General features: G+C 39.7%; 8 protein-coding genes across 19 annotated transcripts; 3 read left to right on the top strand and 5 right to left on the bottom strand.

The window, feature by feature from the left end:
• Positions 1-11,638: 11,638 nt before the first annotated feature.
• On the bottom strand, positions 11,639-15,148 carry avpr2b.1 (arginine vasopressin receptor 2b, tandem duplicate, 1). Its single transcript, XM_067503577.1, has 2 exons — positions 13,814-15,148; positions 11,639-13,401 (listed from the first exon to the last, which is right to left on the bottom strand). The coding sequence occupies exons 1-2, from the start codon at positions 14,676-14,678 to the stop codon at positions 13,193-13,195; spliced, it is 1,074 nt and encodes a 357-aa protein (XP_067359678.1). The 5' UTR covers positions 14,679-15,148; the 3' UTR covers positions 11,639-13,192.
• A 149-nt stretch (positions 15,149-15,297) lies between these two features.
• trnt1 (tRNA nucleotidyl transferase, CCA-adding, 1) lies at positions 15,298-19,722 on the bottom strand. Of its 2 annotated transcripts, XM_067503574.1 has the most exons (8): positions 19,567-19,722; positions 19,243-19,372; positions 18,806-18,999; positions 18,428-18,566; positions 18,125-18,251; positions 17,800-17,993; positions 17,281-17,534; positions 15,298-16,119 (listed from the first exon to the last, which is right to left on the bottom strand). In XM_067503574.1, exons 1-8 carry the CDS (start codon positions 19,573-19,575, stop codon positions 15,874-15,876), a joined length of 1,293 nt encoding a protein of 430 aa, XP_067359675.1. In that variant the 5' UTR covers positions 19,576-19,722; the 3' UTR covers positions 15,298-15,873. The 2 variants fall into 2 exon arrangements, with proteins under 2 accessions (XP_067359675.1, XP_067359676.1); XM_067503575.1 differs by lacking the exon at positions 19,243-19,372 and having other exon boundaries at positions 19,567-19,701.
• A 59-nt stretch (positions 19,723-19,781) lies between these two features.
• arl6ip5a (ADP-ribosylation factor-like 6 interacting protein 5a) lies at positions 19,782-23,337 on the top strand. Its single transcript, XM_067503578.1, has 3 exons — positions 19,782-20,013; positions 21,789-22,006; positions 23,068-23,337. The coding sequence occupies exons 1-3, from the start codon at positions 19,835-19,837 to the stop codon at positions 23,241-23,243; spliced, it is 573 nt and encodes a 190-aa protein (XP_067359679.1). The 5' UTR covers positions 19,782-19,834; the 3' UTR covers positions 23,244-23,337.
• Positions 23,338-26,821: 3,484 nt separating this feature from the next.
• Positions 26,822-66,830, bottom strand: frmd4ba (FERM domain containing 4Ba). Of its 6 annotated transcripts, none has more exons than XM_067503572.1 (25): positions 66,598-66,830; positions 48,253-48,318; positions 47,987-48,081; positions 47,711-47,803; positions 47,323-47,407; positions 46,041-46,097; positions 45,642-45,664; positions 41,839-41,922; positions 40,967-41,032; positions 40,492-40,549; positions 39,859-39,945; positions 34,544-34,620; positions 33,866-34,004; positions 32,600-32,738; positions 32,363-32,496; positions 32,161-32,277; positions 31,627-31,855; positions 31,484-31,540; positions 31,250-31,385; positions 30,676-30,828; positions 29,773-30,524; positions 29,520-29,652; positions 28,940-29,175; positions 28,444-28,571; positions 26,822-27,973 (listed from the first exon to the last, which is right to left on the bottom strand). In XM_067503572.1, the coding sequence occupies exons 2-24, from the start codon at positions 48,316-48,318 to the stop codon at positions 28,510-28,512; spliced, it is 3,078 nt and encodes a 1,025-aa protein (XP_067359673.1). In that variant the 5' UTR covers positions 66,598-66,830; the 3' UTR covers positions 26,822-27,973; positions 28,444-28,509. The 6 variants fall into 6 exon arrangements, with proteins under 6 accessions (XP_067359673.1, XP_067359669.1, XP_067359671.1 ...); XM_067503568.1 differs by lacking the exon at positions 66,598-66,830 and adding an exon at positions 52,438-52,736; XM_067503570.1 differs by lacking the exons at positions 28,444-28,571; positions 66,598-66,830 and adding an exon at positions 52,438-52,735 and having other exon boundaries at positions 28,930-29,175.
• Positions 66,831-76,426: 9,596 nt separating this feature from the next.
• Positions 76,427-99,606, top strand: mitfa (melanocyte inducing transcription factor a). Of its 5 annotated transcripts, none has more exons than XM_067505493.1 (10): positions 76,427-76,531; positions 79,778-80,037; positions 95,440-95,652; positions 95,757-95,864; positions 96,007-96,115; positions 96,551-96,634; positions 96,990-97,046; positions 97,152-97,227; positions 97,446-97,593; positions 98,309-99,606. In XM_067505493.1, the coding sequence occupies exons 2-10, from the start codon at positions 80,023-80,025 to the stop codon at positions 98,705-98,707; spliced, it is 1,209 nt and encodes a 402-aa protein (XP_067361594.1). In that variant the 5' UTR covers positions 76,427-76,531; positions 79,778-80,022; the 3' UTR covers positions 98,708-99,606. The 5 variants fall into 5 exon arrangements, with proteins under 5 accessions (XP_067361594.1, XP_067361593.1, XP_067361592.1 ...); XM_067505492.1 differs by lacking the exon at positions 76,427-76,531 and adding an exon at positions 89,316-89,404 and having other exon boundaries at positions 79,927-80,037; XM_067505491.1 differs by lacking the exons at positions 76,427-76,531; positions 79,778-80,037 and adding exons at positions 89,314-89,404; positions 89,513-93,674.
• Positions 99,607-101,011: 1,405 nt separating this feature from the next.
• eevs (2-epi-5-epi-valiolone synthase) lies at positions 101,012-106,607 on the bottom strand. Its single transcript, XM_067505489.1, has 5 exons — positions 106,400-106,607; positions 103,905-104,538; positions 103,521-103,757; positions 103,090-103,342; positions 101,012-102,330 (listed from the first exon to the last, which is right to left on the bottom strand). Exons 1-5 carry the CDS (start codon positions 106,540-106,542, stop codon positions 102,233-102,235), a joined length of 1,365 nt encoding a protein of 454 aa, XP_067361590.1. The 5' UTR covers positions 106,543-106,607; the 3' UTR covers positions 101,012-102,232.
• A 2,897-nt stretch (positions 106,608-109,504) lies between these two features.
• On the top strand, positions 109,505-120,081 carry zgc:113054 (uncharacterized protein LOC541322 homolog). 2 transcript variants are annotated; one of them, XM_067505762.1, is made up of 11 exons: positions 109,505-109,659; positions 110,903-111,092; positions 111,188-111,279; positions 111,362-111,594; positions 111,784-112,020; positions 112,095-112,169; positions 112,320-112,536; positions 113,833-114,041; positions 115,157-115,229; positions 117,510-117,627; positions 119,196-120,081. In XM_067505762.1, the coding sequence occupies exons 1-11, from the start codon at positions 109,644-109,646 to the stop codon at positions 119,389-119,391; spliced, it is 1,656 nt and encodes a 551-aa protein (XP_067361863.1). In that variant the 5' UTR covers positions 109,505-109,643; the 3' UTR covers positions 119,392-120,081. The 2 variants fall into 2 exon arrangements, with proteins under 2 accessions (XP_067361863.1, XP_067361864.1); XM_067505763.1 differs by lacking the exon at positions 109,505-109,659 and adding an exon at positions 109,703-109,929.
• Positions 120,082-132,276: 12,195 nt separating this feature from the next.
• Positions 132,277-142,390, bottom strand: mdfic2 (MyoD family inhibitor domain containing 2). The gene is made up of 3 exons (XM_067503173.1): positions 142,043-142,390; positions 137,020-137,238; positions 132,277-134,774 (listed from the first exon to the last, which is right to left on the bottom strand). The coding sequence occupies exons 1-3, from the start codon at positions 142,137-142,139 to the stop codon at positions 134,518-134,520; spliced, it is 573 nt and encodes a 190-aa protein (XP_067359274.1). The 5' UTR covers positions 142,140-142,390; the 3' UTR covers positions 132,277-134,517.
• Between the last annotated feature and the right edge of the window lie 1,789 nt (positions 142,391-144,179).

Here is a 144,179-nt window from a genome sequence, read left to right as displayed (position 1 = left end):
TGACTAATATTCTAAATCAAACTGGGTTTTGTCAGAGTCATGTCAGCCTATGACTTAATTATTTGCCCCTGACGTTAACCCGTAAAGAAACTGTCCTCATCGAAGGAGACAGTGTGTGATTAGCAGAGGTTGTTGTCAGTTCAGGATGCTGTTAGTGACCAAACATGAACAACCTGAAGCTAACACAGTATGTTTACATGAAATTGTGGGTTACTGGACTTTTGTGCTGGCTTTAAAGTCAATACCCATCAGTGCCAAACGTATTACTAGGTATGAATGTATACATTGGGATGAATCTAGTTTATTTTTTTCTGCTTGTTTAAACCAAACAGCTCCGAGATGATCTGGTGTAAAAAGCTCTATAATAATGCTCTGAAGTGGCATCCTCATTCCACATGATAAATGTCTGACTTTTAGTGTTTTTAAACTCAAATTTTCCTTTGCTGGAGTCACGTGAGCCTGAATAACCAATTTGTTCTTCTCTAAAGGTGACCGTGAAAGACATTGTCCTCACTGAAGGGGACAGGTGACGTCCCCTGGGTGATTAGCACATGTGGATGTCAATAACGGACGCTCTCAGTGGTCAAGCATGAACAAGCTGAAGGGAAAATTGTATGTTTTTATTAGATTGCGGGTCACTGGTTATCTTGTGCTGACTTTAAGTCAATATCTGTGATTGCCATAGCAACACTGGGCTAAAGGTATTAGGACTATATGTCCGTTTATGTTAGACTCTATTTTCATCTCCCAAATAGCTGAGGGCAAGAAGCAAAAGTAAGTATCACATGACGAAAGTTCAAAGTGAAATAAAATATTAACTCATGTTAAGAATGCAGAGCTATGTTGGTCAGGGTTATGACAGCAATAATTATAATAACTAAATGTAGGATATAGGTTAGAGCCAGCATGTTTGGCTTGTGTGATGTTTATAACATGATGTTTTATGCTTATGTGATACCTTCCTAACATTTGCTACTTGTTTTGAACTGGTGAGGCTGAACCTGATCCCCCCCATTGCTGAACGCTCCTTTCATACTCAATCATGATACCCTCACTTGTTGCCAAACAAGCTGCTACTTTTGAGAATGATGATCATTTTATTGCATTTTAGAAAAAAGACCCAACCCAGTGTTACATGTCACATGTTTGGTTCCCGGTTTTGTTTATTTATTTCCATTAGAAGTCTACTTAATTCACAGGGCCTTGACAGAACAACATTATTATTGGAATATTGCTTCCCACGTTTCATAGTTCGATTAAATCAGCTGCATTCACCTGACCAATCAATATGCTGATTTATTCTGATGGGACTGTGCTTTCTATAAAAGACACATAGGATACACTTGTTTCTTCACTCCAGATTCCACAGGACCCTCTTTTTCTTTGGTTATCCCCAAATGTGCTTAAGGGACTAGAAAAAAATGATTGAAAATGATCTTTTTTTTTTTTGACTGATTGACAGGTTCTGTGCTGGTGGATGGATGGAGGAAGCAGAAGTAGCTCAGTCTCACTATAGGAGTCATCAATAATAAGAAGCAAATTACATCAGCAAGAATACAATAACGAGGCAGGTTAGTCATTACTTCTCTTTTGCTATTGTCACTAAAAAAAAAAACACTTCTTTCATGCACTTTGAGAATTTCTTGAAATTAAATAATTAAGATTAAAACTAAAATATAACATTTCCTGGAAACTCGAACTTACAAATTGCAGCAGAATGACCATCTACTTAATATTGCTTGGTGATGGAATGTGTCATGAAGTTGTAAATTAAATGAGAATAGCAGAGTGCTGGTTAGTGCCATTTTCCATCACACTGTGCGATCTCACCTGTGACAGCAGCTCTAATGAGTCATGACCAACATGACAGCAACAATATTATTTATTCCACTTCTTCTTTGTAGAATTATACCTGCAGTGTTTTACATAGAAGCAGATTGTGATTGTAAAAAAACAAGAAATATTTAAATATCATAAAAAAGAGCAGAAAGTATTTGTTAGATTTCAGAGTTAACATTCACTGAAAGGGTAAATAGCAGTGAAACAAGAAATAAATAAGGTGAAATTAATTCAGTGTAGTATGTTGCTTCTCTTCGTCTCCTAATTCTCCTCATTTCCTGCCCGAGGGTTTACATGTGAGAGTGATGGGTAATTGGGTTGTAGAATATCAATGGGATGCTCTCTCTCTCTCTCTCTCTCTCTCTCTGCACAGAGCAGTAACATCACTGCTTTAGAAAAAATACCCTGTGGGCATCTTGTTTGAAGCAAAGTTTGGACGAACGGGTATGGTAAAAACAATACCTGTGATCATAATCAAACACTATGATAAGAGCAGCATTATTTTCCAATTGGTGTACTGGCCATAGGCTAAATAAACGAGAAAAAGGAGACAGCTGATATAGTTATACACTGCAAGTCTAAGAGTTGGCTTTAGCCCACCATCATAGAAGTGGAGTAAAAAAGTAGCAGATCATATTCTTTTTATATGATATATGCAGAAGTCATAAAGTTAGTGAATTAATTTTTTGGAGATGAGTTGTTTGACATCCATTGTTCAGATTGTGAGGGCCTACAAGTATGCAGATAGTTCATACAAGGTGTGCTGCATGTGAAAGTGAAAATATATGCTTCATACAAATCAAAGTTGCAGTGTCAATGATGTATTAACTCTGGATTTAAACAGCTTTATTCATCCTGAAGGGAAATTGATTTGCTTTGTTTAAGCTGCTCTCTGCAAAGAAAGACCCAGAAGAAGAAGTAACACAGAAGCCAAAAACCTCTTCACCTTCAGGAAGAACAAAGAAGTTTTAGGACAAGAAAAAATACAAACAGCTGTGATATGCAGTGTAAAGAATGAATGAACAGTGATGATTGGATGGTAGTTATTACTGTAGATCAGTGGATCTAACACCAACGGTGATTATAAAATCCTCAGGGTTATAATCAATTATAATCACCTTTTTTACATAATCAGCTTAGTGTTGAATGACATTTTTGTGTTGAAATTAATTTGACAGATGGAAGCATGTTAATACAAGATATAGACCTATTAGATAAGTTAAACAGCAGAAAGATCATCAGGGGAGAAAGCCCCTGTAAGTGCACATCACATGGTGGAATGTCAGCTGCAATTATTGGGATTCGTTTTTAGCCACATTTTTAGACTTTTTCTTTACTTATGAACCATTAGCACCATTAGAAGGATGCCAAATTTACTATTCGCAGTTCCTGTTTGCAGTGTTGGATATTCAGTCAACTATCACTTGATTACTTTAATTCACAAAAAAGCTTGAAAATGTAATGATGATAATCTCTGGCAAGTCATGAAGTGTAGTTTTTCTGTGATTTCTATGATGTCAAGTCAAGATGGATTCCAATAAAGATCAATTTACCGTTAGAACTTTCCCACTTCTTAACACTACTTAACTTTTTTTTCCTTTTCTGCCACCATCTGCATTTGTTCCAACACCAGCTCCCTGCAGTCATCAAACAATGCAAATTATTTTTTTTCATTTTTCCCAAGACTTAATTTTTCCTGGAAATTAGTATTAAATGTTCCTTTTATATTTTCCTCCTTAATTTACAAACAGATGACCTTTGGTCGCCCACCTGTAATTGGTGTGCCAGTAATTGTATTTCTAGTTTTGTCTTTGTTATGTGAAGGTTAATGTCCATTTGGAGATACACTTTTTCAATTTGCTTGTGCAAATGGAGCTTGTTAGCTTGTTCACAGGCAGCGGGGAGCAGATAAGAATATCTTTATTTTAAGCTTAAGGCATTTTTAGTCTGGAGTCTGTGGCACTATGTATTGATTTACAGTGTACAATATAAGTCAGTACATCCCTGCTAAGTGACATTAATTACATATTCTGTGTATTTAATACAATTTTATATGTTTTGAGCCAATGTCCAAGAAGAATAGAGCCAATAATGAAAGCTCCATATTTAAGAACCGACTGCAACAAAACTCAGTACAACCATTGTTAGTATGTTGTATTGTGTTTCTAATGACATATTTGATCCTCTGGCACAGATGACACCAGTCTTCCAGTGTTTCTTTTCAGATGCTTGTTGATGGAGGAGTTTTTTGTAGTTCTACTTTCACTTTTTAGTCATGCAGAACTTGACAATACAACCTTACATTCATAGTGTCATCTGTAGGTGTAATCTCTCGTGCAACTGTTGTACTTTTTTAGCCCTCTGTAAGAACACTCCCACCTCCATGTCTCATGGCGACACTAAACAAATAATCTGATCCAATTTGCTTTGGCTTCATGTTGTCAATGTGGTATACAAGGCCAAGGCAAAAAGTTATTTTGTTTAATCAGCCTTAAGGCCATCTCATGCTTACTGTGTCTGCATCTGACGAGTCTGCAAAGGTCTGGCCGGACTTGGTGTGTGTGTCCACATGCAGCCTAAACACAAATGCCATTCTGCACCTTTAGCAGACACTGCTACTGCTACTTTATATACTGTTCATATTCACATTGTTCATCTGATGTCACACTGGTGAAAAGGATAATGTCTTAGTGTTGTGTTTCAGGCTGTAAGTTCTGTATCATTTCAACATTTCCCAAAACATCCCCAGCTAAGAAGACAGGGGATAATAAAAATGCAGTGACACTGGATCACATTGAAAATCGGATAGTTGAATTAGAGGGTGGATACCTGACCCAAGGCAAATGGGAAGAAATTTAGAACTCACGTTCAGGTTTTGGTGGAGTTTAGTCACGTATAGGGAGGCATACTACCACTGCACCAAGTCATGGGTGTCAGGCTTGAGAGTAATGTGTCAGAAAACAACACTAATACACATTACGTGTGCATGAAAGTAGCATAATTTGAGTGAAGCACAGTAGATAGCAACATGTCATTCGGGGGTCCAACTGAATGATGTTACCTGAAGGGTTTCACAGAAACAGTGCAGTGATCAGCCTTTACTACATTATTTAAACAATGGCCTCATGCTCTGACAATGTACCAGTAATAATTCACCAATGTGTTTTTTTTTTTTTTTTTATTGAAACACAGAACAGCAGCATTGGATCTGTTTTTAGTGTTTGACATTTTCCAGATCTCTACTTCACCGCAGGCTTTCAGTCAGGAGTCAGATTCGGTCAGATCATCACGGACCAATAGGGATGTGTCAAGACAGAAATGATTCACCAGTGGTTAAAAACCACTAGTTTGCCTTCAATTCTCATTCACCTCAAAATACAGCTGATGCTGATCAAACACAGCACAATGTGATTTTTACGCTGAAAAATACAGACATTACAAAGCCCTGATCACACTGAACAGAATCTGGCCCAACTTGTGTCGACCTGAAATGACCTTTTCTAAAACCACCCTTTTTACAATGCTTATTCAATAACACCAGAAGGTTTTACACATTTTCAGTAACACTACTTAAAAAATATCTGAAATCTTCCATCTCTCACAGAGTAACAGACTCTACTAGCCGACAACCAAAATGAATGACTAAAATACATTTATTTGGCATCTTCATTTGCACTTGCTGTGTTTAAAGTCGCTTGATATAGAAGAAGGCTATGGAAAGCAGAGCTAATGACTCAGATAACTGCCACTATTTAGGCTTTAGGTGAGTTTACCAGGGAGTCTACAGCAACTGCATGCTTGTTGATATTTATTCAGAAATTCTCAATGTCCCTTTTGCACATCAGACATTAACATCACTTGCAAAAAAATCCCAAGACAAGTCAGTGACACAAAATCATCGCACACACAGATACACTGATACATACTGATTCCATACAGTGTTTCAGCCACTTTTCACCAAAGATTGCCAAACTCAAAACGTCTTTGTGGCTATAATCTAAATATTATTTAGATATATTTAATAGCGGGTGACCCTATATTAGTCCATGTGGCACAGCTTCAGCTACCATCTGGGTACTTGATTTGTAGCAACCAGCAATGAAAGTCAGAACTCAGAAAAGTCAGAAAATAGGACTTGATGATTCATCTTTTGGTGCTTTGAACATACTTCTCTAACCTTCTCAAAGTCTTGGGCTGCTCTTGGTGACACATCACAGTGTGGAACACAGTACATCTCTGTACATTACAGAGAGATTTCTCTTTCACTTGATGTAGACCTGACTGCTTCACTTCTTCACTGGTTAATTAATAGAGCGGTTTAATGTATAATTAATGAAAACAGGATGAATCACCTCCACATGTGAGTGACACTAAAATAGAGAATATTTTTTAACCATCTGGTATAGATGGGTGCCGGGCATGAAACTGTTTATCCTTGATCAGAAAGGTTTTAGGTTTGTAGATAGAAATGACAAATGAAACCAACGGCTCTGAATCCCATTTACAATTCATCGAGTAGATATGCCACAACATCTCTGGCTCTCATTAAGTTTACAACACTCAAGTGTGATTCAGCGTCCCCATACTGATCAGTCATTTTCACTTGGGTTCTGCCAAGACAGGCATCAATGCCTCCTCAAATTGCATTCAGTTTAAGAGGTGCTTAGAATGTATAATACATTCAGTTTATGCTTGCTGCAGATAAGTGCATGAAACATCTAATCGGCAATGCCTTTTATTTGAGACCTGCCACAGAAGGGGCAATCACCCCAGTCAATCTCCCAACTCTTTTTGTGACCTCTGGCTACTATCTCCTTCTTTTTTCCTTCATACGGCCGCTGAGACTTACAATATTCTTAACCCTGACTCCTACGGTGCCTCTGACTATACAGCATCCTTCTTTGTAAAGCTGCTAAAGCCGTCGTAAGTGAAGCAAAACTTCAAAGTCCTGCTTTACATTTTTGAGTGAACTGATGGGTAAATCCCAACTTGGGCACTACAGGACATTAACATTCTCACGGTAAAGCAACTGCAGCTTTAGATTAATGTCTTGCTAAAAAATAAATATGTTTTCAAATGACAGATCTCCTGCAGATTGCAGCACATCCTCTATGAGGATTTTATACTGCATTTTGCTGCAGTCATTTTTGCCTTCTCAAAGACTCCACTGAAAAACCACATTTACATTTAAATGATATACTGAACACTGTATTTTGGTGTTGTTTGGTGTCAGTCTTTCCTTTTCTGGGGGAAACTAAACAGCCTGTTTATTCACCACTGCCATAAATCATCGGCTGGGGAAGCAACAGTTTTGTTGTCTGCGCACTCCCCCCCCCCCCCCCCCCCCATCACAGCTATAGCAGTTGTTTTACAAAAAAATTGATTTTGACCCCTGTGTCTTGCACTGAAACTGTTTTGTCAGCATGAGCAGAATAAATAAGTCTTGTATGCGTAGCCATGGGATCAGCTGGTGGGGGTCAGCTGGTTGAGGTGAGGGCTAGTGTTTGAAGCACTGTAACAACACAGTGACCTCCTTTTTCCCTTTTGTCTCATTAACACAGCAAACACTAACTATACAGCAGCCTTTCTCAGTGTAGCCATCCAAAATGTGTTTATGCCAATTTCCACTCTTGGCTGTTCAGCAGGTAAGTGAAAGGATTTTCTAACATAGAACATCTGTTAATAGGCAACAAATGCTAGATGCCATTGTTAGGTTCACATTTTTTGCCAGTTTTGTTTTTGCTCTAACCAGTTAAAATCCTAATAAAAACTTCGATTTTGTTGGAGTTAGGCTCAAAAACCTCAGGGTAACTAAATAAAAACCTCCTCTTCCATTTTTGTAAGTTCACTACGGGTGCTAGATGATGCCAAACTGTAATATGTATGTATGTATGTCAAAGTATCTCTGTAGTTTTTGAGTACTAGTACAAACAATCTACATAGTCATGTTTTACAGGACAGTCTCGTCTGGACATAAATTAAATCAACCGTTTATCACTCATCTCTGCACATGTGCTCTCACCCCGTCTGTTTCTTCTTTTTGAGCAGCTCTGTTGGAGCTGATCGTTCTTCGTCTTGTCATCCTGAATCATTTTACACTCTTTTTTACAGTCCACTGCAGGCAATACTTGCTGCACTTTTTTCTTTACAGGAAGTGAGGTGACGCCATCCAAGCTCTGCAGCCATCCACAACTTTTTTTTCCCCATCTCTTTCATCTGAGCCTCCTCGTGTCCTCAGTCATTCTGTTAGCCCCCCTTCCTTCCCCTTATGCAGAAAGACCAAACACATGCTGCACATTAAGGCATTTTCATAACACAGAAGAGGACATTTGCTGCTTTCATAGTTCAGTATGAAACTCTGTTAACAACAGGTCAGCGGTCATCTGTGAGTGACACACAGATGACTGAGTAGATCTCATGAAGTTCTTCACAAAATTTAGAACCCCTCTCATTTTGAAATGGCACAAAAAGTAAACAAAAATTAATGAATTAATGATTTCATGAAATGTTTAATTAATTTATCACAGGGGATGCAAACCTTTTCACTGATTTAATTTTCATTATTTTACTGTAACCTTATGACTTTTAATACACTTTTTTTTTCCTCATACGCATTTTTGTTCCTTCTGATGATTAAAGAATATTGGAACTAGCTGAATGTACATTGTTATTGTACTAGGTTTAGAGTTGACTTTGCGTCCTCTTACACTGAAACTGCATGTACGGTGATGCAAACCTAACCCCAAACATAACATAGTAAATTTATGTATAATAAGTTATGTATTATAACGTCACATTATCTTTGAAACAGTTCTGGACAGGTAGAAAAAGGTACATTAAACCGGATTTATTCCAAAGCACCCAAAAATATGGTGTGATAAAAGGATAAAGAGTTAAAGCGTCTTCTTGAATGTTTTATTACAAGTCTTCAAATTTTCAGTGAGTCAGTCAAAGTAAAAAGAGACAGTCACTAACTCAGTGGGGCAGATGTTTGTCTTCACACAAAGAGAGCATGGAGAGACGCAAGAGCGGAGAAGACAACCCAGCACTGAAGGAAGGGAGGAGGGGGCTATTAAGTAGTGGGGTTGATAGAAATCAGGACCAGGTGAGTGGGGAGAGGTCAGGGGAACTGTGTCAAAGCAGAACAGGCAGACAGAGAACGCAGTGGAGGAGGAGCAGTGTATTAAAACAAACGGTACAACGTAGAGAGATTATGATGTTAGTGATATTCAGTGTTAAACAATGTTAATTACATCCACTGTGACACAGTTTTGCATATCAACACCACATATTACTTTTCACTAGGTCTGTATGTGACATACAATACATGGCCACACTTCACTACAGCCCCCATCAGAGCTTGATAGCAGCTCTGATAAATGGACACATCCCTCAGGCCCGGGCGATAATAGAGACTCAGATCTATTCCTGGGACAAGCAGCCATAATGAACTCACAGCCTTATTTTATTTTAATTAAGATGAGGTCAGGCACATGAATTATACAGTGCTTTATTCATCTTTACACCCTCTTTCAATGTTTTATGAGAAACATACACTTCACGGTGAAACATGTGGACCACAGCAGCTTCAGAGTTTTCTTCTTCTCTTGTTGGAAGTGTATTTAGTAATAGTTCAGCAGCCCAGTCATCTGGGCACATGCATGTGAATGTATATGTGAAATGTACATTAAATATACATTAAATGTTCTGTTTTAATACATCAGATAGGTTTTTCCCTTCTCTCTTCTTTTGCACAAATACTCTCATCACACACATCTAAGAGCTGGTCCACTGGTGCAGTTGAAGCCAAGGCCACCACAGTGAGAGGTCCCAGCTTCCCCTTTTGCACTCTGCCACTCAGGGGACTGGACTGGCGACCTTCAGCATCCTGGCCAGGATATAGCTGATTCCCATTACTTTATTACTTCACTTCTCTCTCCTCACTGGGACAATTAAGGAAGCTAATTGGAGGAGAAATGAGTGAGGAAGCACATAACTTTAATTCGATTCTTTTACCATAGTGCTACAGGCCTTTATTGGAGATCTGTAAGTGACACTGCAGGTTTATTCTGTGACAAATCCCATATTCATCTCAGTTGTCACTATGCCTTCAAACAAGAAATACAAACACTTAGTTCTTAAGTTCTGGCCAATGGACCCCCTGAACCTGGGCCCCTGTGCCCAGCAGCCCTGTTCCAAAATCTATCCACACTGACTTGGAAACATGATTCAGTATTTAGTAGCTAAAACAGTCACTTTGTCAAGTCCTTATACAATGATGAAGTTCTACTTTGAAGCATGGACTTGTCAGTTGACTACAATTAGCCCTGGCACATCAATATGTGACATCTAAAGCAATGATGTAGTGTATTAAGACATAAGTGTGAATGGGGAGGTGGGCAGAGAGGCTGGATGGGACATTAAGGCACAGAACTTTACTGCAAGAGACAAAGGTTTGAGTAAAGCATGAGACGCTGTGCACTTTAATGCTAATTGTTCCCCACAGATAGTCTATTACATTTTGGCTTCATATTTTACATTTCAAATAAACCTCACCCTGACTTTTTGGTGCCTAATCCAGTTGTGTTTGTGCATACAATAAACCAAACCATGACAAAATTGTAAGACAGAATTTTATCATAACGGGTCTGATAGGCAGACACCATTGTTCCTGTGGTGTGGTGCCCCTGAGGTCTCCAATGCTGACAACTAAGGTAACATATGATATGCCATATGATATATCCATGTCATATGATATATAGATATGATATGATAATAAACGTCAATGTTTGTCGCTGTGGAAAGCATCATGATGTGAGCAGTGGGATGAGAATGTGCTACGGCAGCTCTGACAGGACTGGTGAAGACAACAAAAGAGCCAAATGAGGGTAAATGCTGGGTGGAGGCGAGAAACATGACTCCCAACTACCAATGTTGCTTTGTGACACTGAGACCTTTAAAGCTAATTTAAAAGAAGCAACACCATAAAAACATCTGACCTTCAGAGCGATATGTACATATGTTACCGCCTGTGTGCAGCTCTTGCTGCTTTCACATACAGCTGTGGTGGACAGACCTCAGCATTTGTGGGTTCTCCACGTGCTGACACTTGTCGATCATGGCAGCACTGAATTTGTATACTGACACAGACTGTATCGTACCCGTACTTGTGAAATAATATTGTGGTCATTACTCTCACTCTACCTGGAGATGTGCTACATTCACCATTAGGGGCAGCGTACATCATACACCAGTCAATACACGGCAGTAACATTCAATATTTTTATCAGCATTTTCAAATTAACCAAACACAACAGTCTCGGAAAGAGGAAAAGATGATTCCATTTGAATGCATATAGTGTTCATTAACCTAACCAGTATCTCAATATTTTTGGATCATTCTAGATCATCTTGTCAATTAATGGGATTTCTGCTTGTTGAGGGCCAATCTATTAATGATACTTCCTTCCCTTCTGACTGTGTCTACAGTATACAAGTCGTTACACGATGTTTACACTTCAATTTGCAGACTTTTATTATCAAAACACTTTGGTAAAATCATTAAAAAAAAATCAGACAAAAAAAAAAACAGTAGTTATCTTTGAAAAACATCTTTCTGCCACCTGTCTATCACTGATAGCTCCATGTGATATCTGGCAGAAAAAAAGGAAAGCTGCAGGAAAACAAGATAAAAGCAGTCAAAATCTGTCGGTCTTTGTCCGTAAACTTTATATCCAAAAGGGATTTTTCTCAAAATGGCGGTGCTGCTGGAATAAAACAAGGCAGTGGTGGTTAAAAGCTATTTTTTGACCAGAGTCAAGAAAAAGCTGCTCTTGTCTCCTCCCTCATCAGCACCATTGTGCTAAAGAATGAAACAGACAATAAAGCAGGTCACATGAAAAGACAAACGGATTTATTTGGGAACTCCTGAAAGATCCTCACTCTTTAGGAGTTAAAAGAAAAGGTCTAAAACATGTGGTCATGCTATAACACCAGGGAGTATCTTAGGGTGCGTATCAAAATCAACATTTACGTGGGGGAAAAAAAATCAAAAATCAATCAAATTAAATTTAATAAAGAAAGAAAAGAAAAATGTGGGGAGTACACAATTATTAATTTCATACATTTGATTAAATCTATGTACTATTAAGTGAACTGAAATTCGTCAGTCAACTTTTCCAAAATCCAAATACTGAAATATTCCTGCAGCCACTTTTCTAAAATGTATAGATAAAAAATGATATTAAATGAAGCCATGTACAATGGTTGAGCTACAGCAACACAGGGGTATTATCAACGGATTACCCTGCGTATGGGACATACAAAAACACAAAGTCAAGTTTCCATTTTAGTGGCTGCAGCAGAACAACTGAACATATTCAACTAAATATTTACACGATAAATCCCATTTACAATTGAATGAAACACTGAAATTACACAATACGCAGACGACCGGGAGTTTTGACTCAAAGACACTTTGACATGTGACAGGAAGAGCTGGGAATCAAACGGAAAATGTGTCTTTTCGAGCAAAGTAACCTGATCCATAATGTACTCTGGGTCCCGAATTAGATGTGTTTCACATGGCAACATAACAGCCTCATTCTCATTTGATGCCACCATCAAACAAGACAAGTAGTCAGTACAGTATTTCCAGCTGTATCTAACAGTACTATCATAGCTATTGATAATGTTTGTGACGATTAATGATTTTTGCATTTGAAACATTATTCTTGATAATTAAACTAGATTGGTCAGCTCTGTTTTGATTATGTTGGTACGTCACACAGGACATCATTCTCTAAAAGCAGAAGTCACCCATTAATTAACTTAGAGAACACAGTACTCTGTATATGACGGTGTCACTTCATGTTGGTTACTGTTCACATGATAATCAGAAATAATCATTTTATAACTATGATCATATCAGTAGTATTGTGAATACGTCCATGCAAGTTTCTCCCGGACACTGCAAACTTTGTTTTGTGCAAAATGTAAATGTCAGCACATTTGTGTCTAGTGATCACGTTAACATGCTGATCTTATTCAGTCTGTTACCACATCAATATTTTCTACTCACGATAATGGAAACGTAAGGTTTTGCAGGTATGTGGTCATTAACTAAAGTTTTGCACACGTTAAAATGATGGTACTGAACAGATTTTCTACATTAAAGCAATATTCTCATTTCCGTAATGTGTGTTCGCTGATACTGTTTCTGCAGGGACATGTATTTCTGCTGTAATGTTTGTCCATATGCTTATTAGGGGACTTCAGCTCACGAGGCAGCCATATTATTACACCGTATTCAACAGGACGGCCTGAGGTGAGAAAAGCTCGAGATTTCAGGCTTTTATCTGCATTCTGACAGGCTCTTAAGGCTGATGTACAGGGAGGTGGCTGTGGTGGGCTCCTCCTGCTCGGACTCCTTCACATCAGGCTGCCCCATGCACATCAGGCCCACCAGTCTCTTGGGCAGCGTCCTGCTGAACAGCAGGTAGATGCAGGGGTTCACACAGCTGTTCAGGCTCGCCAGCAGCATCAGGATGGTGAAGGTTGCAGCTGCAAAGGAGAAAATGAGAGAAGGAAGTCACACTACATTTAATCTGTTTTACTGGAAAGCACCATTCTCTGATTTCTAGTCGTTTCCACTTTTGGAATAAGATAATTTGATCTTAGTTCATCTCTATGCAAAAAGCTCAATAGAACTCCCTTGATGAAATATTCAGTACTTTTCTAATAAACTAGAGATGGCAGCCCCCCCACCCCTTGTATGTTAGGTTTATAATACATGCGAGACCATAACAGATTACCCATAAAATTAGTTTTCAAGTGAAGATGTTACCTTAATTAAATGCACTTCCAATGTTTGCATCATGTACCTTAATTTAACACATCCATAATAATACAATTCCTCTGTCACAATGTATGTTTTTTTATGTTTTTTTTTCGTGTATGATCCATGTCATCTTACTCTCTGTGGGCGCCCGAGGGTCCCACACAGACCACAGCTGCACGGTGAAGAAAGGTGTCCAGCAGATAATGTAGGCGAGCACAATGACCGCGGTCATCTTCACAGTCTTCACCCTGGCCTTGGACACCCCCGCTACGCTGCTGGCCCTGGACGACAGCGACTTGCTGATCGCGTCTCTGGCGTGGTGCGTCTTCATGTGGAAGTTGATGTGCACAGTGCGGCAGATGCGCACCTGGCACACGATTATCGTGACAATGGGTAGGACGAAAATCACCAGAGATGTCCAGGTCACATAGGCTCTGGGCCCCCACGGCTTAATGAATTGCGCCCAACAATCGTAAACACCGGGAGAGACCTCGACCCTGGAGAAGATGAAAGCCTGCGGGAGGCTGCCAATAAGAGAAACGCACCAGGCGGCGCACACCGGACCGTTCCAGCGCGCCCTGCGCCTCTGGAAAGTCACCATGGGATTGCAAATGGCTTGATATCGGTCTACTGTCATTACTACTATCATATAAGTGGAGGCAAACATCCCGACCACCTGCAGGTACTTCACTGTGCGACACAATATATCTGGACCAATGAATCTGTCTGTAATATCCCACATCAGCTGGGGACAAACTTGGAAGAATGTAACCACCAGGTCTGCCACGCAAAGATGGAAAACAAACACGCGCATTCTGGAGATCTGCTTCCTCCGTTTCCACAGTGCCAACAAGAGTCCGACGTTTAGGATCCCTGCGGTGACAAAAATAAAGGACAGAACAGCAATTTCCACCTGAGCCAAGAGCTCATCTCGCGGCTCATCCCCAGAGAGTGTACTGTCCACGGTGATGTTACTGATATTTACACTGAACCAAGCCATGCGTTTAACCCACAAACAGCAGAGGACAGTTACAGTAACATCCCAGGTGAATGCAGCTTAAGTAGATGCATTTAAAAAAATGGCAGGCGGTCTGGAGTTCAATTTAATACACACCAAAGACTATTCCTATAGGCGGAAGAAAATCGTACTGGGAGTTAAGTGGAATGAATGATTTCCAGTGAGCAACAAGTGTAGAGCGTCCTTGCAGAAAGTGGACTGACAGAACAGAGCTTTATAGCTCATCTCTGCAGGAGGGAGGAGCAGCCTCACTCCAGAACAGACACTATTTATTTCTCAGTGCCAAAATCACTGATCTGTTCAACTCAGGTTACAATTGTATCATTACTCAAATCCCAAGAAGAATGAATCCAATTGTTTAAAAAAAAAAAAAAAAGAGGCCAACTGGAATACCATCCTTAACAAGCCTACTGAGTTCTGTTTTCATTTATTATTTGGCTACAAACTCATGCAGCCCCAGATCATCACACTCCTACCTCCATGTTTCACACGCTGTTCTGTGCAGTCATTCAGCTAGTGCCCATCAGGTCCACCACAAACAAGATGGAGATGGTCGTGTCTTGTGTATCATGGGATTTTGCAGGGCATGCACTTAAAACAATCAGCGTTAGTCTCTTTAATTAAAGAGTACAAACTTAAAAAGACAGAAAACAGACACAAATGCAATTAAAGACAAAAAAAAAACTACTCCTTTGCTTCACTGTATAAGAGTATCAATTAACTATTATCTGTAGTGTCACCATTTATCACCAATTTCTCCTCAAGTGTTTTATCTTCCTTTATCACACCCGTCTGACCTCTGAGTAAGTGATAAACCCAGGAGTTGGCTGAGCATCAGTACATAATCAGCTGTTTCTCTGAGGAATTTACATAGCAACACATGGTGAAATCTGCTGCCATTGTTTATTACACATTTTCTCATAAGGTGGCAGGTGTTGATACTGAGAGCATATTGTGTGTAATCTCTTTACATGGAGATGCAGATGAACAACAGTGTCCCTGGGGTAATTTAGAATGTAATTGCATTCATCAGCGGTAATGCATGTCTCAGTTCATGCACTCATCCATCTCAATAATATTCCGGCTGTTCAATCAATACCTCTGAGCATCTCTGCCTTCTGTGCTAAGCGTCCAGACTAATAGTTCCATCCGAGACATAAAACACCTGTTTTTATGCTCATAGCTTCACATAAGTGAGGAGTTCCTCTTTGTCCATCTGATAACGGCTTTTCTTCCAGATGTCACGGAGCTTCTGTAAAGTGGTACCTATTTCCTTGCCTGACGTTACTCCCATTCTTCTCAGATCATGGCCGCTGATGGGGAAACAAGGGATCGACCATTTGCAGAGTTCTGCCAGTAGCTTCTCTTCGCCTTGATACTTAAGCAACTCGCACACTTTAACCTGGGTATCCAGGTCCCGATTCTGAAACATATAGTACGTGTGAATTAAAGCCATTTGCAATTTAAGTATATTCTTTCACATTTAAAAATAATTAATCTGTAAGTGATAATCAAAAGTTAAAGTGAGAAAAAAAACAGCAGTGTGGGTGTGGTTACATTTGATTTCACAGACGGTGGTCTTTCAGATTTTGAATAAATATTCCTAAATTCTATTTTCCAACTGGAGCTGCTGTGGTTCAGGAGCTAAAGCTGGTCATTCGCTAACCACAGGGTTTTATCAGTTCAATCCCCAGTTGTCTAATTCATATGTCCAACACAATCACATGCTGAACACCAAACTTAGTCTTAATGTGTTTCAAATGTAACTTGTTAGATTAAAACAAATGTCAATTCTTTACATGAATCATTTAAAAGTCCTTTTCAAAATATATCTCTGTTAAGAGTTCAAGTACTGCACTAAAGTAAACCTTGAAGTTTGACCATCACCAAAGAAAAATTCTAAATTAATGGAAGTTCTACCAGACAAACCTATTTTATGAAAGAACTGCACAAATGTTCTGGTAATTGTTGATAGCAGTAATTGTTGTGAATAACATAAAAATATTTCATTAACAGATTTATAGGACCTTGAATCCAAGTATTATAAAGAACTGGAACCAGATCAATTTTACATGGCCTTTAGAATCCATGGCCAGGTTACTAATTACTAATGTTATTTTGATTGCCAGACCTCAAGCCATATTAGTGTGGATGGGAGCATGTTGCATTCATATGTGAGAGATGGATGCAGGTAGATCGCTGGCAAAGAAGTGAGATAAATGGTGCAACATCTGCATTCAAAGTAGGTTGGTCCAGTTACTTTTTAATTAACTGGTCTGCTACTAATTATATCATCCCAAAGCCCAAGGTGATGTCAAGGTACATTTCTCACAGTGTTACAGGTGTCTGTTAACTCAGCTTCACAATAAGCTAATCAAGCTATTGCAGGCAATCACTGGCTACTTGGACATAAACTGCACAGTGTTGAAGAATCCCTCTGAATACTAATGTCCAAAATCATTAACTACATTGTGCTGGTGTGTTCCCACTCTCAGTAGCTTCTGCCCGTTTCGCTAAAAGCACATGAACAATTGACACCTGATTGTCGGTTTCTATACGATGACTGAATGTGAGAGAAACTAACATCAATGATGAAGTCGGTAAAGGGTTTGAGGCTGTCCGGCCCGTCTTCGCTCTTGCGGAGCTCCCGTCTGTATTTGACCAGAAACAGAGCCAGAGTCTTCTCCTCCCTAGACACCTTAAGCCGGAGGTCCATCTTGTCCACCTCCTCTGAGCTGTGGAAAAGAGCAGCCAGGATGGTCATGGGTTTGGGAGAGTGGGCTTTGGCGTTCTGCCAGACTCTCTTCATCTCCTCAACATCGCCATCTGGAGGTAATCCTGAAGAGGGACAGGAGCAGGAAATAAAACAAAACTTTAACCTCGGTACCCAGGTCCCGATTCAGAAACATACATAATTTATGAATTAAAGCCGTTTGCCATTTAAGTATATTCTTTCACATTAAACATTTTGCTGTAAGTGATAATCAAAAGTTAAAGTGAAGAAATCCATGACATACTAATATTAAAGACCAACGATTATTTATTGGTCTTTAATAGTAGTATTTCATGTATTTTCATGACCATGCTTGCCTGCCTCTCTCACCTATGTATTGGGCCAGTTCCATGGCATACATCAGCTCTAACAGATGAGAAGCATGACTTGCCACCACTATCTTCTTTAATTCTACCCAAATCCGCTCTCCTGAAATTGCTGCTAGCCCACGACCATTTTCCCTGATGGCAGCCAATGTGTCAGGGTCATGGTTGTCCGGCTCCAAAGCCACCCTTCCATAGAACCTGTAGTGAAATAGGTGGGTTGAATTCAACACATGAGAAAATGGACCCACCCTCTTTCTGTTTTGATCGATCTTGTTTTTTTTTCCAGTTTATAGTTTGGATCAAAGTTAAAATGCAATGAGGCAACACACCTAAAATATCGCAGTATTCTCAGGTAATCCTCCTGGATCCTTTGCTCAGCACTGCCAACAAACCGAACTTTACGATTCTGTAGGTCTTCATACCCATTGAAATAGTCATATAACGTGCCATCAAGACCTTTGACGAGAAAACTGTATTAACAAAACTTGGTACAAGATTTTAACTCAAGGATTGAGTGACACTTTATGCCAAAAGCGCGTCTCTTCAACACAACCTAAACAGAAATCATGATGTCAATTTTAATTGTCAAAAATGTCATTATTACATCTAGTGGAGTAGAAAGCCACACATACCTAAAAACATGGAGTTAATGGTGAGATCTCTCCTCTCTGCATCCTTCTGCCAGTCAGTGGTGAATTCCACCTCAGCATGTCGTCCATCCGTCTGAACATCCACTCGTAAGGTGGTCACCTCAAAGTTCTCATTGTGTAGCTATGAGCAATAACCAATAACCGAACACGGATGAATAGAGGCCAGACAAATATTATCTTCATGTTGCTGCAACTATAATACTGGTAATATTAAAATATTTTTAAATAAAGGTCCCTTTATCTACTCCCACAAGCAATTCCCGATTTTAGAGGATACACAATAAAAAACAGTTATTTCACAATTTGTACACAATTAAGACAGCGTATGTAAGTGGAAAGCATGCGAAATAAGTGTCATACCCTTGCTGTAATGGTACCATGCTTCTCTCCCTTATTATTGATCATCCTGATGCCAGCAGTTTGGAACATACGCTTCATCTCCACTGGAGTGGCTGTGGTGGCAAAGTCCACATCTGCAGGCCGCTTCCCAGACAGCAGATCCCGTACAGCACCTCCAGCTATCCGCAACTCACACTGGTGTTTTTCAAAGAGCCCTAGAAAAACACAGAAAAATCTAAATTAGAGGAGTTAGATAGCTTTTCTGAGACAGTGTGGCACAAGAATTCTCACTAGGTGGCTCATTGTTTTTCTGAATTATAGGCACTTTACATATTCAACAACAGACATATTTTGATGTCTAATAATTTTGTTGAAAGCTGAAGAAATCCTGTCACGTCATATGTGCGCGGGCACAAGTGCAAGAGCGGAGTTACAAGTGGACCGCAGCTGCATCTCACCTGCTAGTTCATGGAGCCCGTCAGTAAACAGAGATTGAAACTCGCTGGTCTTCAGCTGCATAGTGTAAAGATTCCTCCACTTGAAAGATGTTTTAACAATCACACGGGGACTCAATATTCTGCTCCACATCTGTGCAAACAACAAAAACGTCATCATGTGACCTACCTCTGTTTGTTTGTTTGTCAGCTTTTTTGTGCTAGCTAACGTTAGCTACATGGTATTGATATTTGCGAGCATTTGCGGTCCGCGTGCACTTCTCACGCCACGTACTTTTACGCATAACCAGCACATGAGAAACACCGAGATTGACAACTTATACGTACCAAAAACATCAGAGAAAGCGGACCTACGACTTAAAAGTAGGGTTTAGAAACATACGAAGTAGTTATCGCTTCATAATGTCGTTCTGACACAAGCCATGAAGGGTTGCAGGAAGTGTTTCGACAACGTGCAGCTGCTATCCAATAAGCGTGAGGGTTCGTCAAGTTTACAAGGCGGGGTTTAGGAGCACACGCTACAATGTCTCGCGAGATTTCCACCGGGAGCTTCAGCAGGTTGTGACAGGACGTGACTCCTGTCAGTCGGAGGCAAATGGCTAAAGTCGAGCTGGTACCGCTCAGGTCGTTGGACGACTTCTTACCCGGTTCGGAAAGATTCGCCAGACCTGATGTGCAAGATTTAGCAAAATGGAACAAACGAGTTGTCAGCAACCTGCTTTATTATCAAACAAATTATCTGGCCTTGGCCGTCGTTGTTTTCCTTATTGTGGGGTAAGTACTGCAACATATTGCATCAATATTATATCAAAACGTTACATATGTTGTTTTTTGGGAATTTGCAGCTGTATGTTATATTTTTTGTGGTGCATTTATATTTGTATGCCCGTGTGACCTACTGTAAAATGATTTAGAAATAAAAAAGAGGGTGCAGACAGGATATGGACTGTTAACCTGTAGAAGTGAAATGAGTCTCAGGAGGATTAATCGTACCGCATCATGTGATGTGTGTGTCTTAAAGCTGTTGTTTCTTAACAGGCCAACTAAAATCAACAACTGCTACCTGCGTGTCTCTTATGTAAATAAAGAAACTTTAAGTTTTCTATTTCATGTAAATATGATCACCTCATGGGACCCATGTTGTAGTCGTGTCTGCTGTTTGAAACACACGCAGAACAGAAGATGCAACACTGGCATCTGCACACAATGTTGGTGTCTGATTCATTCAGGACTTAAACCAAAATCAAGTTTCCATAGGCCTGAAGTAGAAACACAATCCCAGTCTGCTGCAGGCGGCCTGAGGGATTAGTCTGTTGGAATCTGCCTTGTATTAGACATCAGTTCAGGGAACAAGAAATCCCCTGCTTTATGAAACACACTGGCTTTAGTTAAAAATAGGGATGCCCTGTCATGGTCTGTGTGCTGAGCTGTGTGATGACATATTGTTGCTATGGTCTTAAAGGCCTCATAATCCATTTGTCTAGTCAGCTGTTGGGCTTCATATAGTACCAGTGTGCGTGAACAGAAGTTTATTCAGCTGCTCCTATTGTCAGATTAGTGATACAGTTCAGTATTTGATATCTTCTCAATCAGCCAGATGTTTGTCAGGAAGTTATACAAACTAGACTGAACCCTGACACATTTACTTCACTTTTTCATAAAATGTGGTTGATGCTATTTTTAGAAGTTTTGAAATAGTGTCTTAAAAGCATTTGCACTGCTGTGCTGAACAAGGTAGGATGCATGTTGTGAGGTAACATGTTTATTATAGCACTTTTTTTCATTCTGGTGATTTTGCAGCAAATGTTCTACTGCAGCAAGTGTTAACTTTTAATTAGTCTGGGTTTCCTTTAACAATTAAAGCATGTTGCAGACAGCCCACCAAAACAGAAAAACAAAACCTTTCACCCTATAATCAACATAAAGTCACATGTAAAGGCCCTATAGACATGGCATGTAAGGGGAGACAATCTATGAAGAGGCAACATTTGTACAACTTAAACACATTTGGCAATGAGACAGGTTTGTCCACTAGGGGGCGGTGTCACGTAATTTTTTTCCACAGTAAAGAATTATAGAGAACTTTGGGATAATAAAGGTAAGAACACAAGGTGTGTTTGCATATTATGTGTTTATGTAAAGCGGTTATATTGGTTATAAAATTTATGTTACCATTTGTATTTAAAACCGCAAATCAAAATTAATTAACGGGGGAAAACAAACGGAGGAGGCAGTGGTTCCAAGCTGGTTTTTCCTTGAAGCTTTACAATCGAGGGAATCTGGCCAGTGATGCAGTATAAGTGGTGTGATGTGGGTTAACCTCTGTGTTTTGATGTAACCTCTCTGTACTCAGTACAACAATGTAACTCTCTGTCCTTGAATGCTCGAATCAGAGACTCGAATCCCCCCCCCCCCCCCCCCCCCAATAAAAACCTTTAACCCGCATTTAACCACTTGATGGAGCTAGTGACCAGACACAAGCACCTCCCTGTGTTCCAGTTGTATTACAGAAGTTCTAAGGTGACCCCCTCTTTGTTGCTGCCCTGCAGGCTCATGAACCCTGTGGGGATGTTCACAGCCATGGCTGTGGTGTCTGCCGTCTTCCTAGGTTCAGTGTGGGCCGGAGAGAACAGAGCTGTCATAAACAAATTTAAGAGGCAGAATCCCACAGCATTCGTGATCGCCGTCATGGTCGCCAGCTACATCTTAATCTCTATGATGGGGAGCGTCATGGTATTTATGTCGGCAATCACTTTACCTCTGATTTGTAAGTTTACGATAATAATACTGGGAGGTCACACATGTGGCAACAAAATGTTACAAACCCTATTCCCAGAAAAGTTGGAACATTATGTAAAAGTTAAATTAAAAAAAAAATATTTTCAAATCATTTGAAACCTGTTTTTATTGTATCAATTTGATGTCAGAAACACATTTTAAAAAGTTGGGACAGGGTCAAAACACTCCATAATTTCTTTGTTTCACAAAACTCGGACCTTAGTCGCTCAGGTGATTTAAGATTTCAGCTGTAGAAAAGTTCAGGGCCTTCTTTCTTATCTACTTCAATTCATAATGGTCTTTTACTTATGAGCAATGCTGTTTTGATATTTGCAGATATTATGTTGCTGAACTAAGCACATTCTTCCCTGAAAAAGACGTCTGTATTGCAGCATATGTTGTTTCAAAACCTGTTTATATCGTTCAGCATCACTGGAGCCTTCACAGACGTGCAGGTTACCCATGCTGTGTGCAACAATGCATCCCCACACCATCACAAAGACTGTGCACTGATAACAAGTCAGATGCTTCCTCTGTAGCAGCATCCATGATTTCCAAAAAGTTTTTGGCATGGTAGAGTTTAAAATGTTATTCCTGAATGCACACAGTGATTTCCACTAGAGAGTCATGTATGTTTTAAATTCAGTTAGACTTGAGGGCCCAAAGCTCACGACCATTCAATATATATATTTTTTTTTGCTTTGCCCTGTCCAACAAACGTTAAGACCGTGAATAACACATCATGGCATTTTCTTCATTTACATTTTGTATAGTGTCCAGACTTTTCTGGAAATGGGGTTTTGTAATGTCCTTATACCTAGACACAGTTTACTAGAAATAGCTGTATAAAAACGTTTAATTACATTATAAATATCTTCAAGACCAAATTGATCAGTGCATTTGCATTGTGAAGCTTTGTCAAAAATCTGGGACACATGTTTTTGAGATTCTTTAAGACAGATGTCAACATGGACTTTAACATTAGTTTATAGGGTTGTTTTTGCCAAAGGTTTAAAACATTAACAGTCACTTTTCCCATCTGCTTTTCAGTGATATTTGCACATGCTTCATTGCGTCTTCGCAACATGAAGAATAAACTGGAGAACAAAATAGAAGGCGCTGGACTGAAGAAGTCACCAATGGGCCTTTTGCTGGAGGCTCTTGGTCAGCAAGAAGAGAACTTTCAAAAGATCCAGAGTTTTTTGGAGGGACAACAGAAGGAGTGATAGGACTTCATACTTCTTTTTGGCCAAAGATGTCGACTTTTTTTACTTAGATGTAACAAATGTATGCATCTCCATTTAAACCCCTTAAAGCTTGTGTTATTTGCAGCATTTTTACCTACACATCTTGCGAAAAGGTGCTTGTTATCTGAAGGGCTTTATCTTTACCTCAGGGTTTCTGGCATTTCCCCCAGAACTTGTCAGGGCACTTTTCTCAAACAGCGATGATGGCAACTCATTACTGCTTCACTTTTATAATATACAATATGTCAGTGTTCCTGTGTAGTGCAGCTGCACAATCCTGGGTACGAAATCTGTGTTTAATGAATCTGAGAAACAGCAGTCAGTCCTGCCAGTTTACACTGAGCAAAAATTGTGGAAGCAATAGAATAAAAAGTGCAGACTCATCACATATCTCTGCCAAGAGACTTCTCTGAAGGTTGAATTGTTTGAATGTCTCCTCTCTCATAAATTGTAACCATTTTCCTGAGAATGCAGTTAAATAAAAACCAATCAACATTGTGTTCATGAAAATAAAAGGAGGCAGACAAAAGAGAGCTTTGTGTTGTGCTATGAAACACATGTGAGTCAGAGCAGTGTTTCAGTATTTAAAATGAATAGTTCAACCGAGCGTGGGGTCTTAACCCATGCCCATCAGTATTCCTCCTTCACCTCTGTGTAATCTCGACAGTGCCCCCTGGGTGATGGATTGGCTAACTTTGCTTCGCTCTCTACTTATCCCAATGCTAATCAATGGGCTGCAGTAGATTATAATGTGGAGAGCTGAGCACTACACAGGGACTGAGTGGATTCATCTGCAGGCATTCACCTCCAAACTTGAGTTAGCAGCTGTGTCAGCTACTTTAACTTTATTCTTTGGCTGCAGATAACAGGAACTCATTTAAAACATAATGCTTTGTTATTTGGTTTTAGGCAGCAGGATATAAAAAGTGATGGAGATTTAAAGTCCATGTTAACTCTGATTTTTTTTTTCTCTGTAATAAATGCATGGTATTAGTAGAACAGAGCATTTGACCTCTGCATGCTCAGAGGTAATATTCCAGTGGCGCTTGAGTTTAAGTCGAGCTGCTTTACGCTCCGAGTTACAGTAATGATTTATGTCTCCTCCTGTGTGGTGCCTCATCCTCATTTGTGTTGTGCAACTTCTGAGCACACGCACTTGTTGGCATTTAAACTCAAGTGAAGTCATACTCCAAAGCCACAGTGAAGGCCCTTGTTCTCAATGCTGCAGCTGCCATCAGGATCTCACCAACATGTATGTGCTGCTGCACAACCAGCAGGTGTGTCTTTGGTGTTTTCTGCTCAACAGATGTGCAATCCAGGAGAGGAAGTGCCATTACACACACAGTGGAAAACAACACTTATCCTCTCGTGGTTGTTTTTGCATGAATCAGCAGCAATGCATAACTAACTTGTCATTTTGAAACAACCATAATTGCGTCCAAAGATAGTCCTCAGTTAGGCAACAGAAGTTAGTGGATTTGACACAAAAACAAACCCGTGTGCTGTTCTCGCACCAGCTGCTAAGTAACGTCTCTGCTCTCCTTGTGCAGGCTTTTGACTTGCAACATCTGTCCTCTGCTTAGTTCCTACACAACACAAAAACAGTGTGCAGGGACATCACTTAATTCGGTTTGGTCAGGCACACTTCGACAGCACTCTGCCTCCGAGATGAATCGTCCACCCCCACCTCACCCCTCCTTCTGGGCTTGCCTGAGAGGCTTTGGCAGGCTAAGCTGGTTAGCTGTAGCCTCACAACTCAGACTGTCATTCAGCAGATTGGGATGCTTAGACCTGCACAACATGTGACGCGTTAATGATGACCAACCATGACCTTTGCAGTCTGCTTGTGACTTCATTTGAGCTCTTCAACCTTCCCATACACCCATGCAGCAATTTTGATTATCTTATGAACAAGACTGGAGAGCATGTGAGTGGTCAGCTAATCCAATTACTCACCATTTATAACTTGTCAGAGCTATTACCCTCTGGATCAAGGTAAAATGTGCTGATCCCGGGGAAGCCGTAACATGATTTACAGTCACTTTAATCTGAGCTTGGCTGAAACCTGTGGTTGGGTTAAAGCTTGAGGCAAAAGCTGATTTGCTACCTAAGTTTTTATTCCAACCTATACTGTTTTGCACAGGTCTATCATGGCCTTTTAGCTAAAAACAGCTGGCTGTGACTCCAACTGGGAGTTAAAGACAAGTGCAACAGAACCAAAAAGTTAAAGTTGCAGGCTGTAACGCTGTTCAACTCCATAGAGCAGTAGGGAAGTGCAGAGTCCTGTGCTAACTCCCTGAGGGTTGGCTCCCTGTGAGTGACACCTTTTACATTCAACTGAGTAATTTAAGACACTGAATAAAAACATTAATTCGTGACTAAGGTGTAAGCAAGAATTTGGCTGTAATTAAACCTGAAGGTGTCTTAAAGTACTTCATGGGTTTCAATAATAATGATTGACACATTTCCGTATGTACTATATGTGTGTTGACATTTGATAAGCTTTCCATATTAGAGGAGTTTCATAGGTGTCTAACTGGACTAGAGCAAAGTACATAGGAGCCCATTGTTTATGTAGTCGAGTGTCAGCTGGAACAGCCTCCCCTGATGTCTAGTTGCAGCTGGTGTAAAGCAGCGAAGGAACAGAGACAGAGGGAGACAGCTGGATACAAAACATTCCCCTCTCACTGCCTTTGGTAAACCAGAGTAGCTGGAAGTGTGTGAGACCTCCCCTGAGTTGACTCAAGAAGCATAACACTGAGGGGCACTGCAAGCATGTAAAGCTGCTCAACTGAGGCCTTCCTAAAGAAGGGACCAGTAGCAGGATATAGACATGGAGTAGAGGGAAATGAGGTGAAGGGTTATAGAGTAATCTGGAGGGGGTGGAGGCTCAATGCATGTGTACTGCAGACTTCTTTTACATGGTTGCCTACAGGGAGGGTTCGGTGCCATAAACACTAGCTTGTCATTCACACGGAGGACAGAAGAAGAGGCTATAGAGCAGAGAAGGTGTGACAGCTTTTAAGACTGGTTGGGTTAGTTTACAGCTTAAGGAAACACAAAACTAGTCTGGCAACACTGCCAAAAAAAAAACAAAAAAAACCAAAACCCAGCATAGTTACAGCTGTGTTGTGGGAGGGGATTTCTAAAAACAGATCATCTTTTCATAATTTGCTCTCATCATGATTAATTGCAGCTCTGCATTCATTCTTACAGGCTCCGAAAAAAAGGCTGGGATGTAGCCAGTACTGCAGTTGTCCTTACAACTATAGTCTGCTACCCTGCATGCACCTTAGATAAGCAGTTTCCAAACCTTTTATATGTGAAGAGTGACTGTGTCCCTTGAGCAAAGCATGTTTTTCAGAGCCATAAAATGTAAATGATACTCAGCGTTTTTTCTGTTAGTGGTGATAACCTTTTCTTTAATCCCACCCCATTAATTTAACAAGCAGACGTTTAATTACTTCATTTAGCATGTTTGGATTTAACTCTTGAATAGTCTGCACTAAGAGGGAGGAGACTGTTTCCATAGGCGTCTCAGAGAAATTCAGTCAATGTGCTTTTCATTGTAAATGTTTTTTATTCAAACAAATGCACTTTTACAAATGACTAAGAACCAGCTTAACAACAAGTGTTTACTATATATTACATGCTTTTCAAATACATAAAAATGCTAAAAAAAAATAAAAATAAAAAGACAGGAACAGTGTATTTACAATACCAACATGTACATACAGCTTCATTCTCTGACAGAAGTTGGGAGCACCAGTCCATGATTTCCAGCATGGATGACATACTCGTGTTAAATTATAAAGGACAAAACAAATCTGGTCTTTCTGCAGCGACAGATCGGACCCGGCAGTAATATCAGAGTTGGTGACTTTGAGTAATACTTTTAAAGGTGTGACACAGAAGTATTTGGCTCATGTGTCCCATGTACTGATAGTGAGACAGAATATTTTTTTTTTAAAAGAAAACAACAGGAAGCACAGTGGTAGTTTGAAGCTACAATAAATCCAATCTGATTACTGCAGAATGTTCCAGTAAGTGGCCGTCTTTTTTGACCAATTTCTAAAAAGTCCAATCCTTCATTTTGATAATGTTCTTATCAATCCTTGCCCAGTCCTTCATATTTACCGTGTTCATGTGAGTACGTAGAAAAAGCAGGCAGTCATTCTTGCTGTTTATTACAGCTCAGTGTCCTCTTACAGAGACATTTCCTCGTCCCCGGTCTGCCTGTGTAGTACTTTTACAGAAAAATCACTGGAGAAGTTTAGTCCACATTCCCATTCACTATACCACAGTCCACAGCAGGTCCTGGTGCATCCGTGCACAAGTGCCATCACCACAAACACTCGCAATCCAAACACCTCAATGCTCCAGTGTGGTTTTGTCAGGATTTCAACACATGAACAATGTGGATCGATATGGGAGCAAAAACATAAAAAGACTTCATTTCTTTTACAAACGAAAATTCTCAGTAATTTCCTTCATTCTTTGGATGCCCTTTACAGATAAACAGGTAAGTGCAGTCTAAGGCACATTGACAACTTGTCAAGGTGAAAAATTCATACAGCACAATAAGATGCAACTAGACTATTGTTCCTGGTTTTGAGTCTTCATGCCAGTATATGTGGTCTTCTGGGTTCATGTTAGTGTGCATTTGGCTGCTGATGTGCGAGTCCATTTGGCTGACATCTATGTAGGATCTGTAATGAACATGCAGGATTGAATCACATTAGACAGTGGGCAAAGCTTTTGACTGGTTAACCGCGAGTTTGGAATGAATTAACCCTGGGCTCTGATAATCCTGGTTAGTAGCACCAAGATCAGCGGCTATACTACAAGAAGCAACGTAAAATTATAACACACGTTAATGTAGCAACCATGGGTTTCAAACATTAATCTCAGTTCTAAACCCAGGGTCAAACATTCTCACCCAATAAAAAAGAAGAGGCACTCAGATATTAAACACACACGGCTTTCAAATGCAACAATGTTTAGGGGTCACATTTTTACTCTGCCACACAAGTGCTTTCCCACCACCACAAGACACCCGGTGAACATCATAGTCAAATCAGACAGGTTTTTAGAGCCAATGATTTGGAGCGTTCTGTAAGTCCCTGTCACCATCACCATGACAACCATGTGGGGTAGTTTTACATTTCTCTTCTCTCACCCTTTCTTCTTTGCTCTGGCTTGATATTTGGGGGAAGGGGGTTAATTTTCCTGGTCATAGGCCTCTCTAAAAGCCCTGCAGGGCAAGCCATCCTATCACAGCTCCGCCACTCAAACTCTGGGGTACATCTGCACATGAAATGGGGCAAATAGTGAGTGGCAGCACATGGGTAGTGAGCCTCTGCATGGGCCAAGTAGAAGGCAAACAGCAGAGGAAAACAAGCAAACAAATCAACCAAGCAGTATATGATGACTGCAGAGAAATGTGACCACTGGATGACAACGTGCTTGCTGGAGAAGAAGTAGGGCAGGCATGTTTTTTTTAAAGAAGCCATGCAGTAACAGTACCCTATCGTACTTAATGAACGATCAAACAAGTCAAAAATGCAAAGTTCACCTCAAAACATCAGCAAGCAGACTATGAAGTCACGCTGTGGACAGACTGAACGAAGCAAACACACAGGCTCTGATGTTGCTATTTACTTACTATCAGCTACCTTTAGTAAAGGGCACCTTATTGAGGCTGAGCCCACTGGAGATTTGTTGCTGCACACGGCTGAAGGCCACCTGCCTGGCCCGACAGCCAGGGGAGTAGGAGGAGGGAAAGGAGGAGGAGGGCAAGGAGGAGGTGGAGGATGAAGCTGAGGAGGAAGAACTAGCAGGGAAAAAGGCACGGCATTTCTGGCCATCAGGGCTGTGCCAAGAGCCCTTTAAAGCCTCCGAGGCACAATATCTATAAGAAAGCAGGGGCCAATGGACAGTTAGGGAGGAGAGGAGAATAAATCTTAAGCTCTGAGGAAGAACTGACTGCTGGCTGCACATTTCCTATAAGTCTACTGCTGAACCAGACTGGCGGGATAAACTGACAGATTTAGGTTACACTTAAAAGTTAACTTAGGCAACATTGGCTTTACATTAGTCTACAGGAGGGTTTGTATAAGAGACAAATAAAAATATAACAGCTCATATTTTATCTAGCCATTCACTGCAGGTCATTAAACACTAGAGCTTAGCTTTGAGATAAGGGGGATCAGGGAGTGGCTTATTGGATAAGAAGTTGAATTTTATTTTTCTCACCTGTTGTGGGTGGAGTGGCTGTAGGGGGCTGTGTTGTAGGAGTAGGACTGTAGCGCATGCATAGGCACGTCATATTCCAACATACCACCATTCCCCTGGCTGTGCCAGTTTGCAGTGGAAGACACTGAGGACACTGGAAGTAGAAAAAGGTACAAATTTGTAAATAGACCATATGTATGAAAAGCTACGGTCACAAACGTATTACGTTGGACACTGTGTTACTGCATGCACATTTGCTAGGATGTGGTCGAACCTGATGAATAGGAAATGTTCCTGTTGTTGTGGCTGTAGGGCCCAGGCATGGTCTGATAGCCTAGGCTCTGCTGGGAGCCTCTGTCGTAGTCGTATGGGGGCTGTTTGTGTGCAGCGTTGCGCTGGTACCAGCCTCTTAAGTGTTCATGCACCAAAGCCTTCTGGATGTTCTTGCTGACGTGCTCGTTGCTTCGGGGTGGACAGTTCCTGGGAGGCCGCAGCGTGGCGTAGAGGCTCTGCGTCATGCCGTCAATCTCATCAGTATCGTACTGACTGTGGATTTTGTGGCTGTGATAAGCTGCTGGAGTTGGGTGATAGGAAGGATTGACGTTATAGTGTCCCTCCATCTCGTTCTCATACACGTAGGCGCCATTGGAATAAGCCTCTGCTTCTGTGTAATTAGGATAGCCTGCGACGTAGTAGGCTGTTGTGGTAGGTCTGCTCCGAGGCTGGTAGTTGTAGCAGTGGGTGTCTGGCTGAGCTAGATTGGGCATACTGCCTGCGTTGGCATACATTTCCTTTCTGTGGCGACCCCGGGCTCTACGTCTCTGTGTGTGGTTATTGGGGACATTGTACTCTACGCTGGAATGACTTGTATAGGAGGACCCATCATCGAGGACCTCAGTGCTGTTGCTGCGTCGGGCTGTGGAGAAGGCGAACGTAGGTATAGTGGTTTCGGTCTCCGTTGGGAGCTGAGACTGAGACTCCAGACTTCCACTGCGCTGGCGGAAAAGTTGTGGGTTATCCTCTGATCTATAATAACAAAACACAACTACAACTGTAGTTTGACTCGGTTGAAATGGTTTATGCTAAAGGACACATGAGATGTTGATGTAAATATTCAAGAAAGGAAAAATAAAAACAAACTATAAAGAAATGCACATTACATCTCTTGACGCCTTACCTGAGCTGTGAGCTGCAGTAGGGATTGCGGGTCAGGAGGGGGGTGGGTGGCATGCTGCGGGCATCACGTGGCTGTCTGGAAGCTGCTTTAAACGGGCTGCTGTGGCTTGATAAGGCATCATGCTGTGTATCCTGGAGTCGGCCATAATTTAATCTGGAACACACGACAACAATGTTTTCAGGGCATTTCATGCAAAAGCAAGCACCTAGTGTTTAAATTGACTTTTAATCTCTGTAGCAGAGGGCAACACGTCATCCGTGTCATTTTGTAAACAGTTGTGGAGTTTGTTGCCATTTATAATAAGTTTCCAGAACCACTTTCCTGTTGTTGTGAGCTCCTTGACAGGCACTGACATGTTCTTTCCTATCTATTTATAAAGCTGGAGCTTTGGTTGCTGATAAGAGGGAGACTGTTAGAGAGGCAGGAGAAAGAGGGAGGAGATGACTGACAGGAATGCAGCTCTGGATCTCCTCTACAGGTCGGGACTAGCTTCATGCTCTGGGCTTCAATTCAGATGCATGTCGGAAATTACAAATATTAATACGCTCCACTTTTGTCAGTGCTAGCTGTATACCTTTTGTCTGTATGCTGGTCATTGGAGGAAACCCTTCTATCTTGGTTGTAGTGAATGTCCAGAGTTTCTACATGGTGTGGTCTTGGGGAATATTGCATCGATCTGGATCGCTGCCTCTGAGGACCAAGCTCATCATCTGGGAAGTACAAAAAACTTTCTAATCTACAACGGAGAGATAGGGCAAGTAGGGACTTAACACATGCACACTGAGAATTACTTGACTTGGTCACTTACCATCGTCCAGAGTGAGGCTGTCAGATAGAGAACTGAGATCTGAAGGGTTGACGTCATCTGATAACAGAGGAGACAGTTGGTCTCAAAAAAAGTGACAATATTTTCATTCACCATTTAAAGTTGTCTGAGATGCCCTTGATTACCTGCTAAGATCAGTGAAGCTCTCTGGGTGGGGTTCTTTCCTTTCATGATTCTGTATGCATTGATCTCCTTCTCAATCTCCTGCAGCTTCCTCTTTGCATCCAGGTAGTTGTTTCTCCTCTTTTTCTTCACCGTCTTGCAGAGGTCGCTCTCACTCGATAACTTTATAGCAGCTTCCACAATCTTCTGCTGCAAAGCAAACATGCTCTCCAGATTTCTCAGATGCGGATCCTGTAAGGAAATAAACAGTTAAGGGGAAAACTCCTGAATATACAATTAGATTCTGTGACTGGATTGACAACAGTAGTAGTGTGTACAGAGAGACATACAGTGCAAGCAAAAAGACATAATGGAGAAGACAATTCTTTTAATGCAATGGAAGTATTAAAATACATTTCAAACTCTTCATCTTCATTACAGGTCAACAGGTCAACTGAACAAAACGATCTCCAGTGGTTTGAAGTGGTGTTTTGTTATTTTCCATACATTATATAATGGAGAATTACCACAACAAACACAACATGAGCTACACTAACCTCATCATAGGGGAAAAGGTCATCAATCTTGAAGGCTGTCCCGACACGACGTCGCACTTGAGGAGCCTTCTCACCTGTGGCCAGGGGATATTCTTTGGGCAATCTGCCTGTAAGTTCCTAGAAATGACAACAACCAGCAGTCAGCTGAGAGTCTGAAGCTTTAAATGTGACTGCAAAATAAAAGAACAAGAGATATACTTACAGCTTCTCTGATGCAGATCTTTTTTAGCTCCTCAAGTTTCTGTCTCAGTAAATCCTGAAGGTCGTTTTCCTTTTTTTTCAACTCAGCGATCTTCTCTTTCTTCTGTTCATCACCAATTTCAGAGTCTGCAGAACCTACAATACAAGCACATGTCTAATTAATGAAAAAATATAGCTATAAATCATCAGTCATCAATCCCACGGAGAGCAGTTATTAGCTGATTAGTGCTCCGTTTACCAGCCGAGATGAGGCTTCCATTGCTGGCCATGATGAGCTGATCTTTGCTCTCAATGCTGGGAAGTTTACTTCTCTGGGTGCAGATCTCTGTGAGCTCCATGGCAATGTCTCCTGAACTCCTGGTTGTGGTCATCTTTAACTGCAGAGGAGGAAAGAGAAACAGAAAAGATTGAAGTGAGGGAGGAACTGTGAGCATTTCATTTTAACGCCGTAACTCTATTTGCATGCTTCATACTTTAGGCACGCTGCTCTCTCATCAATCAGTGTGGGCTCTAATCCTCGATGAACACTTACACACCATCTGCCTTTGAGGGAGACAGAGGCTGAAAAACCTTATTTAACTGCAGCCACACGCACTTATCCATATCTGCCCCAAAATGCACATCACAAACTATTTAATATAGCTCCAGTGCTCAGTAAATATGAATCATAAACAAACGCATTGAGCACAGGAGTACCTTCAGGGCATTTTGACAAGTCCTTTACAAAGACCTACAGCAGGTAGTATACAAACTGTGCCTTTACCCATTTCTTCTCAGGTCATAAAATGCATTTATCCCTCCCCAAATAAACTTTATTTTATATTGCACACTGTATATTACTTTGAGTTGGCTGCTCTCTTTCGTAATAATTTGTACGAATACTACATCAGCAGAACTAATGCATTTTCAATTTTAGCTACTTAATCCCTGTTACTACAGCTCAAATCAGCAATTCATTTTAAAGCAAGGCTCTGATAATATTCCAACTTCGAACACAGCAGCAGAGAACCCATTTACATTATGTCCTATCCTGTCCTATCCCTTTGTCAAATTATTTACACAAGTCATGGGCATGGGACACGGATCAAGCATCACATGAGGATAAGTCACTATTACATAAAGGATATGACACTTAAATGACAAATATACATACTCTGTATCTTTTAATCTGTGTAAAGGCTACTTTTTTATAGAACAGGTCACTACATTATACCTCAGGGTAAAGTAGGTTAAATGAAAATACATTGTAAATATATGTTGACAGTTGTCAGCTCTTACAGTATCAGCCCTTACACACACACACACACACACACACACACACACACACACACACGATTTTGATTTTGATGTGTAGGTTGTTCAGTCAGCATGAGGTAATCGTTCCACAAAGGACAAGCACTGATGTCAAATGAGTATTAGTTACATTTACTACATTTGAGGAAAAGGAAATGAAGTAAAGTAAATCAGGGAATAAATGAGTGAAGAAGGAAAAGCAGATGCTCACCTTGCTTTGTTTACTGTCCAGGTAGAACTGGTGCTGGCTGATGGCCATTACCCAGATGGTTTTAATCAGAGAGTGGCTGGCATACCACGTGTGAATAACCAGGCCGGTTTGTCCAAAAGTTCGTTTGGTTACTGTTCTTCTATACAAGATAAGACAAATATGTATTAGTCTTAAAAAAACTACATGCAAAAATAAAAAAGATTAAAAAAAAACTAGATAAATAAAGCTTCAATTAACATGGCAAAAAGTGTTAAGTACAGAGTTGAACTAACTTCTTACAAAATCTTTAGTCAATTAAAGTTCTGGGAGCCTGTGTAATTATATCCCAAAGAGATGATGAGCAGTAACATCAAACTCATTTTGAAACAGACAGTGGGATATAATAACAGCTTTGTTGCCTGGAAGTGCCACATTAAAGCCGTAGTGATGATGAGAGGTTACAACAACCTTAGAATAATAAAATAGCCCCTTGAACAGTAGGACTACACTCATTTAACAGAAGATTACAGCCGTTAACATGGTGTCCTAAATGGGCCACCCGCTGAAAATGCCCTTCACAGTGTATAAGGTGTAGGAAAGTAGTAAAGAGTAGCAGCTAAAATGGGAACACTTCAAAAAACAGGAATAGAACCTATTGAGACCAGTTAAGATAAATAGGGTGGGTTTGCTTTCTCTAACCTGTGTGGATCATTCACTTCCACTGCAAATTTCTTCTCACGGAAATATAAATTCTCCAACTGCTTCCACTGAAACAACTAAAAGAGAAAGAGAGTTTGACAAAAGGGGGGAGGGAGAGGTAGAGAGAAATTACACACTGCTGAGTACACAAGCCACCACAGAGCTATTTACTGAGACGTGAATTTACAGTGCATAAACAGAAGAGTCATTTGATACACGAAAGCTGTAAAACACTTATTTGCATCAATTTGCTCAGAAAAAGTAGAAGCTTCCTATATAAGGGGGATCAATTTTACCAAAGCACAGCACCACAAGGAGGCAGATATTTTAACAACTGCCTTTATTTCATACAGAGTAGCCTGCCTTTTAGCACATTATGTTTCTGCTCAACTTGCAACATTAGCAGAAACAACACAACAGCTGAAGCTGTGAATGGGGCTCAGCGGGCCAGCCAGTCAGGTGTAAGTTGGGGCTAACACAGGAGCAATTATAATGCTGCTGCAACTGCAGGGAGTAAAATTGTGCCAGGCGGTCGGCCAGCTTCTCATTTCATTCTGCTGTGCTAGAGAACAGAGGCAGGACTTCTCCCTGTTTCAGAATAAAACATCTTCTTCACTGTTACCAGGATCTCTAAACTGATTTGGAGCCATTTGCCTGTGAACAGCTCTTCTCTGCTCCATTTTTGAAAAACCAAAAGGACATTTCTAAAAACTATTACCAGCCTTGAAGGTAACAACCTAAATTATGCTAAAGTATGAAATCATATTATACACCTGGATTTTGAGTGTTAAATTGTGCCTAGTAAAAGAAATCCTAAATTGTGACAACATACTTAGTGATTTTACTTTACAAACTAGCTATTTAAGAAAATAGATAGAACAGTATTTATAAGTACATTCCACCACACTAAGGAGGCAATTTAAGGAAGCAAAAAATAAAACTAAAACATTGCAACCTATTGACCATTTAAAACAGGATGACACGTTGAAGAGGCTTACCGTGAAAGGTATTTTTGCACTTATCAGATCCCTGCTGAATACTCCTGAGGTTGTATTGAATCCTTTTACTTAGTTTCCCACAGGGCTAGAGCTTCCTTGAACAATACTCTCTCTTGTCTGGTCTGAGGGAGCCAGATAGGTGTTGCAAGAGTTTCAGCTGAACAGACCACGCCCCTTTAACCACCCCCCTTCCTCTGACATCACGGACACCTCACATTGCCATCAAGGTTTTGTACTGCTCTGCACCGCTCTCTCTCTCTCTCCCTCTCTCCTACACAGTTTACTTCCTTTTTAATCAGACCTGATGAGCAAGTTGTACACAGTAGGACAGTTTTTCCTAGTTGAAAAACATTTCACCTTTGCTCTGATTCCTCTCATTTACAGATAAGCAATCAATCCTTCACATACTATGAATACTACACTTCCAGCTGGGAAATTCTCTGCTTTTAATGTTATAAATAAGAAACAATGAACTGTTGAGTAGCTGTATCCACTACAACCATCTCCCCCACCAAGCAAACATGTTAGGAATCTGTTACTATGGTCTAATCATTAATACCAGGGGCAGTCTTTAGCTGCATCTGAAGGGTTAAAACACACAACAGGGCCCCTAACCAGAGGAAAAACACTCCATGTACTATATTTTATGAAACCACAAGCATAACACCTGAGAATTTCTCAAAAATATCCTTAATAAGATGTTAATTTACCATTATTTAACTCATGCTACTATGTAACACACATATAGATACACTCCACATGCTGTCCCAATACTACACCGCTTATCAATTATAAACATAATTTGTGAGTAAAAGTGCATAGTACTTCATGAAGAACCAGCCAGCAGGACATCCAGAAGACCCTATCACATTGTAAACAGCACACCAATTCTGGCTCATGATCGTTATCACTTAGCATCATTTACATTATAATAAGGTAGGAATAAACACACACTTTCGCCGGATCATCCCAAATGAAACCTCCACACCTGTGTGGCAGCAAATAGATGAAACCAAGAGAAGTCTCTCCTGTTTCTGCTGTTAGATCCACTGTCAAAATATGGCAATGATGTGACACACCTCAAATTCTACAATCACTAGTAGACTTTTAAAGAGGAAATCGTCCAAGAAATCATTTTGCATACAATTGAGTTGATATTTATATATATAACAAATTATCGATAGAATCAAAACAATATTTTTAATCCGGCAAACATATAATCTTAACAGCAGGCTCATGATTTCCCGGAATATGCAAATTTACTATCAACAGTATATACATTCAGTATGTACTCCTCCCTTGTTAACATTGCATTACAAGGAGGTGGAAGTGGGCCAGATATGCCTGTCCCTCGAAATGGGATCAGGCTGTTCATATTCAACCCTTACCCACAACTCAAGGACCCCCAAAGCAACAAGTACAAAACATACTGTACATTGATAAAATTGTGTCAAAGATTTTGACTCACACACCCACACAGAGAAAGATCCGCCCTACCCTTTACATACCACGTCACATACCAGCTCTGGCTGGTTGGCAACACTGCATTTCCACAACATGACGCATAGTTTAAAGTTGTGAAAATCTGACAGTAGAAGAGGAAGGAACTTGATTCATGCGGTTATTCCTTTTAATTTAGACTATTTAGCTTTTTTAATCTATGACATTTGACATTTCTAAAGATCCTTCAAATCATGTCATTACTACCCGAAAGCTGACACTGTCACTCAAAATAAACTGAATTTAAAATTTATTTTGGTTCTGCTGGCTCATCATTATGGGGGGTGCTTCATTACCCAATGGGAGAGAGCCCAAGAGTCACAGAAACAGAGCGACAAAAAAGTTTCTGTTTTAATTCAAGAGAGAATTTACTCTTGACTTGCCATCTGTTCCAGTCATATCATCATGGAAACAAACTGTTGCGGTATGCTCCCTCATATTGAATAGTTGATGAATGAATTAATCCTTTTGGCATGGCAGCAGTGAGGACATTCAATATGGAGGGATGAAACTGGTATGCATGCATTTAAATAAGCATAAATATATATATATATGTTAAGAATGAAGAAATGCTGACCACTACTGTATCTCTAAATCTAGTTCCCAGCCCCTGCACAGTTGTTTGCTCAAACGTGTCAAGGACCACGTTTACATGGACTTAAGTAAATGGTTAAAGTCGGCTTTCTCTGGAAAGTGTCTTGTATACGGGAAAGCTGGTTTAAAAATTGGGCTACGATATTAGGGAAACCTGGTTTTCCCAGGTAGATTTCTGTCAGAGAATGCCGATTAGCCTGCCATGTATACGCATAACCAGGTTTCTAACTGGCTTTCTCCACCTGTGCATGTGCGTAACCAAGGCTTGCAGACAGTATCCGAGGAAGCTGATTTCTCTGAAGAATGCGGGTACTTAACTGCATGTAAACCCAGTCATTAGTGTTCCAACATCCCTCTCTGACTTAGGCATCTCTGGATCAGCTCTAGCCGTGCTTCAGTCTTATCTATCAGGGCAAACCTTTAAGGTATCCTGGCAGGAGCATGTTTTTTCACTCTTTTAACCTCTCTACCGGTGCACCACAGGGTTCAGTTCTTGGTCCTCTTCTTTTTCTGTCTATACTACATCCCTGGGTTCTATCATCCACTCGCATGGCCTTTCCTATCACTGCTATGCTGATGATACACAGCTCTTCCTGTCCTTTACACCGGACGACTCCACTGTCTCATCATGCATTTCTGCCTGTCTCTCAGACATCTCTGCTTGGATAAGAAAGAGACATCTTCAGCTCAACCTCTCCAAGACCGAAGTTCTTGTCTTCCCAGCCAGACCTTCCACACAACACAGCATCACCATCATCAAGTGATTGTTCCCACTAAGTCGGCCAGAAATCTGGGGTTCATCATCAACGACCATTTGAGCTTTAAGGACCACATCTCCTAAGTCTCTAGAGCATGCAGATTTGCTCTCTACAACATGAGTATTATCAGACTCCACCTCATTACATAGGCGCTGGTTTAAAGGTCTGTCTCTTGCCTACAGGGTGAGCAAATCTCCTGCTTACCTCAACTCCCTCATTGAGGTCTACAACCCCTTCTGTTTGCTGCAGTCAGCCAATGAACTCCTTCTGGTGGTCCCAGCACCGCACAGGAGACATCAAGCAAAACTCTTGATCCCACAATGGTGGAACAAGCTACCAAACTCACTCAGACTCACCCAATACTCTCTTCCGCACCTTCTTAAAGCTATTAATTTAAAAAAAAAAAAAGTCCTCTCTTCTCCTTCTTGCACTTGATCTCATGCTATTCAAACACTTTTCTGATAGGACTTTGCTCCTCGACTTAGATTTGTGCTTGCCTTGTACCACACACACACACACACACACACACACACACACACACACACACACACACACACACACACACACACAAACAGATTATCATAATGAATTTAGCATGCTGTGAGGGGCTGGGCAGAAGGCAAGGGGTGGGATGGGTTGAATACAAGGGCTGTGAATTTTGGCAAGAAGTACTATTAATATTCAAAAGATACAGAGGACTCATACACTTAGGTGCAACCAAAAGGTAATTAATTTAATTTATGTAATCTATTTTTCCAGCAATACAAAACCTTTGTGAGGTTTGCATGTGACCGTTACCCCTTGTGTGAAGGAGCTGGAGAGGGCAACTCCACCACACACCCTCAATGCTGTCGCCAACTCAATACACACAAATGCACCCATCCTCCTAACTGGCAGGTTGCCAGTCACAGAGGCCTCCTACCTCCCAAAGAGCACCACAGTTGCACCTTCAGTCACACAGTGGCTTTGCCCATTAATACCTCAGTATTCAGTTTAACAGCACGCCCTGCTATGTCAACAGGTTCCTGCTACATAACAACAGCTATGCTAGGGCTAATTAAAGAAGTTAGCAAGGATATGTCAGCATTTTTTCTTGTTCTCATTTTTGTGTGAACTGGGTTGTTTTCTAATCCCTATGACAGAGTATTCCACTGTAACTATTGATCCTTGCTGTATTTGCTCTACTTTCACCCTTGAACACACACAGGTCTGATAGATACTGATAGTCCAAAATAATTCCCACTATCTGTGCGTCTCTTTCCCGTGATTGGCATGGGAACCTCTTAGTTATGCCTATTTACAGCTTGGATAAATCATTAACCAGCTAACAATAACCACTGAAATTATATCTGGAAATGTAACTATTGAAGCAGTTCTAAATACTAAATACTGCAAAACATTCAAACTAAAACAACCTAAACAAAAATGCGAAAAGTGCTTCAGAAAATATACTGATTCAACCTACCTTCCGTGGTTTCAGCTTATCCTGCAAATCGTACTGGCCAATGCCTTTGTAGCTGACTCCCAGCCACCACGGTATTCCTTGCTTGTCCTACATGAAAGCACACATACATAGCACCACCATTCATTAAAGGTAGCTTTTATCGGTGGGAGTTTGAAAAAAAAAGAAAAAAGGCCTATTATCATAGCAATTACCCCATTAGGCTTACCGCATTAGCAACACAATAAGAGATCAGAAACATTTAAAGGCCTTAAAATCTCTGAAACCCTGACTGAGTCACTTAACTCAACTGTTTGATCTGCTTAGACACCTTGATTTAATAAATAAAGTTTGGCATAAATTGTTGTGAGATGTGTGGCTGTGAGAACAAGGAAACAAAATTAGAGGAATCACAACTCATATTCATACTACTTTTATTTTATTTGAGGTAAAATTTTGGCCCAAGCCAGTTTGTCATATTCTGTTAAAGTCTAGCCCCAAATGTTAGAGGTGTTACGTTAGGTGCAGCACATATGTGAAATAGGAAAGACCTCGACATTTAAGCATCAAGGTGAACTTCTTAGAGTTTTAACTGGAAAAAATGAAAAACAGCAAGTTGACAGTAGCTTGTTCAACTGCAAAGGGCACTGCTTTTACCTTCACTTGGTAATAATGGACTCCATATGTTGGCAGGGACTCTACCAGGCCCAGATACCTTCAGAGAAAGAGGAACAGGTTACCATAAAATCAACCACTTACACTTTATCACTGTCACCCAGCAGTTGCTGTAGAACAGACAGTAGGTTTTAGAGAGAGATTTAAACTACAGTCATTGACAAGCCATAGTCATTTGCAGTGGCAAGCTGATCGATTTGTTTTGGGGCCATGACAAAGGGGCAGAGTGTCTATTGATCAGTTCAAGAGCACAAATCATTCAAGCATAAATGACCCAGGGTTGCTCTGAGTTACAGTCACAGGAGAAAAACAACAGAGGATTGACATCCACCCAAGGCCGCCCAGCTGCCTACTCTAAAAGACACATTCTGGCATGGTGGCAGCTACCTCTCATAACAGTGACCACAGTGCAGACAGATGAGGTTAATGAGTAACTGCATAAGATTTTATAACTTACTGTACAACGGCTTGTCCTCTGGTCAGTCCCTTCAGTTTCTTGTAATGTTCAATCACTTTGTCCTCACTGCAAATGAATAGATAAGACATTAAATGAACAATCCATCATGTGTTAAATGTTCCAGCCACAGAGGGACTTGGGTGGGTGGGGTGGCCCTGCATTGACACACATTCTGTTTGCTCATGCAGAAAATGCATTCTAGCCTGCTAGCTGATGGCTCTCAGCTACTTCTCTTTCAAATGCAGCCCATTTGCTTCCCACTGTAATCATCCCTTTTAATTGCACAGCATGACTGCAAACTCACTGTGGCTACACTGACAGAAACTGGCGGATACAGACAGACAGAGACAGACAGAGAGAAAGAGAGTGAGAGAAATGTGTACATCTGTTCCCTTACACTATAATTTTAATTTGGACATTAAACTAAATGATGCTGCTTCACAGGCTGTGGCAGACACAGATAAACGAGGAGCAAAAACAGTACTGGAGACTAAAAAGACAGACAGCAGCTCTTCTCACACCCAGTGGCTGTAAACACCTCCATGTGCTCGCTCTGGGCTAATGGGCAAATGTAATTATCGCGACCCAGGCATTAATTAGTCGCCCCATCAGACACAAAACAGTCTGCCAGGTACCAGACAGGTCTCTTTGCACCTTACTGCCCAGAACTGCTTCCTGAGAAAATTACTGCTTTGTACAACAAGGTTTTACTGGCAGTTTGACAACGCAGGTATGGCTGTGGCCTTGTCCAAACTACAATTATTTATAGTGTCATGTTATCTGCAAAAACTGACCACCGCATCCCACTCACTGATGTGTTTTGAATTTTGTGGTTTTAAAAAAAAAAAACTTAAAAAGGTCACATAACTTACCAGTAATTGAGAGATGGATGTTCCCTTAAAACTCTGGTGGGCAGAAGTGGGAGCTCCTTAAGGTCTAACCTGGCAGTCTCACCACTAAAAGAAAAATCATACACAATTTTTTAACAGTAGATGTATTCATTCACAGTACAAGGAACAGAGTTAGTCTTTCCTCCTTTAGAGTTTTGAAAGACAACAAAGCATCAAACACACAATGCTGCCAGATGACACGCTATTTGAATCTGATTACGTCTATACATTAGTATCTCTATATTGATAATTCTATAGTATCCTGATTTATCAAAAAAATAAATGTTCCAAATCAACACATAGAAAAGTAAAATAAAGGTAACTGTTTCCTCAAGAATCTCAACCAAAGGCAAACAAGGCGAACAAAAATATTCTCCTTGAGTTTGTGCTTTTACAGAGTGGGTTGAATTTCTATCTTAAGGCATGACAGCAATAATTCATGTTTTAAACCTTTAGAAAAGGTGCAGTGTCAGGATATTATTTTCTTCTTTTTTATCTCTAAAGAGTATTACTGCGTGCCAAGAATAAACTTGATCCTTACTCATGTCTTGCCAGACTTCATTTATAAAAGCACATGCAGGACTTTAAATCAAAAGGAATTTTCTTGAGGAGCAGGGCAAGAAGTCTTTAAAGCATTAACGCTATTTCATGTACATATGCTCTCAGGAACAATGCACTTCAAAGTTATCATGTACTGTAAGTAAACTCAATGTTTGCTTTTACAAACACTGCCACAAAGGTTAAACAGTGGCTTCAAGTGTTGTATTATCCTCAACAATCAGCCATGTCATTTTGTACAGACAAATTGTTATATTTTTCACTGCAAAGGTCTATGATAATGAGCTATGAGTTGCTCTAAAATCATATAGCAGAGAGCACTGGGTCTACAGTTTCTAACAGACAAAAGAGGCTCTGGCTTGGTGGGCCAGTCCACTGGAGGCCCAAACAAAAGCTATTCACAAGGACTTGGCAGTCTCTGCCTGTATTAAAAAGTCCAAGCGTGTTGCAAAATAGTCAGAGGCTTCTCAAACAGAACCTTAATGTGTAAGTCCAAACATTTGTAATTTATACTATTTTAATGTCCCAGACAATTGAGCCACTAAGGTCTTAAGCAATAGCCTACCATAACAGAATCAAAAGTCTAGTGATTTTAGGACAAACACATTTGACCTTAGGTTGACTTTCGATTAGCAAATTATTCCCTAATGGAATTTAGCAGCTGCTAAAATAGTAGGACAAAACCATAATGATCCAGTTATCTGAAGCAGCTTACTAAACAAAACGGGCAGAGGCACTTGAATCACCCTTCCCTGTAGCTACCTCTCCTAGGTTGACTGGGTTTTGCTGCCACGGCACTTCGCTGCATGTGATGGCATATATTTTATGTGAAGCTGAGGCCTGTTGTTGTCGGGGTGATCTACACCATAGCCATGCTACGCTGTCAGCAATCTGGAATTCATTACTATGTCTGTTATCTCCCCACAGTCTGCAGCATGGGGGCCATTCCTACACCCGGTGCAGCCCAACCCAGCACAGCCTACTCAGTGCATGAGTGATAATACTCATGTGTCAGCTATTCCACAGAGCTGAGACGTGGTGACTGTGGAGGGAGCACAATGAGAGAGTCTGTTGCTATAAATGAACCACTAACTACAGGCTACACCTGCAAATAAAAGTAAAATTCTATGGGTGTAATACTTGTCCATATGGAGACAATCAGAGCACAACTGGCATTTTGTTTATTAAACTTAATTTAAAGTAGCTATCTACTAACATACAGTAACCCAGATGAATATCTGAGGCTTACTTTTAAAGATTATTACAAATGGTCAAGAAAATAAACTCTTGTAGGACATAAGTGAAGACATCAGTCAATTCAGTCACTTCCTAAATTTCCCACAACGCATTTCTTTATTCCCAGGTAAGAGTTGCAACTTATTGGGTTAAGCTGTGAAATGTACCAGCAGGTTGCAGAAGCAAGAGCAAAAATGTGTAAACCAGTGTGGTAACAACAACATCCAATGAAATATTAACACAGCAAAGGGAATTCTGATACACTACAAGCACAATGTGAAACCTGTGCATTACTTTAATACACAACGGGGGACCAGGCCACACCAACACACTAACATGACTACACTTTGTCCTCTGACGCCAAGTTGTCTACCATTGGATAGTGGGTCTGGTTCATCCCTCTTAAGTCAGCTGGCTGGAGGAGGAGGAGGTCTCCCTAACTCCACAGCTAATCTCCCTGCTTCAGGGCCCTTTGCTGATAAGTGTAGAGGAGTCACATTTGCTATATGTGCATTATGAGTTGAATTTACCAGGCCTGGTCTCTCAAAGAAGAAGAAATAAATTACACTGCTGGCAGGAATAAGTAATACTGCGACTGGACAAGTTGCTCCCAGTGGTATGTTCCAAGAAAGATTTAAGGAGAAGAACTTTATTTTACCAATTTCAATACACTCTTCCCAAAAAAGAAATAACATCATTGTTTTACAATTATACAAAATAAATTATATATGGCTTTTACAACTTGAAAAATAGAAATTGCCATGCAAACGAGTAAGGAAAGAGTCAAATCTGCAAATACAGAGGAAGATTGCTTGATTTGAAAACACTCCCATCGACGCTGATATTACCAGAAGTGTTGGCACGCTTTCTTTTATTGTGCTTGTATTGTGTGCTGTACAGATAGGTCAAAGTACACTAGATTCCTACACCCACATGAGCTGAAAGTTTAAACTGCACACTACACTTTGGGGCAATAAAGAAGTTTTAATTCAAAACAATAAGGCGTAAATCTGTACAAAAGCTGTAATTAATATTTATTAACAAGTATCAAGTTGCAGCTGATCTTTGTTTCTCCTTGTCTGCAAGAGAACATACATAATAGTTTGACATGGTGTCAGACTGCATTTTCAGCATTAGATTTATCACCATTCACTTGTGCACATACAATTCCTTACAGATCACAAATCTTTGTGTTCACAAAATAGACTGCAAAGCAAAGGGACAACACACAGGTCCAACCTGCTCAGTGACTCAGACAGCAATGGTTACTAATGGCAGCCAATGACCTTCACTTCTACAGCCGGCTAAAAAAAACAATAAACCTTATCAGCACGTCAAGAGTGAAAGAAATATCATCTCTACTAGCTAACATATTATGGAAGTTTCCCCATCAACTGAGGTGCATACACAATGTCTAAGTGCAGCAAGTGCCCACGGGCTGTAATATGCCTTTGTTAAGACATCAAGCCATCACATGCTGAAAATACTGTAATTCACAGTGAAACGTTTTGTTGAAACTGTAAAAATCTTACATCTGCCTTCATATGCAAATGTGCAAAACAAGAATGAGCTCAATGTCACGAGAGCAAATAGAAAGATATTATTAAATAAGGAGGGTTAGCGCAAAGTAAAATATGAACCAGTGACGTTAAACATTAACCCTGAGCTAATACATTATTATACACTAGGCACTTACCACAGTCTAGTCAATCTCTGCATCCTTGTCAATGTACAGCAACAAGCACTTCATTGATTGTGCAGAATTTGTATTAACTACAGACTCTAGTTTATTTGTTTATGGTCGTCTCTCTATACCAATACAGAAATATGCAAACACATGTAAAATAAAAAAGACAAAAACTTTGTAACTAAGCTTCAGGTTTTCCTTCATTTAGCCTGCGTTGCTCAAGGAGGCTTTCAATGAAAACCTATGTAACAAAGACCTTTTGGTCACTTCATTATGAGATTTACATTATAATTTGACTTCTTACCTGGTGTAATCTCCTTTGGATTCCTTGAAAAGAGACAATAACAGAGTTAGCACCAGCAGCAAAAAAAAAAAAAAAAAAACCTCACTATAATGTTCAGTATGCAAACTGAACATCAGCTAAGTGCACTTAACCTACAACGTTACACAAAACTGTAACGTTACACTATTAACGCTAATTAACACATTAACACGATTAATTTCATCAAATTAACGCTTGCGCGTCACAGCAGCATTAAGTTAATATAAACGGTTAAATCAATGTAACAATAGCTGCTACTAAAACTAAGGAACTAAATAAATGTGACGCTTTTTCCACAAACATCCGTTTGCAGAGCCTCTTCATTTCCACTTCGGCTGAGGAACAAAATTTCAGTGTAGAAAGCCTGCGACAAACTCTTACCTGCAATGCGAATGCGGCTAGCTTGAAAACATTTTCGCTTTCCACTTCGATAGTCTCCTGTTGTAAAAAAGAAAAAACAAAAAATAGAAATAACTACAATGGGCAGGTTTCAAAAATATGCGCACACACAGTGCATCCTATCCGAAACACTTGACTTAAGAAAAAAAATCCTTCCGTCCCGTACCTCGGTCCCACCGTTACCGACCGAACCACTGTCCCAGAGAAGACACCGTGTTTACAACTGTAAGAAGTGCGTGTAGTACTGTTTCCAGCGCATGTGTTGTTGTGACATTTTGTATTTCGTTAAAAAAAAAAAAAAGTGGTGCAGAGACAGCCCAACTAATTGTCCTCTCTGAAACTGCAGCCCCCTTCGCGAAGTGGTACGGTCCGTAAGCAGGTTCAACAGTCCCAGTCTTCCGTGGTGACCAATGTGCGCTCCCCGCGAAAAAAAAACTGCTTGATCACATGTTGCGTTCACTTGCCCCTCGTTTGCTTCTGTGTCCCCCCCGTTAACAAGCAATTTGTCAGACTTAAGGCAACTTTATTTTGGCTTGTGTTTTCAAATTGATCGGTGAAGAAATGGTTCTGGTTCTGCTAAATCTACATTTTGTGGTGAGTGAATGAATGAATAAACGGACTAAGTGCTACAGAATTGCTCGACCAAACTTTGGGTGCCTCCTGTTTGAGAGAAACATTTTACCTGAATCAAGAACATATATTGAAAAAAATACTTTTTTTTTTACACGCACAACAACATTTTAGCCTAAAGAAATATCAACAGATGAAACATGGTCAGAGCAGGTTCATGTAAATCTATGGAAATAAAGAATTGTAAGAAATTGTAAGAAATTAAATTAGATTTTTTTTAAACAATGAAGATGTGCTATGTGTTTTATTGGGCAAGTCTAACATTGCATATAGTCGGTGCTGAGGAAGCCAAGCTATGAGTTTATATATATTATCTGTATATCTGTCTAACAATTACTGTACTTCAATGTTTTTTCAATGACCTACATTTGTTTTTGCTCACTTGTAAGTCGCTTTGAATAAAAGTGTCGGCCAGATCACTAAATGCAAATGTAAAATGTACTGTACTACACATTGGTCATGTTTATCAGTCTATGGTAGTCTGTTAACCACACAGTGTTTGGATAAGGCATCATTTCATAAAGCTATCAGCTATAGTGTGCTATGACTTTGAACTGGAGGAAGGGCCAATTTGGTTACAAAACACAAAAATATTAGAACGTTAAACAGAGATAAATTGCTTTACAACACTTACATTAAACACCAATGATTTAGCATTCAGAAAAAACAGCTCCACGGTTGTGTTCTCTTTCAAAAGGGTGATCTTCTCGATATAAAACCTGTGAAGAGGTTATCTCGGGTTAACATGCTTCATTTATAACAGGGTGTCACAGCATTTTGCCAGTGTTTCATTCAGCCTTATCCACAGACTTAATCATAGTAAAAACAGACTAGTAATTTTGTTCCTCAGTCACATAGCAGGACTTAATCTTTGCTCCTTTGCTACCATCTGCTGGTTAGGACACACATTACACCATTCAGAGCTAAATCAATCGCAATAACTTCCTCTGCAACAGATGTCTGTTATTCACACTCAACTCAAGTTTTCCACACTGGCAAGCATATGCATTGACAACACTTACCTTACTAAAAACTTGAGTTCCAAAGGCCCTGAAGTCTTGGAGAAGTCATGGTCAAGGACTTTACGGTCCAGCTGGAGCCAGTTATTCTGACCACTGAGCAGGAATAAAGGAACAAATCATTGGTTGGAATTCAGATAGTTTAACTTTTTCTTATATTTTCTCTTCTCTCTTACAACTCTGTAATCCTGTTGGTTCTAAATGAACCTATCAGATTAAAATAAAACATATTCATCATTCTCCTTCCTTTGTTCTTTGCACATTAGGGAATGTTCTTACGTGTCATCTATGAAGCACAATCCAAAGTATTCTTTCTCCTTCAGATTAAAATGTGAGGCCACCAAATCCAACAGCTCGCGGGACAAAAGTCTGGGCTGGAGAAGTGAGATAGATATTTTACTTGCAAATACAAAGTATAGACTTTAAACACAATACAAATTTTCTAATAACAATAAAAACTAAATAGTACATGTGAGATAATTCAGTATCTGATCCATGAAACATGCCTCTGAGAAACAAATGAACAGCTACAGAACAGAAACTACCTGAACCAGCAGCTCCAGATTCCTGCCATCAAGGAGGTGAACGTGGCACAGGCGACCTTCTGTCATCTAGAGGGAAAAAGATAACATGACACATGATATTAAACCAGGGCTGTTTATCCATTATCCTTTACATAAAATCTCTATTTCACTTTTGTGAGCTCTGCATTGACACGCCTCAGTGTCATCTTTGTCAAACATGACATTGAGACACTGAGAATTACAGGCAAGTGTCCATATGGGACACACACTCTAAGAGATCACAGTTATCATAAGGTCATGATTCTCATTTTGTTCATTTTCTATAGAGTCCTACATTCACTATCATTGTCTTTTAAAACCCTTATATTCTCTTGCCATTAATTTCGATCTAATGAAAAACCCTGAAGCATCAACATCTCACACCGCTTAAAAAAAATTAATTGTAAAAAAGACAATGAAGTTGTTCTGCATAGTTTAATTGAATTCCTACTCTATTGTTTTTAAAGAATAGTTTTAAGACTCACTTTCCTGCAGTCAGCACAATTTTCTGTCAGGACAGAACAAGGTAGAAATATTATGTGGTGATGAATAATAGTCATATTTCATTGTGATGAACCGTTGCCAAATTCGGCTTTATATCCTGATAGTTTAAACTGTTTTGTTCGAACGACATTGTGTCTATATAATATACTAAAGGGCTATTTGTGTGGCTTAATCCCAATCCATTATTATTATAAGTAATGTAGGAAATTATATGTAATATAAATTGGAATAAAACTATTTTTAGGGTATATTATTGACAAAATGTTAAGTAGCCATCTTGGTTAAAGGAATAGTTTAACATCTGGGGAAATATGGTTGCTTGCTATTTCACAGAGACTTAGATGAGAAGATTACCACCTCTCATTTATCTTATATTGAGGAGCTTTGCTCAAAGACTGGAAATAGGGGGAACTGCTAGCAAGGCTTTGTCTCTCCCCCCCCTCTCTCTCCATCTCTCTCAAACACACCTCTCTATAAGAGGCTTATTTTCAAATTAGGAGTCCACTGACTTAGGACCTCAAGGGAAAGGTTTTAAAACATTATGCGGTTTCAAAATAAAAGCACGTTAGCGGGAGGATGTTACCAAAATGTGGTGAACATGCCAGATTTTCAAAGTAAAAGCATCAGTAAATGGATCAAAACTCCGTCTAAATGATTCTCCATAGTTTTAACCTAATATTTTTCTTAATGTAACCTTAATGTAAACTTCTTTTCATCTTTATTGTTATATACTGTCAACTTTTTTTGTAACTTGTTGTCTTCTTCATTTGTTTCAATTTTAGCTGTTTTCTTTTTCTTTTATTTGTACCTCCTTTAAACTCTTTTCTCATTCTTTGCTACTTTTGGTCTTATCTTTTTTCTCTTTTCATTTAACTTTTTCAATTATGGCTTCAGTTTTACACCTAGAAATGTATAAGCTCTTCAATGCTCACTAACTTCTAATTGAGCACCATCTTTTGGGTAGTTTTATAATTAGATGAATATTCATCATACACATCAAAGCCTCTTTGTACAATTTACAGTTGGGCTCTAAGTGTGTGATGATTGATGTCTTCTCCAGTAAGACCAAAAGAGAGAAGGCTGAAGCCAAAGCCTATTTATAACTCTACTGTACCCTTATGTAATTTCACATGATGTCATTAAATTTCCTTTCATATCCCAGATAGGTATAGTCCTAATAGTGGTGCTATAGTTCTAACAGTAGCATAATTACCTGCAACATCACTGTGGCAAAAAGAAGTGTGTTTAAATTCCCAGCATTTTCATTAGGTTTTGTTTTCATAAAAACTGATGAATGGAAATGATTAATGGAAACTATGACTGACCTTAAAAGGAAGGCAAAAAAAGAACCAAAACATTTTTTGTTTCATTTTCAAAGAAACAAAACCAGAAAGGTTTGACAAATAAATCACAGCTTGACGCAGAATGACGTTAATGCATTAAATTGGTCCCTTTTTGGAAATTTGTGCAAAGTCACATAAAGAACCTTCCTCGTGCTTGCTCACCATTATGTGAGTCTACATTGTTCAGATAGCAGTAATAAGAGCAGGATCTTACTATTGTTTTGTCTCATTAACACTAGGACAAACTGACCTAAAGCAAGTCTTCACACTTTGCTGCCCAGGAATTCATCCAGGACACCCTTCATTTCTGTGACTTCAGTCACTCGACATAGAAAACATGTGGCATCCAACTGCTTGGCCGTCTGTGGTGGAAACTGACGGTTATATTGACGTCCATTGTAACCACAGGGTAAAAATGCCTCGTGGCGACCAGGACATATTGTTCTCGGCACCACAACAGAATTGTCATTTCACTTTTATAGTTAAACATACTTTCCCATTTTGTTGTTTTTTCCAGACCTTAAACCACTGTGAGATTTACAGGTCTGTGGTCACAGCTATATTTGTCAACTATAGGATTTCATTTGTAGTCACGATCACTTTTTATTATGCTAACTTTTACTCCGAGGCACCAAATTTCAATGCCATTCACACCCATTTTACTGTGAGCCCAAGTATGATGTGAACAGCACAGCAGGAACCTTTGTGAGCGCAATGTCTTGTTGGACCAGACAAGGCAGGAATCTCACTCACAAAATAGGCAAAATAAAGATCTGACGGTGACAATCACAGGGTTTAGTTACAGTCTGGTTACATAAAATATCACTGTGATTGTTACATTTTCTGATTCAAAATCCCTTTCATTAACTGGTATGACTGCTGAGGGAACAATCCAGTCTATCTATCAATGCTTAACTGTTGTAGGGAAGTGAGATGAAACATGAAAAAATGAAATGAAGGCTCTTTCGTTAAAGCTGGAAAATGCAAGTAGTGTCAGCTACTGCTAGCGTAAATATGAGACATGAGGGCCACTTCGCTCAGCTCCATCCAGCCCTCTGTCATCCTGCTTTGCAGTCCAATGCTCTGCTCCATCACACCACACCACACCCTGCCCAGCACTTCAGGCACCGGCTTGATAAAATCGTAAAAGATGAGATTGCCACAAAAAAAGTTACAAACTGAGCAGAAATAGTTGAAATTCTCTAACTGGTAAGTGAGAGCTTCGCTTAAAAAAAGTTAACATGTGAATACTTCTCCATTGATACTTTAACTTAATATACATAAGGAAAAAACACCCCCAATAAAAGGTGTATCCTATATGTGGATTATTACTGATATAAATTCAGTTGGATGTACTTCGTTCACACAAGTAAATTGTAGCACAATTTTATCACTGTTTTACAGGCAGAGATCAGAGTCCTCAGTCCAGCTAAAGAGAAGACCAAAGATGAGGGTAAGGTCTCTGACGATAAAAAGACAAGGTCACAACTGTGTCCGGGAGGTCATCCCCCTGTAGCCCTATCGTTATGGGCTTTTCACAAAACCTTCAGCTGCTGACATGTTCAGGCTGAGCTGCATTTATTTATTCCAGAACACCACAAACTAGGTTTAGTAACAATAAGATACAGTGTTAGCAACTAATAAAACACAATTGGGTTCATAAGTTTGCATCCACTTATTTTAAAATATCAAAAATATCATCAATATGATATTTAATGCTGTTCAGCTAGAACAACTGTTTAGAATAATTTCAAGAGAAATTAAAATGTATTTTAATTAATTTAGGAACTGCAAAAAAAAACTGCAAAAGTGCCTGGTAGGTGACGCAGCTGCTGTACGAAACGTCCTGATACAGGATGATGAAAATTCTAACTCATGACTCAAAACACACTTTCATATGACAGTATGCTGGGAAAAGGGAAAAGAGGAACCCTATCACTTTCAGGTTTACACAGAGGGCTTCTAATAAATGGGGAGTTTACCACACAGGCAGCATTAAGGTGTTCCAGCAACATTACATTTCAAAGTTCTCCTTTTGCCCAGACAGTGAGATCAAAAGGCTGGTCATGCTGCTTCCTAATGGTTGCCATGTGTGACGGGAGAGAGACCCTTGTTAAATTTAAATAAAAAATCAGGCTTTGTGACTCACCCAGAGGCAGTCTGTGCCTCTTCACATTTACACAAATAAACACATGCATACACTAATGAGCTAGATGAGAAAAAGTACTGCCTCACTTCACTCAGACTAAAGTTGAGTAAAGAGTAAAGTTCCTGTAACAGGAATAGTTTATTGCTGCCATTTCTCAAGGAGCTGTCATACCTGGTAGCATTTTCTAATCCCGAACCAGGCTTCTATGAAGCGTCTGCATGGCATCAGCCCACGATTGTACCACCTCCTCAGGGTTTGATGTGTCAGGCTCCAGATGAGCTGGCTGCTTGATGCCACCAGGTCTTCCATTCCATGTATGATACGCACAGCCATGGTTAGCTGCCTTTTCTTCCAGATAGGCAGTTTCTACTCCCACTGATGACACCTCGTGGTTTTAGTATAAGAGATGATCTGCAGGCGAATTTATTTTGCTTCGGAGCAACAAGCTGCATGGAGCATGTACACTCCAGCACACAAACACAGAGGCTACTATGTCTCTCCAGCTGATGTAATGTCAGTGAGAGTCGGTGCTCTGGAGAGGCTGGAGCAGAGCAATGTGCCTCAGGCTCGGTTCTGGGCCCTGCTCCAAAACACTGCCTCAGAGTCCAAGGGAGGGCAGGAGAGAACCACAAGGCCCCTGCTGCAGAGGCTCCATCTCCCCTCCACATAAACATACTTGTACACAAACACATTATACAAACTCTGTCTGACCGCTCAATCTTTTAAGTTAAAACGTTTTTTGTGGGGCCAACAGGAGTGGTGAGACTGTTTTGTTTTGCTGATTTTTATTTGTGACCTCACAATGAAGTTACACCAAAATACACCCCATTTCATTTAGGCAATATGTATTTTATTGTTTAATTTCAGCATGTCTTTCAGTTTCATTGTCTGACAAAGGGTGTTGGAATGGCTTGACACTTTGTCTGGGATGTTGGAGCAATTTCCTGAGGCTATTCAACAGCAACACACGCACACAGACACTGGTTCTGTTTGAATCAGAGAGGATGGCAGGACTGACGGGGCAAAACTAAAAGTGAAAAAGAGCGTGGAAATACCAGTTAAAAAGGCTATGATTTTAAATGTCAACGTAAAGGCGGTTGTGACTCACTACCAGACATCTTCCTTTGGACAGCTGCAACTAATAAGCAAATGTCGCATACAGGCCGTGCACCTGACTGAGATAAACAACCCGGAGAATATTAAAAAAAGCAATACTGAAGAGCAGGAGAGGTGGAAGAGCATTGACGTGCTGCGGTTCATCTGGAAACAATATCCGGCTGTTTGGTTATGTGCCCCAAGTTTCCAAGCACTTAAGTGTCCACAGTCAACATAGTTTGCTGTTTCATTGAACGCGATCAACCTAAATATTTCAGACTGTGACCCGTAAATCTAGAGTAATAACACAGAGGAAATACACAGACCAAAGGTTATGGCTGCTGACCTATTATTGAAATGTTTCTGCAATAATTTCCCCACAAAATTGGCAGGGAAAGTAAATGAGTTATGATGTTTTCTGCCTCATCAACTATAATTACTGTAAAGAGGCCAGTGTGGCTGTGCAGTTACATCCAATTCCCAGCTTTACAACTTTGTAATTGTGCTCACTCACTCTATATTACACAATCAAATGAACACAATTTTACCACCCATCATGCAGCTGTAGGTTAAGCCTATGCCACACATATATATACATGAGTATCCTGATTAAGCCAATATGCTCTACTCACATTTAGTTGTCAGCCACCAGCCTGGAAATCCCACTCCACCGAGTATCATATGCCTTCATTCCAAAACTGGCAACCTTTCTATTTTTAAAAAACATCGCAGCATATGCTCCAATACAGTACTTCCTTGTATCTTGTATCCAGTATGCCTATGCATTTACGGTACTGCACTGCACGACTCCACTACCACTATGACACAAACAGAGAGTAGAATTATCACCTTTTTGACAGTTTCATCTTAAAAACTGAAAAATTATGACATTGTGAAAGACGAAGTCATGGCAGAGCTGCTTTATTGGAATGCACCAGGTGAACCTAATAAAGTGGCCAGTGAGCGCGTTGTGTGGTGGATTACAGTAAAAAAAATCGTGAAGAAAAAAATATTATTTTAAGTGGGAAAAAATATTTTTTTAAGTGGAAAATGGATCCTGAATGGCTTCATGATTTTTTTTACTGTAATCCACCATAATATGATACAGATGGATCTATATGTCTGGAGGGAAAGATTCCTCACTAGTAATTAATAATTAATGTGAAAATGCACCATAACCATGATAAACATGAACAGACGTGCAAAGCCACAGCTGTGCTGAGTGACAGCAGGTGAGCCAAACATATGGTGGACATAAGCCGCTGGTGATCACGCACATGCCTGCCACGTGTAAGGGACAGCAGCAAGCTTTCATTTAAATAATATTACTACATACAATGCGTATGAAGTACATATTTCTCAGGGTGTAAATATGCCAACTTTATATTTATTTCAAATGAAATAGTTTGTCTAAGAATAATATAGATACAGGTGTCCATATATTAAACAAATTGCAACAAATCATCATTCTTGTCGGTCCAAAATAAAGGATCAGTTCAGCTCAGTCACTTAAACATTTTAGGTCTACAACATAAATTAAATTCCTTAAAATGTCTATTCAGTATAATCAGTAGAGACTATTTCCAATGCAAGAGTATGCAGGTACCAAAACAACACACCTGGAAACTTACTATGAAAACAAACACGTGTACACACACACACACACACACACACACAAACACACACACAGTGGAATAGCTGCAGGCGAAAGATAACCCCAGTTGATTTCCACACTCCATACGGTTTTGGTGGGGTGAAGCTGTGGGAAGAGGGAACAACCTCAGCAATGTGTGGGAGGCTACACCCAGAGAGGGCATCTCAGGGGAAAGTAGGAATTATCTGCCTGTGCTAAATTTGTGAGTCTTACAATAAGCAGAGTATCTGCTCCTCAAGTTGTCTGTTCGCAGAGATCACTGTAAACTGTCTTTATTCATTCTTGTTAAACCCTTATTAACTGATTTGTTAATGAAGCTGTAAACACAACATAAGAGCCGATCACCCTATATGATCACTACTGTTACCATGTCAGCAACTGTTGCTTACATCCAGCAGACACAACATTAGCATTCATTTCAAACATTTAAAGTATTTCACGAGGCAAATACACAACTCCATATTCAATTTCCTTTCAGTCCCAGCTAATATCCGCCTCTTTAGTAAATGTTCCTCGATGTTCACTGACTAGATTGGCCAACTTTGGCTGTCTGGTATTGAGCATGCATGGCGTGACAATGGGTTTATTAGTGCTTCTGCTCTAAAATCCTCTGCCTGCTGTGTTTGGAAATGATGCTGATGGGCGAGATGGGAAAGAACCACATCAGCTGTGTGCTGTAAACCTAAAATAATTAGCTTGAAGGTGATTGAAAAATGATTGTATCTGCGGGTTTGAGTAGAAAGTGTTCAACAAGTCAAACCATTGTTAAGGTAAAATACTGATAAAAGCAGCTTTAAAATTGAAAATGAGGGTTCTGTGTCTCCTGGATGACATTAAACTACTAACTCTCATGTTCTCAGTTCTTAAGCCAAATCAACTTTTTTTAGTTTTATTTAAAAGCATGCATACAAAATGGCTAATGTGTAAGGTGATATAAGTTGATATGTTTACCTAATCCATTACCAAACCGCCCTTCTCCCTTTCACCAGCCTGGTACCATGACCTCACGCCGTGGCCCGTTACCCTCTCTGATGTCACTCTAGTGCCACTCCATTTCTCTCAACAAGTCATGCGTTGCACACAAGACTCTGCTCACTTAAAGCCTCATTCTTTCAAGCTTTTGTTATACGTTCTCCCTCAGGCAGAGTACAATCAGTTGTTGTGGAAATGCAGCGGTGGCTGACATGTTTAATGTTCACGATGCAATGCCCATTTATAGCCAGCAGATGGGGAAAGCTACACAATCCTTGGAGACAAAAAGAGGAAAAAAACATAAAGTGCTGGAAACTGTGTGGTAAATTATGCTGCCTGGAAGGATTCCCAATTACCTTTGTGCCAATGTCAAACCCTTTCTCCTAATATAAATGCCTCATTTCACTTGATGCCTGGATTGAAAGTTTAATAAGAATACGGGCAAGCAGGCTGTTACAATTTAGCCCTTTTTTTTCCTCTTCAGTCCCAGAAGTTCAGTGTTAATAGGCCTGAATCTGTTGAGAATACAAGGTAGGGCAGGGCAGGGGCAGCCAGGCTGCCAAGATCATCTCACTTCACTTTCCCCAGGCTTATTTCAACATGGGATGGCAATTACCATGTACACTAAGTGGTAGATTAATTGTCTAGAAGGGAAAGGCCTCTGAGTGAACATAACAGACCCTGAGCAGGGGAGGCAAGCAGCTGTCATCCACCAGAGCCTACACCTGACAAGCTATGCCTCATACTGAGACTGCAGCTGACACGAAGAATGGAAGACATTCTGTGCACACACACACACACACAAACACACACACATATGCACGCACACAAATGCAGGACAGTTAGTAACTTATAATGTCCTTGCCTCACAGTCACAGAACCCTACCAAGCTTCCTGACTGGCTTAAAAATTAGAAATGGAGCAGGTGGACACAGCTGTCGGAAATCGTGATACTCAATAGGAGGACGATTTGTAATCATGCGTCATACTGGAATAGATGAAGTCTGTAAAATATTAAATAAGGTCGTTGTTACTCTTGAGTATCTTAAAATAAAATATGCAATTTTTCTATTGTTTCAGTTTTTGACTCTGGCTTGGTTTTTATTTCCAGTCGTAAAAAACAAAACAAAAGCAGCCAATGCTGAGGCCGTCACATTTGACAAGTGTGTCATTAGCTGAGGTTGCCGTTATCCGTCTTGACTGAAATGATAACTACATCTGTTTACAAAAAAAAATAAATAAAGAAATGCAAGACGACTTAATTACAGCCAATTAACACCATCAAGATCGTTTGGAATATGAATAGAAAGTAAGACAAGGTCTTCGTGTGTGTTTAGGCAGTACAGTCAAACCAGGCTTTGTGTGGCCAGGCAGGCTATAGAAAAACTGTGCTTTAGCCGCCACCAGCTATTGGCTTGTTGGTTGCATTTGGTTATTTGGGACCAGCTCCCTTTGGCGTGCGGGACAGTCCTCAGGGGCCCGCTGAAGGCCACGGGCCACAACACACCATGTGTGCATAACCCAGATGCTATGAAGAGGAGGAGGTCAGAGTAGGGGAAGCATGTGGGGGGCAGAGGGTGCACTGTCACTCAGCAGCCCGAACACTGTCTGCTGTGACAACATCTTGCCCTGAGGGACTCTGGCTTGCACAGATTTGCCCGGACATTTCTTAGAAGCAGCATAAAGAGCCTGTGTCATTAGTTTTCAATATTATAGCTAAGTGATGGGAAAAATGAATGGCCACTGTGGACATCTCCACAGGCACCCAAACGAAACAAAGAGAAAGCAAGACAGATGAAACAGAGGAGGGGGGAGGGGCTGTAATGAGCCTTGAGGCAGTAGAGAGGGTGAAATTATTGCAAGGAAAGGAAAAACCGAATAATTTAAAAAATACTGTGGTTTCCGAGGTGCATAAAATTGTACCGCTAAATATAGAACAAATATGAAACTGGGGGACAAGTAAGATACATTTTTCAAAAGCATCTACAGTATTATGTTTTATTCATTCATTAGCTACACTTATCCCGAGAGGGTCATGGAGACGAAGCCAATCCAAGGTCTAAACTCAGCAGCTTTCCTGGCTCACAGTTAAACCTCTGCACATTTAAGTGTCACCACTTAACCTCGACATCTTGGGACTGTGGGAAGAAAACCTATGCAAGGTGGAAAAACATGTACAACTCCACACAGGACAGGCTCTAATCAGCCAGCAGTTTCAAGGCCCCCTTGCTGTGAGGCGACAACACTAACCACGCCGTCTGTTAGAAATCATCCGCTATGCAACACACCATCATTATTTACTTATAGCGCACAGTGGATGACAACAGTACAAAGTTTCATTCAGAGCTATGCAAGGATTTACTAAATTCTTGCCCTGTAAATGTACATGAATTACAACCCTTGAAGGCAAAATATAAATCAATTAAGAGCATCATCTGCTCAGTTTGCATCCATAATTGATATGGGCACATAAGAGATGTGTGGAGAACCAGGAAATGAAACCGAAAACTCAACTTTTAGCTAAACAAGACCAACTTTGGCACATCGGTGCTTTGATCTTGAGTGAGGTACACACAAACAGTGGCAATGCTAACATGCTAATGTTAAGCAGGTGTAGCCTATTAAACACAGTACCCTGTTCACCATGCCACATTAACACAGTACCATTAAGACTAAAGGAAAAGTGCAACTGAGGATGATGGGAAATCTTATTAGTATGCAAGTATCCGGTCATAAACCAAAGCATAATAAACCTTAACATTTTACTTTTATGGTGTGTGTTTGTTCTTGACATCTGATTTTAGAAGTGAGGACATTCAAACAACTGGGCCCATGAACCCTAAAAACCCTTGCAGGGATTATAGTTCTTTTCAAGGAAACCAACATAATTTTAAACTGTATAACACAGTGAAGTGTGTAAATCCATTTTCCGCAATTAGCTGAGTTCTGGCAGCTAAAATCTGCATTTAGATTATGTACAGTAATTAGACCCTCTGGCTTAACATTTCCAATCCAATTTAGTAACTAGATAATGAGAGCAGTTGCATGGCCTCATCCAGGCAGCACAACACACGCCTGAGAAATCAGATGCATTGTGTGGTCAAATCTGCACTCTGCTGGATAGTGTGCTGGACAGACACAGCAAAACATGTGTGGCATAAATAGAAATCCCTTCAAAACCTATTGGTCTCAGAGGAGCGCAAGACTCGGTCCTGTCACCATTAAGCCACCGATAGAGCAGAAAAACCTCTATTTTTGTACTGCTGTTTGAATACAAAAGCAGTTGGTGGGATGAAAGCTCTCAAAGGTTCCAGCTCCGTCAGAGTGATTTCAAGAGGTGCCACGTTTTGAAGGGAGGGTGAACCCTGAGAGTCAAATGAGAATTTATAAGTGGGTAGAGCCTGTGGAGCACTGAGACTCAAACAGAGCATCTGTCCTTGCCTATATGCACCTTTCCGTATTTGAATCACTTAGGATGTACACCACTTGTGAACAAATTCAGTCTTTAACTGTACAAATATTCTCTGAACGTGGAGGCAGAAAAAGCGCATTATGTGTTTTCTAATTACTGATGCTCCTTGATAAAAGGGCAGCCTCGCAGTAGTTCGAGACTGTATCTAGATTATTGTTACATGCATGCACTGAAAAAGCTGTCTGGGAGGAATTAGTATTACCAGGGGATGCCTGTAATTAAATTACACAAACCGCACAGATCACCAGTCATCTGGACAGTTAAATAAATTACAAAGGGACTCATACTACTCAAGGGATGTGCCACATGTCGGCCACAGTGCGGCGAGAAAGTCTTAACCACTTTCATAGAGAGTTTTATCAAACTACAACCACAATATCCTTTTTCAGCAAAATAACTTTGAGTTGACCTAAAGAAATAACTGCTTCGGTTCTTTGGTCACAATTCTTTCTTAACAAATTAGCTGTCCGATCCGCCAGACAGTGGCGGGGCTTGTTTTACATGAATACATAAATCTGTTGATACGTTTTTGACCTCATCAGTTTGTATGTTTAAGTAATGATGACATTAATCTGGGAAATGCAGGAAATTCTCACAGTGGAGAAGCGATACCTGCTGTGCTTTTACTTGTTTTACCTTTACTCCCTTGTCAACATTCAGTCAATGAATTTGAGCACTAAACATTTCCGAACCTCAGTCTGGCTTGGAAAACTAATCTCCCAATATTCTCACACGTGCTTATAGCAAATTATTTAGCCTTGTCCACCTCTACCTGCGCCCTGGGGATACAAGATTATCTTTCACCCCACTGTGCTTGACACCTGTTTGAACTGCTCCCTACACATTGTATCTATATCCACTTTCTATCCTTGTCACAGGACCAATGCTGTCTTGACATCAGTCCTTTCTAATGACCAGCTATGATTAAAAGGAATAATGTTGCTGACGTACACACCTTAAACAGTTGCCTATTGTAAATACAAACAATCTAGTTATGGGAGACATGTGCTGCTGGTGCAATAAAGTGCAGTTGTAGGTGAAAGGGCACACAAACACACACACTCATGGATTTCAAAAGGAAGCCAAGCCCCTCAGCAGCACAATGACACCATGGAGCTTGTGTTGAAGGGTTCTATTGAATTACAGGGTTTCCTCTAACGTTGTTTCCTCGTCATTGTTTCAGCACACACCTACATCTTACCTCTTTCGTGTTACTCCTAACATGCAGACTCTCTCCCCAGCTTTCTGTTGCTGTCACAGAGAATATAGCCTAACCCATCTGAGCACACTAGCAGGGCGCTCAGTTTCGGTCCACGGGGCAGGTGATAATAACTCCCCTCCTCTCTCTCCTCCTTCTCCTCCTTACCCCCCCCCCCCCACACACACACACACACACACACACACACTGTAGCGGTGAAGGTGACTGCAACTGGATGATTTCTTTCTTTCGAAACTGCAGGGGATGGAGGGCTGAGTGGGGTCTGGGATCTAGTGCGTATGTATGTGTGCGTGCATGGAGGTGTTGGTTTCCAGCATTATCCCAGTAAAAGAGGAGGCTCACATAACATTCCATTAATGATGAATGCTAAGCTCTAGTGGGTGAGCACCTACAGTATATAGCTACTCTCTATTGTCTGCCATGCAGCAGTCTAATGGAAGGGAATCTACAAATCCACTTACAATGCAACTCAAATTAACTACAGTTGAATGCAGGAACTCAACAGTAAATTACTTTGTGGGGGTGTTAAGATGAACAGCATCACATTTTCAGAGAAATTTCCAGTTTGTTTCTTTCGCCCCTTCCAGCAATGTATGTGTGAAACCCTCACTTGGGGTTTTTAAGCACTGCGGATCGATCACTGAGGATCTGAGGCTGTGGGGTACGTCTGCTGTGGATGCGCGGTTGTGTTTTTCTTTTCTTCTTTTGTTTTTTTCGTAGCTTTATATTTGTGCCTCAGAGGGTTAAAAAAATAATAATTTACATCACCACCTCTCCTGCTGTGTGTATATGTGTGTGACAGAGGGTCCATGTGATCTGTGGAGTGTGTTTTTAAGAGGAAAATAGGAAGAAGACAAGGGATGGATGGATAGACAGAGAGAGACACACAGGCAGCATAATTACAGGGACGACCACACACTCCGCCATTTCTCCTCAGCAAGGCAACAGCAGCGCAAATGGAGAGAAGGGTGAGCGAGGCCTTTGCTTGTTGTTGCTTTGTTGTTATTTTCATTTTCTCAGCCTCACAGCAATTACTTCCTCGTCTAAGAGACACATGAGGAGGAGCTGGCATGTTCTGCTCTGGAGTTCAACCCTTCATGGATGTGCTGGGTTCAACAAGCGTTTCACTGCCGCAGGTTGTGTATGAACCCACCATGAGTAGGGGGCTTCCTACGTGATCTACATCTCACCTGCCCACCTGTGCAACACAATACGCCATTTGGTTTTGAACGTCTGAACACTAAGAGATAGAGAAGAAATCTAGAAATCTGTGATCAGAAGGGATAAATAATTTTTTTATGAAAATGTATTTCTTAAAATGTCAATATAAAATGTAAAATCCTTTAATTTTATCTTTCCACTGTCTCCCTGTGTTTGAGACTACACACTGCAACTTCAGCAAGTGACAACTTAATAGGATATTTAATGGATCAGTTCTTTAAACGGACAAATATTTCTCACTGAGTGTTCTTTGATATAAAAACTACAATTTAGAATAATTATTCTCATTCTAACTTTTTTCCATCGTGTTATCTCCCCTGTGATAACATTTGCCCTATAACTCATTACTGGGTCTATGAGAATGCAAGTTCTACTACATTAAATAAATTATTTAATTATTTCAGGGCCATGCTACAGTAAGCTATCTGTCGCCATCAGCCCCTGTGGGACAGTCAGTGAGCGTTCATGCCCTGGTTTTTTCAGTGTGTCTTGCACCGTCTGCACTAATCGAGACCCTCTCAGCGACTTTTGGCCCAATCACCTGGGTTGAACCAGCATCGGTCCCACCAGTGAGAGAGACCACTCTGATTAACTGTCCGGCTTAGCAAATCCCTGCACAAGAAGAAACCACAGTATTAACAACGTCAGTAGCGTTTGTAACTTCTTAACCACTTCTGAACCACCTGACATTCTGACAGAAAAGAATTAGGCCGCATGTCTGGTTTTATTGTTTTCAAACACCAATGGGATTTTCCTGCCTCTGTAATTGATCTTGGAAGTTCTGGTTTTTATTTGCCTCTGCACAGACAGGACGTAACATGGGATCCTGTAAATATTCTCTTTAAACGTGTTTTGTTTAAAATTGTTTGAAAAGTTGCAAAGGTTATACGTTGCAGTCACTTACTGTACGAGTGGCTGTATGAAATTTGTTTTAATCTAGACCTAGCTTGTCTTTAATTGCTTTTTTATATATTTGCAGCAGTCAATTTGACTTAACATTTGACTGAGCCGTTCATTTAACTTAACTGCGCATAACTGCTGTGAACATCTTCAAGAAATACAAATAAAAATTCGGATTCAGTTTCCTTGTTAAAGCAGTTGTCTTCATGATGGATGGTGCATCACCAACTGACTATGTTACTGAATTTATACAGGCCGTTGTATTACCATAAACCAAGCACTATTCGAATAGTGATTAACTTCCCCCAGTGTTCCCCCGGGACATGGGGCTTTTACTATAACTGCGTGAATCAATAGCCACTCATACACATGGGTAACGAATAAATCCATGCATGTGTCAATTCCTTAAATATTTTAATAAGTAGCCAGCATTTTAAGGGCAGTTGTTCCACAAACTTGCACGAGTCTGGTCTTAAACATACTGTAGCCAGTTTTAGTGAAGTCTATTTCATCTAAATGATATGGAAACCTGCTCCCAAGGGAAATTCCCAGTCATCTTTAGGGCTTTTTTGGCTTTATCCTAAAGGGAAAATAAATAGAACAACAAAATCGTGAACATCATTATTCCCTATGGAATCATAGTACAGGGCCAAATCCATCAGAAATCAAGCTAAAGGCAATTTTGTTTTTGTGTGTAGTACTTTTATAAACAAATCATACATTTTGAAATTCACAGTGGGCGCAGACATGTTTCACAATGTCTATGCTCTGCATGTGAAACCGAGGTTGAGAGTCTTTTTGTAACTCAGGATGTCCTGTCTGAGGGGAAAACAGACATGAAACGAGAAAAAGAGATGTAGCGGCTGTAGACTGCTGAGCTGGTTTACAGCCAACGAGGAACAAATTCCTGTTGACACAACTTTCAGTGTGAACAGATTATGTTACTAGAACCAAAGAGGACATTTACAGCAAACACAGAGAAACTGGAACATAATTATAGAGCCTTTTTGGGTTAACGCATCTGACCGAACAAGCACACTCTGAATTGATTTCCACCGTTAAGCCTATATTGCTGTTGACCTACAAACACATGAACTGGAACATACTCCATTGTCTGAGTTGGGCAGCCAGCAGCCTGTTTACATACATTAAAACACTCTGGTGTTTTGGTTTAGAATTCACCACCAAAGTTTTAATTAACATTGTTTTGCTTAGATAATCTGTACATAAAACTTTTACTTTTTTTTTTACTTTCTCTTGCTAATGGTGAATTTAAATTAACAATACAATCAGTAAAGGTTCAGTAGCCCTTCAGTTTTTTTCAGAACAACGGTACCACTGTAAAGTACAACTTGATCTACCACAATTCGATGAAGTAAAGGGAATTAAAAACCAGTTGAGCTGATCACAATGAAAATAATAGTTCAATAGTTGGAGTAGTATCTTGTAGAACCTCTCACTCCTATCTTTGGTAGAGCCATCAAATGTTTCGTTGTAAGATTTTATTTTTGTCTCAAAAATACAGGAAATATTAATTTACACAAGAAAGCTTAAGCATTTAAATGATGGAAATAATTTATATGAACAGTATGAGATTTGAAAAACATCATCTTTAAATATGGCTTTGTTATCAATTGTTTATAAAATACAGGGATCTATATATGACAATAAACTTGGTAAATGAAACAAATTTAACCAGCTACATGACTGCGAGACTGCGCAGCGTGTGGTAGTTAATGGTCAGGTTTCACATCACAGTTCACATTTGTGACGTACCACAAGGCTCTATTTCAGGGTCTTTATTATTTCATATGCTAATTAATGATTTATTAGTGATTTGTAAATTGTCTCCCTCTATTATTTTTGATTGTACTAATATAAAACTATCTCATACAGAAGTTTATACCTTGATTAAAAAAACATAGTAATGAGTAAATGGAGAGAGTAGGATGATTTCGACTTAACAAGCTTTCATTAAATATTAAAAAGTTAGATATTGTGTTTTTTATTGTAGAATTATCTGAATGCTACCTCACTAGTTTCTTTGAAATGATAACTTCAAATAACATGTTAAAAATACTTCTACCTTTTTCAAGCACTGGTAATAATATATGATAATATAACACGTCTGAAAGGTGTAATCTCCGAGAATACTGATATTGCTACTTTTATTAAACAATATACAGTAATAACTTCTTTAACCACTGACAGTTGTACACATCAAAGGCTCATCAGATGATTCCAAGTTAGCCTTTGAACACACGCATTAATTATGTCTTCTGGGCTGTTGACTTAAAATAACTCTGATGATGTCATCAGGGTTTTATTTGTTAAAGTCAATGTTTGTTTGAGCTTTTATTAATAACAGAGACTTTAGAAAACATAAAAATACTATTTTCATTACCGGGGTGGAGTTACTTTTTACATGTGCATTAGCTCATATTGTTGTCTGTGAAAAAGTGACAACAAAAAGTCTGACAGGTTAAATTGTAGGAAGCTGAATGACAACACTATCACATAACCTAACTAACAATTGCTCTCATTCTAATCTGTGCAGTGACTGTTATAATGAAGTGTGGGAAACAGAAAAGACGTGCTGATGAGCAACTTTTAACACAAAACATGGGCTCGGTTGAGAGGTGGTGCGAACACACCCTGAGCTCAGGTCCCACTCCCTGTGTTGACTAGATGCCGTGTTTAACCTCGTTTATACTTTCAAAGCCAGTCTTGTGTGTGGGTAAGGATGTCAATTGCACCTGATTGGCAAATCACTCCCTTCTGTGCTGAGCTGAGCAGCAACCCTGGAATATTCTGGGACTGTTCATATCTTTAATGAATCAGAAGCGCTGACGCCATTAAAATCAGCTGAACATCCTAGATTAACATCAACACAAAGCTGTGCTGCCTTTGCAATTTGGCTGTGTGTGTCAGAAAGAGAGAAGCAGACAGAGAGGCAGCACATGTTGCTCACATGAATTCAGTATAGTCACCATGTGCCTTTGTTCTGCATCATGTCACTGGGTTTCCTCATGCCAGACCTGCTTTGACTCACAGCAAAGGAATAACACTAAAATAGTCCAATTTTATTGTCTATATATTCTTTTGCTCTTTTCTTGCACCTCCCAGTGCCACAGTGATACAAGACCCATTCAGGATATCACATGCCTGCCTCGCCATTGTTTGTTTTGTCCAGGAAACAGGATATTCACACAGAGGTGAGCAGACCAGCTGACCACAGAGCCCAAAAAGAAAGGAGAATTTTTACTTTTTTTACCCCCAGAAGAAGAGGCTATTAGAGTCTCCCATCCTTTAAGTTAAAGGTGCATCGCAGGAGGACTCAATGGACCGGCAGTGTTTCAAAACATCATCATCAAGTCCAACAGGCAAAGCTCTCATGATTACATGTCAGCAACCCAACACCCAGCTGACATTCGGTCAGCAGAAGTCAAGTAAAAGCTGTGAACTCTACTCTATACACTGTACAGTACTTCATTATAGAGGTTGGTCCGTTTCCTCAAACACAGCAAAAGATGGTGTTTTAATAATGACAAGCACAAAAGACATGTTTGTCCACAGAAAAAGAGCATAAAGAGACATCAGAAGTTTAAAAATAATGTTCATGTCCATAAAGTGCTATATGAAAGCAAACTCACTGACAATAAAACATATTAAAAGGAAGAATAACTGCTACAGGTGATCGCTCCACCGGATATTAAACTGAATGCTGAATAAGCATCAGCCCGTCTTTTTTTTTTTTTTTTTTTTTTTTTTTTTTTTGGGAATAAAACCGTTTCTCACCGTCTGTCTTTTGTTGTGGTCCTGTCGCTCCCACGTATTGTCTTGTCTTGAGCGTCTCACAACCGGCACCGGTCACTCAAAAAATATCCACGTCTCTTCTCACAAGCTGACACTAAGATGTTTAGGATGAACGAAGAGTCAATTGTGTAAAGTTAAAAGGAGATCGGACTGAACAGTCCAAGGAGGGAAGCTGCTGCCTGCTCGGCATATTAACCCTGTCTCCCACACTCCACACAGCCAGTCCCGTCCATTCACACTCCCCGCCTCCTCCTCCTTCTCCTCCTCCTCTTCCTCCTCTCTGCCCTCACAGACTGAGGATGGGACAGATGAATTTCCCTTTGCCGCTGCCATAGCGCACCGCTGTTGGCCAATGGAGGAGCGCTCTCTGCTGCGTGAACGCGTAATTAACACTCAGCAAACACATGAACGGTTTGAAGCATTGAATCATTTGTGCTTGTGCACTTTTTGTAAAACCACAGACCTGAAGTAAACTAAACATTAACCCGAATGTTTTGTGGTTTTTTTCAGAAGACTGTGCTTGGAAACGTGCAGCCACCACACAAATGATTTTCTCAGTCCATTATTTTGAGCAGTATTTGTCTCAGTGTGATAAACTTGTTTTCATTGAATCAGTCAATTAACATGAAATAAACAGAACCAAATGAGAAGACACTTAAGGTTTACCTAAGCTAAGCAATCAAACTAATGGATGACCTATGAACTGTGACAGTACTGAGAACTCTAATGTTCTGCTGAACGTTTCCCATCTTTCAGCTCACTGTTTTGGTTTTCTGACCAGCAGCTTTATTGTTTTGGTTTGTTCTTATTGCTCTGTCCGTGTCACGTCTAGCAGCAACTGGGTGCTGTTTTTACTAAAACAGCTCTGAACCCTGTGCCAAGCAAGAAAACGCAGGTGTAACCTACAGTTGAGTGAAAAGGTTTGCGTTGCCTTATGTTCAAATGGCAAAAAAAAGAGTAAAATAAATGAATGAATGTTTGAAGAAATGAAAGAATGTTTTTTTCTTCATCAACATTTACACACATCCAGTTAGTACACGTGCTTTTTTATTATCAGATAAAGCGAAAAGGATCAAGGTGCCTATAAAAACAAACAGTCACAATAAGAGCAACATAAAAAGGTAGTTGTATGAGCCAAAGCAAGGGTCCACAGTTTAGTTATTTGTTTTATGTAATGTGTGTTTGTGATGTGTCTGTGTACTGATGATGTCATTATGGACGTCATTTGGCTTTGATAGTTTGCATTTAAAAGATGCCTTTGTAGTTAACTTTTAACTTTGTTGACCAGTGGTCAAGGAAACAATGCAACGCTAAGGAGCAGAGAAACTGACTACAAGGAGGTGTAGACCGCAACAAGGTAGAAGAAAAAGGTTCTGTGTGTAGCTCTAGAGGCACACGGATTTCTTACCGTGTTCTGCGAGTCCTGTGAGTTCAGACACACTTTGAGAAACTTGTTTGATGAAACTGCAAGTGAACGTGCTTGTGAGAAAGTTATATGTACAATTGATCTGTCATCGGCTAAGTTGAGAGGCAAGTAATAATAAATGTTCAATGTTTGTCTGACAACGATCTCCGGAGTGAAGTATTTGCCGGAGCGTCAGATTCGTGTAAAATCACCTCTACAGTAGTAATAGAAAAACAACTTCAAAATGAAATTTGTACATTTAACGTTCATAAAGCTGGAGAAGGATATAAAATGTTCTATCTATCTATTTACTTGTTGGCTTGTTGAAACATGACATAACATTTGGGAGATTTTCCAGTGACTACACACTCTAAGGGGAAGGAAAGGAGCACCACACTGTTGTGGCTTCAGGACAGGCTCAACAATGGAAAACCCCAGCAATAAGCACAAAAACTGCAGGGGAAAGGAAATGGGAGGGATGAAAGCATCCAGTTCATTTTAAACCCAGTTGAACTGAGTGTCAGGGCAGCAACAGCAGCTGTGCATACACACAGAGAGGAGCACAACAAAAAAAAAAAATTTAAAAAAAGATGGAAAGATGAGTCTCCGTGTTCAGGCAAAGGCCAACCGTGTTACTGGAGCAAAATGCTTAAATGAGTTACCCCAGGGACTGTCCCCATCCCCCTCCTCATTTGTGAGGATTTCTGCAAACTCCTGATTAGGCTCACCCCAGTGCCATGTGTGCACCAAGGACCCCCACTCCCCACCTCACATGCACAACCAAATCGCTGCTCGGCCTCATCTACTATTGACAGCAGTACCATTGTTCTGACACTTTGCATAAGAATATGATAGCAGGAAGTGGTTTGTACAGAATAACACTTATCTAATATAATATATAAAAGCTTAAAATATGTGTAGTAATCTCTAAGAATTGGTTTAGTTTACATACAAACATGACAAAAGGCTAATAACTAACTTTAGTGCCTTTGTTCAGTGTAAATGATCACAAATCCTTAAAATGAAAAAAGTGAGAAGACCACAGATTGGAGAGTTTGTTTGATCAGAGGGAGGAAAATGTTTTTTTTAGTACGAGTTGTTCTTGTGGAACAGATGTTAACATGAAGAGGGCTGTCCTCTGAGTGCAGCTCCTGTCTGATGTACTGTCCCACACAGCCTCGTTGGCCCATTGTCAATGTGCATCCTGTCTTCAGAGTCCTCAGTTGCATATTGCCCCCACCCCCCTTCAGGACAGATTAACTACCACCCCCTATGCCACCAGCCTTGACCTTGATGAACTGGTAATGTCATCTTTCTTTGTGCTTTGACAGACATTAGCTTTCGCCAACCTTCATTCTTCCTTTAAAGACAAACGTTAATGCTTTCACAACGACACAATGGACAGATGACAATAAGTAATATCAACAATACGTGTGCACTGATCCCTGCAGCCCATCCTATCCACTCATCAAACTTCTAAGCAGGTCAGCTGTTGTCCCTCTCTTGCCACCGGTCGTCATTCTTCTTGATAGCGTGATAGCCATTTCAGTGTCTCTTCAGCATTTTCCAGGTCAGGGCGAATGACTTAAGTGTGTCTTCACTGTGTGTTACCCACTTTGTAAAAATGAGCCGAGTTTTTTAACGGCGAGAATGTGTTGATATCGAAAAATGATTTATACAACTCACAGCCCTTGTGCAATGAATGTTAAAGCATTGTTTAATAACAACACATGACAATAGTAATGGTTTTAAATTAAAAAGTAATTTGTAAATAAGTAATTTAAATATACTTATAAATATTTAACGTGGATGCATATTTAACATATATATATATATATATATATATATACAGTATATAATGTGCATGCATCCAAATTAAAGTATAAAAGTGATCCATGTCCACTGCTGCTGTGCTTTTAATATTTACTTATCGTAGTGTCATTAAAAATCTATACAAACCTTATACTGACAAATGATTGCATCAAATATACAACAAAACAATAATACTTGTGTCACAGTCAAACAATAATAATTAGAAAACCTTCTGAAACTAAACCATTAGGTTAATTAGGCTCATGGCCTAAGGCTTTATCATACTTTCTGCATAACGTTGTCCCGAGATGGACACAGACAGAAACGCGCACACACACTCCTATTCATTCTGCAATTAAGGATGCAGACATGTTCCATACATGCTCACTACAAAACAAAGTAATCCCTTGTGGCCCCCTATGGGTTTGCCTATGCAAGGCAGTTTTGCCCCTTGTGGCCTTACTGTGGGCAGTTAACTTGCCCACGGGGATCCCTTATTTTCTGCCCTCAGTGAGCCCCTATGGGATGGAAAAGGTTATGCTTGTTGTGTAAGTTCAACAATTTTTTTCAGCAAGATATCACAACCTCAAAATGTGCTTTAGAACCCCCCCCCCAAAATGTTTGATGTGTTGTTTAAGGAATTTTTTTAGGGGCTTTTTAGTCAAAACTGAGCAACAGTGTATGTAAATCATCATCATTGAATGCATATTTAGCTACAGTGTCACTTCCTCCAATCTAACTCACTTCCTAAAGGTAAAAATTAAATCTATAGTCTGTAGGTTCACTATGTGCGGCGACTGTGGAGCTTTTGTCCACCTATCTCGCACTTGTTCAATCCCCAGCTTGAGCAAGACACTGAACCCCAACTTAGTTGCTCCCGGTGAGTGTTGGCCAGCTGCATAGCAGCTCCCCCATCGGTGTATGAGTGTGTGTGTAATTGTGAGTGTGTGTGGGTGAATAAGAAGCAGTGTAAAGTGCTTTGCGTGCCAATGGGTAGAAACAGGCTATATAAGTGCAGACCATTTTCTATTGGACAAAAAGCTCACAACCTTGAATGTAGTTGCATTAAAATGGACATAATTACCTCAGTTTCTTTTATTTATAGATTTTGTAGACGATTATAAATTTTATAATCTATGTTTGGCACGTTTCAAATTTCTTTGATGAGATTTGTTAGAAGATTGACTGCTAGATGCTGTCCCTGTCCTCGAGTTTCCCGACTCCTCACATTGTTTTAGTGTAATTATCTTTTTGTGCAATGACAGTTACAGGATGTGTAGGACTACTGTAATGAGATGTGCATTTTTTGAGGTAATCAAGTCTCATGACTTTTCTTTTCACTACTAAAAATACTGTCCATTGTGATCACATTGTGAGAGAACTGAACTTTAGATGGTTTCAAGATTATCGTCCCAGCAGGAACTAAAAGCCACCATGGGAAACTGAGGGAAAGATATATTCCGTGTATAAAGTCAAACTAACCAAAAACAACTACAGGCCTTATTCACAAATGTGAAAACACTGGCATTTTAGATGGCAGTTCTTAAATGCCCCAATCTCTGTTTCACTCACAAGGGTAAGTGACTATTGACTATTGAGTGAAACTGCCTTCTGAGCTGTTGCAGTACCACCGTGTGGAACATCCAGGTTGTGCACTTTTGGTGAAACGGCAGTTTCGCACAGCTTCTGTTTATTTTACTGCCATCTTCTCTAATCTTTGCTTCTTTCTTTTAAAACACTGTAGTTTTATACATCTAATCTTCTTAAATTATCCGTATTAATCCTATTTATTAAAAATGGATATAGAAGTCTTGTGTAAAATGAAAAGTGTCCAAGAACATGGGTTCTGAACATAGCCATGAATATGGATTATAATGCACTGAATATTCTATATTTACTTACTTTGTCATATATTATGTAGGTGCATAGTTTATACTTTAATGATATATATATATATATATATATATATATATATATATATATATATATATATATATATATATATATATATATATCAACGTACGGACAATGATCCCCTGTGCGTACCCAGAGCTTACAGAATAAACTGAGAGCAAAAAGGAGAATACCTCAAAACAAATGTGCATTTCTGCGTGTGGCGTCAAACTGTGGAGACTAATTTGAAAGAAAGAAAAAGAAGTTGACTAATTGACAAAGCTAGTTGTTAGTATTAGGGTTAATAAAGTTACTAGAACTTTGAGACCTAATCTACTGCTTATCTACAGTACGTTCTATCTATTTATGGGCAGGCAATATAAGATCTTCCTGGAATTCATATTCATATTCCTGGAATTCACATTCAGCAACAAGAACTGGGTTTTGTCTGTGAGTAAACATTGCTCTGGAACTGTACATTGTAAGTTCATATTAACAATTCACAGTGTTTCACAGATGACTGACAAACAAACATTTTGACACTAATGTCCTAAGATAACATGGAATAGACTAAACAAAAACATCTCAAACTGTCTAAAATAATACAAAAAGAAGACATGATTAGTGACATGAATTGTTCAGAACTTGGTTACAGCTTTCAATGAGGGCAAGCAGACAAATAACAATAATCATTATTAATTATTAGCGAGCAAGAGAAGAATTACTCAGGTACTTGTTTTATTTAAATGAACAAGGACGTGAAGTTGTGAAGTTACTCACAGTGGTTTGGTTTCTCATTCTCTTTGGCGCCCTCTTGTGAATATTTTCAGTTACAGCCCTATCAAACTGAATCCACTGCATTTCCTGAGCAAATCCTCAAGATGAACCATACACTAGTGACAATAATCTGCTTTTCAGTTGCATGAGAGTCTTTTCCCTTTTGCTGGAGACTGACTGATCCTCCACTTCAACCAAGCAGACAGAAAAAAGAAACCGTTTATGTCATGATTTGTTACTGGCGTTTATTTGCCTGTAGATTTATGTTCTACAGCCCTGGAGTCAGATTGACTATCAGTTACATTTATAGAGTACAGTGAAAAGTGCAGAGAAAAATATGACAAATTTCTATTCAAAATAGAAACTCTCACAAAACACAATTCATATATGTAAGGAAACAGCATAGTTTTATTTTTTTGGTTTATGACCAAACAGTTAATTATCTCATGTAAATGGATTCTAATCCAATCTGACCTTAAATTACATTCCTGTCTTAGCTTGATTTTAGTGCTAACACAAAAGAGTTGATGCAAAGCCACTTTGCAGCGTAGAGAGAACTCGAGCCAAACAATGGAGAGAGAGAGGCCCAAAGAAGAAAACAAAAAGGAAACGACTTTGTTATTGACAGTGCACACAGACACAACAAACTCCTCCAAGGAGATGGGAGCTGTGTTTTACATTCTTCAGGGTAAATGTTGGGAAACACATCTGCTGCTATTACTGAAGTGACATACAAAGACTTAGACCACACTCGTATATTTGTGTTACGTGTAGCTGTGGAGGGAGGCAATTAGCTTAGCTTAGCATAAAGAAAAAAGGCATGTCCAGCAACTGCACGTTTTCCTTTACTTAGAGTTTGACTTAGAGGACAGACCTTCAAGACCTCTGTGATGTTAACACTTGCACTGTACATTTTGATGTACAAGTCACTCAAAATGTATGATTATTTGGTTTGGGGTATCTGGCAACCCTTGTTTAATTTTCCCTAGGTTACTTCACACACACACATGAATCTGTGCAATGTCTGCATCTCATTCCTTCAAAAAAAAAAAAAAGTGAACTCTTGTAACCAAATGAAACCAAAATAACAGAGACGCTGAGAGCAGAGTGTGATGCATATTTTCCTTTTTCTCTCCTAAATCCCACAATCAAATTATGAGATAACCTTAGTCAGTTTAAGAGAAACACCTGAAGTCGATATGATGTACAGTACAGTGCAGCAATTATTCACAGGGTTTGTGGGACCGTTGTGAAGCGTAACTGACTTTTTTTTTTTACCAAAAATAATTAGTTTATTACTCAAACTCACTACAAACCCAATAATACATGAATCTGATATGTTGTAGGAAAATCCTCTCAGCCCCTGTCTGCTGATGACCAAGTCGAACTTGAGTGTTCTGGACATATATGAAGAAACCCCAGTATTAGCTTCTATTCTTTTACAATATTTCAATTGATAAACTGGACAAACACAAACTCACCAAGCTGTGAGTAGATTCAGTCGGTTGCTGGGATAAAACTTGCAATAAATATTGGCTCTTAGCTTGTACATTCCCAGACCACTCATTTTTAGCCAAATAGCAAAATTAATCTGTACTATTCTGCATTAGATCCCATGAATAACTCATTATTTTGGACAGAGAACACACAATTTTGCTTTAAATTGTTATTTTGTGTGCAGACAATGGGCCTTTCAGAGAGTATCATACTTGCACACCAACCAGCAAAATTAATTTTTAGGCTTCATCCAAGTGGAGAAACACAAGAGGGAGTCTCTATCCGGGAATCCTGCATGAAGCAAAACACAACAACAAGCTGACAAGCCATATTTTCTCTCTTCACACACTCTGTGCAAAGCATTTGTTATTTGATCTGGTAAATGTTGTTTTTTTTTTTTTTTAACACCGTGAGAAATTTTTGGTGGTATTTAGAAATGAAGAGGAGCATTCAGAAACATGTATTTTACAACACTGCAGAACAAGATCAAGTCCCTGAATGAAGCTCATTCTTGTCCTGCTCCGGTGTTCGCTGTTTCACGTAAGATCTGCAAAATCTCTTTCATGTAACGAAATACAATTGATATTCTCACAAAGGTTAGGACTAGCATGTGGTGTGGTCTTTTCAAAGAGAAGGTCACTGCTTTTGTGTGTTTCCAATTTGTCAATATAGTAAAAGAAAAAACATTCTCGCAAATAAATCGTTAAACAGTAATTCTCATAAGACATTCATAATAATCTAATTATAACAATAATATGCATAAAATGTATAAATAAATACCCGTGTCTTTCATGGACCAGAGTTCATATCAGCACTGAATAAAATGCTTATCGTTAAAGTCTCAAATAAAACATAACACACAACAAATTGCCAGTAACTTACCAAGTACTTCAACAGAATTCAGGGTACAAATTTGGTAAAAATGGCAAATACAAATACACAAATACATACTTTAGGTACGGGGTGACAAGAAGCTGAGCTTGGGAGGAATAAATTCTGCCTTTAAGAAACCTAACTCATCGTCTACCTCTCATGCAGTTTGCTTCCTCTAAAGGGGATTGGAGGGGATTTATAGCAGGCAGGAAAATTTAAAAAGAATGGCTCTGAAGTAAAATCCATTCTTTGCACTAAAGAACTATTGAAAAGAATCTGATCATCTGTTAACGTAACATCAGCCACTCTGGAGTTAGAAATAACAGCCTCCATACAGCATTAATGTTATCACGTACTGTATTGCTGCGTGAAATGGAAAACAACACTGAACAGAGTTAAGTTAGGTGAGTTTAAGAGATTTCTGTATATGTTCTGTAACACACGCTAATGAAAAGTCCAGTAACCTAGAGGTGATGTGGATTTACTCTTAGCATTAGCTTTAAGTCAATTTATACTGTAGACAGCAGCTCCATGTCAATTGACACTGGAGAAAGCATCTCGCAAGAATTATAATTTCAGCACCTTAATCATTGATGATGGTCTGTTTTGTTTATCCATAATAATTATTGTTGCATGTCACTGTATTTATATTTGTATGTCTGGTATTGGCCATGTAAACTACATGTCTGTTTTGTATGTTATATACATTAGAATCAGAATATCATTTAAAAGTGACAAGGCCTCGGTCAGACACGGGCATCAGTTGCACTTGTGGCATAATGTATGCTGTATGAAACTGAATATATTCCCATAGATGTTAGGGAAAGGGTCCTGCTGAGCGACCACTGTCTTTTCCAGCACCCTTTCCACAAACCTGACCCGTCGTTGAACGCCAGAGCTGGTGACTCGGTCTCAGCCATCGCTCTCCTGGCATGGAGAGACTTAGACAGACAGGAGAAGGTAGCCAGTTAGCACAATGATTGGATCAGCTACTTTGGTGGTATCCGAATTTAAAATATGGGCTGTGGTCTCATAGGCAATGGAGAAATATTATAGTAAGCTTAATGAAACCTACTCTCTGCAAGAAATGAACATAATTTCCAAAAATATGAGAGTATTGCTTTAAAGTGATTATCCAAAGCTTTTTCTTCATAACTCAATGTAATAATGTTAATCAACATTTTTGATCCAAAACAGTTGATGTTTCTAGAAGCAACTCAACTACAAAGTTCACAATTTCTTCAAAGAAATATCATTTTTGGACAGTTTTTTGTTGTAACAAACAGCCAGTTACCGTAGGCAAAATCCTTGTTCAGACCTTATAAAACCTCTTAACTAAAATACCTACGTACTTAATCTCTTGCTCTCATACAGTAGCACCTTTCACCGGCAGCAGGGAATAGTGTGCTAAATAACTGCCTCTGCTTGCAAAACCGGAGAACCGCTCAACCTCCTTCCCTAAAATAGTATGTCTAATGAAACCACATAAGTTGAAACAAATGGGACTGTGTGTCAGGGTGTTAACTGCCAAGTGAGACATTATTGTATTGTGTCACACCGGGAAGTCCTGACGTCCTTAAGCATTTTAAAAGGGCCCAATTCCTCAAACCACACCAATAGTGAAGTGGTTTCTTGAACCACTAACATGAAATTAAAAAGGTAAGAATCGTTTCTTTCTCCTCTGAAAATTAAAGGTTTCCTTGTTTTTCCTGAGTATTAATGACTCTTTGTTTAAATATAATGGTCACAGATGACCTCACCTTTTTCAGTGGCTGTTAAGATGAGTGCCTGACAACATGTAAGCTGCAGGTGGAACGTTTGCGTGATTAAGCCCTGGATGTTTTCTCAAAAGCCCCAAAGCTCTCTCAAAATCATTTGAACTTTGTGTCCCGTTTCCCCTCAGTCTTTTTTGCTGAGCTGTTAGACCAGTGGAGCTGTGGGAATATCTCCAGCTCTGCTCTAACATTGTTGTTGTTGGGGCTGTTTCTTACATACGTATTGTCACGCGCCCACTGACAAGGTGGGATCAGCTCCGGTGTGAACCTAAAAGCATCTGGACTGATGTGTGTCATGCAAAGATTACCAGTGAACAGCACAAAGGTAAAGGTTTGTCAATTAAAACCTACTAGTGCAGTTGCTGAGATAACTGATGCAACAGACTGCTCGTTGGTTAGCAGGCTAGCTAACATTAGCTGGTTTGACTGTTTGAGCAGTGATAAATACAGTAGATGTTGTGATGCGGCCTGGTGGCTCAATGGGTAGAGCATCAGGTTGGGATCCAGAAGGCCACCGGATTGAACCCCACCCTCCTAAGTCATCTTGTCTCTCTTTCTATGGGACTCCTTACCTAGCTCACCTACCAAAGTGTACTAAAAGGTATTTAGTAAAATTATATACACCATCATTTTATTGATTTTGCATCAGTTTGACTTTAAATTGTACAAACCATAAATGTAATCAAAATGTGTTTTATACCATACAATATATAAGATATAAGATACATAAGATATATAAAATATATAATAAGCTAGGTTTGTATTTTTAGGCTGAAAATATAGGTTCCACTGTAATAGCTATCTCTGTGGTAATTAGACCTACTGAATGTGATCAGGAGTTTTTGTTTGCGCTGCACAGAGACTTCCTCTCTCATCTCCATAACCGTCTCTCTTTTGCTCACTCGCCTCATCTTGACCCATATCTCTTTACTTCCCAAAGCTCAGCTTTCATGATGCAGTCATTTAGGTTGTCTAGTCACTCGGATAATCTTGTAACAGTGAAAATGTGTTTTAATCCCTTACCGAAAAATGAAAGCTTTAACTGGTGTTTTAGGTTTAGCAGTGTGACTTTGGGTGGAAGGGAGTTTAAAATAATTGAAGTGAAGTTATCCTACCTTTGTAGTTCTTAGAATGGAGCCATCTGTGACCCAGGTATCATGATGAACAACCACTATTTGTCTGACGATATCTAAGGATGAAGATAATACAACCACGGTTATGAATGGCACTGAACTACAAGCAGTCTGTTAGTAAAACTCTATAGGTAGCTTTGTTATCTTTGGTGGTTTCAGTCATCTATCCAATTTTAGAAGGAATCCCACAACCACCCTGTTAAGCAAAGATGTTGTAGTAAGGATGAGATCGATTAAAGTGAGTACTTGAAAATCTTTATTTTATTTATTCCAAAAGATTTCTGGGAAGAAAGAATTGCAAAAAATTTGGAAAACACATTTGGACAAATGTCCATTATCAGTCATAGCCAAACCGATCAACAGAGAAAGGTACCATTCAGATAAAAGTGAGACAATAAATCAAACTTTGGCATCAGGGGTTAGCAATCTGTAGTATTTGTGTTGGCTAAGTGCCTCAATAAAAGGAGCAACCTTAGTTTTCAAGAACAATGTATAGTTTTTTTTTTGTGTGTGTGGAAAATGTAAGATATTATTAACATTGTGTTATAATCATCATCATTAAAACCAACAAAGGTCTTTGAGTCTCCCTGCTAGTCTAGAAGTGCTTCCACTGGTTACATCGAAGCAACGGTTTTAGACCAGAGTTAGGTTTGACACGCCGGCCTAATTAGTGCGATTATCACACAGCTGCACAGGCTGAAAGGATTTGATGTGGTTTTATCAAAAGGATCATTTTCTCAGGGAATGCCTCATCCTGACAGCCTGTGCACTGCCAGATCCATTTCAGCTTTGGATGTGCAGGCTCTGCTTTGATATTCTGCAGACTTGACAGGGTGAACTCAGATTGGGCCGACTGAGTTTTTACTTAGTGTATCATTACACTTGAGTAAAGGTGGAAAGTGATTCGACTGAGGCTCAAACCTCAGAACAGACTGTTTATTACTAGTCTGGTAGCACATAATCAGCCAGCTTATCCTTCAAATGAAGCTGGCATAGTATGGAGGGAGTGAATTTAGGTCTAATAATCTTACCAAACTGTTTGGCCACTGATAGTGGGCAGAATTAACAACTTATGTCATGCTTCCGTTCAGCTAGAGACTTGAAGTTCCACGCTAATATTATAGGGGCAATGCAAAATAAGGGAAGCTAAATTGTACCCTAAAGCTGCTCTAATTAATATTTCTACATGCAACAACTGATCAAAAGATTTTGTATATGTATGAGGAGGTGCATTCAGTGATGAATACTCCCAAAAATGATCATAAGTTTGGAGTTTTGATCAACTCTAGTGAGTGTTTTATTTTGTTTGCATGCAGCTCTTGCTGCAACTAAACTTTTGTCTCACTTTCACTTCTCTCGTTGGCATTAGTTTGTTTTCAGGAAGGATTCCTCATTTCTTTATTAAGGCTCTTAAATGACTGGAGACCAAACCATTCACTTAAAGAGAGAGAGAATTGTCAGGTCGAAACAACATGACTTCAAATGACTATCCATATATTTTGTTAGCTAGATGTGGATAAGTGTATATTGTATTAATTTACATATTATATTATATTATACATTATATTAAGTGTATATTGTATACACTTAAACGCGTGAAATATGTTCACATCTTGATCCTGCAAGTGACCAAGAACAACAACAAAAAAAGTTAATGCAGCAATAATAAGAAATGAAACATTAAGTTAGTTCACATTTTTATTATATTAACGTATTAAGTTAGTGTAGTACAAAACACAAGTCAGATCTGTGTTGTTTAACCTCCCTGGAACATAAATGCATCTTTCTCGCTCACTCAAAGAACAATAGCATATTCTCAGTAAAAGAATCTCTGGCCTCCTTCACCCTCAATCATCATATTGTACTCCACTACAATACTTCATATTAGTCACTGACTCAGGATGGCTCAGACAAATGCCACTGGCCATGCTTATACGCTCTACCATATTCCTGGTCTGTGTAACTCCTCCTTGCTGCCTTTGCCCTTGGGTGGGCAGGGGTCTTCAGTGCTCCCACAGACCTGCATGGCCTCTACAAGTGCTCCCAGAGTTCTCCCCCTCCAACGCCTGTGACGTCACAGATCTGGCACCAGGAGCACCCAGTACTTGTCCGCCGCCAGGGTCAGGAGCGCAGGGAGCACAGAGAGAAGACGACAAGCAACCTCCTACACAACCGCACGCAACACACCTCCAACGTCCATGTCACACCTCCCCCCAGCCAGGTTGCTGTGAGCCAACCGCCAATGGAAGTTCTCAAGGTAAGCTTGTCTTGACTCTGACATACCTGTATGAGAGACAGCTGTGATGTGAGGTACTGTAGGCAACATAATGCTGGATACTGTCTTGATTTCAGTTTAGATATACTCTAAAGTGGATTAATTGGCTCCACTATCTTTAAATAACAAATTCATTATGATCATAAACTTCAGATATTCCTCCTTCTGTGTCAGCTCTTAGAGACAAATACAGTTGTTTGAGAGTGGACTGTGTTAAATCCATTCTAGGGATTATCTCTTGACAGAATTCCTGTGTCCAGACATTTGGCATTCAACTCATTTAATCCTATTTGCCCCACTACACTGACACATTTTCATTCATTTGAGTCCTGGTATGACCAAATGAACCCTGAAAATGTGAGAATACAAAGTTGAGAAAATTCTTTTAGGAAGATAAAGAACCCTGTGTATTACTAAGTTGAGGAACATTAGATCATTAAGATTACTGTGCCTTGACTACACATTATCTGTGCATTTTGAGGCTGTTCAAGAGCAAGTATCAGTTTTCATGCTCCCCCTGGGAAACTTTGACAACAGTTAAATACCTGACATGCAGCTACAGTTACAGATATGCGTGTGATATCATTAAGTACTGCAATATGAATGTTTTTTCTGCTATTGGGTGGTGGAGACAAATTATTCGAGCTATTAATGGCAAAAGTACCTTTTTTTCCTTGACTTGCCAGTGCGTTCACTGCCAAGTCAACGCACCGCAGAGTACACATTACTTGCATAGTATTATTATATTATTAATTTTTACCATGAGAATTCAACTTTAGGTTTTTAGGAAGTAGAAATATACACTTATTCTTCTGCAAGCTGCACCAAAAGAGGTTGGACTAATAACACAGCAAGAAAATAATTTGGCGGAACTTGTTTCTTATGTACACTGTATTATTTTTAAAGCACAGATTCCAGACAGTGATGCCAGGTTCCTGGACAAACTTGATCATAGTTTGAACCTAACCTCTTGGTGGAACATGAAAGACCCACATAAAGCTATGCAGGCAAGGAAAAATTTGCTTGGAAGTGCAGGCAGAGCTGCTGGGCCATGAAAGTGAAAACATAAAGCTCAGACGAAGTGGTCCAAAGGGGAAGGGGGCCCTTAATTAGCAAGGTTACTTCTGACCTCTGTGAGAATTAGGTGATCTGGGATTAGGAAGGAGATTTTTTTTAACCTCTTTAATACGTTTCAAGTAACAAATAATTTCACAAGAAAAAGTAATGGCACTGTTATCAGATGAGAAATATGGTGTTTGTTAATATCTTTGACTTTGGGGATTTTTCAGATCAAGTTTCATTACTAATTTATGCAGAAGACCATAAATCTGCAAACAGTGTCATTACTTGTTCTCTAAAAAAGAAACGTAATTAAAACACTACGAAATAATCAATTTCTGAGGTTTTTAATATTTGACAGCGTGGGTCACAAACAATTAAAGGAAACTCTTTTAGTCATTGGCAGCTTTGGGGGTAGAAGTTGAAAGTAAATTAAGTTAATTTGTCAGATTCATCACATTAAAAGCAGTTTTTCTACCTTTTCACTAAATTTTTTTATTTTGAATAACATTTTCATAAAATAATGATGAGCCATTATATAGTGATGTATCATTAGAAATTAACCACTTGTCAGGACATAAAGCGCTAAAGACATCTTATGTTTGTATTGACAGTATCAATATAGCAGTAGTATTTAAAATATAATGTTTTCTTTGTGGAGTAATTTTACTTTTGTACTTTAAGTGAAATTAAGCCAATAAACCTCTACTTTTATTAGTGGTTTGTATGTATCTATTTGTTTATTTGGAAAACTTGCAATTTTAATTCAATACTGACTGTACCGTTACCAGGTCTGGTATAAATATTCACATTTTTTTCCAGGACGTGTCTGCGCGCAGATTTTACATTGTTACAAGTCCAACAAGGATTGAGATTTTAACCAAATTGTGGCAGATGAACCCAGAGGTTTTTCAAAATACCTCAAATGCTTCAATGACCCATCACAGACACCATTGCAGCTCAGACTGCAGACTGTGTTGACAAGCAAGCCAAACAATGACTTCTCTTTGCTTTTTTTTGCTTTTCTTTGCTGGCATGCGTTGCCTTCCTAGACATGTGCCTCACAGTTTGAAAACCTCAGGTCCTCAGCCTCAAAAAAATTTGCTTAAACTAAGATTACACCTGTTATAGCCACCATGTGTAGCTATCTTTTTTATAAAGTAGAATACTGCATTTCTTTATGTTTTCACATCTAGCAATTACTTGTAGACCTGGGAAGGATATAATCAAGCATTTGTCTTTTATACTTCAGATACGACTATTTGTATCTAATTTTTAACAGCTTTGTTCAGTCCCTTTGTGTTACATGCTGAAGCAGCAAGACACAGGACTTTTCCAAAGGAGACCAGGGTTTGACTCTATTGCTTGACGTAAGTGTGTGCTGTTGTCACTGTTTGTAGCGTTTTTTTTTTTTTTCTTTTTTATGTAATTCATCTTCAAACTTAACTTTACCTAGAAGCTGTTGTCTCTTAACGTAACCTTACTCTGACCCTGTTTTCCACTTCCCCTAATGCAGTGTTTTTGTGTATATCGTTCCCATGGCGTCAAATGGTGGCGCTATACTAAAGCCAAAGTATATCTGTAGAGTCAATATGATATGTCAAAGGACATAAAAAAGGATGCAATTTCACCCCTTAGGCCACGTCATTATCTCACTCTGTGGGATGAGAATGTGTTGTGATTTCTTACCAATTGATTTAGAAGATAAGCAGTTGTGCTGCTAGAGGTGAAGTAAGACCGTACTTTATGCAGTGGGATCATTTTGAAATCAAGTGGGTACAAAATCAGGGATATACATTGTTTTCATGACAAACCTTTTGACTTGTTAGGAAAAGTGTCCCAGTGAGTACGTGAGTGTGTAGGTAAGGTCTTAAAGTGCAATACGTGCTCTGACATGCCAAAATGTGACATGTGAAAATGTCACATCACCTGTGATAGAGCTGCTTTTGCCCAACAACTGCAACTAGTTAGCTACTAGGTCCAAGTTAACATTGCAGAGAATTTAGCAGCAAGAGAGAAAAACAGCTTCAGCTCTCCTGGGAAGGTTTTCCACGAGGTTTAGGAGTGTGTTTATGAAATACATAATACACAGTGCTCGCAGTCTTCGTTCTAATTCATCCCAAAGGTTTTCTATCGGGTTGAGGTCAGGACTCTGTGCAGGCCAGTCAAGTTCTTCCACACCAAACTCACTCATCCATGTCTGTATGGACTGTGCTTTGTGCACCTGAATTCATTTATTTGGATGGGTGAGCGAATACTTTTGGCAATATAGTGGATATATGTATATGTATAACATGTATACGATGTTATGGACACTTTTGTAACAATAACAGCATGTACAGTTGTTCACAGTCAAATTATGCATCAGATGGCAAAATGATTGCACAACTGCATATGTAATTTCCTTTTGTAAAAAGGGAGCTATCATGTTTCTGTATTTTGTACAGTATGTAGGATTCTGTGTAAAAGTAAAATAAAGGGCTTGTGACTTTTTAAACAGAGCATAGAATTGATCGACCCAAAAACATGTCATCCTGAATTGAAATTGAATTTATTGAAAACTGGGATCAAAGACAGCCATATACTTTCGATGCCCCTTTAAAAGCCCTGACTTTTAAAAATCATCACATTCAACTCCACGTGCAGATGTTGGTGGTTTACACTGACCTTTTCCTCAAACTGCAGGCACATTGAGCTGTATAATGCTACATCTTTGTGCTCTTTGATTTTCGAGATAGGCTCTGAGGTCTCAAACGGAGCTGAGCTTAGAGAGTCTTTTGTTTGTTAAACTCCTCTGAGGACACCTAGTTGCTCATCTCAATTTTTACTCACCAACTAAGTATTCAGGAGAAGGAAATGCCTGCACAACTTTAAAACTGCACTGCAAGAATTTTTATTTTTTGATTCTGTACGTTATTTGAAAAACACCATAGCGCTAGACTGTGTGGCCTTCACTCTTGCTGCCTGTTGGGAACATACTTGTTTGGGTCATTTTACTGTTTAACACTGTTGAAGTAAACGTAGCTGATGGCCCTGCACCAGGCATGATAATGAGACTGTGTGTTTATATAGGTGCTAAATTAAGCTTTATTGTTTGTCACTTAAGCAAGTGCATGTTCTTTATCCCACTCAGACTGGACAAAGTGTCTCATTCTTAGAAGAGGATGTTACATTCTTGCTAATGTTACCCTGTAGCCACAGGGTAAAGAGAAGAGAAGACATGTCTTTGTCCTAAGCTCCTCCTCTTGATAAAGTGGTTTGTCTCTGCAGTAGACGCTGTTTGCTGTAGAGAATTGTTACTAAGGGCATTGGCAAGAGAGAAAAATATAATTTCTTGAGGCCATGGCGGAACTCATGCACATGCAGGAGTCAAATCATCTCAAAATCCAGCTTTTATGTTCAGTGTGAGCTTTGATGTCAGTGAGTTAAATGTCCCTGAAAATAAACATTTTCCTGCTTTCATTTCATTTCATTTGCAATATGTTTTTCACGGTGTATCAAATGGGCAAGTCAAAAATCATAAAAGCAGTAGCATTTTAGTGATGATAAAAACGACGCATCCTAACCTGGAAACCGTGAGATGGATTTAGATAGAGATGCTCCAATTAAAAGCCATTTAACAGTTTTCATTGAGTGAGGAAAAAGAAATTACAGCTATTGATCTACTGTTAGTCTGCATGTCTTCAGTGGGATTTTGAAGGCCACATCTGTTTGCTAATAGGCACAGAAGATAAACAACATGAATAAAAAAGATGAAAAAGTCTCTGAAGCCAGTGTAACTCCATGAAGAACAATTTCGATTAGCTAAGTTTTCAGTGTTTCCATCATTCATGTTAATCAGTAAATACTTCTTGCCACATAAATAGGACTAGATTTTATACTTTGGTCTCACTTTTTAAATGCCTTCATTTATTCACTGCCATGCATCCTTTTATCTGTGAACATACAGTTGCAAAGATCATGTGATCTACTCCTATTAGTCATTTGGGTAACCATGAAAAAAGTTCCACTAAAAGAAATAGTATATCTAAAGTAGACGCCACCCGCCTTGGTGAGATTCTGACGATCCAGTCACACTCAAAAGGACACGTTTTGGACATTTTGCTGCAACATTTTTCATAGTTGTTTTCAACTGGAGTAAACTGGAGTAAAATCCAGTCTGTTGATTTGTTAAAACATCCTCCAACAATGATAGGTCTTGTCTTGTTATGGTGTTTTTATCTTGGTGTGGGTTGAGGTGGGGGCTCAATGATGAGCGTAGCAGAAGCAGAACAAAGACAAGGACACGAAAACTTACCAGTGCTGTGAGCTATGAAATGAACGCTGGATCTGCTCTTCTTAGATCTAGATCAGTAAAAGTGAAAGGTTCTCTTTTGATGTTTTTTTCACAGCACATTTGCTCTGCTATTAATGCAATAAAAGCATAGCTTGCTGCAGTGTTGTTCAAGCTTGCACTCATGTTCATTAATCTGATGTCACACCCTAGAAAACTGAATTTCCATCAGATACCAGATATTAGATGTGTTTTTGGCTAGGGCTGGGTGAATTGTGGCGTCTGCGATCGCCATAGACAATTTAGTTATTACAAAACACAACTTCCCTGTGTTTTCTTACAGTCCCTGAATGTGTTTCTTACTGGCACATTGAGTAAACGATGTCAGAGAAGTAAGATGACAAAGAGTTGACCACAGTGCTGGGACATACATAAATTTAATTCAACTTTATTTATATATCGCCAATTCACAACAAAGTCATCTCAAGGCACTTTACAGAATAAAGTCAAGACTATAAAGATGTATAGAGAGAACCCAACAATTCCCCCTTGAGCAAACCCTAGGCCACAGTGGAGAAAACTCCCTTTAACGGAAGAAAACTCCAGCAGAACCAGGCTCAGGGTGAGCAGCCATCTGCCTTAAACGGTTGGGGTGAGTGGAACGTGAAGAGAGAAAAGATGGAGCAACAAAAGCAACAACAAAACATCGGGCAGGTTGATAGGACGGGTAGCTGCACACTGGAAAACACACAGCTTCAAGGCCCGGGGACACCTCCAGAGAGGGACAGAGAGAGGGAGACAGAGAAGGAGAAAGACAACTACGGGAGAAAACACACAGAGTTAATGTCATACAGTAGTGACCATTGTGGGGTGAGAGGAGAGGAGAGAGGGAGAGGAGGAGGGGGGTCCGCCAGCAGTCTAAGCCTACAGCAGCATAACTATAACTAAATATAAGCTTTATCAAAGAGGAAGGTTTTGACTTTTGACTTAAAAGTAGAGAGAGGGTGTCTGCTTCCCAAATCAGAACTGGGAGCATGGAGTGAATGAAGCATTTGCTACTCGCGTTCTCCCTGTTTGTGACCAATATTCACATTGTTCATTTGACCAACAACTTGCATTCAGTGAATGGTGCATTTTTAGAGCTTTCAACGTTCATTAGCATGAATCCGGAATAACACATACAATTGGTCTGTGTTGTCTGTAGAGTAGAGTCACACCGTGTTAACTCTAGGGAGATGCCAGGGACATCTTGTGAGGTTAGAATCTGTTATCTGCATATCTTCTTTTCATTTGAATGCATTTAAATCGGAAGAAACAGGATCCTACCTGGAGAAGTTAAATTGTAATTGCCTCACAAAGGTGAGGCAGCACTCCTCTACTGACCTGCTATGGCAGCATCACTGACCTACTAACCTAGATTGAACAAGACTTGGCTTAGAGCTAAGGAATCTAGGTTGTGAGGTAGCAGGACTAATCACTCAGCCAACATGCTGCCCCTCAAAAAATGGAATAAATGAAATAAAGGAAATATTGACAGAAACTTCAACATACCCACCCCCCATCAATTTCACAGTCTCTGTTGTTGCCTACAGGTGTTAATAAGGATTTAGAAGAAACACACTTGTCAAAGATGCCATTCTTACAGTACATCTGAGGCTACGTGTCTCACTTAGGCCCATAAGTAGACGTTTCGCACTGCACAGCTCAACTCTGAGTGGGAATGAGTCTATGCAATCTAAAGTAAAAATACAAAAAACTTCAGCATTAATCTCTGAAGAGAAAAAAAAAGTGCAGATTAATATTCAAAAATAATTTCTTTTTCAGTTTTGTAGTTTATGGGTTTATAATGAAGTTGTCTAAGCTTTCCCCCAGTTAGCACTGAATGATCCACCACGACCAGATGCTTGTTAAGACATTGCGTGTTCTGAGTTTTGGGGTAGAGCGGTCGTCCACCAATCCCACAGTTGTCGGTTCAATCTCCAGCTTCTCCAGTCACATGTCCTGAATCCTGGTGATTATTGGCCAACTGCATTGCAGCTTCCCTATCAGTGTGTGAGTGTGAATGGGGGAATAAGAATCTGTGTAAAGTGCTTTGAGCACCAATTGGTAGAAAAGCGCTGAGCATTTATACTTTTGTGAGTTCACTGATCTTCAATCATTTTTTTCTAACTAACCAGGTCAGTCAGTTTTCTTGGGAGAGCTGATTTCCTAACTGTCATGTAAACAGGATCTTTAGTTTCTAAATTTGTGGTACGGAATTAGGGAAACCGTATTTCCCCAGGCATATTTCTGACAGAGAATGACAATTTCTCTTCCATATATCTGCGTAACCAGGTTTCTAATGTGCTTTCTCACCACATGTGCAGCAAGCTGCTGAGTAAAAGGCTAAATGACGTAGAGGTCATTAGCAGAAAGATCCCACCTAAAACATAGTCCGTCCAAAGTTAGATAGAAACTTTTACAAACACAAAGTGTCTCATGGAAGTCTAAATAAGTCATTTTCCATTTTTATTTCTCTCCTCTCTCTTTCTCTCTCACAGTGGTTCAAATTAGCTCAGAACAAGCAAGAGATCTGGGCCCCGTTCTTTGTTCGCAGATTACCAGGTTAGCAATTTAACATATTCCTGCAGTTGACATGTTGAGCTTGTTATGCCGGCATTAGATCCACAATCTTAAGCCTACAGTACTCAGGAGGAGGCTCATTCTCACATTTAATCATTATAAACAAGATAACCTCTTAGATTTTAATGGTGTCGGACCAAGAAGTGATGCGTCGTGTGGACATCCAGTTTCATGCTTTTCAAGTAGGATTGTGAAGACCATGTATAAAAGAACAACTTGTCTGCTAAAATAACTTCTTTTCACCAGCCTGCCCTGTGAAACACTGTAGGTTTTACTGAAAGATAATTGTGTGTGAGGGGGTCTGTGCACACGCCCAAATACCCTTGCTCGACTAGAGTGCAAATGAACTTTTTAAAAACAGCCCGGTGGTATATATTTGGACAGTGGCACCATTTTCACGAAACAATCGAGATGCGCCCTAAGTGCAGACCGACCGCTTTAATTTAAGGCTTTGCTTCGGGGCATAGTCCATCTGCGCTATGAGACACACTGTGGCGGAATCCAAGCAGTTAGCACTTGTTTATGTCAACAGTCACATGTAGAAATACAAGGGCACCATTTCTTTTGGCAGACATACATGCTCACCAGTGGTTTAAATCTTGTGCTAAACTCTTTCTCTGATCAAGTCTTCTCTTGACACAGATTCTATATAGTGTGTTCTTGATCTGACCAAGTGTTTTTTTTATCCCACTAGGAAAAGAATTCTTCTGTCATGCATCGCAGTTGTTTTCCATGGTCTTACAGGTCTTTTCATGTTCCCTAGCTCACCAATGTGTTATCTGCCTTGCATTTGTTTTGGTTTTCCTGCCTAATAAGCGTTGCTTTGTGGCAGCGACAGTTCTTTGAACTTGATATTGACAGTTAACAACAATTGATTCCAAATGCAAATGCAATTCTTAGAGGCAAGCTTTAATCTTGCATCTTTCAAGAACACATGGCCGGTCATAGAAAAGCTAACAAAGTCTTCAAATATTTATGAGCCACCATAATTGGGGGTCATTGAATGCCTAAACATCTCTTGCTTACTACACGTCTGATTTATGTGGCTATTTTAAATCTTCTATCACTTCGATATCCCTCATGCATTGTGCTCTCGGCTTATTGACTCCTTTTGCTTTCGAATAGATTTGAAAGCAACAGCTTAGTAATCAATAGCTGTGTTGGAGCCGTCTCCTTAAGCTTTAGCACACAGTAAATGTTTACTATTTTCTTTTGACTGAATGCCCTCAAGCATGTCTGGTTGCCAAGGAAGTAAGAAACAGAGTGGAGCTGGCCGAAAGATATGAATGGCTCTGTTTCTTTTCAGGGGTCAAGGAGTGACGACTATCTCTCGAAATGTTATTGCTCCTCAAGGCATGAGCCTGAAACATGGACCCATGTGCTCTCCTTGAGAAGGTAATAAACCTCTGTCTCACAAAGAGTCTATGAATAAAGTACGAGTTCTGCTTGCTGTAGGGATAAATGAAATGCATCTCTTGTTAATAGTTCTCTCTCAACCCAAAGGTTTTGCTGAAGGAAAAGGCCACACTGCAGAGGGAAAACAAAGAAACGCTCTACTATGAGTCCACAAAGAATGCTTTCTCTGCTTTATCGTATAAGGCTCTGTACAGCCAGGGGGCACCTAACCCCCTGTTTGTGTTCACCTCTTCAGCTCCTTCATGAATTTCCAATAATCTAGACAAAGACCTGATGCTCTGAAACCTAGCAGCATTACACGAGATGCGCAGGCACAATTTTGCGTTAATTAGCTGCGTGACTGAAAGTGCTTCGGCATATGTGAAGATCCTAATAAGCTGCCTTTTTTTCTTGGATGGATCTGGAGTTCTGGAGATAGTTTACTATCCAACATCATAAAAGCACCAAACCAGCCCTTGGTATTTTGTGTGTGATGCTTATAAAAGCGCATTCTCGTTACCATCAACAGTAACAAAATGTACATTGAAGTGCTGTAAATAATCAAGGCTGTTGTTTTCCGAAGAGCAAACATTTAATGTGCTTTCGGTTGAGCGCAATAATACTCGGCACTCCTGTGGCAAAGTACTCAGCGGTTAAATTATGGAGCCTAAATTGGAAAAGAATTTGGCATGGCATTAATGTTGTCCCTCTGTGGAGTATTAATTACAGCCTCAAAAGCTACAATTATTCTATTGGTGGCACAAAAGCACACACAGCTTATTCAGTGTTTCTATGAGCTTGCAACAAACAAGTAATTATAAATAAAATGTCCTAAATAAACATTTTAAATAAGCACAAAGGGCACTCGGTTGGAGACATTGTCTGTCTTACACTTAAATGCAAATAAAAACTAATTTGAGCTAAAGAAAAAACAATAAACTTATGGCTTTGAAAATATTTAAGTGCAAATAATCTGTAAGATCTGAAGGGGGGGTCACATTTTCTAAACAACAGTATTCACTCTTGTCCTTAAACTTTAGAAATGTATAATATTTTTCTCCTGAGGCAAATTTGGTAGAAATGTACATACTTGTATGAACTGAGAGTATTTACTGTGAGGACAAAGAGCCTAACTGAGACACTGGACCATGGTATGCTGAGTCATTCTGAGAGGGCTGCTGAGCAAAACCCCCCCCCCAAAATAAAATACATAGTTTCCTTAATGTTTGTTAAGATTTGTCCAATTATGTCCATATTCTATTTCAAAATGTGATGTGTTATTCTCAATTTACCAACACACAATAACTGGCATGAGGGTCCTGTACCCAGCCAACTGCTCACAGTAACTGACTCTGTCTAGAATGTCATTATTAATATTATTTTATGTGCAATTTAAAGAAGAAGATGGTTTTAATAATTGCAGTATTGATGCACTCTTTTTATTTTCAGAGAATCCACACTGCCTTCCTTAAATATTTATAGTACTCAGTAAACAGAAAAGAACTCTTCACAATACAAATCTTTGTGGCTGTGGCCGATGGTCAAGCAGAATGTTCCCCTAAAATAATGAAGGGGTAATGTACCAGTATGCGACCAGTGAGACATTACCTAAATTCATCTTTTGTAATGTAAAGATATCATGATTGCAGTGTCACGGAACATTTTGAGAGGATGGCTCATTTACATTAACTAAAAACAAAGTGGTTGGAATTAGCAAAGTACATTTAAATCCTGCATGTATTATATTACAGAGGCAAATATTGAACTTTACTTTGGTACATTTATTTAACAACTGCAGTTACCTTTACGAATGCAATTAGTTATGCAAAATGGTGTATAATAATAAAAAGCTATTCTTTCTTTACCTTTCGTGTGAAAATTAATAATAATATTAATTATATTAATTTGATGCAGAACCTTCAGTGTATGAAATAAGCTCCATCATTACCAACTGCAACATAAAATGATGAACATATTAATGCATCAGTAAATATAAATATTAATATAAAACCAGCCATTTTGCCTTTATTGAGTACTTTTGTTACTTTCTGTGAGGGGAAGCTGTAGCTCGGTTGATAGAACAGTCATCCCTGAACCACAAGGTCAGTGGTTCTATTCCCAGTCATCAGGTCGTTTTTTTTGTCATTGTCCAAAACCATTACACTGGGCCATAAGAGTGGGTGATATAGATTTAAAAGTGCATATTTTACAGTTTATTATTTTGGCCATAACAAAATAACGATGTCAAAATACTACTGTAAAAATATCTTTTTGATACATCAATTGCTGTCTTGTGAGCCATGTAAACAGACTAACATAACTTAAGGTCCTCAAATACTAAACTAATTATATAAAATTAATAACAGTATATATATGACATCGTGGCATCATGTTTTGGGTTCAGTGCCCCCACCTACTTTAGTTCATTCAAACTTTTACTTTTCTTATATAATAAGAACTACTGGCAACAAACCACTTCTAATACAAATATTTCACAGGGGTTGGTTGTGCTTCTGCTTTAGGTGGTGGAACAAATTTGATTCACATTTTTTTCACCATTTGGTTATAGGGAAATTCAACACAACTTGCAAATCAAAGATGTTTGATTTATATCATATTCCAAACCAAACCGTTTCAAAATAACAAAGAAAGTTTGTATCAGATATAATTCTTGCTCAAACTCTTCCAACATGCAAGCTCAGCCTTCCACAATGCTTGTTGTAGTTGCATTGGATGCCCACATTACGGTGCGTATGCAGACATATGATTTCACCATGTCATTGAATGGGGAGTTATTAGTCATTTTTGGTCCATAGCTATGAAATCAGTGACAACTTACAAATGTAGTAAATGTGGCACCAGAGCTAGAGACTTTTGCTGAGGTCGTTAATACTTCCTTGCGGCATGGAGGTCTAATTTGATTGGTGGGTGACGAAACTCAGCTTTGAAACACACCAGTAGGTGTCCTGTGTGAGATTGTTATTAGGTGCTACTTTAGTAAATGGTTGTTTTTTACTTTCATGTATCCCACAATCTTTACTTAACCCAAACCATTTTTGTAAACCTAACACCAAAAACATTATCGCCCATAATTTTACATGATACTGACCTACTGAGTCTACTACTATGTAAAGCAGGTACATACTGACAGGGTGTGATAACATCTGAAGCAGGTGCAGGTGCAATGATATTGCCAATATAAAACATTCTCACAATGTTATAATGATATATTTTAGAAAATACTAAACGGCACAGCCATACTGGGCAATCAAACTTTTTCTATTATCTGCATGATAGTAGCATTTCATTATCCCCCTACACAGAGACATCAACCTCATTTTTTGGGTTAAGGGTTCGGGTTTACTAAAGTTTACTTGCCAATGTGTGTATTACACTGCTTTTTTTTGAAGTGATGGCTTGGTCCCACCTTGTTTCCACCAGTGGTGTGCTTCCAGCCTGAATCTCCGGCCACAAAATTTTTTAAAAGTCACCAAACCCTCTGGGGCCCTTGCAGTCCACCATTGACTATGATCAACTGATTCACAAAAATAAAGCATAGATAAAAATTTTGAGGCAGTAAATTCCCTTTTGTTGCAGAGCTATTCATAACAGACTTAATATAAAACACGATTAGAGCTGATGTACTGTAGGCTGGACAAAAGGCAATCATCACGTTCTATATGTTTCTCTGAACCCTGAAGCCAGAACATAATAAAATCAGGTCTTTGCCCTGCAAATGTGACTGCATAACAACTGACGGTTAAACATAACTAACCACGAACAGTCGAAAAAATGTGTGGATGTTCATAAACACACCATACGTTGGAGTTTTCAAACAGTAAGTTTGTAGTGAAACAGTGGCGTCACTTGTGCTAATAGTGCTAGAAGCAGAACTAAAGATTAAACGTTAGTTGGCCTTAAGCAAGCTACAGTTCGCAGATTGCAGGCCAATCAATAGAAAGACTCCTTTGTGACCTGGAGGTGGTGACGTCAAATGGGGTCTATAAAGACAAATTCATAGTTAAGCTTGAACAACACAGTGGGAGGATGAGTTTTAGTGCCCACCCCCATTTCTTAACTTGCATAACTAATACGCCGTAAACCCTGGATAAATTAAACAGTGCTAGTGACTGCTCTCAGGTTTGCACAAGCTAACTTGTTGTCTCAGTTGTAAGCTAACAAGATAAAGGGATTATATTCTGTATTTAAATTATTTTTTATTTACCACTCAGAAAACATGTTGGAGATGCTTGAATACAGCCACTATCAGGTGAGATGGGTTGAGTTTTTTTCTCTATTCCAAAAAACAAGACAAACTAGACATTTTCTCTCTTTGACCAAAATCACAATGAAGAAATATTTCGTCTGTAGCTTGTGGTCCGAATAGTATTTATTTACATACAGTTGAATACTGTGTTACTAATTCTGATACATTATTATGTACCAGACACTGCACAAAAGCGAATGGATGCAAATGTACTTTTTATATTGCTGCATAAGTTGCTTTGTTGTTTTGTTTGCGTGAAATTATCTACAGTCTAATCTACAGTATTCTTTTTGTCGAACGTTTTGGTTTTCAGTAAATACAGCAATACAGAGGTAAATGAAGCTATCAGAGCAGGGTTTGCACAGATGGTAATTTAATTTAAAGAGAATGACTTGGGCTTGAACACATTTATGCAAGATAGCATAATAATTACACAAAGTGTCCCCAAGTAAGTCTGAAATCGAGTCGGCATTTCATAATGGTGTTTTCAGGTCATTGGTGTTTTCATTGATCTTTTAATTAAAACAGAAACAAATAACAGAAATAATTCAGTGGTACAAACTGATTCATTTTGTGAGCACTGTATTTAAAACATCTATTTAAAGCATGTTTTAGTTATTTGGATTATTCTGTCATAATCAACTGGGGAAAGAGGTCTAAGGCCTTATTTTAAATGAAAATCCTAACTTACTGTTTTCTTTAAAAATGTTTTATATCATTGTTCTGATCTTACTAATGGTTTTAATGTGTAGCCATTGATGATGCTTAATGATGCTTAATGCTTGGTTTTCTAAACCCCACAAAAAACCCAACATATATGTTATAAACTTTATAGAAGAACTAGACCAAAGTGTTAGAAAGTACACACACCAGCCACTTTATTAAGTACACCTGTTTAACTGCCTGTTATGCAAATATCTAATCAGCTGATCACATGGCAGCGACTCTGCGCATTAAGATTGTCTGCTGAAGTTTCAACTGGGCGTCAGAATAAGGAAGAAACGTGACTTTGAATGTGGCGTGGTTATTAGAACCAGACAGGCCTGTCTGAGTTTTTGAAAAGCTAATCTACTGGGATTTTCATGCACAACCATCTCACAAAGGTTTATAGAATGGTCTGAAAATAAGAAAAGATCCAGTGAGCATCAGTTCTCTGTGTAAAATTGCCTTGTTGATGCCAAAGATCAGAGGAAAATTGCTAGACCGGTTCAAACTGATAGAAAAGCCACAGTAACTTAAATAACCACTTGTTACAACTGAGGTATAAAAAACAGCATCACTGAATCCACATGCGCCAAACCTTGAAGAATATTGGCTAAAGTGGCAGAAGACCACATCGGGTCCTGTCAACTAAGGGCTAGAAAATGAGGCCACCCTTCATAATGGATCACCAAAATTTGACAATTATTTACAAGAAAATTGTAAAAACCTTTGAATGAGTCTCGATTTCTGATTCAGATTTTAGGGTCGGAATTAAGCATAAACAACATGAAAGCATGAGTCCATCTAAACTGTTTTTTTGAACATAACAATAAGTTCACTGTTCTCAGTCACAGTCACCAGATCTCAATCCAATCGGGCATCTTTGTGATGTGCTGGAACAGGAGATTCACATCATGGATGTGCAGTCGACAAGCCTCCAGCAACCGCGTCATGCTGTTTAGCATCACAGTTCTGAAGACAAAAGATAGTCCCACATGTCACTAGCCAGGTGTAGCTAAGAAAGTGGACAGTGCATTTTGAGGTTTAATACGTCTTGCTCCTGCAGGTGCAGTCCCACCTGGAGAATCCCACCAAGTACCACATCCAGCAGACTCAAAGGCAGCAGGTAAGGCAGTATCTGTCCACCGCCCTGGGCGGGAAAGCCGGCGGCCAGTGCCCCAGCCAACCGCCTGAGCATGGAATGCCACCTGGGCCTGGCAGCAGCGCCCCCAACAGTCCCATGGCCCTGCTCACCCTAAGCTCCAACTGTGAGAAAGAGGTACAGTTTGTCTACACTTTACCACCTTCAATTTTATTGGATTCAGATAATAATTGTAATTAATAAACTGCAATTATTAAATTAAAATGTTTTGCTCTACACAGATGGGCCTACAGATGGATGATGTCATTGATGATATTATTAGTTTGGAGTCTAGTTACAATGAAGACGTTCTTGGACTGATGGATCCAGCACTACAGATGAACAACACGGTAATTTCGTATATCCTCGTTGTGTTTGAAGTCTCTATCAAAATATTATTTTTGATATAACTTTGAATTTAAAGAAGTGCAAGACCCCCTTTTCTTTCCGTTTAAGCATGTATGATAATGGGATTCCTGTATCATTTTGCAGCTCCCTGTGTCAGGTAATTTAATGGATGTGTATGGCAATCAAGGACTTCCACTCCCAGGCCTAGCAATCAGCAACTCATGTCCGCCTAATATCAAAAGGGAATACACAGGTAAATACCTGATAAAAACATTTTACATATACAGTCTCTACTATGTATTTGCTTAATGTTTTTACTGTTGATTTACTGTACTTTTGGTATTTGGGTTGATTTTAGATGGAATTTGTGGCCAGTTAGTGCTTTTATACACCGGTGCTATTTCAGTATGTTGATTTATTCTATGAACTGTGGTTTGTAGTTGAACAAAGACGAGAACTAAAGTTACTAAAGTTTGTAATTTCACTACGGCCTGATATTTCTGTGGGTATACTGTACAGTACATTCTGTTTACTGTGGCTACAAATCCCCATGAAACTGTAAATCCAGCACAGTTCTAAAGGAATGCAGAATGTGAAAGCATTACTGTATGCAAATGTCAATATTGTGTGCAATTTGGACGTGCACAAGGTACTATGAAGTCAATTATTTGCCAAATAATCACTCTAGCTCCTGGCATGAAGCAAGTACTGGACAAGCCTGGATCCTGTGGCCAGTATGAAAACTATCAAAGGCCAGAAGGCTTTCCAGTAGGTAAGCAAAGCAAAATGAAGAAATTAAAAAGATAACAAAAAGAATATGTTCTGTAAACTGTAGTGTTTGTATGTATTTATACAAAGTATTTTGTGCTTGACTAAATCGCACACAATATTAATAAATTTATAGAAACTAAAAAGCTAAATGATCTGATTTTAGTTTTATTTGCTACTGTAATTTTAGGAACATGTAATACTTTTGACTGCTGTTATTTTGCAGCATACAGCACAGAATGCAAAACATTAATGAGTGATGTCTTTTGTTTTATAGACTTAGGGCCTAATTATTAATTTAGTTAAAACTGTACGTTTTACTTTAAGTTCTAAGAGTCGCTTTTCTCCATGTTTCACAGAGGCTGAAGTGCGTGCTCTTGCTAAAGAGAGACAGAAGAAAGACAACCACAATTTAAGTAAGTTATAGAATCAGATTTTTATCCTGTGGCCCGTTCTCTTGAGGCTTTTATAGAGGTTGCTATTTCAGTATGTTGATTTATTCTATGACCTGTGGTTTGTAGTTGAACGAAGACGGAGATTCAATATCAACGACCGCATCAAAGAGCTGGGAACTTTGATACCCAAGTCGAATGATCCGTAAGTATTATCTGGATGTCCATGAGTATGTAAATGCATTTGCCTTTTCATAAATTAAATCTGTCTATTTTTGCTTTAAACATTCTCCTCTTCATGCATTTAAGTCTCCCCAAAATGAAATGGCGTATTTGCTCTGAGGGCCATGAAGAATTCCCTGCTGTTTTGGTCAGCTGGTCAGCTGATTCTGACTGTAACCCTTTGTCTCATGTATACCCCAGAGACATGCGCTGGAATAAGGGCACCATTCTGAAGGCTTCAGTGGACTATATTAGGAAGCTACAGAGGGAGCAGCAGAGAGCCAAGGAGATGGAGTGCAGGCAGAGCAAGCTGGAGCACACAAACCGCCATCTTATGCTTCGTATACAGGTGGGTTTTTTTCAAGGGTGCAAAAAAAAAAAGATTCAAAACAACAAACACACACAAATTGTAGTGACTAAAGTTAGCATTTCACAGACGTTTGGGTTTACATATTGAAGTACAATCACTTTCTTTCCAAGTGTTACATAGATTATCAATTCATTTCACATATTTGAATGTTTCATATGAAGCTGGCACAAGCAGAAGCCTGTTATTTTAACTTAATTTAAAACAAGGTCAGCAAATGGGTAATTAACTAGTCTGTTTCTCTCATGTAAAATTATTTACACACTTTACTGTTTTACCAACCTTACAGTGGTGACACAAACATTTGCATTTACATTTACATTTAGTCATTTATCAGATGCTTTTATCCAAAGCTACTTACATTGAGGTGAAAGGCAAGCAAAAATCTAAGTCAATGAGAAAACATCAAAGCAAAGTCCTATCAGAAAAGTGTTCACAGCTCACGAGATGCAAGTGCGAAAAAGAGCAGAAAGGATCTTTTTTTTTTAAAGAGATTTAAGTGCATAGAAAGATGCGAAAGAGTTCTGTTTTCAGCAGTTTTTTGAATATTGGGAGAGAGTCTGCGAGTTTGGTAGCTCGTTCCACCATCGTGGGATCATTGCGCTAAACAGTTTTGCTTGGTGTCTTCTGTAACCCACATCTTAACACATCATTGATGAAATGGGTCTGTATCACTGATTATTGTATATTCTTCCAGGAGTTGGAGATCCAGGCCCGGGCACACGGTCTTACAGTGGTTTCATCCCCATCTATCTGCACGTCAGAGCTAATGGCCCGAGCTATTAAACAGGAGCCTGTCCTTGGCGACTGCCACTCAGAGCTCTACCAGCATAGCTCGGCTCCTGACATGTCCCCTCCAACCACACTGGACCTCAACAATGGCACCATAACCTTCGGCCAGATTTCTGCAGACGCTGGGGACTCCTACGGAAACTCCAGGACCTGTAAAATGAAGGAGTTGGTAAGGGACGACACCCTGTCGCCGATTTCCCCGAGCGATCCCCTGCTATCCTCGATGTCTCCGGATGGCTCCAACAACGTCAGCAGCCACCACAGCTCCAGCTCTAGTATGGAGGATAAGGAGGATGGCTGTTAGCATTGCCCAGTGCCATGAGCCACACTGACACTTTCGATCTGTAGCACCCATCAGTGAGCCACCTACTTTAAAGTGACTAAAAAAATACGTATGAATGAGTGGACGAAGGAACTCAGAAGTTATTTTTACCTTGATCAAATTTGTTTGTTTAGTTTTTCTTTTTGCTCATTTGATGCTGAATGTTTAAAAGTTGTATATAATGTGATTTTACTCAGTTGGCATCTAGCAATCATGCCATATATACAGTAGGACACAAAGCTCAGAAATATTCATATTTATCCCAAATATGCTTGAACCATCCATGATACAAGAGATAACACATAAAAGTAATTGATTACTGACTCAGCCAGTTCAAGACTGTTTAAAACTCTGATTATCTAATCATAAGAAAATGCACAAGGCATGAAATGGTATTTACATAAAAAAGAATCATTTTTTAAAACAAATTGTTTTTAAACATGTTTAAAATAATTGTATTGTTTACCCCATGCACCCAATGTGTTCTGAAGAGATAATAATACAGGCATTGGCTAAAATAGAGGCGTTATTATTGCAACTAATATTTGATGCTATCATTTATTTATTTTGTTTGGTTTTTATTTTACTAAGACCTCATCTTGTGTATCACTATGGAGGAATATATAATTTAAAATGGCCCATGATTTTTGACATCACAACTTTAAATAGTTATGATGAATAAAGTCAAATGAGACACACAGAAGTAAAGCTAGTCCATGAGTGTTCTATATGGCAAATCAAACTTATATTGATATTGTACTACGTTGTACATTGTTTTTTTAACTGTGGACCTGATCACAAAAATGAGTGGAAAAAAAATACTTAGTATAATATGGGATTTTTTTCAAAATTCTCTTTCAAATAAAACAGTTGAAGATGTGCATCTAGTGTGTTCCATTTTGTAAAGAAAATGCTCATCTCACATCACATGTCATCAGAACAAGACTTTTTTTTAGAGTGTAGCATGAAATTCAGAATTGTATGATCAGGCACTGAAAAATAAGCACAACAAATACACCAAATTTTGTTTTTGCTTGTTATCTACACAGAGAATTTAACAGAATATAGTTAATATAGAGTTTAAATACGTATTATATATTTTGTGTGGTTTAGAAGGGCACCATAGTCTGTTTGTGTGCATATAAAGTACATTTGGTATAGTATCCATATATACAGTAGTGTAGACTTGTAGGAACAGAAATTATTGAAATAAAAATACACTGTAACAAGCCTTTTCCTTTAAACTGCAGGGGTTTATGAGAAAAATAAATTAATAATTTCTAACACATTCATAACATATTTCCTTTATGATTTTAGTATACAGTTTAAAGAAAAACAACATTACAATTAACTAGCATTACTACAATAACCTAAGTAGTAATCTTGGAAGGTAAGATTACTAAGAAGGGACAATGGTTGGCTTTTACCACAGACCTTGACACAACAAAACCTTTCTCAAATTGAAGTCCCTTCTCAGGGACTTTACCACTCATTCACACTTTGACTTATGTGACGTGGCTTCAGTGAGGTGAGGAGTGACGTTGAAGAGGATGAAGAGTGGAAAGGCAGTTGGTCCTGATGACATACCTTTGGAGGTATGGAAGTTTCCAGGAGAGGTTGCAGTAGAGTTTTTGACTAGTTTGTTTAACAAGATCTTGGAGAGTGAGAGGATGCTGAGGACTGGAGGAGAAGTGTACTGGTGCCCATTTGTAAGAACAAGGGAGATGTGCACACCTGTGGCAGCTACAGAGGAATAAAGCTGATGAGCCACACAATGAAGTTGTGGGAAAGAGTAGTGGAAGCTCGGCTAAGGGCAGAGGTGAACATTTGTGAGCAGCAGTATGGTTTCATGCCTAGAAAGAGAACAACAGATGCAGTATTTGCTTTGAGGATGCTGATGGAGAAGTACAGAGAAGGTCATAGGGAGTTGCATTGTGTCTTTGTAGATTTAGAGAAAGCGTATGACAGGGTATTGACTGTGGTATTGTATGAGGACGTCTGGAGTAGTAGAGAAGTATGTTAGAGTGGTGCAGGACATGTATGAGAGCTGTAAGGGTCAATGGTTCAGAGCAATGGAGGTGAAATTGTGAAATTGTCATTTATTGTAGATTCAATACATGTAAAATTACATATTTTTTTGTTTTTTTGTTTAATTTTGATGATTACCACTCATGATCCAAAATCCAGTATCTCAAAATATTTGAAAATATCTGTATATTATAAATAATATAAAAAATAGATTTTACTTTGAGCTTGAGTAAATTCGTACAGGATTAGTACCGTGTATCTATCTGTCTAATTCAGAACATGCAACCACAATCATGGCGAAGACGTGGCTGAATTGACAGTCGGCCAGAATAGGGACTCCCAACACTGATCCTAAAGGATCGCTGCCCAGTTTTCAACTACCCCTGTATTAATCACTAGCATTACCTGGATTAGGTGTGTTCAGTCAGTCAGAAGCTGGAAGATATCACCTTAGATGACGGGTGGAGGAATCCAGCTCTGATTGACTGAACACATCGCATCCAGCTAATGCGTGGGTATGTATATTATGAAAACAAACAGGGCAGGGGGCCTTGAGGGCCAGGACTGGGAACCACTGGTCCAGAACACCATCAGTGACACCCCCCCACAAGGAAGCTAATCCACAGACAAGACCAGATGGTATCAAATAACACATTTTAAAAACAGCTTATTGGGTTTGTCAAAATAGTGTTCCAACAAACTATACTTATGATAAATTAAGGTTTTGTTGACATACAGGCTTTAATGCTCAATTTAAGTTTTTTAGTCAGATCTTTACAAATTAAAATTTGTGAGTGGTGTGTGTCCACACACATTAATAACAACAATAATGTAAATTATGCAACAAGCAAATTCTGCAAATTCTGCATGTGCACAGAAGTAATACATGAAGTGAACACAACTGATGAGCAAAGCAAGTATGAAGTATCTATTACAGTCAGTAATATGATGTGTTACCTCTTCTTATATTTGCAGAATAAATAAAATGAATGTGGATGTAGTCTTGTCTTCACAGTGTCAGGTCTGTGTTAACACCTTAGCATATGCAAATGTGTTTACCGCTTAATTTAACTTAATGTCATGTGAGAGAAGTTGCCTTCACTTATTACACGCACACTTTTCAGTAAACAATAAAAAATATTTAATGAAGTATACTTAGTATATTTCACAGTGATAACAAGAGAGGAGTTAGCTGTTACATTATTTGCTGGCTGGTGCGATACATACATGATAAACAAAACAAACTTATTAAAAAACAAAAAAACTGTTGTTTTTATTTAATAAGATCTGTTTTTACAAGCCTTTGAAATTTGTAGACAAGAGGGGCAGCATACGACCTCTGTAGCCATAAAATACAGCAAACCGTTTTTTTCCCCCCAAATATATGAACAATTTAAAAAATTTAAAATCTGAGAACATTTTATTACATAATTCCCGTGAAAACGTAAACATGCTCTTTTTAACTGAATGGATAGAGAGTTAAGGGTCACGGTTGCTGTCAGAAGAGACACTCAGCTCATCACACCACTTTTCGTAAGCTCTGTGCAGTATCTCATAAGGTGTGTTATTAAAAATATCTGTAATGAAAGAAAGGAGAGCAAAGACATACATACTTTAACCACGATGTACACATATGACATACATACTGAATTACATAGCAACTAGCTTAATTAGTCGGCTGCCCAATTTGGAACTGACTTAGTGGAGTAATGGAGTAGCTCACAGAGTAGCCACACAAGTAGTTTGTTACCAAACGTCTCATCCTACTTATTTTAAATTTGCGTGTCGTTACTGAGAAATTTTAATCAGTTCGGACGCACCTCCAATGCTAATCACACTAGTGATTACTCAAAGGTGGTAGAGGTACACAAACAAAGAAACAAAGTAGAAGTACTCGCCTAAAAAAATACATGCTGTAAACTTTAGTTTCATAGTAATTCACTAAGAAAACAATGTATGTACATTGTACAGCAGTGTATTTAATGTTGTTAAAGTTGTACAAGTACATAACAATTAACAACAATCTTGCAGTTACCCAGTAACCTGGTGTGAAACACAAACAGTAGAGTTGGCAAAGTGGAGTTGATTTGAACCTACTTTATGTACTGGCGACTGATTAATCATTTATTAGATGGATATATTTTTTAAGCACATTCAATAAAAAGTAGCACTTTTTATTTATTGCCAAATAAGCAGTGGAGTAAAAAGTACATTTCACTTTGAGATGCAGTAGAATAAAAGTAAAGATAACATTTTAGGAAAATACTCCAGTGAAGTACCTTAAAATGTGTAATTAAGTACAGTTTTTGAGTAAATGTTCCCCTGGGGATTCTTACCTGCTTTCCCAAGACCAACAGGCAGCGGCATTCTGACCAGGCCTCCAGAATGCTTCAGTCTGTCTTGCATAGACTTCTGTATGAGCTCCATGGTACATCCCTCATGCCACACAGGCAGCTCCAGGCCGACCATGCAGCTGACAATCCTTTGTTTTTCTTCTTCAGTCAACAGGCCGCTCTCTTGAGAAACGTAAACCATGTAACACATGTCGATATTCACTGCTTCACCATGTAGCAGAGATGGTAGAACTTTCTAAATGAGAAATAAGGGAGGATGTGATTATTCCTTACCAAAAATGAATGAACATGTAAAAACGTTATACCCGATCTCTAAACTGGATGTCATGAGTGTCCTAGAGTGCAGATCCTGATTTGTGTTTTTATGTACTATAGCATGTGTCATCAAATAAATAAGTTTAGGGACTAATTACCATCTCTAATGCCGGACTTATAAGGTGTCCAAAGTCCACAAGTCTGTTCAGGTCGTCTTCCCAAAGGTTAGGGGCAAGCTCCTCCAGCATGGTGGTGATGGCTATACGAGTTGCCTGTGATGCCTGTAAACCGCTTTGCCCATATACACCTTTATCATCCTGGAATTTAGTGTCTAACAGCATACGGCCGTAGTTCTCGAGGAGCTCAAAGAGGCCTCTGTGCTTCATCAAGGCCATCTGAAAAGAACAGAACAAACAAAAAACACATCTTTAATCGCAAAACTAATTATATGAAAAACAACTGTCAGAGTGTATCAAGTTACTTACGTTATCATTCCCCAGCAAGTAAATATCATATCAATACATATCAAGGCTTTAATGTACCTTCAACATCTCTGCCAGCCCGTTGCAGATGTGTCTTCGAGGAAGTGTTTGTATGAAGGACAGGTCCAGGAAGACAGCAGTTGGAGGAATGTAGGCACCCAGCTTGTTCTTGCAGTTTGCAAAGTTGACCCCTGTCTTTGCTCCCACGCTAGCATCAATGTAGGAGAGCAGTGTGGTTGGAACCCTGATGTAAGGAGTTCGTCTCCTGTAGAGCGAGGCAGCCAGACCCACGATATCCAGGCAGACACCTCCACCGATGGCAATGATGGGCTCTGTGCGGCGGTCGAGGGAGAAGTTGTTGACCTCTTCTAGGATAGTCAAGGCCACTTCCATTGATTTGTTCTCCTCAGTGGTGGGTAGGGCCAAGACCTTACACAGGACATTGTTGGACTCGAAGTACTCAGTCAGCTTGGGACCGTAGATTTTGTAGACTTCTTGGTCAACAACAATAAAGCGTTTAAGTGGCTTGTTTGAGTTTTTAATTTCCTCAAGCTGCTGAGGGTCGGTGATGTGACCAAGCAGAAGTGTGTCATTGTTTGGGTCCAGCAAATCCCGAGTCTCAGTCACCTTGTATGTGAAGACGATGGGACTGACCACTGTCCAGCTCGTGTCCTTCACTGTGATGATTTCATAGCTGTCACACACAAAAAAGGAAAAGAAACAAACCATAGTTTGAATGTCAGTGCTTTACAATGTGGGCGAATGTAGCTCAGTTGGTATAGGCAGTCGTTCACGGTCAGTGGTTCGATCCCTATATATGTGTGCCCAGTATCTCTGGGCAAGACACTGAACCCGCAACAACTCTTTCCTATCCCCAGCTGTGTAGTGCCAGTCAAAGCCCGGTAGAAAGTGGGGAGGGTTGAGTCAGGAAGGGTATCCAGCGTAGAAACTGTGCCAAATCAACATGCGGACAATGATCCGCTGTGGTGACCCTGAACTCACGGGATCAACCAAAAGGACAAAAATAAATAAATAAATATGTCAGTGCTTTACAATATGATGCTGATAACAGCTTTTTTTGGCTACATGTTGAACTGTCCTCAGCAAGATATTGAACCCCAAGTTGCTTCTGGTATTGTAGGTCAGATACATATCATACAGAACACATATCAGCCACAACATTAATACTAGTGGTCTTAATATTGTGATGGAGGACAAAGGTCAGCTTGGCCACTCTTGGCAGGCCCAAGGCCACATACACAGCAAAATGTGACATACTATGTGCAGAGAGGGTAGAAGTCCACAAACTCAGCACTAAAAGTACTAAAGTATTGGCCTAAATACATTCTCAACTACAAGAGCCTCTTCAAACACTACTAAGCAGATTATCTATGTTTTACATGAAGCACAAAAGATAGATAACTCCACTATGAAAGCAATGGTAATGGTAATTATAGCAAAATATATAGAGTAATTATTAAAGAATGAGGGTCCAAGGTCAATGTTGGTAAAAGTGGAGCTGATTTGAGCCACTTTGTGCCCATACACATATAAAAAAAAATCATATTGTATAAATGTTATAAAATGTTTGGAAAAACCACATTTTTTTATATTAAAAGCACAATGAGGTGTTTATTAGGTGTTTATTAGGTTTTTTCTGTGAAAAGGATTCTCAAGATGCATCATTTCTAGGTAATGGAGCCCAAACTTTGGGTTTAGCATTTGGACAAACAATAATAAACAAAGTCATTAAAACAAATGTAATACATAATTTTAAATGCATTTATAAAACTCTGACTGAATGTAACAACGGTGAACAAATTGTTCATTGACATCAGCAACCTCACTGAGCTGTAAACATCAAAAACAACAGCTGATATCAACGGGGTTCTTGTCTTCTTTGCTTCAGCTTCTCAATTGGTTTCTATTCGACCGATGCCCTGTCTGAGTCTCAAGGACCACATATAGCTAGATTAAATGTCAATGCCTCCAAAACTCTGTGTCCCTGTTTTGGCTACAAGGAGAATAAATACATTTTTATCAGGCCACACTCTTCATAACTGAACAAACATGACAAAACACACACACACAAGAACAAACTCACAGAATAGAAAGTTTGTTGTGGTATTTCTCAGCCTTAAGGTCTTTGTTATATCAACAATTTCTTTCAAGGAATCTGAACAGGGTTAAAACGATAACTTCCCCAACGCCCAGACATTTCTGTTTTATTGGCTGTCTGCTGTCAAGCTTGAGTGACAGCAGAATTACACCATGATTTTTATTTCTCATGAAGATTTGCCAGTACAGAGTCAATGAAATACCTGAGTCCTCGACCTCGAATTTCTAAAAAAAGAACCAGATCACAGAAATATCTCTCTGTCTCTTCTGCTACAAGACTTAAATCGGTAGACCTGGATGAGAAATACCTTGTCTTGCATTTGTACAGTATATGTCTCATTAAATTTAAGAAAAACAATAACTCTGCTAATTGTGCTTTACAATATTTTCTCATTACATTTATTTAGATTACTGTGTGCAAACAATATTATACTTACATTTTTGCAGCAGAGACACAGTCAACAGTGTCATTATTGACCTTCTTTGCCACTTTGCGCTTCCAGGTGCTCTTGACGCGCACTAAACTAAACTCAGTTTTCTTTTCTTTTGAATGATTGCCCCGCAGATGAACCTTTGCCATTGTTTCAGCGATGACTCAAAGGTAAAGTGTGAACTGAGCTAGTCTCTGTCTCAATGAGAATCCCACTACTTGGAGTCTATATATAAGTATTTAGAGGATGCCCCTGAGACAAGGGAGGAGCATTTTCTCTCACCGTGCTTCACATGTCATTACATGTGTAAATTTTCCCTTATACAATTTTTGTGTAACTTGTGTAACACTTAATTTTATGACTCAAAATTGTCACCTTTTTTGCAACAGTGTATGTGATTACTTAACCATACGTCAGTCATTACATGAAGATACATGTGGTTATGTGATATAGGATGACCTAGCATTTAGAGTGTGGGGGAAAAGCAAAAATGAAGGAGACTCAGTGATCCATAGCAATGATACACTAACCCACTGTTTGTACAAAAGCATCTGCACATTGTTGCTGCTGGGTGAAAGTAGTTTGGGATTTTCAAATGTCAGATGTTGAATGAAACAACAGCCTTGTTTAAGTCTTGGCAGACATTTGTCAACAGGTTTGACAGGCTCAAGTGTCAGCATGAGTAATTATTAAGGGGTGAAAATTAACACCAAACTGCACCTATGAAAATAGTTTTTTCCTTGCTATATGAATTACTTTATTATGCATTGATCCTTTTGTGGAATGAGTTGACAATTAAAAAAAAACATAGTTGCAGATACTTGAAATTTGCCTTAAAGTTGTTGCATTTTGTGGTTTAAAGTTTATTTGACATCCTAACGTTTGGCATAACAATCCTAACAATGTGTCTAATTACGCTGTTGCAAAATGCCACTCAATTGATTTCTACTAGGCAAAGATTTCTAAGAATCCACATAGTCAGTGCCTAAAGACACGCAGTAAGTTTTTCAGTAATGATCTGACAGTTGAACCAGGTGACCTCCTTAGTCATACAACAAATTATAATGTAGATGTACAGTGCAATTTCCACTGCATGTGTAACATAAGCTCATATAGTTTCCACCTAATGATAAAACTTTTCATTAAAAAACAGACAAATAGAGAAAAGTGTAAAAGTAGATTGCATAGTTAAAGTGTTGCATATAGACAGATGGTTATGTCCCAGCCAATACTAGAGCAAACCTTTTCACATAATGTCTGTTGTGAAATGGCCAAGATCTATTGAAGTGACAGGTCAGGCTACCCAAAGATCTGACTGCTGACCCCCGCACACCCCAAGTATTTGCAGAGACAAAATATATTTAATGCAGTGGCTGTAAACATAATCAACCCTCATCAGTTCATTCTTTCTGCATTCTGATTGGCTTATTACAAAAGAACATATTGGAAGCAGAAGCAGCTCTTTTTTTTTATGTTACTTGTAGCCACAGTCATGGTGTCAGTTGTAACTAAAGATGACAACAGTTTATCAAAAAATACAAATTAAGTATTTCTAATACAAGAAATGGAAATTAATTCATCATTCAAAACAAACATGTAAACAAGAAGGAATAAAGACAAGAAAAAGTAGTAAAATACAAGTTGAGGGATTCTGGGTAGTGCTGATAGGAAGTTGCTATCTACAGTAGATTGGACATTAGCAGAGCATCTGCAGGTGTAGTTATTATGTCTATTTCGTAGCTATAGTTTCTACATTCAGAGGTCCAACCAAACAGTGCTGGCTGTGTTTGAAAATAACAGGATAATTTAAAACCTGCTCCTTAATGCCTGGGACATGAGGGGAGAACAGGGATTAAGTTATGGGAAAGGGTACTGAAGGAAAAACAAACGAAATCTGGCTTCTTCAAGGTAACGTTAAGACTAGTTAACCACAGGAATTCTTCACATCTGTCTTAACCTTTGTCCAAATGTGTTTAACTGCTTTCCAGGTGTGTTTCAATGCCCCCTTCTTAAGCTAGGTAAAGGTGCGCTTTGGGGTTATAGAGTCAGTGGTAAAGGGAGATTTGGGGGCCAAATGCAAATTAGCTATGTATGGTGTTAAATATATATATAGAGAGAGCATACATTATGACCACCATTATGACCAATTTAATTTAATTTAATGCAATCTAATCGATTTATCAGTTTTTTGGTATGTATTTATCATCGAGGTCAAAGTGGGTAGTACAGTCGTACTGGAGTGCATTATAAGAAGAGGTGGTTCTCACCCTATTTAAAATGAATGAGCAGGGCAAAACATTAGAAAAAGTGCAAAATGAGGTTGTTATTTTTAGGCTCCTACAGGTTAATTTACATTTCTGCACTGAAAACATACAGATCTAATCTCTAAACTACTACAGTAACAGTAGCTATGCTGATGTGACAGGAAAACGGGGTGGGGGATGGATTTACTATTGTGTCCCTAAAAAAGTTGAGACCACACCTACACTCTTGGTAGATTGAAAGGAGGATATACTGTGGGGGCCAATGTGTGTGAAGTATACATTGGTAAGAAAAAACTGTGGACAGACTACGGATGACAATGAAGTTGTATATTATTCCAGTGGCCCAGTTCATCAGCTCCCGTTTAGTATGCAGCTATGCGTTCAACCAACACTGTGCAACTTTTAAAAGAAGAAATATTATGCTCTAAACAAACCCAACCCAACTGAGAATTTTGGTTTATTTGATTAGTTTGAATTCTGACTCTTTTAAAAGTGACTTTTAAGTCATTCTATATGTTTTCACTAGTTCTGTATGGGAAAAAAAAAAGAGTTGTGGTCATTGACAGTGTGGCCTTTGCCCGTTTAAATGCTTATCCGATATACAGTATCTAAAGTATGCGCGCTAAAAATGTATTTCTGTGGGACATGGTTCACTACACAGATCAGGTTTTCCCAGGTCCTCTAAAACTGGCTCAATCAAAAAAAAAAATAAAAAATAAATCCAAAAATAAGAACAATATTCATGTTCCCTCATTGAACAAGGACACTTTACAAATCAGCAATTTCCGAGCTTCTGCCCCCCCCCCCCCCCACACTGTCAGAAGCCCCGGATTCCCACGAGGACACGTGTCACGTGCTGTTGGATAATGCTTTCACCTGTTGCGCAAGCCGCTCCCTCCGCTCACACCACGGTCTGCACAGTAGCTGTGATATAACGCAAGCTTTGGCTGACAGCTGCCGAAAGTCGTCCCGCCCATACACGCAACATGCCAGCCGACAAAGGTAAGGTGGCCGCTCGCATTATTGGCGGGGTCAGACTAAATATCCTAACGGCTTTCACACGGGTCACAGTTTGCAGAAACAAACGCCACCAGAGTCCAGCGTGCGTCTGCGTCTGTGGCTGCGCTCGGCAGCCGGAGATCGCAGCCTATAGAGCGTTGGTCTGTGGCTGCGGTGCCAGGGCGACGTTTTGATTCAGGGTAGTCCACCGATCGGAGCATCGGTGGTTTGATACCCGACTCCCTGGTGCAGGACGTGTGACAGTGTGTTTGGGCAAGAAACTTAAAGCTTCATTGTTTGTGTGTGTGTGTGTGTTCGTGTTGGGGAGGGGGGTTCAGATAAACTCGCTTTGCAGAAACGTTTGTGACGGATACATTTTACTTTTATTTAGCTAGTTTAATGCATTTTCCCTCTACACTAGTTTTGTATTTTATTATTATAATTTATTTAATTTTGCTAAGAGGGCATAAGTCAAAAAGACTAGGACCCTCTGGCTTATGTCTTTAATACGTTTTATGTAAAATATCTACAGTAACTAGTAAATGTACAGTAATTATGGATTTAGTACCAGGTTTCTCTCCAATATGGAGTAGAAATATACATTTACTTTACTTTCAAGTTGCATAGTTATTGAGTAAATGTACTTTTCAACACTCTTAGGTAAAATCTGGCAGCCTTTCTTTAAATGTAACCATGATTGGTGTTGTTTTTCATGCAAAAAATAAAAACAACCCCCCAAAAATGCTTGAACTTTTCTCATGCTTTTTTACTTTTTTACTTTTAGACTGTTGGTTGAACCAAGCAAGAAAATTAAATATGAGTCACCATCCATAAACACAAAACATTTCACTGAATAAGTTGCAAAGAATTTTGAAGATCAATAAATAAAGAAGACAATTTATAGCTGTAGCTTAGCAGCAAGGGTGGGTCACTGATTGAAAAAGGAGAACCAGACAGTGGAAACGGGCTGAAAACCTAAGTTAACGTGTTTAATTGGTGTTTGTTTGAACATCAGTCAAAAACACCAAAATGTTGAGCTTACAATTATAACAAAGTATGAAATCTAGCAAATACTTACATTTGAGATATAGCTTTTAGTGACTTTATGGCATTTGCAAACAAGTCTTACTACATATCTCTGCTGCAGGGCTCCTCAGGAGTTTTATCCGCTCAAGCCCGGAGCAGTAAAGCGGTACTGTACAGTGGCTGATTACTAAAGTCAAATTACATTATGCCATTCCCTCAGTTCCTGACACTCCAGTGGAAGTCCTTGTGGATCTCCTAACAAAAGCAAAGGAGATAGCTGCAGCAAGTGGAAATGCCCCAGAAGAGTTGACAAGTCACTTACAGAAGGCTCTGGACATAGCCAGTGGCCTGGACGAGTACCTGGAGAAAATGAGCACACAAGAAAGTGAACATCTGACAGAGCTTTATAAGTATGTCTTGCTTTAAAATACATAATTATCGAAAGCTACAAATGAAAATGATAAAGATGTTTCTAATATCTTTAAATTTATTCACCAAAATGTAGAAAAACAGTTTCTCATGATTGGGATCAAGTGCATAAACAGGGCAAGACTAAGTTCCGGCTTCCCAAGGAGTGCATCACTGGACACGTTGAAGGTCGGGCTGTTACATGTGAAATACTAAATGCTAATACACACCGAATTTAAACATGACCTGCTCTGTGCTGTGTTTTTGACAGGCCAGACCCTTAAGATGCTGATCCACATAAGTCAAGCTAAGAGGGTCCTAGAGATTGGGATGTTCACTGGGTACGGAGCTCTGTCCATGGCTGAAGCGCTTCCTGATGGTGGCTGCTTAATTGCGTGCGAGTTGGAGCCGTACTTGAAAGAGTTTGCTCAGCCCATTTTTGACAAGTCTCCACATGGCAAGAAAATTATTGTCAAGACTGGATCGGCAATGGACACCCTTAAGGTGAGAGAAGAAACTATGTAAGGAGTGTCAGAGAAGGTGTGATGTTTCTAAAGACCATTTAGAAAATGAAGTGGAATATTTTGCAAACTGATGAAGCGTTCTACCATATACAGACGCAGCCATTGCATATTATGTCAAATGCTTCGTATCTATGGCCACTTTGCTAATCCAACTGTCTGTCCCTCCCAGGAATTGGCTGCTGCAGGTGATCAGTTTGACATGATCTTCGTTGATGCCGACAAGAATAATTACATCAACTATTACAAATTTATTCTGGACAACAATCTGCTGAAGTTGCGTGGGGTCATGTGTGTAGACAACTCACTGTTCAAAGCCAAGGTGTATCTTAAAGACACTACAGATAATAACGGTCTGGCGCTTCGGGAGTTCAACCAGTTTGTCTGTGCTGATCCCCGTGTGGAGCAGGTAGGTTTAAATGCTGCTGATTATGTTGCGCATTTTTTTTGCTAGTTTATGTCACCAGTGTCCTTGTCTTGAAGGTCATCATCCCTGTCCGAGATGGTATCAGTGTTATTCGGCGGGCGTCTGTGGACGCGGAGCGCATGACAGCACAGGTACTGCTTTGATAAAGGCAGAATTCAGACCCCAGTGAGCCAGTACTGACATTCAGTCCCACAGCTGTCATCGTACATGTGCTGATAAGTGTCTTTGTAACAGCATCATTCTAACTGAGCACACCTGCTTATCTTGTTTCTGTGTACAAGTGTGAAATAACAGATGACGAGGTTTTCCGCGGAATCCAGGGGCGTCCCATCCTCGATCGGATGCGACTCGATGGAGAGGTGGCCTATGTGACAGGTGCTGGGCAGGGCATAGGGCGAGCATTTGCTCATGCCCTGGGTGAGGCTGGTGCGAAAGTGGCTGTGGTTGATTTGGACCAAGTAAAAGCTGAGGCGGTGACTAAAGAGCTCTTTCTTAAAGGTACTGGCAGTAACTACAAGAAAAGTTACATGTGCTGTATATTGTCATGCTGCTCCCACCCATTCAGAATTCTATCATTTATTTCAGACTGACTGGTTAAACAAAACATTCACATGATATTGATCCCTAACTGCCAATAATCCAGGCCCTGCAACAGATCAGCGTTTTTTAATTTATTTGCACACACTCCCACTCTGACTTTACATATACTTTTTTATTTGATAAACTAATTGCATGATGACATTTTCCACTGGCAGATGCTACAGTACCAACACTTAAAGCTGTTTGTTTTGCGGTAATTTCAATACAAGCTAAAACAGAAAATCAGAATAGTGCTATATTTATTTTATTTTTTTTCCCTGAGATTCATACTTGTTACTGGTGTGTATGCAGCTAAATGCACAGATGTAAAGTGATCAGGCAACACTTATAATACTTTAAGTTTCCCACTGAACTACTTGTGTTTTGAGCAATGAAAAGAAAACATATATTCTAATACAGAAGATTATTTTCTTTAAAGATCAATAGACATTTTTTTTTTCTCTCATTTTGGAGCCAACTGCTTCTTTTTGAACGGCTGTAGATCTGATGCTATCACATAATCAAGGAACATATGTGATGATTTATTCCTTGGATATAAAACAAATCCAAAGATGATACAGTTGTTCACACTAAATTCCCTGTGTAGTTTTTTGTTTAACGCAATTATTTAAGATAATAAGCTCTTTGCTTCTCATACAACTTTGATTGAAAGGATTCCAAAGGAGTGAAGGAATCATATGACAGACAGTAACCACAGGGAGTAAACTAAAAAACTGTCACATGTTAAGACTCCTTGGGCAAAATAAGACACCTCCTGTCAGAACCTGCAACACTCATTGTTTTAGGTTGATCTCAAACTGGGGAAACAGGTTAGTCTGGAATAACAGACTGATGAATGGAGCTCTCCACAATTGCGTATTAATTGTAGGACAAATGCACAGCCCCAACCACACTATGACAGTATATTTGTGCCAATTGTCATTTTTGGTGATTTTGTCCAGCAGATGGCAGCATAGTCAAAGACAACATGTAGTTTATCGGCCAAATAAATTCCATCAAACTTATGTGAGATTTTTGCCTTTGCTGTATTTTCTTTGTTCAGAATAAACACACAGACACAAATAAATGCCTTTTTAAATTGTATTTTTAGTGTGTTTGGTTTTCATGGTATTTGTTGTAAAAATCTTTTTTTCACCAATTTCCAGATTTTATTCTCAGATCCAGATATCTTACATATTTCTTTTGTTTAAACAGGTATCACTGCCATTTCAGTCACAGCTGATATTAGTAAATCAGATGATGTCCAGAGAATGATAGACACTATTGTCTCCAAATGGGGAGCGATCCACATTGCTTGTAACAACGCCGGTATCAACATGAACTCAGCCAGTGAAGACACCAGTCTAGAGGAGTGGGACCAGACCTTTAATGTCAACCTGAGGGGGACTTTCATGTGCTGTCAGGTGTGTATCACTAGCTGTGTGTGTGTGTGTGTGTGTGTGTGTGTGTGTGTGTGTGTGAGAGAGAGACAGACACGGAGCTGAATGATTCATTCCACCATTAGTTAAGTTTAGAGAGTACAAAAGAAATACAGTTTTCAAATAAAGACATTGTAAGAAATGTAAAAGTGTGAGTTTAATTTATGTTAATTGATTTAATTCATAATTAGGACCATTAAGAAATTTAGTTGTAGTGATGTGTTTACCTAAAAAACAAAAATACGAATGTGTGGGGTTTTTTTTTTCTTTTCTTTTTTTTTCATGCACCTTTTTGGTCTATTAGGTAATGGAGGAAAATTATATTATTCAGGAAAAAAATAAAAATTCTGAGTGTATTTACACGGATTAACAACAATATTAAAGCCAACTTTTTATTTTGTGGTGGACAGTGTTCAGCATGGGCACACACAGCCCCATACTCCCCAAATTGCAATGCACTGTGTGTTATGACCCCTGTCAATCATGGCCAGCATTATGGACTCAGATGGACCAAGAGGTATTATTGTTGTGGCTGAGTTGTTTATTCTCGGTGTATGAATTACTTTACACACTAAGTGTCTCTTCAGAACACTTCATGAGATTAGAATAACTGTTTCCAACTTCCAGCTATTGTATTTATTTTTTTTAAATGGGTTTAAAAGCAGGCTTTACATGTTTACTGGACAGAGATGATTATCCCACTCTACAGCAGGTTCAAATGATGCAAAGGAACAGGCTTGTTTCCTCATTACAAAATAATCTTCTTCTGTAAATTTAAGCATAATGTGTTAATGTTTCTAATTCTGACTTCAGTAGTTCAACTGCTAGTGAAAATAAATGTGTCAAAACCAGACAGAGCATGACCTAATTTGTCATGGTTCAACCAGTTTTAGCTAAATAGTTTTAACTCACCTACACCACTTATGTTACCCACCACACTTTATGTGCTGCTCAAAATGCAACAAATGTTTTTAACCACTTATTCTGCCTCCAAGAATAAACTACACTTGTTGTGTTGATCTGTGCTCAGGCGTCTGCCAGCATATAAGTGCAATGATAAGGTGGTTAATGTGTCTCTTTCCTGCGAATCCTCGCCTTAGGCAGCAGGCCGAGTGATGTTGAAGCAAGGATACGGCAAGATTATCAACACCGCGTCCATGGCCAGTCTAATAGGTGAGTGATGATTCCATTGCTCCACCTTCTCTCTGGAGCCCCTCCATGTCTGCTTTTAATCTCTCCATTTGGCGTGGAGAGTCGGGCTAAGAAGAGGGGAGGGTGTGTGTGTGGCGGGGGGGGGGGCATTTGTGCTTTACAGCCACAGTATGTGCAGGACTATGCCATCACATTAGTTTTTATCATCAGAAAGTCATCAAATGTGACTTACATTATTACAAGTGCAAACTTAAGGAAAAAGGCGTAGAGTCTTATGGGAAACTTAATGTGAACATGTGCATTTAAAACAGGATTAAACGGCTTTTCTGTTTTGCAACTTTTACCCCAGTTAAACTGTTCAATAGAGATGCAGACAGTAAGCATAGCAGGAAATACAAAGTGTTGTGATTGCATCTCACTGAGGTGGTTTTGCATCATAATAAACATCCCCTCTCTGCGGAGCTGTCTAGAGGATGTGGAAGGCAACCTGAGGTCCAACTTGGGAAGGGAGGGTTCCTGTGCAACGGCAAAACCCCAGCTCGTGCCAGCAGCCTTGTTTGAACAGCGGAAGACACTTTTAGAGTTGAGCAAGAGCTTAGTAAAAGCCTTGTAATTTGCAGCGCTGGGGTAATATTCTTCCTCCAACAGGTTCCTCCAGAGGAACAGCAACACTTCATCAGCAGTACAGTCAAATCGCCAGTAAACTGCTGTGCCATATGGGCCTCAGTCCCGACTGCAGGGGCAATCTGTAAAACAGGAGCATGCTGGTAAATAGAGGCCGGCATAAAAAAAATGATCAATTACTCACATTACGTACAGTCCTTCAGGAATTTACTTTATTGGTCCGGACATCTGTTATAATATTGTCATAATGTGTAATCAGATGGGACCTGTTCTAGCCAAGTGGAAGCCCAAAAAGCAGCCGTAAATGCCCAATTAAAATGCACAATGACAGCTTTTTGTCCATCTGCTGAATAGAACGTGTGCCTGTGCCCACTAACACCCCTGCCACACACACACCCCCCGGCTATCAACAATTTATTTTTAAATTTTTTTCTGAATGATGTCAAGCACCTCAAAGACACCCGGACAGGAACACTCTAATTTGATTACTTTTTAGTTGCATGACAACTTCACTTTTGTGACTCTCATGCACGCAGGCCTCGACTGCATAGTAATGTATATTCTGGGAAAAAGCTGCATCATTTGAACTCCTTATCTGCTCCGAAGAATTCCGAATGTAAAGGCGTGCCTGATAAAGAGCATGTATTCTTCTACTTGAAATGGGCAGTAAGCAGCAGGGTGAATGTTAAAGGCGGCTTTGGAGAATGCTTTCCTTATACCTCCTTTTCCCCTCTCTGGGGATTACTGCTCTTTAAGACGGCAAAAACATCAATGCAGGGTTTTTTTTTTTTTTTTTAAAGGATGAAGGCATTTTCTGAATGGTATTTTGGGGCCGTATCATCAGGTCTTGAGCAAGGATTAGTGCTGTTAGGCATTTTGAGCTGTGTTTCCTGTCCTGATAAGTCGGATTTCACCTTCAATCTGCGTGTAAGCCCTGGGCTCTGCTCCTCCTCGCCTGCTCCTCTGAGGTCCTAGCCTATTCTTATCCAGCCCAGCCCAGCCTAGTCGCACCTTCTTCTTCTTGTATCTCACCACAATTTGCACAATCCCACTCAAGCGCGCACTCAGCTCTGACGCCTATGTCCTACCTTTTACATCTTATTTTTCCAGCCTCTTTTCCAACTACCATCTTTCTCTTTTCATCCTTGCATCCCAGCAATGTGCACAGAACGCTGCAGCCTTTTCTCCCCAGGACCGGCTCCTGCCTCTCTGCAGCTGGCCAGTATTTATCATCCCGGTCTCACACTGAAGCCATTTGGCAGTCAGATCGGTGGGTGATGAGGTTAACTACTGAAGTTGTATGTAACTTGGAGCCTTCCTTGCGATGATTAATCAACCAGCAGAAAATGAGCCCCTGTCCCGGCATCCCATGCAGCGTGCAGCATCTGTGATGGTCAAGGCAAACAAATGGCTCCCAGCCTTTGTTGCTTAGGATAGAGCATAACTGGACATTATAAGCAATTAATTTTACATGGCTTCATCCGCAGGGTCCCCTAGCAGCTAATGGAAGAGCTTTTATGTAGCATTCACAAGAAGCCGCAGGTTCTGGAGTATTGGTTGTTACAGTAGCTTTTCTCAGTCTAGGGCTAAAAAGTAAAATAAAAAATATTGCATACCATTCTACATGACGTGTGTTTTGTTCTTTTAGGTGTAACTGTCTTTCTTCTACCCTTGCAGTTCCCCACCCCCAAAAGCAGCTCTCCTACAACACATCCAAGGCTGGAGTGGTCAAACTGACTCAGACTCTTGGCACTGAATGGATCGACAGAGGAGTGCGCGTCAACTGCATCTCGCCGTAAGTGGTGTCCATTTGTGGCCTTCTGTTTTCTGTAATTGTTTCAAGAACACACACACACACACACACACACACACACACACACACACACAGGTCCACCTTTGAGTGTAGTAAGGGACTCAGCTGCAAAAGGAAGTGGCGATTAGTGTGTTTGCTTTCATATCAAGAGCCCCATTTGAGAATGATGCACTAATTTAAGTCCTCAAACAACACATCAGCGCTTAATTAGATGATGTCTTGAGGGATGAATCAACCAAAGACTTGCTCTAATTGTTCTATTCAATTAGGGAATCAAATTTGCAACCTCACTCCAAGTGTCGGCGCAACAATAGCGCCTTGTTTGTATCTATTTGTCTGTGAAGCTGAGCAGTGCAAAGAAAAGAGAACACAGGAAGGGTGTGTGCGTCTGGGTGTGTGTGTGTGTTAAGTGAAGCATCCCCTAGCCCCAGTCATCCCTGAGCAAATCCGTCTGGTGGCACCGGGCAAGCCAGCCCCAGTCACAGCCCCAGAACAAAGCCCACACACACACACACACACACACACACACACACACACACACACACACACACACGCGCGCGCGCTCGCGCCATGCTCGGCTTTATTTATCGGCAGCTTGTTTGCTAATTTTAATTTGCAAAGAAGCAATTCTGTCTCCCCTCGCTAACTGGGTGTCTCAATGGGCCGCTGATTTCTTTGAAGTGACAGTCGGTAAATATGCATAAAAAAGGGACAGAATTAGTGCTCACGAGGTTGACTGGAGCCTGATTCCATTGGCAACTTTAGCCGCAGCGGTGATAAGCTGCATTATCTAGAAAATTGGCTGAGGGAAAACAGTACCTCTGATTGCCAGGAAAGGTTCCAGATAACAGGGCAGCTGAAGAGAAATATAATTGAGGTGGAATATGTTAACCAAGGTGTCACACGCTCCTTGGAAGTGCTAATTTAGCTAAATGTTGGAATTCCATTTCAAGGCACTGGGATACATGATTCAAGCCTTACAGCTTTTAGTCTGTCACGTCAATTGTCAAAAAGTCAGAAGTCGTCTCGTATTAGACACAAGCGACTGTGTGGACATATTTAGTCAAGCTCAGGGATATTGTACTGTAGAAAAAGAAGAGAACTGCATTTGTTGTGATACGGAACAACAGTATTACACACAAAACTAAAAGCAGCTGTCTTCCTCTAAATCCAAAGTACTGCCTCAGCATCAAAGTAGTTGGAGCATGTTTCAATCAGAAATCGGAGCAGGAATATGAGGTAGTAGCATACAGCAAGTAGTTAACCAAAGGCTGTAAGGGAAATTATGCCAGACGTCCCTTCATACCCGTGGGCTCTTCCTGAGATGTGCCAGTCATTAAAGTGCCACCAGTCCCACAATATCAGCAGACATACCATGCCATGCCCTTTCTTCAAAGGATAATTGGGTTTATTTTTGTCACCAAAGTGGTGGCTCTGAAACAATGCTGTCACTCCTGGCTCTCAACTGTGATGGCTTCTGATTTCATAGTGTGTGTCTGTGTATGTTTTCCCTTCCCTTTCTCTCTCACTTTCTCATTCTCTCTTTTCAGGGGGATTGTTGACACCCCTCTCATCCACTCAGAAAGTCTGAGGCCTCTGGTGCAGCGCTGGCTGTCAGATATCCCTGCTGGTAGACTGGCTCAAGTGACAGACCTGCAAGCTGCAGTGGTCTACTTGGCATCTGACGCGTCCGACTACATGACAGGGCATAACTTAGTCATAGAGGGTGGGCAAAGTCTGTGGTAGAGGAGATAGATAAAGAGATGAAAACTTTTTTTTTTTTTACTCCTCCTTCCATATTATGTCCTTTTTCAAAGAAATATCAGTTAAAATGTGTCTGGATGTTTCACTTTTGGTCAGTTAACATTTGGTTTATGGTAGGATGAGGTGACTGCTCGAATTTTCACCTTTCTGCATGCTGCAGTCATGTGAGTGCGTACCATTGAACTTTTTAGTGAAAAAAAAATCGCTGTGTCGTGTAAGGTAATGTTGTCACACGATGGAAATTTGTAGACCTGCCTGAGAAAATTAAAAAGGAAAATGATCATTGCACCTGTAGGTATTCTTTTGTACATCAAATAATGTTTAAACAAAATCTTACACTTACACATCTTTACACAACAGTGAGGATGAAAGGAACTGGATTGTGATGAACAAAAGGAAAGGCATCTTTTCATGAGGCTTTACTGCATGTGTGAATGTTTTTGGTATGATCTCTAATATTGGCATTAGGAAGCTGCAGTATTTGCCTGAAATAACTAAATGTAGGCACCACATGTAAAGTCTTAAGTTAAATGTTTGTGTGCAAAGTTTCCCCTCACACACCTGCATAACACCATCGGTTTGTATTGTGCATTGTGATGGCATCTTGAGGTACCTCTCCCACTGCCCCAAGACTCTTGTGTACTATGTGCAGAATTACAGCATCCTACTCTGCCCCTCTCCAGCTTTTTCTTGCCAAATGGTCCCAATAAGTGGTGCTTGTGAGCGCCATCTTAATTGCTCCATTAACTGTTTGTGTGCTGAAAAACAATACTTAAAGGAGAGGTTAGCCGAGGACGTGACCCCAGTGGCGGCAATTATATGAAAAGTACTGTCCAATTAGCACTCTCTGCAATGTGAAACTGTTGCTGTTTATGTGAACAACTTCAACTTCTCACTGTTAGTGACTGTTCTCTCATTTACATAATTGGGGGATTGGTCATTAATGGGAATGGCGTGTGAGAGGATCCCATTAAGATATGGAGTGAGATCTGATCATCTCCTCTGCTCCGTGCCATTTATCTGCAGCTGCATTGGCACGTTAGAAATTACTGGGATTCTTATCCTCACATTTTATGGTGAAAATGTCAAAGTTTGGCACAGTCTGTATATGCCGTATTTTGCAGAATCTCTCAGAAGAAGGAAACTTGGCTTTTTTTAAAGCAATATCCCTGTCCTGCCACTGAGGGGCAGTATAAAGACAGGCAGTCACAGCACTGACACAAGGACACAAAGTTACAACAAGAGGTTATCACATTATTTGCTATCATCTAAAGGTAATGACAGTGAACTCTGGCTTACATTTATGTGGGGAGATTATAATAAAAGGAGAACACCTCTCCAATTCTAAAATGCAAACAGCTCAACATGAGAGCAAAAGAAATGCTGAATAAATACTAATACATTTTCAGTTAACTGTGATTTGATAGTGGGCAGTTACATTTCATGTAATTAGATTCACACATTTCAACTGGAGATTGTAGTAGTTGGTAAAGTTCAAAGACAATGAAGTGCAAACATGAATGTATAACACAGATTGGTAATATGCTAAACCCAGTCACATCTACAGACCCAATATTTCCTAAAGCCAAACAAAATTAAAATGTTTCTATTTACATTTCTCCAAGTTGAATAGTGGTGACACTGGAATGCAATGTGGATAGTCTCGATACTGACGCCACACAAAAGTGATTGTTGCATCCCAAAGTCTGAGAAGTGAAGCAAAATGTTGGAGTCAAACACAGCTGAGGCCAAAAGCTCTGTCACCACCTATTCACTGCCATTGTTCGGTTGCAGTGTCTAAACTGTTGTTTTGTCGTCATAATTTACACAGTGTTAAACTCTAAACTCCCTCTCGGGAAAAGTCATATTTCATTTACAGTCGCAGCCAAAAGAGCCAAATCCATAATTTTTGCCGCCATATGTAATATCCCCCTTTGAATGCCATGGCCTGCTTCATGAAGTGTAAGTGATCTTGAATCCATTATTTATCACCTCCTTTTGCTACTGTTCCACTGAAGAGTGGGGCCCTGTTGTACGCAGCGCTGTTGTGCTAAACAGTTCTCCAGCAGCAAAAGGCAATTGCGCCCTCACATTTCATATCAACTTTGATTAATGCTCGACTCTGTCACGGCATGCAACATTTTAGTGGAGCAGCCGTTCAGAGGGAGACCCAGGTCGACGGCGAGCAACACGATGAGACAATACGTGTTGCTGAGCAGGCTGTGTCCTGGTGACAAAAGGACCCAGGGGTTTATGGATGACAGATTAACATTTGACAATATCAATACACTTTTATTGATGGATTACAGCGTCCTGTTACAGAGCCACTCAGTGAGGTGTTAGAAGACGAAATGTAACCCCTTATAAATTGAGTTGGGACCCCTGATGTTATCACGGAGGTAGGACCGTGCAACAGCAAAACGAAAATGTCAACATTTGTCTCATAAGGACTAGTGGTGCTGTCTAAACTTCAAACTTAATGACCCAATATGATTTAATTTGACTAATTACCTGATGGAAAATTTGATCACGCTGCCAAAACAAGTTCCCTTTGCTTCATAATGAACATTTTACACATTGTTGTGTGCTTTAAAAGCTCATTTATTATGAGACAATGTTGAATCCAATGACATATACAGAGACAGGAGCTAGAACCATAAAACAAATGAACTTCAGACATCTTACACACTGGATGCTGACTTGTGCTTAAAGCAATGGCTCAACATTTTGATAAACACTCTTTATTAGCTTTGTTGCCGAGAGTTACATGAGAAGATCAATACACTGTGATGTCTGAATGGTGAATATACTGCCAGCATAATGTAGCTTAGTTTAGCTCAGCACGAGACCTCTTGGCCATACATTTAGGTTTTTCTATGATTTAAACTAACCAAAAAAAAAAACGTGATGGCCATTTTATCTATGGGCTCAGCTAGTCTGCTTTTTGAATTCCGTGTCAGTGTTTGGGAAAACTGAGGCTGACAGGCTGCTAGAGCTAATTTCTTTTTTAGATTTCATGACACACGAGAGTGGTAAAGGTATTCTCACGTAACTCTGTAAAAATATGTGTATTCACCTAAAAACTGTAAGTGTTCTTTTATGACAGACACAGACTAAACAAATTAAGCCAAAGTTCCCGTCTATTCATTTAAGTTCATTTTCATTTACAGGAGCACACCGGCTAGCCTGCCAGCTATTGGCTGGTGTTTCATTCTGATCCTGAGAGGTTGCATCAAGTTTGATTATCCCTTTGTGTTCTCATGTGTTTCTGTGTGTGCGCGTGTGTATTGCACTTGACTCGCCGAAGGCACTGGATCATTGTCTACCAATGTTTGATACCTCATGTGTTATTCATTGGAAAGCTGTTTTGCTGTTTGCTCTCCTTGTGCTACCTGCTGACTTCACATGGGGTCACTTTAACTGGCTTCTGTGTGTACTCAGAAGGATTTCCAAAATCAAAAAGTGTGAGGGCTTTGTCAAACTGCATTATTATATCGTATTCAGGCTGAACGCTCGTGGGTTGACCTTAACAATCAGGCTTGATAAAGAACTTTTTACCAAAATCATGTTTCACATACATCAGTTGTTTTCTCTTTTTGGTTCTTGGATTTAAATGGAGGGATTTTTTTTTTTTTTTTTTGTATAATCAAACCAAATATTTCATAATCAAATCAAAACATACCTGACGTGTTTTCCTTTCATTATTTTCCATGACTGCAACAACACAGATGTGTTTCTATAGCTTTATTAGTCATAGCACTGCTGTATTTGTGCTTTACTAAACTGTATTCAGATTGAGATGTGTATATATACCCAACATGATTATGATTTCTTTTTTAAAGATGCTTTCCATGACATCCAAGAGGTACCTAAAAAACAATTCGGATGTCTACATCCTGTATCCACATTGTAAATGTATCAGCCTTTTATTCAACATTAATACTGAGCTGGGGAAACATTGCACTCCGAGTTCTCTAATTACAATGCAGCTAATGTATTATTTCCTCCCCATGTGGGATTACTTTCATCTTTCCCATTAAGATGCACATTTTGTTTGGATACTCAAATTACAAACCCCATATTAAATCTGACTGTGCAAAAGGCATTGATCATAGCCCCGATAGCTGCACTCCAACTTTGATTTAATTTGCACTTCCATTAATATCTATGAGACGTCCGATTGTCGTCTTGGGCATATTGATGGTATTGTAAGCCCTGCCTTCATATAATGTTCCCCAGCGGCAATGAGGAAATGTTACAGAGAATTAGGCCGAGAAGCAGGCTCAGTGGAACTGGCACTGCAGTCAGAAATTCATTACCCTAATAAATAGAAGGGGGGAAAAAAGCTGAAAAATTTCTCTTAAGATTCCTTCTCTTTCTCTCTCTCACACACAAAAACCCCCTCACTTGACCCTGAGACTGGATGAGTCCAACATTGGTGCTTGTCATTATTGCTGCTCGTGCACCCGTGGGTCTTCTTGGGACCCAGATAAGCCATAAAAAGGTGCCCACAGTCGCTTACTGTTTTGGCTGTCCATCACGACAGGCTTTATGTCCACACACTGAGCTATTTGGAAGGAGCCTACGTAGGGGCATCTCTTTTGCTGTTGCGTTAATGAGAACACAGCCTAAATCTCAGCAAATCTTCCAACAGAACAGAAGGAAATGCGAGTTATCTCAAGAAAAGGCAACTCCCATAGTTGATTCACTACATGCTACTGTCAAGCCATGCTGATTTCTTATGTTGATTAATGAAGTGCCAACTGAGTATATGTACTGTTCCTTGCCTTTGCTGAAGCCTTGACATGCTGTTTTCTATGGGGAAACCACGACTGGAGCCAGGAGACATGAGTTATGCTGTAATTAATGCAATCATGAAGATGAAAATAGCTGTTGTTGCAACCTGAAAACGACACTGAAAAGTGAGTGAACTGTGGAGTAGGAAGATTCATTGTTAGGTGACTGCGTTCGTCCTCCGAGGTCCTCTCAGAGGCTTGACAGTGTATCTTTTACTGGATCTCTCGCTTACCATGGCATGGCTTTCATTCCAGACGTCGGCAAGCTTTTTCAGTGGATGGCACAATTTCCCCTTTTTGTTTTCAAAAAGGGGGAGGGCTCGGCTTCACTTACGATTCTGCCACAGTGATTCATTTGCAGGTCATTAAAAAACTCGTCGTATGAAAGCGTTAGGCTGCTCAGGTGGCGAAGCCTGTGCAGGGGAGACGTGTCGTAAATAAAGGCAGCTACATTTCAAATGCCATAAATAGGGGACACCTAAGGACCTTGCATGATTGCAGACATCTAATCATTTAATTTATGCGTGTCTAAAGGAGCCCTCATTAACATTCAAGTAGCACTCATCTGTCTAGGGGGATCATTCTGAGGGCTGAATCACTCTCAGATGGAACGTATCTATTTGGGCAACACAGCATGGTTACACACTCAGCAAGCACCTTTTCACTTCCTCCCTCAATGTCACGAGAGACACAGCATGTAACTCTCATAACTTACTCTGTGTGATTTGTGATCCAGTGATTGTGTTGATGTTAATGTGGGGAATCTCTGTCAATGTTAAAGTCATATTCTCTAGGTCACAGTACAGTGTTGGGACTGAAATCATTTAACCTTTTATCAGAGCCGCCTGGACAAAGGGTGCATCCACGAGTGTATTTGCAGATGATCAGCAGCAGCCTTTTGATGAAGACAACCAAAACCTGTGATGTTTATTTTGCAAGACTGTCTGAAGTCTTTGTTAGCACTGCGATACTGTAACACACCTAAGTGTCTGCACAGCAGATGTATGCATGACAGAAACTCAATAATAATTGGCGTGGATTGCTTTTGACACGTGCTGCTTGCTGACAGCTGCTTTGTTCTATGGTCAGATTTCATATTTAACACATCAAAGACTTGGGATACTTCACACTCTGCTAAGGACTGATAGCAAGTCTGACACTCTGCTGTTATGAGAGGAGAGAGTTGGTCTTTCTGTGGTGAAGAATAAAGTCAAGCTGCATTTACTGTTTCACTTTTTTGTTCGCTTTCCTGCTACATAGATGAAGTTTTACTGAGTCTTTTATAAGGAATGCAGTAAACACCACAGAGGAAGTGTCATGTTTACAGTGATAATGAAAGACTTATTGGAAGGAAATTCCTGCAGCATGAAAGCATATTTAAAGACTGTACCTGGCATGAGTAGTCTGTAAGCATGTGGCTTTCATAATGGAACACAACATGCTGAGGGTGTGACACTTTGTCTTTACAGTAAAAATGACAAAGGGACGGTGACATGGAAAGAACTGACTGTCATGCCTCTACCCCAAACAGTGGTGGCCCTTAGCAAACAGAACTAGATACAGCAGGTCTGTCAGGTTTGTCCACATGATGACTTGAAGTGCATGGGGCCATGGAAAACTTCAAAACTTCCAAAGACTTACCCGTGACTTCATGTGACTTACCTGTGTGTCCTGTGGTGCACTGGACTGTTAATGGTAATTAGAAACGACACCAACAGAACATCAACCTACATCAGCAATTGGATAAGTTTCTCTCAGTTTGGGTTTTAATCCAGACTAAAACAGTATTCTTCTTCCACTAAAACTGAGCAGCATGCCCAAAGCACAGGCATGGTGCTCATGGTGCTGTCTTCATTGGTAACCAAACACAGTATTTCACTCTAAACGCTACAGTCTGATTTGCATTTCTACTGTACTGTTCTGTGCTTGTTTTGCAAAATATATCAAAAACTTAAGTTGGAACTTAGTGCTGTCCATTCGATAAAAATTTGTGCGAATATGTGTTTTGTTCTTACAGTAACTTGATTTCTGAAGGGATTTAAGGTGAACAGAGGTGTTTACAGAACTAAACTGAACCATCTGATGTGGATAGAAATTTTGCTCCGAAAGAACATTTTAGAATTTAGCTGGTTTTATGTAGGCGAGCTTTTATTCAGAGGGTCTGTTTTTAATGGTCTGTAACAGAAAAACACTTCTAATGAGCTGCAGGTTAAACATCAGAACTTACTAAACAAGCACATTTGTAAGTGAGTTGTTTGCTCAAATGTGTCTACCGCATGACAGAGGAGTGAATTCCAGTTTTGCATGTTTTAGATGGCTGAAAATTGACAGTGTTGGCTGTGGCTGGTCTGTAAGAAAATCTCTTCTGTAGTTCTGACCGTGTTTTGCTGAGCACATTTTTACCCACAGTGCTCTGACTCGACTGTTGTCTGTCTGACCTAACCACCACCACAGCTGTACACACCACCAATATCTGCAAGTCGTTCTTTTTTCTGTCCTGGTAACTTAGTTATGTAACAGACTAAATAATCGTCAGACTGCAAGAATCAGCTATTTCTCTATTTAGTTTATTAATATTGGCTAGTAAACTGAATCGTGGAATCAAGTGGTACTATCTTGGCTGCAGCTGAACTGCGGCAAAATGTATTTTCATTTAAAGTTGAGCCTAGCTGGGTTCTTGTAGAATGGGTCTTGTTCTGTGGGGCTGCATGATGGCAAAGCTGGCTTTGCTCTGACAGCGAATGGAGGGATGCCCCTGGCCCAAACATTTGTATCTGTGTGTGTTAGACTGGAAGACAAAATGTAAATTTTACAGATATGGAGGATAATAAGTAGGTAAAGTTTACTTATATAGCTCATTTCCAGATGAATCTCATAAAGACACAGCCTGTTACCACTCAAAGGCACGTCCAAACAGATGAGCTGCTTTTTTCCTAGCTACCAGGAGAAATTAAATTACAAGGAGGGAGCAACAGTATTTGAAAAAAAACTATAAAGATAAATACGTGAACAGTTTTCCAGTGTCTAATTCGACTGTAGTCGTCTACAAAGGTAACACAGGACTAAACTACCACGGTGGCTCTTTTCAGAATCATGACAGAAAGTCAGGACACATCCTCCACCTCACCTAAAGAGAGGCAGGGCAAATCTTACAAGATGGTGTCACGGCGTGAGGTCAACTTCACATTCTCCACAGCCAGTGCTTTGTGAATGCCAAGTCTTACTGAGAGAAAACTAAGAGATTTTTCAAACAGTTTCTTTTATAAAGGGGTTGATTATTTACTTGGTTTTAGTCTTTGCAAAGACAGGTAATTAAAAACACTGCTATTTTAGCCTGACTCAAATAGAAGCATTATATGTCACCTGGAAGAATAAAAAGTCAGACAGAGCCAGAGGTATTTTAGGCAAATCTGAGAAGTTCCCCCCCCCATTAGCACAGAAGACCTGTAACACCCCCACTTTATAAAGGTAAGGCAAAGCAAGGTGGGGGCCGTTTAATGGCTGAGTTAAACACCACATTTTAACCGATGCACAAGGTGTGAGACTGTCGTGCTCTTCTCTATAGGAAATATCCAGCAGCATTTTGATGTCTCTAACAAGAACACAATAAATTGTTCCTCATTATTCAGTAATTAACTCCAATGCGCCGGGTCCCCATCTCCCTGCGCCACGCTCTAAATCACCACCCTCCTCCCCTCTTCTCCTCCTGCTACACAGCTCTTTAATTTCCTCTATGCTGTGGGGGGTGGGGGCAAGAGAGAATGGATTGGGAGGGGGCACACGCAGTTTGATGCACTCCATCATCCCCTTGCCACCATCTTGTCACCCTTTTGCCCTATCCCAGCCACACCCACCTCCTCCTTCTCTCCCTCCATTTTCCCATGCCAGCGCCTCAGTGTGGGCTCTGCTTGCAGGATGCTATCTGGTTGAAAGAGGGAGAAGTCACCTGACCCGGGACAACAGGCCCCAGTCACATCTCACATAGTGAGATAGCTAGCACCTTGTTTTATCAAGGCATCAAAATTTGCCCCCTGGCTCCATTTGCTGTCTTTTCGCAGGGCTTTCCCCTTCCTCCTCAGCTCTTAATTGTTAAAATGAGGCCATTAATTGGAGGCTGAGTCAAATCACCTGTCATTTCAGCTGGGAATCATCCGCTGATTGAAAGGTATCATAAAAGCCTGCCCAGGGCCTGCTTTTTGCAGAGCCTGCTGGGAGCTCCCTTTGTGCCTTGACAATCGCTGCCCATGGGCACACAACTCACTTTACTTTCTGCGGCGGAGATTAGGCGGGTAGTCTTGGGTGACACAGATCCACGCACGTGGCCCAAATATAGATTCAAGAGAGTCAGTAGTGTCAGGCGCAATTCCTGGAGGATGTTGTGGGGAGTGTTCGTTTTCCACTGTACTATTAATGCCCCTGACCTAATTGAGGATGATGCTCACACACACACACGCCACTTCCCTATATGAGAGTGAGGTCAGGTTCATTTAAGGGGGTAATTGTAAAATTGGCATGTAAACTAGGACAACAGAACAAATGACAAAAAAAATGAGGACGGATGACAAATTTCAGATTTCTTTATTACATTTAAACACATCCAGCTGCTTTTAATGATAGTGCTCGGCATTAAAAGTAAATGTGATAATTTGTGTTTCTTTGTATTTACTCACTTCTCGTGTTATAATTATCTTGAGATGAAGGTTATTTTTGTAGATATCATAGGAATTTACCTTAACAAGGCTCTGCACTATGGGTGTAGCTAAAAAAGGGGAATCATGAGAAACACATGCATCTAATATTTGAAGTGACATTTACTGAAATGCACCCAAACATTCTTCACCCTGTGACAGCTGCTCTGCACACAGCAAAGTACAGAGAGCACCACTCTCACCCATTTAAAAATGCTCCATTTACTTAAGAAAATCACTCTGAATATGTTGGCAATATTAACATAGAAAGACCATTAGAAAAATAGGTCTAAATTATTCTGAGGGCACGACGCTGCATAAAGCTTCAGGACCCCCATTTTCCACATAGACCTAATCTTGAGGAACAGTACATAAGATGCTGACAAACCCACTGTTTGAAATAAAAACCCTCTAAACACATGACATTAATATTTAATGGTGCTGCTTCCTCGGGAGGCCACTCTGGGCTGCAGCGCTGTGTCTGAAGGGAGACCGTATTAGTGCTGTGTGCTCTGGAGGAAGAGCAGCTTCACACTAATGAAGCGATCAGGGCCTGAACTCCGAAGAAACCTCATATCCGATTAGTGAGCAGAGATGCATGTAAACATGGCAAAGCAGCACGCGATTAGGTCACTTTGTTAATGCGAGTCTTGTATCACTAAACACAACAGCAGAGCGGCAAGCAGCGCTTTGAAGTATTTTGCAAGCAACAACAAATTTCACATTTAATCGCTTCAGTATTACTGTTCCTTTTTGACCCTCTATGCAAGTGTTTTGAATTAAGCAGGGAACTAGAGGAGCAGGATCCAAGCTAGTGGGTTAACATATTCTCTGCGCAACTATTAAGGTGCCTGCATGTGTCGTGCAGCAGTGAAAACCACCTGACCTTGTCCACATCCGCTCTGCTAGGATGGGACAGCATTTGAACCTGGCCAGTAAAGGACAGGCCATTTGGTTGTTATTAAAAAAAACACTAGAAGCCCATGCTGCTCCCAAAGCCATCAGGTAATTTGAAAGAGATCCAGCGAGTTTAAGATGTGCAGATGTTTTCACTTTAAATCTGGCATCTGTTTATGCAGACACACTTTATGTTCGAAAACCCACAAAGGACCACCAATAGGTTTTATGGAGCAGTATCAGCTCGAGCACTCAGCTTTGTAATTGTGCTGCACCAGGTAATGAGAAAATTGGTCACAAGCAGTGTTCCCTGTAGATGGAATCCGCAACATACAATTTTGCACAGCATGTGCAGTGTCTACATTTATTTTTTTCATAGTCTGCGCAGTGCTTCCTGAGCTCCTGTGAAGCTTTTAGGGGTCAAACACGATCACAGTTTAGAGCCTAACTAATACCAGACAATTAATTTAATCTAAAAATACATTCGCAGACACAAAAGTTTCGCAGTAACTTTATAGAATACTTATGGAACAGGACATGGAATAGATCGAATGTGAACCTCTTAGATTTCCAATACATGTGTACAAAAGATAGCGAGGAGTAATTTGTAGTTTATTGAGTATATTAAAATCATCTGCAGGCCCTGTATTTTATTTTTTAAAACAAATCATTCCATGAGGATGTGAGATATCTTCAATATTTTTCAGCCTGGTTCTCATAAAAAAACAGAATTGAAACAGCCTTTTAGAGTCACTTATGATTTCCTGATGAATGTGACTAATCCTTGTTTGTGCCATGTTTCTAAAGTTCAACTTTTGACAATACCTATCAAAGTATTACAGTTATTAAAACATGGAGGATTTCATTTTTATTCTCCCTGCAGCTGCTCCTGTCTGGTTTTAATATTAACTGTCAAAAATTGTTCAACTAGTATTTGTAAATACAGCAAATTCAAAACTTGTCTCAAGGCTCAGAGAGCTGGATCACACAACTATGGAAAGCAAATGTGGAGAAATATACTGAAAATATTAACTGAATAGATTATGATGTGGACCGTCCTTAAATGTGTCCTTGTCTTCTGAGAGATAATGTCGACCCTAACAGACTTTTGAGGCCCACATGGCGTCGTTTATTTGTGAACAGCTTAAGAGTTAACATTTATTTTTGTTCTTTCCATTATATGATTCACTTTTGATTATCGTTCTCTCTTATATGAAAAATAAGTGTCATTTATGTGAGGGAATTACCTTTAAATCTTTATCAACACATATTTTGTACATTGACCTGTTCAGGTCAGAGTGTGTATCTCCAAAACAGCAGGTCTTCTAGGGTGTTCCTGGTGTGCAGTGGTCAGTATTTTCCAAACGTTGTCCAAGGAAGGACAATAAGTGAACCAGTGTTAGGGTCATGGGTGTCCAAGGCTCAGTGATGCATGGGGAGATCAAAGAACAGTCCGTCTGGTCCAATCCCAGACAAGAGGTAGTGTGCCACAGCTTTTTATAGGACTGGTCAATGGGTCTATGTGGACCTCTGTCCGCTGCCTACAATGGATAGCTGAAGGTCAGAACTGGACCATGAAGCAACTGGTTGGGTGGAGTCCATGCCTCAACAGGTCAGAGCTGTTTTGACAGCAAACACGATGTTGTGACAGAGTTTTGCCATATGTCGTTAACAAAATCTTTTACAAAGCCATGTAACTTCAGGAAGTCACAGTTGTGGAGAGGATATGTTTTGTGACTTTCACCACAGCCTATTATTAATCTACAGTGAACTTTACAAAAATGAATTTACCAGAACTACTCCGTTTGCTAATGTTAGACTCAGTTTGCTATGACTCTGGTGGTTTTTCCCTTGGTGGGACTCACAAAGGTTCTGGTTTCTGTGCTTTCATTCAGAAGGAACCCAAGAATGAACCATTCAGAGTTGGAACAATGATGACAGATCGTAACCACTGTGCATAACTGTAACTACAGTAGATGGCAGTGCTTCTGACGATTGCACTATAATAGTCTCCTTGTTTATAGAGTGAAATTACTCTGTTGGTCTTTATACAGTATAAAATGGTAGAAAACAAATGTTTGGTAATTGAACATAATCCACTAACACTGTGTTGTACACATGTGCTCTCACACTGACCTCTCTGGAAAACAGATGATACTTAAGAACAGTGTTGTCCTGTGTACTGTTCTCACACTCCCATAGCAGCCGCACTCCTGTGTTCATTTCCCATTATACGACAAGGACATATTTCAAACTCAAGTGATCCAAACAGTGATCTACCACTTGAGAGAACTGTCTTTGAGAACAGGGGTTGAGGGGAGAGACAAGGACGAGTGTCCTACAAATGCCATATCCAACAGCTCCTGTGTTTCCAGTGGCACTTGAACTGAAATAGGCACGCTCAACAGGGGACAGGCTTCAAGATTTTTTTTTTTTTTTTTTCCATACTTCAGAAAGACTTATCATGGTGAAGCTGGAGTGCTTGTTGGTGTGTCAGTAACAACGGAACAGCAATGGAATTTGCAGTGCTCAAGGCCAGTGTTTGTGATGACGCAGCTGCCTTGTTTCATTTAAATTCAAAACCCTACTCAGACTGTTAAGGCATTCATTCATTCAGTATCTACAGTATACAGTGACTGATATCCAAGTATGAGGAGGTCAAAGATAAAGAATTATTTACTTATATAGCAGTTATTTGATTTGAATTGATAGCACTTTATTGATCCCCTGAGGAGGAAATCCAGGTGCCACAGCAGAGTAAAAACGGCTGAAAAAGTCGGAGAGACCAGAACACAATGAATTGTGAATAGGGTTCAAATAAAGCAGAACAGCAAAGCTATGTTGACAGGTGTTTAAAAATTGCAATTTAAACATTTTCTAGGTCACTTGAAATTGCTGGGATAATAGAGAGTGTGGAGTCTGATGGCAGCAAAAACAAAGGAGCTGCAGCAGCGCCACTTCACACTAGGTGAGTGCTGAAGATGCTGCTCAGGCTGTGCCACTTCTTTGTCTGTCCACCCTCCCCAGCTGAAAACCATCCAAAGTTACAAGTGAGTCATGAGTTCAGTCAGCCATGTTTCTCAGTCCTGTACAATCTCTGGTCCTTCGTTAGCACTGATAGCTCGTCCATTTTGTTGGGGACAGATCCTATATTCCCCACAGTAACGAAAAGCCAGACAAGCTTTATACAATCTGTGTTTTTCTGGATGCGTCACTCCTGCTTTGCAGCTCTGCCTCCGCTGCCTCAGCTTCTTGTAGATTTCAGGTTTCCCTCTTGGAAGAAGGCCGGACTGGGAATGTAAAATTGTCTGCTTTCTGATTTGAAGAATGTATCATTAAAACTATCGTTCTTAATTTTCTAACTGAATTGGCCAGAAGGTTGGTCTGATCGGACCTTAATCTTAATCTTAGGCCACAAGTACAGACAAACACAATGTGCTTAAGCTAAAAGCACAAACAATTATAAGGTTTTAACTTTATTGAAGACACACACACAGAACATTCAAAGTGCTGGTGGGAAAAGTAAGTAAACCACTAGGCTGCTTATTTCAATGAACAAGAATGAAATTGCAGAGATGGAGCTACTTGGGATTTTCATTGTGTTGTTTGCAAGAACGATCTGCTGATGTGAACCACGCCTGACAAACACTACATATACAACAAAAAGACCTGTTTTTTTTAGTCTATAAAAGGAGACTATTTGGTACTGTGAATGCTCTCCATTAAAAGTAAGCACCCAGACAAGATGACACCAAAAGCACAATGCAGGATGCTCAGCGAGCTAAAAAAAAAAAAAACAGCTAAAGAAGAAGAATTCATTGGAACTGGTTAAGAAGAAAGACTAATTATTTAGGTGTTATTAGCTTAGGCAAACTGTCTTTGTCTATCATATTTTATGTGCAATTATTTCCAAAGGTTTCACATACTTTCTTGTTTTTACAGATATTACATTTGAGTTCTCTTTTTTCAACTGCTCACTGTTCATTACACCACATCTTTTTAACAACATTTTTAAAAGCCAGCCTCATCCACACCTTTAACTCTGTAGTGCTGCATCAACAAAACTTCCACACAGTGATTCTCAGATGGTTTTCCATTCAGCATTGACTCCTATTTTTCCAAAAAGAATCATTGCCTTATTTACCTAAAGTCCCGCTCTGCAATGGACCAGACTGACAAAGGATTTACTGTACATGCTTGGAATGCACTTTTGTAAGTCACTATGGACAAAGGTGTCTGCAAAATGAATTAAATAGAATTATTTCTAATTATTCAGGCTGAACATATCTCAACTTTTGCGTTTTTTGACAGATTGGTCTCAGGAATTTATATATGAAACTGAGGCCAGCATCATATGAAAAACAACCACAGCAGAAACTTTGACCGATTGTTTCCAACAGTCACATTTACATTTCTATACATAAAAACAATTCCCAGCACCACTAAAGAGCCATCAAAAGTATGTAGATGTAATTAATAACAACGATAATGCTGCATTCTGATTAGTTCTGTTCATGCTGGCTACTTGGACAGGAACAGAGCCATTAACATGGTTTCCGAGCGTGTGCTCTTCCTACTCTGATAAGATAACATGTCAGCAACGAAAAGCATTTGGGAAACACATAAATGCAAAATCGCATGCATATACAGATAGATTATGTACCTTGCATATCTGCTTCACTCAGGACAGTCTGATTTTTGGTTTTCCAACCAGTATAGATTTTCTATTAGTGGTAGCATAATTCAGAAACCTCCATAGCCAGCTCCAGGCAATCATTTGCATCATGACAGGAAGTGAACACACAACAGTCCAAGTCAGTCCACGAGTTATTATCACTGCTGGGTGTAGACTCCACTGGTGTGACGACTTGTTTGTAGCTGGGACAGCAATGATTGGCCACCCTCTCACAGGAGTCAGGTAACATGAGCATCATATTGTAGAACCGACAGAAGAGACAGTCCAGGACAATTCCTGCACAGTCGACTGAAAGAAACACACACAGCCAGGAGGAACATGATTTACTTTATTGTATTTATACGATATCAATAGTGTTTGGCTTTATAAAAACTGGTGTCACCGTTACACTTTTGTACTGACCCCTTTGATGTAATTTGTGATGAATTGTGTTTAAACCATATCTTGGGACATAAATCATTTGTGTTGCTATAAGAGCTGCAGGTCTTCACTTATATCTTATAACATTTTAAAAGCCTCCTTTCCTTCCTTTGCACATGCATAATTTAGGAAATCATGCCTCACTCCCTCACAGAGACAGGGAAGAAAGCTGTTTGGAGACATAATCAATTACTCGAAGTCTCTCTTGTATACTTTGCCAGGAGCAACTTGCATTGTGGTTGCAGTGAAACAATGCCGTGTGTCTTCCCAGCAACCTTTGCCAAATGGTGCCCCCATGGGTGCTATGAAGCATGAGATCATCAAATGACACTGACCATGAACAGACAGTTACTCACCAACGACACTGTAGGTAAGACTTTATGACTTGCACTGCAAAGACTTTAGTGAAGGCACTCGTCTTCCAAAGCAGTACAATCCTCTGTCATTTGGATTTTGAATCTACAGTAGATGTGAATTCATGTTGAGGCTGACAATTATGCATATTCTGTGTTTTATTTAAGTTTTTCTTTTAAATCACCGCAGCATTATTGTCATTTGAACTTAGTAAGCATAGAGCCACTTATGGGCAAATTGGTAAAATATTTTGTAGGATGAATCATACCAGACATAAGCATATATCCTGTATATGTGATTGCGCCTGCACAATAAATTGAAAAGTTTAAATGTTACGAGTTTACTAAGTAAACTAATGCAGTAATACAATGTCCAAACGCTCTGGAATGAACGGTAAAATCTTTTCTATCTTAACATTAAATAGTAAAAAATTAACCCTATTAAACCTTTGATTGTTTTTGTTGTTGTTCACTTTTAATTGAAAATTGAAATATAGACTGATTTCTACCTGCTAACCCCCCTCAACGGAGATCACCTGAATGAGAAGTATCCTCACATGTGAAGATTTGCCCGATTTCGGAGGCACATCTTGGTAAAACTTTAAAATTTGGAAAAAGTGTTTAAATTGGAGCTGTGCAACTAATAGAAAAAGGTTTAATCATTCAACTAGCGGCAGTTGAATGATAGAAATGTCATAAACATGCCCACTCGTTCACTTTTAATCCTCCAAATGATTCGGCAGAGAGCAGCGTGCTGCACGCATGAGCTCACGCACATAATATGGACATTGCCCTGGGGGCCTCGAAGGATTTAAGCCGGATAATGTCGGCAGCGTTTCACTCGGACATTTTTGTTCACACACACACGCACTCCTAAAAAAGTCAGGATAATGCCAGAACTCCAGTGCATGTCTGAAAGGGGCTTATGTCGTTTTTACTGTTCGTGAAAAACGATAAAAGATAGCGCTGTGTTTGCACTATTTAAATTCTGTGCATTTGAGTGTTTAGAGCCAGAAAAAGTGAAACTGGCACCACATTTGCATTGCAAAGGGTGTATAGGCGGGTACAAGCGACAGAAAGAGAGGACATTTGAATGAATTGTTTCAAATTAGTTCAAACTGCTAACTGTGACAAAAGTGACAGCCTTAGTCAGAACATATACCTAAACCTGGGTTTAGCAAGCATAGGTGACGGCCCAGGTTCATTACTCACAACCTTTGTTACCTAATAAGTTTTTCTGAAATCATCAACTACCCCCTGACTGCAGCTCCTTGAGATTTTCTTATCCCTTCGAAAGAAAGAATATTCCTTAAAACTTGTTGAACTTTTCCTTTAAATATTTAACAACGAATTTTAATTTATTTAATAAAGTGCATAAGAACATAAACAGTCGGTGGCGTAATCATTTATGCTGCTGCATTTTGAGTCTACTTTGGTGGCCATTTTTGTGCATTAGTCTCTTTTTTGCTGTAGTTTCAGTCTCTAAATTATTCACACATTTTCATAATTGATTACATTAACTGTATTTAAGCATTCTCACAGCATGGTGAGACATAAAGCTCGCAATTTGTCACATCTTTTATTCTGTCTGTGGCATTATTATTCTGAATATTAATCATATATTTATTTCATCAGTAGAAAAGCTGTGTTTGGATGAAAAAGTTAATTTCATAATAGTTTTATTGAGGACTCAACAGATTTCCTTTTTCCTAAACAAGGGTTTAGCAGCTGTGTGTGCACTTAAAGGAAATCAGACTAACCTCCCATGTTGCTGTGCTGGGAAGACAGAGGACTTTCAGTGGAGGATTGTGAGGCGGAAGATCTCTTCAGGTACATTTTCAAAGAGAACAGTGGGGAGGAGGAGCGCCCACACTCTCTGAGCTGCTGAACGTCTGGATCTTTATCCGTCTCCCCAGGTTCTGTTTCTGCAGTCGCACTGAGTCTCCTGGCACTAGCTTCAGTCTGAGTTTGGATCCTTTCTGTACAAGAGACATAATTTCAAAAGTTCAAGTCAGTTGGCAACGGTAACATTTTGATCACGAAGACCTTGAGTGTTTGCAGTAAAACCACTGATGCTGGTGTCAGGTGACTGGGGCTTAAAGACAGATATGATTAAGTTAAACTTGGCTGATTTGTGAATATTTTTAATCATAGCTGATGATGTTACATATGACTTAATAAAGTATGACAAAAGCCAATATTATACAAAGTGATACAATATGATATGATAAAGCCCCAACATACTGTATATTACTTTACATTACAATAATACACAGCACAATATGATACATTATTCTAATAGGCAGTTTTGAAGCAGTTCCAACATTTTTTTAGCAATTCCTTGGTCATAGAGTGCAATAATAAAACAGCATCTTTAAAAATGTGTATTCCAGTAAAGCCCATTATTTAATTCTGCCATCATAAAGGGCTTTTAAAACTGCATCCTGTTAATAAGCATCACACAATTATATAGTTTTATATAGTTTGTTTCAGGGTTATGGCTCTTAAGAAAGAGTGACAGACTGTGCAGTGGCTATTGATACAATGAAAAGAATTAGCCTTAAAATGAGAAATAAAATGATCTAACCAATTAATGAGACCAAAACATACAACTTTATGGCCTAAGGGCTTTTTTTTTCCCTTTAGATTTTGGGAAATATACCTTAATTTCTTGCTGTTAGACATGAGATTGATGACACCGTCATGTGTTTATGCTACGGTACAGTAAATATGAGGCTAGAGACATTAATAGCTGTTTGGTCGAGCAACCTCATGGTGACAACAAAATATAATTGGTGAGGATTAGAGCACTGAATCAGCACTGCATCAGGAAGGAATGACTATTTAATGGGCTGTTATCAGTTCTCATTAGCTCAAAATAATGGTTCTGTAGGCTGAGTATGTTCTAATCCTGCACTATGGTGCACCTTACCATTGCCATCAGTATATTGTCCAGCATGTCAAACTATCGCTTAAAGCCTATGGTTATGTTCAGCTACATTCTTCATTTATCGTGAGCAAGCCTGTACTTAAGACGGAAGATATACTGAACAAGTAAGTGCTGTATGAAATGTGTTTGTTGGTTTCAGAGGTAGAGTTTGTGTCATTTCTATTGAGTCTGCTGATTTAGTCTGTTTTTAACAGTGTTAAGAACTGTAGGTGGAAAGTTCTGCTCTTCTGGTGAAGTGGATATTTGGTCTGTTGTTGGTGGTAATTTCAGCTTAGTAATCACAAAGCGTTCACACCTTTGACCTAACAGAGGCACACAAATTAGTTTACCTGCGAGCCTACCTGCGCAAGTCCACTGAGTGAGGACACTGTAAGACACTTTATTTGTAACTTCTACCACTTCCTCTGTTTCTTCACTTTGCTTTACATTAACCTTTTCTACTCTGAAAAGCCAGTTTCTCGCATTTTCACTATGTGTTTTCAGCAGATCCCCGTTCTCAGATTCAGGACAGGCGCTCTCCTACATGACGACACATTTCCCACCTGAGCAGACTCACCCAGACCACTTTGACACCAGCCTCTTTTATTCTTGCCCTGTGGAACTGCCAGTCTGCAGTGAACAAGGCTGACTTTCATTCCAGCGTTTGCTACACAGTCAGCTGTTCAGCTGCTTGCACTTGCAGAAACCTAGATCGCACCCCAGAACACGGCCACCCCAGCTGCACTCTCCACCAATTTTGCCTTCTCTCACACTCCTCGCCCATCAGGTCGGGTGGGTGGAACTAGACTTCTCGTAGCGGACACCTGGACGTTTTCACCAACAGCACCCCTCAACAATCTATCATCCTTGGAAAATCTTGCTATTAAGATAACAGCACCGGTTCTACGTGATTTTGATCTATCGACCACCGGACCAGCTGGGGAACTTCTTTGATTTGCTTTACATGCTGCTGTCCCCACGGCACTCCTCATCATCTTGGGAGACATGAACAGCCGCCTGGACAAACCTCAAGCAGCTGAAGTGTTTGCTCTTCTAAACACGTTTGACCTGAGACCGAGACATTACACTGATCATCAACACATCTCACAACATGCACTTTTCCGACCTCATTCAAGCAAGCCCAGATTATCCCACTGCTTAAGTCTGGCCAAGACTATGTAACGAACAATCTTTAATCAACTCTCAGCTTTCTTTCCTAGAACAACCTCCTTGATGTCAACCAGTCAGGCTTCAAGATTGATCACTCTACAGAAACGCTGCAAAGGCCGCAGGTCAGTCTTCTGTTTTAATCCTACTCGATCTGCAGCTTTTGACACTGTGAACCACTACATTAACTGCACTCTCAAACTTTGGGTCAGCTCTAGCTTGGCTTCGGTCTCACTTATCCAGATAAACCTTTAAGGTATCCTGGCAGGGGCATATTTCTAACTTTCATATTCTCTCTACCATTGTGCCGAAGGGCTCAGTTCTTGGTCCTCTTCTTTTTTTCATCTATACTATATCTCGGGGTTCTATTATCCACTCACATGGCCTTTCCTATCACTGCTATGCTGACGACACACAGCTCTTGCTGTCCTTTTCATCGGACGACTCCACTGTCTCATCACGGATTTCTACCTGTCTCTCTGACATCTCTGACAGCCTGGATGAGAGAAAGACATCTTAAGCTTAACCTCTCCGAGACCAAAGTTATTTTCTTCCCACCCATTCCTTCGACATTAAACAACATCAGCATCAACATTGGATCTACGATTATTGTCCCCACTAAGTCATCATCATCGACACCCAACTGAGCTTTACGGTCCACATCTCCTCAGTCTCTAGGGCATGCAGATTTGCCCTCTACAACATCAGGAAAATCAGACCCTACATCATGGAATATACAACCCAACTCATTGTACGGGCGCTGGTCGTATCTCGTCTTGATTACTGCCACGCTTTGTAAATGGGGCTACAGGTATCTACAATCAAACCCCTGCAGATGATCCAAAATGCGGCAGCCCGCCTCATTTTTAATCAGCCAAACAGGACTCATGTCACACAACTCTTCAGATCTCTACACTGGCTTCCTGTAGCTGCTCGCATCAGGTTCAAAGCTCTGTCTCTTGCCTACAGGGTGATCAGGCCAACAGCACCTGCTTACCTCAACTCCCTCATTCAGGTCTATAATCCCTCTCATCTGCTGCGCTCTGCGAACAAATGATGTCTGGTGGTCCCAGAACTGCAGAGAAGACACCAAGCAACTTTAGGTGGTGGAATCACCACCACTACCAAACTCTGCACACTCAGCAACCTCACTCCTAATATTCAAGAAACTGCTGGAAACAGAACTCTTCGGCACCTTCCTATGTACTTCATTTGTAATGAAATAAAATTCAAAAAAAACTTCCTTTCTGCTCTTTTTTGCACTTGCATCACATGAAATGGAAAAACTTCTTCTGATAGGAAAACTAAATGTAAATGCCACTGATGACTCAACAGACTGTGCAGACTGGTTTTAAATAACTTACAAATAAACTTGAAACTTTGAAACCCGAAATGTCTCATTAGCTAGGAATGTCCTCACCGTGCCAGAGTTAGTGCTGCTAAAAGATTGATAAACTACCTGATGACACTATGAAACGGTAAAAACCCACACTGTTCACACCAAAACATGCACAGTGTGAATCGGAAGAGTTGAGTCTACAAGTGCAAACATTTTTTTTCCAGACAATCAGACAACAGTGGTGTAAAATGAGACTGTGAACTTTCTAGAGTGCAGGAGTAGATCTGTTTGTTAACATCTGATTTAAATAGATATTAATGAATTATTATTGCAAGGGTTGCAGACTGTTTACTTTTTTACCACCTATTTGAATGAATTATTCACCATCCCTTTTTCTGTTTTATTTAACATTTAATGCCTAATGATTTATTCACACTCTGGACACATTTTTGAAAGTCGAATAACTGTATTTGTCTTACCTAAACTGTTGGAAGAGAGATACAAAGGGACGTTGCCTGCGGCTGTATTAGCTATTTTGAAGATTTGATGAGCTGTTTTTTTTGTACACATGAAATAACAAAGTTCAAGATAGTGTGCCAAGTTATCACCTCTTGTCAGCTGGACGTTTCCTTTTATCTCTCATCAGAATTGTTTGTGTTTTTATCAGCCATGTCTCTGCGATTGAATGAGAAGCAAAGGAGGCAGGGATTGGTATTTGACATACAACAAGTTGAAACGAACTTCAAAATCTCTGCCGTCTGTGTGTACGTTTGAGCTGAGAAGCAGTGTGAGTCTCCCGGGTTATCTAATGAATTAAGTAAGAAGTGCAGCTGGTCCATGCCCATGACCATTAGCTGATAGAGAAATAAGGCCTGCAGGCATACAATGCATTTTTCAGGTTTTGTTCCAGTGTTTCAGAGAGCATTTTTGTGAACTCTCTCGATAGACACTGGCATTGCTCTGAGCACTGGATCCGAAGATAATTTCACTTTATGTTTCAAATCAAAATGCAAACTTGAATTTGCTGCACATCAGACCCACCGAACAAAAAAACATGTACACAATTTTTAAAAAATATATACGTAAGCAAGTGACTGGCAAAATCAGTTTGTTTCACTGTTGAGGAAATTGTTCTCACACCTTGCACCATGCTAGGTTCTTTAGTTCCTGAGATAAATATCTGACACAAGATAGTATTAACCTAACAGACTCACGAAATGACTTCAGCATCAGGAACAAAAAGAATGAAGTTGCCGACTGTACATTATCATAACACACATTTACAAGAAACAGTGACTCAATGCTGATGCTCAGATGTTTTCCACAGAATAGAGTAACACTTACTTACCTCCTCTCACCCACGCAGTGCTCTCTTCAGCGGTGTTTACTCTCTCTTTGTCTTTTACATCGGCTCTCAGAGTTATTTCATCTGCCATCTGGTCCATTGCATCACAAATAAAAAATGCACTTAGTATGACAAACCTGATTACTTCAAGACAAAAATATGAAGCTGCGCACTACTGAGGCCAACGTGAGTTAATGTCTAAAACAGCTTGGTGTCTTCGTGCACTTGTCAGCTCTCAGGATCAGGTTCTCGTGCAGCCGGCTACAACTTGCTCTTGTGGTCCTGGCTGTGGATACGGTTGTTTACTTCGGCAAAGCAGACCGCATCCAGATTATCCTTTACATTGCACGGGCTCCATTTGGCCTGCTGCCTGCTGGACTGTAAGCCTCTCCAATGTTCCAATGACGTTGGCAAAAATATTGGAGATCTGCTCCTATCAAAACATCACAAAGTCAGCATCATTTTATTAGTTTGAGTTATTTCCCTCTGTAAAGTGCTAACAAAGGCAAATGCAGGGCTTCACATACTAAAAGATTTCACTTTAAATCTATGGTTCCTTTAATAATTTCCTTTACAAATGCATTATTAAGCAATCAAGATGTACTATAAAGAGATTTTGTAATGCAATAATCCCAATTATTGTAATAAAAGAGATATCACAGTACATATGCACAATACACGCTTACTGTATTCTCACACACAGCATCTCAGTGACTCCTTCAAGAGTGAGATTTTGTTGAACATATGTATGAGGTAGCAAGTGCCAGTTTGTTTGTTGGGGCGAAACATGGATAGTGAGCTGCATTCAAATTTCTGCGAATACAAGCCAACCAATTTACTCTAATTAGGCTCAACACTAGAGATGCATTTTAATAGACGCCCCGCTGTGTTTGCATATGTTTAGAGAACAAGAGCCATGTTAATTGAAAAATTAAGATGTGAGAGTATTTGTCTAGTGAGCTCCCACCATGCTGCACTCAGTGCAAATACAACTCCTGGAGAAAACTTCAGTGGAGAGATTCTAGTGCTTTCTTTCCTCCTCCATCTCTCGCCCTCTCTCTTGTGGTGATGATACAGTTTGATAAAGAAAAGACATACAGTATCAAGGTTGTGCTCCTGCCTTTTTCTCCTGCTCCTGCAGTGGTAATGTGACAACACCATATTCTCACTCTTTGGTCTTGTTTCTTACTGACTCAGCACGTTTTGTTTCACCGGCTAATGTCAATCATGGCGTCAGCGAGGTTCAGCGGGTTACGTGGTTAATTTGCCTTCCATGGAAATGTGCTCTCTGTGAAATGAGCTGTGCCGCCCTGCGTCTGCAGAAAAGTCACAGTAGCTGACAGTCTACACCATTAGAGCATTTCCTAATGCACAGCGAAGTGACAGCCTGAGATCAAGTTCAGGTACAAATTACACAGCATAAGTGACAGCTCTCTGACCCCTTTAGCTGCTCCTACCGTCCACCACATCATTTACAGTTGTAAACAACTACTCATACACAACCCCCCCATGTTTCTGATCCAAGATCTAGTCTTACTGTGCTTATGTCGTGCTGGATAATCAAGGTTCGACTTGTTAGTTTAAGGCAGAGATGCGTCAAAGCTACATCAAAAACACAGCTAGCAACACCAACAATGTCGAATGGACATTACTCTGGCAAATTCAAATAAGTACTTTAGGTTAAAGTATCTTGGTTGGGGGGGGGCTGGTGGCTCAGTGGTAGAGCATTGGGTTGGGATGCAGAAGGCGTTTCTCGATCACTAAGAATCATGAAAATGCCCTCATCAAAGCATAACATTAAATTACAAAATGCACAGCCAGTATCTGTGTGCATGTAAACATCCTGCATTTGTTCCCACTGAAATGTTTTAGCATGAGCTATTTTGCAAAACAGAATGAGTGATGCAATTTTAAAGATTTAAAGACAAACTCAATTTCTCAATCTTTGCTTATTACCAAAGTCTTAATTCTTATATGTATATGTAATGTCTATACAGCCACATACTGCATGTCAGAGCTGAGTGACTGTATTCACACAGCATAATTCATCCATCTTAAAGTTTAATATTAAGTTTTTTTCTTATTTCTTCTGCCTTCTCCAGATCACCTTGGAGGGACAGCTTAACATTTACACTATGCG

Source organism: Channa argus, chromosome 5 (genome assembly GCF_033026475.1).
Source record: "Channa argus isolate prfri chromosome 5, Channa argus male v1.0, whole genome shotgun sequence".
Taxonomy (NCBI): domain Eukaryota; kingdom Metazoa; phylum Chordata; class Actinopteri; order Anabantiformes; family Channidae; genus Channa; species Channa argus.
The sequence above is the reverse complement of the archived record's forward strand: the minus strand, read 5'-3'. Positions and strand labels throughout refer to the sequence as shown.

Coding starts and splice junctions, on each gene's coding strand:
- trnt1 (XM_067503574.1), bottom strand. Junction 19,000..19,242: donor CGGGCTCCATGAACTAGCAG/GTGAGATGCAGC, acceptor GTGTTTTTCTAG/GGCTCTTTGAAAAACACCAG. Junction 17,535..17,799: donor GGAACTGGCCCAATACATAG/GTGAGAGAGGCA, acceptor GTCCCTCTTCAG/GATTACCTCCAGATGGCGAT.
- mdfic2 (XM_067503173.1), bottom strand. CDS start 142,139: ATGGACCAGATGGCAGATGAAATAACTCTGAGAGCCGATGTAAAAGAC. Junction 137,239..142,042: donor CACTGCGTGGGTGAGAGGAG/GTAAGTAAGTGT, acceptor TCTCTTGTACAG/AAAGGATCCAAACTCAGACT. Junction 134,775..137,019: donor CCAGCACAGCAACATGGGAG/GTTAGTCTGATT, acceptor TGTTTCTTTCAG/TCGACTGTGCAGGAATTGTC.
- frmd4ba (XM_067503568.1), bottom strand. CDS start 52,599: ATGGCTGTGCGTATCATACATGGAATGGAAGACCTGGTGGCATCAAGC. Junction 34,621..39,858: donor ATAAGCTGAAACCACGGAAG/GTAGGTTGAATC, acceptor TTTCTCTTTTAG/TTGTTTCAGTGGAAGCAGTT. Junction 31,856..32,160: donor ACCTTTTCCCCTATGATGAG/GTTAGTGTAGCT, acceptor ATTTCCTTACAG/GATCCGCATCTGAGAAATCT.
- mitfa (XM_067505491.1), top strand. CDS start 93,642: ATGTTGGAGATGCTTGAATACAGCCACTATCAG. Junction 95,653..95,756: donor GCTCCAACTGTGAGAAAGAG/GTACAGTTTGTC, acceptor TGCTCTACACAG/ATGGGCCTACAGATGGATGA. Junction 97,594..98,308: donor ATCTTATGCTTCGTATACAG/GTGGGTTTTTTT, acceptor ATATTCTTCCAG/GAGTTGGAGATCCAGGCCCG.
- avpr2b.1 (XM_067503577.1), bottom strand. CDS start 14,678: ATGGCTTGGTTCAGTGTAAATATCAGTAACATCACCGTGGACAGTACA. Junction 13,402..13,813: donor CCCTCGGGCGCCCACAGAGA/GTAAGATGACAT, acceptor TCTCCTTTGCAG/CTGCAACCTTCACCATCCTG.
- arl6ip5a (XM_067503578.1), top strand. CDS start 19,835: ATGGCTAAAGTCGAGCTGGTACCGCTCAGGTCGTTGGACGACTTCTTA. Junction 20,014..21,788: donor GTTGTTTTCCTTATTGTGGG/GTAAGTACTGCA, acceptor GCTGCCCTGCAG/GCTCATGAACCCTGTGGGGA. Junction 22,007..23,067: donor AATCACTTTACCTCTGATTT/GTAAGTTTACGA, acceptor TCTGCTTTTCAG/TGATATTTGCACATGCTTCA.
- eevs (XM_067505489.1), bottom strand. CDS start 106,542: ATGGCAAAGGTTCATCTGCGGGGCAATCATTCAAAAGAAAAGAAAACT. Junction 103,758..103,904: donor GGCTGGCAGAGATGTTGAAG/GTACATTAAAGC, acceptor TGTTCTTTTCAG/ATGGCCTTGATGAAGCACAG. Junction 102,331..103,089: donor TGTTGGTCTTGGGAAAGCAG/GTAAGAATCCCC, acceptor CTTTCATTACAG/ATATTTTTAATAACACACCT.
- zgc:113054 (XM_067505762.1), top strand. Junction 112,021..112,094: donor CTGATCCCCGTGTGGAGCAG/GTAGGTTTAAAT, acceptor CTTGTCTTGAAG/GTCATCATCCCTGTCCGAGA. Junction 115,230..117,509: donor GTCCATGGCCAGTCTAATAG/GTGAGTGATGAT, acceptor CTACCCTTGCAG/TTCCCCACCCCCAAAAGCAG.